Here is a 144,179-nt window from a genome sequence, read left to right on the forward strand (position 1 = left end):
TCCTGGGTTTGGGACATTGGCAAGATTCCAGAGATCTGACTTAGCTTCACAGCCAAGTCATCAATCAGTCTTTGGAAATGTGAGAGATCTCAATGCAGACAAAGTGACCTAGCTGCCAGGTTTTTTTGGTCACTGGAATGGGGCATGCGGAGGTATTTCTCTCCCTTCCTCTATGTGCCCTACCCTAGTCTTTTGAGGAATAATGCCCACAGTGCTTTGGGGGTGGATCTCTCAGCTCTCCTGCCCCACTCTTAACCTTCAAAGAGTGCCTCTGATGGATTTCTCAGTGTTCCTCCTTTGTTCCCTCCTTTTTAATGGGCATCTTGCACTTGGGAGAGGCTCCACTTACCTCAAAGGCAGGACTAATCTCTCAACTCTTCTATTATCTACCCCACTCCCACTTCTCATCTGTTATCTCCCTGTACTTGGTTAAGATCCAAGAGATAAGATTGGCGAATGGGTTCAGGCTTTCTCTGTGGATTTGGGTTCTCTTGATGCTAATGCCATGCCAGTTTCTATGGGCCTGTTAAAATTTTGTTAAATTTCGACTGGTTTCTCTTTATTCCCCTATGGTGGATTCCTCTTTCTAGCATAGTTCAGCCAGGAATATGAGTAGCCATGGGTCTTTCTCTCCTCTGAAGGACTTAGCACTTTCTGGAGGTTGGTTCATTTATGTTTCTTTATGTCCTTATCTTTCTGATGGGTTTAAAGAGATTTTTGATCTTTTAGCTAATCTGTCCTTTTCTTTGTTTGCTAGGATGGGAGCTATATCCTCTTGTGATTTTTCAACATCCAAATCAGAAGTGAATTCCAGGAATGAGAATTTTCAAGAGTGGTTTCACTTACATATTTTATTAACTAGTTTATAAAATTAAAAATAAATGGATAATAAAAAGTCAAATTTTATTCAGTGGTAAACAATAAGTATCTTCCCATTCTATTTCCCATAGCCCTCTTTACTCCTTGTACAGAGACAAACGTCATTATCAGTTTCTTGAAATTTCTTCTCAAAATTTTATTTACAAGGGCGCCTGGGTGGCTCAGTCGTTAAGCGTCTGCCTTCAGCTCAGGTCATGATCCCAGGGTCCTGGGATTGAGCCCCACATCGGGCTCCCGGCTCCACGGGAAGCCTCCTTCTCCCTCTCCCGCTCCCTCTGCTTGTGTTCTCTCTCTCGCTGTGTCTCTCTCTGTCAAATAAATAAATAAAATCTTTAAAAAAATTTTATTTACAAAATGTGAATATCCTCCACACCTTATTTTTTTTTAAGAAACAGAAGCATACTCTATTTTTTACACTTTACTTTTTTCCATATAATTATTTCACCATCTTGAAATCCTTTATAGGTTATAATATATATTAGTATGGATGTACTTTGGTTTATGTAAACAATCCCTGGTGATTCAAGTTGTTGCCAGTAGTTTTTCTCGCAATGCAATGTATATTCCTTTGCCCACATTCACTGTTGAGTGTATCTGTAGTATCAGGAATGGGTATATTTAAAGGGCTTCATGAAGGCCACTGGAGCTTCACATTATTTTATAGTGTGTTTCCCTAGGTGTTCCCTGGCTCTTAGGAATTGGTGGTATGAGTTTTGGGAGGACCAGTACCACACAAGAGGCATAAGGTGCTGTGCTAGAGAGTTGCCTAGCAGAACATCAGAACAAAGCTGGCTGTTAGACCCTATCAGTGTAGCTGTCTTCCCCTCCTCCCTCCCTCCCTTCCTCTTTTCTTTTCTTTTTTGGGGGTGTAACGCTTCCTTTATACATATATTGGGGATGTTAAAAGTTACTGATGCCTGATTCCTCTCCTGCATCCTGAAGCCCTACCATGGGGGAGAAAAAGATGAATGTCATTTTGTTTGTAATGCCTTAACCAGCTGTATGACTGAAATGATCCTGATAAGCAAAATTACATCCAAGGAGGATTTCTAAGGAAAATGAAGACTCATTTGTTATATAAGAATCAGTGTCTTTGGGCGCCTGGGTGGCTCAGTTGGTTAAGCAACTGCCTTCGGCTCAGGTCATGATCCTGGAGTCCCGGGATCAAGTCCTGTATCGGGCTCCCTGCTCAGCGGGGAGTCGGCTTCTCCCTCTGACCCTCCCCCCTCTCATGCTCTCTCTCTCCCTCATTCTCTCTCTCAAACAAATAAATAAAATCTTAAAAAAAAAGAAAAAAAAAGAATCAGTGTCTTTGTGATTCTGGGATCTTCCTGTGAAGATGTTATGTTTTTTGAGGAATTTGTTCCTAATTACTGATCTAATTAAAGCATATTAAACTTAGTTATTGCAATTTGAGAAACCAACATGCTTTCTTATGAAAAAGGCCCATGCACAGAAAGTGCTCCATCTTTCTCCTAAGATCTGCGATCCAAGGAGAGATATCTAAACATAAGATAATAACATCTATTTATTTAATAACATAGGCATAAAGAATGTCATGTAGTCCTCACAGGACCACTTTCAGGGAGATTTTATATATTGGGAAGTGTGCTTATGAACTTTCCACCCAATATCTGCTTCCCTAAGATTCCCCATCTCAGTAATTGACTGTACTATTCATCCAGTTGCTTTTAAAGTTAGAAACCTGGTAATTTTCCTGTGATATCTATCCCTCCTTCTTTCATTCTCCCATATCCAATTCTATAGCATGGAAAATTTACTTCCTAACATCCTTGAGAATCTATTTGCTGTAGTCCAAGTGAACTATTTCATTGTCTTTTGTTGCAGTATCCTTTAGTCTCTCCTATATTATCAATTCTTGTCCCCCTCTTAATTCATTTTCCACTCATTAGCTAACATGAACTCTTTATTTTTTTTAAAGTTTATTCATTATTTTTTTTGAGTGTCTCTATACTCAATGTGGGGCTCAAACTCATGACCCCAAGATCAAGAGTCACATGCTCTTCTGAGCCAGCCAGATGCACCTAACATGAACTCTTAAGTCTGACCTTGTCACTCTTTGCTCAGAACTCTCTAGTGCCTTCCCAGTGCCCTTAGAATAAAATCCCTCACATGAGCTCTGTGGATCTGCACCACTAGTCTTTCCTACCTCTCCACCTCTTGCAACCAACTCCCTTCCCCTTTCTTCTTTCCAGCCACACTGGTCTTTTTGTGCTGCAAACTGGCCACATTTCTCCCATCCTCAGGGCCTTTGCACAAACTCTTCCTTTGCCTTAGCATTCTCCCCAGGCCTGCCCACATCTTCATCCCTTGTTCCCCAAAGCTAATGCCTTATCCCCTAGATTTCATTTTAAAAAATCTCTTACTTCTCTTTCCAAACAAATCTATATCGGATCTCCCTGTTATTTGCTCTTTCTACTCCCTATTTCTCCTTATTAGCATTTACCACTCTTCTAATTATATAATTATGTAGTTCTTTTCATTTAATTTAATTTTGTTTAATTGGAATAGGTAATACATCCACTTGGTAAAAAATCCAAATTGTACACAAGGCATAGAGTAAAAATTCTCTTCCCTGTCCCTCTATATCCAGTTGTTCTCCTTACTAATAACCACTTTTAACATTTTGAATATCCTTCCAGAGATATTTTCTGAGTAGACAAGCAATTCTGTACATAATATTCCTCTTCATTTTTTGCCTTCTCTTTATTAACATAGATACTATATACATTTTTCTGTACTTTGTTTTTATCAGTTAATAATGTATCTTGACAATTCTTCTATGTCAATATGTAAATAGTTGCCTCTTTTCATGTACCAGATGGTATGGGCTTACCATAAAATTTTAACCTCAATTATTAGACATTGAAGTTGTTTTCAGGCTTTGGTTATTACAAACAATGCCTCATTGAATAACTTTGTATGTAAAGTCATTTCCCGCAAATATACCTATAGAATAAATTCCTAGAATTGAAATAAGGGAATTAAAGGCTTTATGCATTTTAAACTTTGGTAGTTATTGCCAAACTGCTCTCAATGGAGGTTGTATCAATTCACATTCCCACTAGCCACAGATGAAAAATACATGTTTCCTCACAACTATGTTAGTGAAAATTTTTTTCTTTGCCATGTAAGAGGTGGAAAGTATCTCTCGGAAACTTTAATTTGCATGTTTTTTCGTCCTTGCAAAGTTATGTTTTTATGTTTAACAGCCATTTGTATTTCTTATTTAGTGTGCTGTTTCTTTATAAATTTTGCTTATGTTATTAATGTCTGATTTCCTCTCTCTACTTTAAGGTCCGTGCTGTGGGTGCAGGGATCTTGTTAGTTTTGTTCATTACATGGTTAGTTCCAGGTACTAGAATGAATGAAGCTCAAGAAATGCCTGGCTCACGTCATGCAGCAGTCAAGTTCAGAATTCATGTTTGATTCCAAAGACCACATGTTTTTCCACGATCACTCACGGGAAAAACTAAGCTTTTAACTCACCACCCCAGGGGCCTGATGGGTAATGTAAAACGGCTTAAGTGTGTCAGGAAGCGGATTGTGGCAAAATGGCGAACCTAAGTACAGTCGCAGCGGTTTTTCACATCTGTTTTACTGACATTTGGGAATGGAAGCCCATTGTCGGATTTTTACATGCCCCGAGGCCGGGTTTCTGGCTTTCTTGTGAAATCTCCTGGTTTTTAAATATTTCCAGTCAAAACAAGACTGCGCTCACATGCGGCCCACCGGCAGCGGATTCGCAAATTCTGGCGTAGAGAGTGGGAGCCTGATGAGGCGAATACCTCAGTTAGACAGTGAAAGCTAAGAAACGAGGAGGTTTTGTGAAAGTCGAGAATGGGGTTCTGTACCCTAGGGTTTGAGGGACAGGATTCCCGGAAGGACTGAAATAAACGCAAAGTGGCGGAAGGATTGCGCGGTCTTCCCGGGTGTGTCCGGTCATTCCCGCCAGCGCGATCCCGAGTTTCTCCAGCAGCGCCCAAGACAACGTCGTGGGGGCGGTCAGGGTTGCCGTGGAGGAAGAGAACTGCCTGTGTATTCCCTCACCGGGCCCAACAGCGTCAAACCGTCGTGAAGCACCACCCGACTCTTAAGCCGTTTCCTGAAGGCCCTCCCAGGTGAAGCGTTCAAGGCCCGCGATCTCTTTAGTTCCCCGCTCAGGCCCCTTCCAACTTCCCCAGTGCCACGACTTCCGTTTGCCCGGTCGTCTGGGAAACCAGCAATTTCCGGCCGCGAAGCGGTGGGCGGAGCCAAGATGGCTGAGGAGAGACTTGTGACGGTGAGCGACGAAATTGTTGTTAGGGTCCCGGCCCCAGGGCCAGGCCCCGCGGAGCAGAAAGACCAGGCAGGTTGGCGGGCGGCCTGTGTCCTACGCAGCTGTCCCTGGGGAAGTGCGGAGCGGGCTCTGGAGCCGCTCGGGGTGCGCGGGGCGACAGGGTCCCGCTCCTGGGAGCTGGTCCGCCTGGGCAAGGCTGACTTCTTTGCAGCGCTGGGCCTGTGCTGGGATTGTGGTGCCTCTTGGGGTGCGCTGGACGGAAAGGGGAGATTTTCATCAGAAATGGCGCTTTTCCTAGTCCCATTTTTTCTGTCTCACGAGGTTTGGAAAGGAAGCACTACCGTTTGTGCGGAGACGGTTTGTGTTTAATCCCCTGGATTAGAAGTTGAGTATGACAAAGCCTGGAAACTTTGAGCGTCACTGCCTTCTGCCGGTGGGTCGGGGCCATGTTTTTTCTCTGTTGTAATTTAGGAAAGTGCTGTTTTGGGATTCAGCTGAAGCTTGAGTTAGGCATTAATTAAACTCCACAGAGCTGCTAATAACAAAGGAGCCCAGATGAATTCGGGATAACTCAGTGGTAGTTATTTGTGAAGTGTATATTTATAATTGGATCTAATTTCTGTGACGTTCTCAGTGTGAAACCTTGTTTACGTTGTTTTAGTGTTGGGTTTCAAAGCATGTTCTACTCATTTGTTAGAATGACTTTATTAGTTATTTATTTGGAATGTATTGCCCTTTGAAAAACGCTTTGTGAAACAGACAAAATAGCAGTTTCTGGCTGACTTTTACAACTTAGTTTTGGCCGTTAAGGAGCAAGGGTAATGCTGTTGGCGGGGGCGGGGGGAGTTGTTTTCTGTTCTCTTTTCATATCCAGAGAGGTCAAATTATTACTATTGTTATTTTTTACGATTTTATTTATTTGAGAGAAAGAGAGAGCATGAGCAAGGGGGCAGAGGGAGAAGCCGACTCCCTGCTGAGCAGGGGGACCGAAGCGGGACTCGATCCCAGGACTCCAGGATCATGACCTGAGCCAAAGGCAGTCGCTTAACTGACGGAGGCACCCAGGCACCCGATAAATCAAATTATTTTTAGTGTAATCATACAACTCTGAATACAGGGAAGGAGACCCAAAACAAAAATTTTTGTTAAGCTATAAATTAAAAAAAATTAAATAGCCTGATTAATGTTACTGGGTTTTAGATATTAGAAACATATCAAAGAAAATACTTTACCCAAATGTAAAGTTTACTGGTAACACAACGCTATAAATATAGCTTATATCTCTACCTGCAATGATAGGTGTTTATAAATAGAATATGAACTTGATTTCTGTGATGGCAGAATTGTCCTGTACTTTTGAATCTAATAGTGTTTTAAAGATAATGGCTGTTTTGTTTCAATATGACTTTAGCACTTGAGCCTGAAGTTAACTGATTATTTTCATTATTGTCAAGTTTATTGCTAGCAGTGTTATATTTGTAGTAATTTCATCTTTTCATGTTACTGCTGCAGGGAGATTTGAATTTCTGCCCATTTTGGAAATGATCTGGTATCTTGTAATAAAATTAAAAGGGCCCAACAGTCCCATTCACTCAATAGACTAGTATCCCACTGAAATAAAAGCAAACTATAAGCATATAGTACAAGGGTATTCATTGCAGTATTGTTTATAGTGGCAAAATGCTGGAAACAAGGTGAATACCCATTAATAGGGTAATAGATGACTTCTGATACTTCCATTCTGAGGATTATTATGTAGCCATTAAAAAGTGTTAGAACTATATATGTTGATGTGGATGGTATACATTTTAAAAAAGCTTGACGTGGAGTGGAGTGTTAAAAAATAAAATTTAACTGAGTATTAGTTATTTAAAGATCTTACTGGCTTTATTCAATGATTCAAGAATCAGGCAGCATTCATTCTGTACAAAATGAAAGGCTTCATAGGCGGAAAGGAGTGGGAACAGGGAAGTTACACTAGACAAAAATGTTGGTTATTGTAAGATCACTTTCCTTTAGATGATGGCAGGGGTCTATCAGGCATATTACCTCACTAATACTTATTGGGTGATTTTTTAAAATATATTTTTAAAAGATTTTATTTATTTATTTGACAGAGAGAGAGCACAAGCAGAGGGAGAAGCAGTCTCCCAGCTGAGCAGGGAGCCCGATGGAGGGCTCAATCCCAGAACCCTGGGATCATCACCTGAGCTGAAGGCAGATGCTTAACTGACTGAGCCACCCAGGTGCCCCCTGATTGGGTGATTTCTGATTACTCGTTTAATATTCTATTCCTGGGAGAGGTAGAAAGTATAATTCAGTCTTTGTTGACATAGGACTTAATAACTCCATTTTGGGCCTTTTTTCCTTTTTTTTTTTAAAGTAGGCTCCACAACCAGCATGGAGCTCAACATGGGGCTTGAATGCATGACCCTGAGATGAAGACCTGAGCTGAGATCAGGAGTTGGACACTTAACTGAGCCACCCAGGCACCCCCCGGTCTAGTAGGGGTATATTGTGTGATCTTAATTTTGTGGCATAAAGAAAAAACACATAGATTGGTAGATATGGATATATAGATGTGGAGGAGAGAAGATTAAAAGGCTTAAAACAAAGAGAATTTTGGACAAATGCATAAGTAAAAATATAAGACTGCTATTGTAAAGGCCCGGAGGAAGGATGGAATAAAACTAGGCTAATGTTTTATTAAATTTATTAAATTTATTAATTCTAAACTATCAAGGATTATTACCAGTTCCTTAGGAAAACTGGGGACTGATATTTATATTTTATTTAAGAATTTGTAAGAAATGGGGGTGCCTGGGTGGCTCAGTCGTTAAGCGTCTGCCTTCGGCTCAGGTCATGATCCCAGGTTCCTGGGATGGAGCCCTGCATAGGGCTCCCTGCTCGGTGGGAAGCCTGCTTCTCCCTCACCCACTCTCCCTGCTGTGTTCCCTCTCTCGCTGTCTCTCTCTCTGTCAAAATAAATAAATAAAAATCTTAAAAAAAATAAATTAACAAAATATGTAAGAAATGATTTTGAGATCTTAAAAACAAATAATACTGCTTTCTATGATTTATACTCACAAATTTTTTATAACTCCCTAATTCCCATTATTCAGTGTATTTGTATATATACTTGTTTTTCTTCCTGTAAATTTAAAGATTAAACCTTTCAGAACGGAAAGCAAAAATTACTATTGTACTAGTTGATTTCGCTCAGATATAGTGTCTAGCATATACCAAATACTACATGAATATTTGTTGATGAATAAATGATCATAGAACTACATAAAAATGAAGAAAGAACCAGAAGAACATAATGTATTCTACATACATCCCAGCTATAAATGAGATCAAGTGGGCTAATAGAATCCTTTCTGTCTCAGAATGTTCTGAAAGACTTTTTGAAAAAGAGACTCACTAAAAAATTATAATTTATTTTAATTCTCCTTTCTGCAGAAAGGTTGCTGACTCATGAAGATGCTTTTTGATTCTTTAAGATTTTTTTTTTTTTTTTAGTAACCTCTTTGCCCATTGTAGGCCTGGAACTTACAACCCCAAGATCAAGAGTTGCATGCTTTGCTGACTGAGCCAGCCAGGCAACCTGAACCTTTAAGATTCTTCGGCAAAGTTTAAAAAATATCCCAGGGGCTCCTGGGTGGCTCAGTCGTTAAGCGTCTGCCTTCGCCTCAGGTCATGATCTCAGGGTCCTGGGATTGAGCCCCGCATCGGGCTCCTTGCTCTGCAGGGAAGCCTGTTTCTCCCTCTCCCACTCCCCGTGCTTGTGTTCCCTCTCTCACTCTGTCTCTCTTTGTTAAATAAATAAATAAAATCTTAAAAAAAAAATATCCCAGTTAGGGGCACCTGGGTGGCTCTGTTGGTTAAACGTCTGACTCTTGATTTCTGCTCAGGACATGATCTCAAGGTTGTGGGATTGAGCCTTGCCTTGGGCATGGAGTCTGGCTTGAGAGTCTCTCTCCCTCTGCCCCTCCCCCCGCTTGTGTGTGCGCTCTCTAAGTAGATAAAATCTTTTTTTTTTTTAAAGATTTTATTTATTTATTTGAGAGAGACTGAGAGATAGAGAGCACGAGAGGGAAGAGGGTCAGAGGGAGAAGCAGACTCCCTGCTGAGCAGGGAGCCCGATGTGGGACTCGATCCCGGGACTCCAGGATCATGACCTGAGCCGAAGGCAGTCGCTTAACCAACTGAGCCACCCAGGCGCCCTCTAAGTAGATAAAATCTTAAAAAAAACAAAATCCCAGATAAAAAATAGAATTCTTTAGCATTTTAAAAATAGCTTTGTTGAAGTATGATACACGTACCATAAAATTTACAGTTTGATCACTTTTAGTAAATTTATATACTTGCACAACTGTTACCACAGTCCACTTACCTCCATCATTCCAAAAAGTTCCTTTGAGTCCATTTACAACCACTCTACTCCTAACCCCATCTGACCACTGATCTGCTTTGTGTTTCCATAGTTTTGCCTTCTCTACAATTGCATGTAATCACACAATATGTAGTCTTGTGTGTCTGAATTTCACTTTGCATGTTTTTTGAGGTTCATTTATATTGTACATAGCAGTACTTTGTTCCTTTTTATTTCTAAGCAGTAATTCCATGGTAAGAATATATGCATTCTACCTACCAATTGATGGACATTAAGACTGTTTTCCTGTTTTTGGCTATTATGCATAGTGTTGCTGTGAATCTTTGCATGGATATATTTTTATTTAGGAGTGAAATTGCTGGGTTGGTAAGTGTATGTTAACAAAAAAACAAAACTGCCAAACTTTTTTTTTTTGAGATATTAATTAATTAATTTATTTTAGAGATAGAGCAAGTGGGAGGAGGAGCAGGGGAAGAGGGACAAGCCGACTCCGAGCTAAGTGCAGAGCCTGATATGGGGCTCGATCTCATGACCCTGACCTCAGGGCTCTGATCACGAACTGAGCAGAAATCAAGAGTTGGATGCTTGGGGGCGCCTGGGTGGCTCAGTCGTTAAGTGTCTGCCTTTGGCTCAGGTCATCATTCCAGGGTCCTGGGATTGAGCCCTGCTTTGGGCTCCCTGCTCAGTGTGGAGCCCGCTTCTCCCTCTCCCACTCCCCCTGCTTGTGTTCCCTCTCTCACTGTCTCTCTGTCAAATAAATAAATAAATAAATAAATAAATAAATAAATAAATAAATATCTTAAAAAAAAAAAGAGTTGGCTGCTTAACTGGCTGAGCCACCCAGGTGCCCCATGCCAAACTTTTCTAAAGTTGCTGTATACCATTTTACATTTCCACGAGCAGCATGTGAGGGTTTCAGTTTTCCACATCCTTGCCTTGTTAATACTTCATATTGTCAGTCTTTTAATTTTAGTCATTCTAGTGTATGTATAGTGGTTATTGTGGCTTTAATTTATATTTCCCCAATGCATAATGGTATTGAGTATTGTTTTATGTGCTTATTCAACCATTTCTCTTGGGTCAAGTATCTACAGATTTTTTGCCCCTTTTAAAATGGGTTATTTGTTTTAGTAAGATTTCTGTATTAAGTCAAGATAATAAAATAGCTAATAGAACAAGTATGCATTGTTTTATTTTGAGAATTTTTTGTTATGAAGTATATTTTATCTCTAAAAGAATGAATAAAAGGTTATATGTAAGTTTTAAAGAACAGTATAATGGAAACTTGTGTTTCTACTTCACAGGTTATGAAATGGGTAATGATAACTTTGAATCCTCCTAAATGTCTCTTCCTAAATTTTCCTCCTTTCCCATCAGAAGTATCTCTTTTATCAATTTTATGTTAATTATTCTTTTTGCTTTTCTTTACAGTTTTACTATATTTAATACCTCTGGATAATACATTGGTTTTAAGAAATTGTTTATTCTTTTTTCAATGCTGTATATTATCCCATTATAGGAAAATACTATAATTAATTTATCCATTCTACTAGAGATTTGAGTTCTGATTTCTTCAGCTTTATTGAGGTAAAGGTGACAAAGTTATAAGATATTTAAAGTGTACAATGTGTTCATTTGATACACAGTGTGAAAGGATTCCCACCATCAGGCAGACCTCCCGCCGATCAGGGAGCCTGACGTGGGGCTCGATCCCAGGACTCCGGGATCACGACCTGAGCCAAAGGCAGACGCTTAACTGCTAAGCCACGTAGGCGCCCCTGATTTTAACTGACATTTACCGGATTATTAATTAGATGGAGCAGCAGTCGTTGTCTCTTTTCCTTTTCTGTTCAATGCCTGGTTCATATTTTTTGCTGCTTTTTCTTTCTTATTCTTTTTTTTTTTTTTAAGAATTTTTACTTATTTATTTGAGAGAGAGCAGAGTGAGTGAGAGAGAACACGAGTGGGGGGGGGGGTCAGAGGGAGAGGGAGAAGCAGGCTCTTGCTGAGCAAGGAGCCCGATGTGGGGGCTGATGCGGGGGCTCGATCCCAAGACGCTGGGATCATGACCTGAGCCGAAGGCAGATGCTTAACTGACTAAGCCACCCAGGAGCCCCATGCTTTGCTTATTTTTCTATTTGGATGTTTTTCTTACTGTTTTCTTTTTACTGATTGTTTTGTAGTTAGTTATAGGTTCTGGCTGTTAATCCTTTATCTTTTTATTTATTTTTTGGTTTAGTATTGCAAGTATCTTCTCTTAGTTTTCTTTTCTTTTTTTTTTAAGATTTTATTTATTTGTTTGACAGAGAAACAGTGAGAGAGGGAACACAAGCAGGGGGAATGGGAGAGGGAGAAGCAGGCTTCCCGCTGAGCAGGGAGCCCGATGAGGGGCTCGATCCCAGGACACTGGGATCATGACCTTAGCCGAAGGCAGATGCTTAACTGACTAAGCCACCCAGGAGCCCCATGTTTTGCTTATTTTCCTACTTGGATGTTTTTCTTACTGTTTTCTTTTTAACTGATTGTTTTGTAGTTAGTTATAGGTTCTGGCTGTTAATCCTTTATCTTTTTATTTATTTATTTTTTGGTTTTGTATTGCAAGTATCTTCTTTTTTTTTTTTTTAAGATTTTATTTATTTGTTTGACAGAAGGAGACACAGCGGGATAGGGAACACAAGCAGGGGGAGTGGGAGAGGGAGAAGCAGGCTTCCCCTTGAGCAGGAAGCCTGATGCGTGACTTGGTCCCAGGACCCTGGGATCATGACTTGAGCTGAAGGCAGACGCTTAACGACTGAGCCACCCAGGCGCCCCTTCTCTTAGTTTTCTGTCTTCACTTCCTTTTTGGAACGGAAGCTCTTAATTTTATTTTTTTTAATTTTAATTTTTTTAAAAGATTTTATTTATTTATTTGACAGAGTTAGCGAGAGCAGGAACACAAGCAAGGGGGGAGTGGGAGAGGGAGAGGGAGAAGCAGGCTTCCTGCTGAGCAGGGAGCCCAAAGTGGGGCTCAGTCCCAGGACCTTGGGATCATAACCTCAGCCAAAGGCAGAGGCTTAACGAATGAGCCACCCAGGCACCCCTGGAAGTTCTTAATTTTAATGTAGTTGAATATTTAGATCTTTTCTCAGTTGGTTTGTGCTTTTATATCTTACTGAAGTAATCCTTCCCTATCCTATATTTTTTCTAAAGGTTTTTTTTTTTTTAAGATTTTATTTTTCAACAGAGAGACAGCGAGAGAGGGAACACAAGCAGGGAGAGTGGGAGAGGGAGAAGCAGGCTTCCTGCTGAGCAGGGAGCCCGATGTGGGACTCAGTCCCAGGACTCTGGGATCATGACCTGAGCCGAAGGCAGACGTTTAACGACTGAGCCAGTCAGGCGCCCTCTAAAGGTTTTTAAATTTGCCTTGTTCATTTTTAGTCTTTATCTTAATTCATTTTCATTTCCCTGATAAAGCTTTTTCTCTTTTTTTAAAGATTTTATTTATTTATTTGACAGAGAGCACAAGTAGGCAGAGCAGCAGGCAGAGGGAGAATGAGAAGCCTGCTTCCCGAAGAGCAGGGAGCCTGATGGGGGACTTGATCCCAGGATGCTGGGATCATGACCTGAGCTGAAGGCAGAAGGTAGAGGCTTAACCCGCTGAGCCACCCAGGCGCCCCTAAAGCTTTTTCTTTTGAAGTCCGTTTTGTTTAATGTTAATATGGCTTCTTTAGTTTTCTTTTTGTTTCTGTTTTCCTGGTGTATCTTTTTTCATCATTTTACTTTGTTTTCTTTGCCTGTTTTAGATGTGTCTTTATATAAATAGCATACATCTAGATTTTTAAAAACATCCACCCTGATATCTTAACCGGAGAATTTCATTTTTTTCTCCTTCTTGCCTTTTTTTTCCTGAGTTTCTTTTTCTCTCTTTCCTCTTCTCACTTAATTACTTGTAAGTTATATACTCTATTCTTTAGTCTTCCTTTAGTGAGTATACAATTTTTTTTTATAATATTCAACTGAAAGTTTAAATTTAAAACTTAGTAATGTAGGGATTATCAAATGCTTCATTACTCATTGCCTTCTGCCAGTTCATGCTACTGTTGTTCAGTTTTGTAGTTTTTGTGTTTCTCAACACCACAAATTATACTTTTGTTTTATTCAGTTAGTGGATGTTTAGAATACTTCCATATTTTACCAATTCCTTTGCTCATTCCACTCCTTCATTCTGGCGTTCTTTTCCTTTAAAAGTTTATTTAAACAAAAAAAATTTTTTTTAAGTAATCTCTACACTTACCACGGGTCTTAGACTTAAAACCCCAAGATCAAGAGTCACATTCTCTTCCGACTGAGCCAGCCAGGTGCCATGAAAGTTAGTTTTGATAGATGTAAGAGTTTAGACCTGAGGTTGGCAAACTGTTTTTGTAAAGGGCCAGTAATAAATATTTTGGGCTTTGTGGGCCAGTCTCTGTTGCAAGTAACTGAACTATGCAGTTGTAGTGTGGAAGCAACCATAGACAAAAAATAAACGTGTGTGTGATTGTGTTCTGATAAAATTTTATTTTAGACACTTAAATTTGAATTTTATATAATTTATATTTAAATTATATAAAATATATATAATATATAATGTTACAAAATATTTAAAAATGTAAAAACTATTAAAAATGTAAAAACAGGGGTACCTGGGTGGCTCAATTGGTTGAGTGTCTGACTCTTGGTTTTGGCTCAGGTCATGATCTCATTCATGGTCATGGGATTGAGCCCCCAGTCAGGCTCCCCACTCAGTGTGAAGTCTACTTCAGATTCTTTCCCCCTCTGCCCCTCCTTGCTTGCACAAGTGCGCATGAGCACGAGCTCACGCTCTTAAATAAATAAATAAATAAATAAATAAAATCTTTTTAAAAAAAATGTAAAAAGCATTCTTAGTGTGTTGGCCATATAAAAATGGGTTGGGTTTGTTTGACCTGCAGGCCATAGTTTGCTAACCTTGTGTTTAGATTAACATTCATTTTACTTAGCACCTGAGACATGGGAGTGATTTTTCTTATAATGTCTTTATGTGTAATTATTTCCCATTTTTAATTGTTGAGACGCCAGCTATCAGTCTAATTGTCCTTTTTGTATAGCTTATCTGGTGATACTTTTTTTTTTGGTTGCTTGTAAGAACTTATTGTCTCTGGTGCAGGTCCTTGTGATGTATGCAAGTGTGGATTTATTTTCATTTAACCTGGTCAGGATTGATTGAACATTCTCAATCTAAAGATTAGTGTCTCTCATTGCTTCTGGAAATTTTCAGCCATTATTTTTGTTTATATCTTACCATATCATATGTAACAAAGGTAGTTATAAGAAAAAAACATTTGAAGATTTTCTGCAAAATTGTAGTATAAGGTAGTATTTATTATATTTAATAATGTCCCTTAAAAAAAACTCCCTCCTAGGGGCACCTGGGTGACTCAGTTGGTTAAGCGGCAAACTCTTGATTTCAGCTCAGGTCATGATCTCCAGGTCATGGGATCAAGCCCCACATCAGGCTCAGTGCTCAGCAAGGAGTCTGCTTGAGGAGTCTCTCTCCCTTTCCCTCTGCCCCTCCCCCTGCTTGTACTTGCTCTCTCTCTCTCTAAATTAAATAAATAAATCTTAAAACAAACAAACAATTCCTAGAATTGAGTGCTAGGTAACTTCTATATAGATGACCTCATAAACTTTTTATCAAAGTTACTACTTTTTTGGTTTGGCTGTTAAGATGTATAGCATTAAGTGTAATACTAATATGTAGTGTCTAAGAGCTTTGTACATTTATTTGTGTCTAAGAGCTTAGTACATTTATTAGTACATTTTATGCATTATAATTATATATTACTCAGGGTGCCTGGGTGGCTCAGTCAGTTAGTGTCTGACTCTTGGTTTCTGCTTGGGTCACGATTGTGGGCTCGAGCCCCACATCAGGCTCCTCACTCTGTCTAGAGTCTGCTTGAGATTCCCTCTCCTCCCTCCCCCCCCCCACTTATGCTCTCTCTCTCTCAAATAAATAAAATCTTAAAAAAGAATATGTACACATAAGAATGTAGATATGTAGATGTGCATTATACATTATTAATAGTTTGGCTTGCAAAAGTATGACTTGACATTGCTTTTTAAACCATATTAAAAAATGGTTTTTAATTTTTCTTTGTGCCTATATGTAATTAATGGATTAATTGCATGATTGGAGAGCTACTGATGATGGTTATTTGAATGCTTTTTTAAGTTAGCAAGATTTATGGTAATGCTTTAACATAGACTTCTTTCTTTTCAGAGAACTCCTTTTCCTGCATCTGCTGAATCTCAGAAACCCCGGCTGAAAAAAGGTCAGTACGCAATTTCATTGTATGTGTATATTTGCACAGATTTTTTATTGGTTCTTTGTTTATATGCATTAGAGCTTTTAAAAATGTGAGTTTTGGAGAAAAGCAGTGATAGTCTAAATATTCCTCCATACCTAGCTTGTATTTTATGGAGTTGTTAGATGTTTTGGGATTCATTTTGCCTGTAAGTGTGTTTAAATGGGGCTTTATTATTATGTAAGTGTGTATTTTCTACTTGTGGAAAAAACACTGTGAAGTTCCCATGGTACATATCAGGCCTCACATAATCTCATGTCTATGTTAAATTAAATGTGAGGTTTTAAGAAAATTGAGTCTGTGAAGACTAGGTAAGGACATATACTGTGAAGAGCTGCATTTAAAAATCTAATAGAGATATGTTCTGTTTATTTAGAGGACTAGGATTCCTTCATTTGTTAACTTATAAAGTCTTAGGAAGGCTTGCATCAGATTGTAGTTTACTATATTGGATATTCTGTCAATGTCTAATAAACATGTCTAATGCCTAACAAACTTAGAAAATACCCAGACTTTTTACTTAGCAGAAGAGACCATCTCTCATCTTTTCTTAAATGTTTGCTAGAGTGTGACAGTGAAGCAATCTAGGTCATGATTTCTCTTTGTTGGAAGGCATTTAAGTACAAACTCAATTTCTTTAATAGATATATGGGTTTATTCAGATTATATGTATTTTTTTAAAGATTTTATTTATTTGAGAGAGAGAATGAGAGATAGAAAGCTCGAGAGGGAAGAGGGTCAGAGGGAGAAGCAGTGTCTAAGTAGTGTCTAAGAGCTTTGTACATTTATTTGTGTCTAAGAGCTTAGTACATTTATTAGTACTCCCTGCTGAGCAGGGAGCCCTCTGTGGGACTCGATCCTGGGACTCCAGGATCATGACCTGAGCCGAAGGCAATCGCTTAACCAACTGAGCCACCCAGGCTCCCTCAGATTATATGTATTTCTTTAGGGAGAGCTTTGGTAATGTTTTTCTTTCAAAGAAATTTGTCCGTTTCATCTTAGTTATCAAATTTATTGGTGTAAAGGTCATGATACTCCTGTATTTTCCTTTTAATATCTAGTGATAGTGCCTATGTTCCTGATTTTGATGATTTATGTCTACTGTCATTTTTTTCTTGATCAGCCTGGCTAGAGGTTTATCCATTTTATTGATCTTTTCAAAGAACCAACTTTTGATTTTATTTTTTCTTCTCTCTTGCTTTTCTATTTCAATTTCATTGATTTCTGCTCTTATCTAATACTGTATTTAATTTGCAGTTTCTTTTTTCTTTTTCCAGTTTCTTCTTTTTTTTTCTTTTCTTTTTTCATTTTTAATAGCTTTATTTATTTATTTTTTTGACGTAGTGTTCCATGATTCATTGTTTGTGTATAACACCCAGTGCTCCATTCAGTATGTGCCCTCTTTAATACCCATCACCAGGCTAACCTGTCCCCCCACCCCCTCCCCTCTAGAACCCTCAGTTTGTTTCTCAGAGTCCATCGTCTCTCATGGTTCGTCTCCCCCTACGATTTCATCCCTTCATTTTTCCCTTCCTACTATCTTCTTTTTTTTTTTAACATATAATGTATTATTTGTTTCAGAGGTACAGGTCTGTGATTCAACAGTCTTACACAATTCACAGCACTCACCATAGCATATACCCTTGCCAGTGTCTGTCACCCAGCCACCCCATGCCTCCTACCCCCCACCACTCCAGCTGATATGAGGAATTTTTTCAGTTTCTTAAGGTAGAAAGGGGATCATCGGTTTGAGTCTTTCTTTTCTGTTGTAAGCATTTAGTACTTATGTTTCCCTCTAAGCACTGTTTAACTGGTTCATATACATTTCAAATTTTATTGTTATGTTTTAAGTTTTATACAATTTAAGTTTTATACAATTCTAAATATTTTAAAATTTCCTTTGTGTTCCCCTAAACCCATATACAATTAATAAAGGGTACTGATCAATTTCCCTATATATGGGAAATTGTCCAGATTTTTTTTTTTGTTACTGGTTTCTAGTTTAATTCTAGTTATGGTTAGAAAACATACTTTATATGGTTTGTTTTATGGCCCAGAATGTGATCTGTGTTTGGGAATATTCCATTTGCCTTGAAAAGAATTTGTATTGTCCTATTGGATGGAGTAATCTATAAATGTCAGTTAGGTCAAGTTGTTTGATAATGTTGTTAATCTAGGTACTTATTGATGCAGATATTAATATCTTTATCAAGAAGATACTGATATCCTTAATGAGAGAAGAGTGTTAAAGTATGCACATGTAATTATGGGTTTGTCTGTTTCTACTTAAAGATCTATCAATTTTTACTTTGTGTATTTTGAAGATCTGTTGGATGCATAGACATTTAGGATTGTTTGACTTCTTGGTGAATTGACTCTTTTATCATTATGTAATGTCCCTCTTCTATTCCTGATAATATTCCTTATTTGAAGTCAGCTTTGATGATAATAGAGATGTTCCAGTTTTGCTTTGATTAGTGTTTGTATGATAATGTATAGTTTATAAACAGATTCACCTTTTTTTTTAAAGTATAAAGTTCTGGGAGTTTTGACAAGTGAAAATAGTCATGTGACTAACCACCACCACCACAATCAAGATATAGAACAGCTTAATCACCCTCAGTAATTCACCTTGACTTTGTAGTAAACCACTTCTTCCACTTCCACTTGCTGGCAATCATTGATTTTTTTTCTACCTATAGTTTTATCTCTTCGAGAATATTATTCATTCATTCATTTATTTTTTAAGATTTTATTTGAGAGAGAGCGGGAACGAGCTTACAAGCAGGGGTAGTGGCAGGCAGAGGGAGAGGGAGAACCAGGCTCCCTGAGGAGCCAGGAGCTGGATGTGGGGCTTGATCCCAGGACCCTGAGATAGCGATCTGAGCCAGAGGCAGTCGCTTAACCGACTGAGCCACTCAGGCGCCCCAAGAATATCATTTAAATGAAGCATACATTATGTAATGTGTGTATATACACCCTTTTGAGTGGCTTTTTTCACTTAGTGTAATGTTTTTGAGATTCATCCATGTCGTTGTGTGTTTGAGTTTCTTTTTATTGATAAGTAGTATTCAGTTGTATGTGTATACTGCAGTTCATTCATCCATCCATTCAAAGAACATTTAGGGTTTTGGCTATTACAAATACAGCTGCTACATAAACATTTGCCTAGAGGGGTTTGTGTGAACATATTTTTATTTCATTTGTGAAGTGTCTTTATATGGTTTGTGTTTTATGGCCCAGAATGTGATCTGTGTTTGGGAATATTCCATTTGCCTTGAAAAGAATTTGTATTGTCCTATTGGATGTGAGTATATGTTTAGTTTTATCGGAAATTGCCAAGCTGTTTTCCAAAGTAGTTAAACCATTTTGTATTTCCTTCTACAAAGTATGAGTGTTCCTTATACCTCATAAATAATTTGGGAAATAGTCTCTCCTTTTTAATTTTCTGGAAGAGTTTGTGGGGAATTGACTAATTTCATCCTTAAGTATTTGTTGTAATGTTTCTGTGAAGTCATTTGGGCCTGGCGTTTTCTTTGTAGAAATGTTTTCAACAATAAATTCAATTTATTTAATAGAGATAAGACTAAACAGTTTACTTAATTCTTCTTAATTGAGCTTTGGTAGTTTATGTCTTTCAAGGAATTTTTTCACTTCATCTAAATTGTCTGATTTATTGGCATGAGTTCACAATTTTCCCTAGCAGGTATTAAAAATACTCTGAACCTTTTATAATTAAAACAGTATATTACTGGTACACAGTTAGAAGATAAACCAGTGGGGGGTGGGGCGCATCTGGGTGGCACGGTCAGTTGAGCAACTGACTCTGGATTTCAACTCAGGTCCTGATTTTAGGTTCATGAGATCCAGTATCACGTAGGCTTCACACTCAGTGCAAGTCTGTGCTTGTCCTTCTCCCTCTGCCCCTCCCCCTGCTGGAGTGCACACACTCTCTCTCGAATGAATAAAAAAATCTTTTTTTAAAATAAATCTTTTAAAAAAAAAGAAAAGAAAAAGAAGCCAGTGGGAAAAAAAAGAAAGGCCAGAAATAGGCTCAAATACATTTGGCAATTTATTTATTATTTTTTACAAAAGCTTTTATTTATTTATTTGAGAGAGAGAGCATGAGCAAGGGGGGAGAGGCAGAGGGAGAAGGGGAGAGGGGAGGGAGAAGCAGGCTCCTAGCTGAGCAGGGAGCCCTACTCAGGGCTCAATCCCAGGACCCCAGGATCATGACCTGAGCCAAAGGCAGATGCTTAACCGACTGATCCACCGAGGCGCCCCTACATTTGGCAATTTAGTATATGATAAAGTATATGGTGTCTCAAGTTACTGGAGTAAAGATGTATTTTTTAGATAAATGGTGCTGGGACAACTGGATAGCCATTTTGATAAAGAAAAAATTAGATTCACACCATACACAAGAATAAACTCCAAATGGGTCAGAGATCTAAACTAAATGTAAAGTACGTAACCATACAAGTACTAAAAGAAGGTATTGCGAGGGCAATACAAGATTGATAAATATTACGTCATGAAAATATTACCTCATAATTTTTTTTTTTTTTGCATGGCAAAAGGCACAATAAAGAGACAGAGAAATAGAGTGGGTGAATATATTGCAACGTATATCACATAAATATCCCTAATACATAAAGAACTCTTAAAAACTTGGGGTGGGGGAAAAAGACCAAATACTCAATAGAAAAATGGATAAAACACAATCACATTTACACACACAAACACACTATAAGAATGACCTTTGGGCACATGAAAAATATGTTCAACCGGACTCAGAGTAAGAGGAATTAAAATTAAATACATACTAAGGTATCATTTCTCACCTATCAGGATAGCTAAAATTAAAAAGTGTGAGTTCACATTAAATTTGCGAGGCTATGGGAAACAGTCCCTGTCTTACATTGCTGGTGAGAATCGCAATTGTTATGGAAGGGAATTTGGCAACATCTAATAAAACTCTGTAATCACATTTCTAGGACTTTACTCTGAAGATAACATCTCTGACAATAAAGAGAGGCTTATTAACTATTACTCTTTGCACTGCTGTGATTCTAAAATATTGGAAACTTAAATGCCTGTATATAAAGAATGTTTGAATAAACTGTAGTATAGTCACATAATAGAGTACACTGCCGCTTTAAAAGAATAAGATTAATATGATTTGATATAGAGTGATTTCCAAGATAAATTGTTACCTTAAAAAACAGTACAGGGCGCCTGGGTGGCTCAGATGGTTAAGCGTCTGCCTTCGGCTCAGGTCATGATCCCAGGGTCCTGGGATCGAGTCCCGCATCGGGCTCCCTGCTCCTGGGGAGCCTGCTTCTCCCTCTGCTTCTCTCTCTCTCTGCTCCTCTGTCTCTCATGAATAAATAACTAAAATCTTAAAAAAAAAAAAAAAGAATAAAAAAAAACAGTACAAAAGAGTAGTTGTCGTATGCTACATTTTTAAAAGAAAGAAGGGCAAATAAAAAATATGTATGTGCTTATTTTCACAAAAAAGAACCACCAGAAGGATATATCAGAAACAAATGAGATTGGTTATCTACAGGGCCTTGCATGGAAATGCCGTGGAAAGGATAGGGGATGTGACACTTCTTTAGGTATGTCTTTCTGTGTAGTTCCGACTTTTGGAATCATGTATTGTTTCAATAAAAATTGGGAAAACAAAAATCTTTTTTTTTTAAAGATTTTATTTATTTATTTGATAGAGAGATAGTGAGAGCATGAACACAAGCAGGGGGAGTGGGAGAGGGAGAAGCAGGCTTCCCATGGAGCAGGGAGCCCGATGAGGGGCTCGATCCCAGGACCCTGGGATCATGACCTGAGCTGAAGGCAGACGCTCAACGACTGAGCCACCCAGGCGCCCCTGGAAAACAAAAATCTTAAAAATAAAATGCAAGCAGAAGCAAATATGCTATGGTTTATTGGAGTCAAGTTTTCTTACTGTTGGAGAAGGGAGTTACATGATACAGAAAGGGGCGAGGTGAAATTAAACCCTAATGGATTAGGGGTGGATTGGAATTGGAGGTACCAGTATTGAAGGCATGGATTTTAATACAGATACATACTTATAGAATATATTTTTTCCCTACTTCTGTCCACTGAGAAGGCTTAGCAGCAATGACACCCTAGTAGCCATGAGCATGGTTAGTGCCCAGATCTTAGTTTCTGTGTAGTTCCACTAAAAGGAACCAGGGTTCCCTAGAGAAATGCCTAATTCCATGTGTAAGGCTAGGAGAGTACAAGATGAACCTGGGATATCTTGTGCCAGAAAGTAAAGAATGGCTTAGAGAGTGATGGGAGTTTGTCATAAAGACACAGAAGTGGGTTTCAAGGGCTTTCTCTGGCCACTGGGCACTGGCCAGTTCTGGAGTGATTTAAGCTTCCAACAATATAGCAATGGATTATAACACATGGAATAAAATAAGAATACACCAGTGCAAACTGATAGAAGTATACTAATAAGGAAAAGGAAAAGCTCTTTCTTTTAAAATAGAATGATAACTAGTAAGTATAGAATGAATGATAGAAAATTACCACTTGGCAACCATCATAGCAATAATTGATTCATGCAAAACTCCTCAGTGGATCTAAACTAGTGGGTAAAAGTTTGATGGGAAACAGGATATTTACATAAGTCTCTAAATCTCTCTCCATAAGATACATTTTAATTATAAAGTAGTAATAATTTCATAGTGAAAAAATTTGCCAGACACTACCTTGACCAAGTGATAACATCGCAGTAATGGAGCAACTCAGTATCCTATGCTTCCTAAATCACTTCTATGGTATTCTTGCCAAAAATAATACCTTCAGTCTAATCTTGAAGAAATATTAGATGAACCCAAGTTGAGAGGTAGTCTACAAAATAACTAACCTGCATTAAAAAGAAAAATGTCAAGGTCATGGAAGGCAAAAATTAAAGAAGACTAAAGAGACATGAAGCTAACTATAACATATGGTCCTAGAGTTGATTCTAGAGCAGAAAAACATCTTTTTTTTTAAGTTTATATATTTAGTTTTAGTAATCTCTACACCCAATGTGGGCCTCGAACTCAGAACTCTGAGATCAGGCGTTGCATGCTCTTTGGACTGAGCCAGCCAGGTGCCCCCAGAAAAACATCTTTTAAAATGTTTTAAATTAGGGGCGGCTGGGTGGCAGTCAGTTAAGCACCTGACTCTTGGTTTTGGCTCAGGTCGTGATTTCAGGCTTGTGAGATTGAGCCTCACATAGGGCTTTGTGCTCCTTGCGGAGTCGCCTTAAGATTCTCTCTCCCTCTGCCCCTCTCCCCCTGCTCGCGCTCTCTCTCAAAAGTAAATAAATCTTATTAAAAGATTTTATTTATTTATTTGACAGAGAGGGACACAGGGAGAGAGGGAACACAAGCAGGGGGAGTGGGAGAGGGAGAAGCGGGCTTCCTGCTGAGCAGGGAGACCGACACGGGGCTTGATCCTCATGACCTGAGCCGAACGCGGACGCTTGATGACTGAGCCAAAAGGAAATAAATAAAGAATAAATAAAGTAATATTACATTATTTTCTAAATTGTAAAATATATATAATATAAAATTTAACCATTTTTAAGCATACGGTCCAGTGGCATTAGTTACATTTACAGTGTTGTGCAACCATCATCACTGTGTATTTCCAAAACTTTCATCCCAACCAGAAACTCTGTACCCATTAAGCAATAATTTTCCTTTGTACCTTCCCCCCCAGTCCCTAGTAACTTCTACTTTCTGTCTCTATGAAATTTGCCTCTTCTAGATATTTGATATATTCAGAATAGTATTTGTCCTTTTGTGTCTGGCTTATTACATTTAGCATAATGTTTTTTTTTTTTTTGAAAGATTTTATTTATTTATTTGACAGAGACATAGAGAGCACAAGTAGGCAGAGCAGCAGGCAGAGGGAGAGGGAGAAGCAGACTCCCCACCGAAGCGGGGCTCGATCCCAGGACCCTGGGATCGTGACCTGAGCTGAAGGCAGATGCTTAACCGACTGAGCCACCCAGGCGCCCCTAGCATAATGTTTTAAAGGTTCATCTATGCTGCAACATGTATACAGAATTCATTCTTTTTTAAGGCTGAATGATATTCCACTGTATGTGTATCTCACATTTTGTTTATCCACTCGTCTGTTAATGGACACAGACAGGTGGTTTCCAACTTCAGGCTGTTGTGAATAATGCTGCAGTGAACATTGGTGCACAGATTTCTGTTTGAGATGCTTTCATTCCTTTTGGGTGTATATCTAGGAATGGAATTCCTGGATCGTACGGTAATTCTATATTTAGTTTTTTGAGGAAATGCCAAACTGTCTTCTACAGCAGCTGCATGTGCAAAGGCTCCAATTTCTTCACATCCTGCCAACACTGTTATTTTCTGCTGCTGCTTTTTTTTTTTTTTAAATAGCTATCCTAGTAGGTGTGAAGTGGTATCTCATTGTGGTTGCCATTTACATTTCCATAACGATATTGGGCATCTCTTCTCATGTTCTTATTGGCCATTTGTATATGTTCTTTGTAGAACTGTCTTATTTTCAAATGCTTTACCCATTTCTACATTGGGTTGTCTTTTTGTTGAGGTTAGGGCTATTTTAATAGTGATTAATTCATGTCTTTTTTTTTTTTCCCCTCTATGAGATGTATGCTTCAGTTATTTCAGGATTTTATTTAAAAATTTGATTCTGAGAACCTTATACAGTACCATTTAGTTTAAAAAAGCCAACGTTCTTTTCTCTCTCTAGTCTGAAAAGAAAGACTTTGAGAATCTAGTCTTGATTTAATTTTGGAAGTAAAGTTTTAGCTAAGCATTATCCTCTTTTTCCTCATGTCTTAATAAGTATCATGTAGAACTAGAGTAATGAGTAAGTTATTTATATTTAAAAATTATCAAGGCACCCTTGTATGCAGAGAAATACTCAAGTGTGAATTGACATAATACTTTTGAGTAAAAGTTTGTCAGTAAGTATCAGGAACTGTAAAAGTTCATATTTAACTTAGTACTTCCTGTTCTAAGAATCTATCCTAATAAAGTATCCTCAACACATGTATGATTTTTCTTTTTTTTTAAAAGATTTTATTATTTATTTGACAGAGAGACACAGCAAGAGAAGGAACACAAACACAGGGAGTGGGAGAGGGAGAAGCAGGCTTCCCGCTGAGCAGGGAGCCCGATGCGGGGCTCAATCCCAGGACTCTGGGATCATGACCTGAGCCGAGGGCAGACGCTTAACGACTGAGCCACCCAGGCGCCCCTGATTTTTTTCTTAAGCAAAGATATTCATTACAGAATTATTTATTTATTTATTTATTTATTTATTTATTTATTCATGAGTGAGAGAGAGAGAGGCAGAGGGAGAAGCAGGCTCCCAAGGAGCAGGGAGCCCGATGCGGGACTCGATCCCAGGACTCTGGGATCATGACCTGAGCCGAAGGCAGACGCCTAACCATCTGAGCCACTCAGGAGCCCTCATTACAGAATTATTGATAGTAGTGATTTATTGTAAACAATCTACAAATTCAGGAATAAAACAAGGCTAAGTGATCATTCATGCAAATAAATACTAAGTAGCTATTTAAAATAATGTTTATTATTATATTTTTTTAAGATTTTACCCATTTATTAGAGAGAGAGTGTGCACAAGCAGGGGGAGTGGCAGGCAGAGGGAGAAGCAGGCTCCCTGAATGCGGGACTTGATCCCAGGACCCTGGGATCATGACCTGAGCCGAAGGCAGACGCCTAACTGACTGAGCCGCCCAGGCATCCCTAATGTTTATTTTTGAAAGCAGAATTTAAAATTGTCTACAGATGAATATTTTTCTTAAAATGCACATATAAAAAGATTAGGAAGGAGTAGTGTGAACATGTGAGGTTTTAATTTTTTTTTGTTGTTCCTTTTGTATTTTCAGTAGTAAATAACAGAAAATCCAAATCCAAGTGGCTTAAATAATAAGGAATTTTTTCGGTTAATATAAGTGGAAGTCCAGAATTAGAATGGGTTCTAGCATTGGTCAAGCAATTCAATGATAAATAAAGCCTTAAGTTCTTTCTGCCCTTCCACTCTGCTATGCAGTGCCTGCTTTTTCCTGAAATAAAGCTGCTAGTAGCATTTGGCATCCATTTGTCCAATGCCAGAGATATGGTCTGGCGTCCCATGGTTTTCTCTTAGAAATAAGAAAGGCCTTTATTCCCCCATAACCTCTTAGGAATACTCTTATTATTAGATCAGATTGATAGGCCTGCCAGTCACGGGTAAGGGAGATAGGATTACCATTAATTAGTTTAATTTCATCAGCTGATAGGGAGTGAATTTTGAGGAGTCAGGGTAATTAATCATTGCTGGTTGCAGAGCACAGACAGATCAGTACGTGGCATATGGATACACAAATGAGGATCCACAGGAGGCTGTCAGACTGTTCGCCCCCTGGCACAGTGTTATTTTAGGAATCACTAGCCCTGAGCTTGCTTCTGTTTCTGTCATCGTCTGCGTCATCTGTTTTTCTCTTTGTGTTTATTTTGACTCTTTGCTTGTTGTGCTGCTACTGGATTACTTCTCTTTTGCTTTCCTTTGCCTTTTATGATAAAAACATCTTAAATAGTGTAAATATCTGAATCACACATTTTATATTGTACAGGTTTGTAAAATGGTTGACTCTGAAGAATAGAATATCAGAAAATAGTTTGTTTCGTGTAAAACTTGGTTTAATATTTTTTTTAAAAGATTTTATTTATTTATTTGACAGAGAGAGACACAGCGAGAGAGGCAACCAAGCAGGGGGAGTGGGAGAGGGAGAAGCAGGCTTCCCGCCAAGCGGGGAGCCCGATGTGGGGCTCGATCCCAGGACCTGGGATCATGACCCAAGCCGAAGGCAGATGCTTAACGACTGAGCCACCCAGGCGACCCTAAAACTTGGTTTAATATTACTCAGTAATTTCTCTTGAATTCTGCTGTCAAATTGGGCTTCAAGTTAAGATGGTGCAGTAAACTCAAGTTTTGGTCACTCCTGCTCCAGATACAGAGCAATAAAGAATAAAATGTGAGTAGAAAAAATACACACAGCCAACCTGAAGGAAATTGTCTTTAGGCAAATAAACTATTATAGAAAAAGGAAAAGATAATGATTTTTATTTTATTTATTTTATTTTATTATTTATTTATTTATTTATTTTAAAGATTTTATTTATTTATTTGGCAGAGAGATACAGAGAGAGAACAAGTAGGCAGAGAGGCAGGCAGAGGGAGAGGGAGAAGCAGGTTCCCCGCCAAGCAGGGAGCCTGATGCGGGGCTCGATCCCAGGACCCTGGGACCATGACCTGAGCCGAAGGCAGCCGCTTAACCGACTGAGCCACTCAGGCGCCCCTATTTATTTTATTTTAAAATAAAATCAGAAAAATCAACATAAGTTCATCATAGAAATTTGGAAAATATAAGGAATATAGAGAAAACAGGATAAATATCAGCCTTAAGAATTAATGAACTTTAGTTGAAAAATTAAAAATTAAAGTAGTATTTTGAACAAAAACTTCACATTTTGCTGTGAAATCCTTGGGTGTCTTATTAACCTGTAGTTCAGATTTTCTCGACCTTGGCAGTGTTGATGTTTTGGGCATGATAATTCTTTATTGTGGTAGATTAACCTGTATGTTGTGGGATGCTAACAGCATCCCTAGCCTCTACCTAGTACAAGTTAGTAGCGCCCAGTTGTGACAACCAAACGTCTTCAGATATTGCCATATGTTTCGGGGGTCCAGAATTGTTCCTAGTTGAGAACCACTGCTCTGGTTAAACAGTATGACACTTAGAAGTAGAAGGCAGGAAGCTGATAAATTTAACATGAATTCACACAGAAGTTGGATTAGCAAGCAGAAAGACTTCATCTGAATGAGGAATAGTTGAGGGCATTTTGACTGAGAATCTCAGAGTCTGGATTTGGATGCTATCCCCCAACCACACCCCACCCCTCAGCCTGAGAGGCTCATAATCCTCACTTGACTCTGGTCTTGAGGATGGTGAGTGCCACCTGTGGAAGGGGTAAATGACTTTCTACTTGGGATTTTTGTGCAAATATATCTGGACTTTTTCACAAACTAGGAACTTATTTGGATTTGTTTACCAGAATTACTTGATGGTTCTGAGAAAATAATATTCTACACGAGGCTACTTAAGTCCTCTTATTTTTCCCTATGGTATGACCTCAGGTGACTTTCTTCTGGCTTTCAGTTTAGGACCCTATCCATCATTGAGGTAAGTGAATTGATTTACTTCATGGATATATTTATTTTCTTTAAGGAGTGTCCATTGGAGGCCTTTTCCATTTGGGGGTGGCTATAGCCCCGGATGAGTTTTGTCTACAACCTGAGACAATATATTTACTTGTGAGAAACTTGATCTCAGCTTGAGGTTTGCTTTCAGAGTATTTTTAATAGAAAACATTTTTTTACTGTGGCAAAATGTACGTTACATAAAATTTACCTCTTTAAACATTTTTAAATGTACAATTTAGTGGCATTAATTACATTCACTGTTTTGTACAACCATCACCGCTATCTTTTGTCACTACATACAAAAACTATATACCCATTAAATAATAACTCTCCATTTCTTCCTCACCTCTAACCCCTGATAACCTCTGTTCTACTTTGTTTCTCTGAATTTGCCTCTTTTAGTTATTTCATATAAGCAAAATCATATAGTATTTGCCTTTTTGTGTCTTGCTTATATTCCACTTAGCATAATGTTTTCAAGGTTCATCTGTGTTGTAGCATGTTGTATAGAATTCCATTCCCTTTTAAGGCTGAATAATATTCCATTGTATGTATATACCACATTTTGTTTATCAGTTTGTTGATGGACATTTGGGTTACTTCCATAGAGTTTCTTTTTAATTAAAAAAAATTTTTTTTTTTTTTTTTAATTTTAGGTAGGCTCCATGCCCAACTTGGGGCTTAAAATCACAACCCTGAGATTAAGAGTGACAGGCTCTACTATCTAGCCAGGTGTCCCTCCATAGAATTTTTTTTTTTTAAAGATATTATGTATTTATTTGAGAGAGAGAGAGAGAGAGCATGAGAGGGGGTTGGGTCAGAGGGAGAGGCAGACTCCCTGATGAGCAGGGAGCCTGATGCGGGACTCAATCCCGGGACTCCAGGATCATGACCTGAGCCGAAGGCAGTTGCTTAACCAACTGAGCCACCCAGGCGTCCTCTCCATAGAATATTTTTAATGTGTCAGTAATTCCTTTTTTTTTTTTAAGATTTATTTATTTATTTTAGAGCAGGGAGAGGGGCAGAGGAAGAGAGAATCCCAAGCAGACTCCCCACTGAGACCAGAGCCCGATGTGGGGCTTGATCCCATGACCCCGAGATCAGACCCCAGTCAAAACCAAGCCCAACCCACCGTGCCACCCAGGTGCCCCATAATGTGTCAGTATTAAAGAATTTAAAGGTTGTGGAGTTTGGGAATGTTATAGATATTCTGGAAATATGTCCTTTTCTATTCTGTGTATAACAGTTTCTTCTACAGACTATTATCTATATATTTGGTTCTCAGTAATGGTTTTATTTTATTTTATTTTTTTAAAGGTTTTATTTATTTATTTGAGAGAGAGAGAATGAGAGCACGAGAGGGAAGAGGGTCAGAGGGAGAAGCAGACTCCCTGCGGAGCAGGGAGCCCGATGCGGGACCGGAGCCCGATGTGGGACCCGATCCCGGGACTCCAGGATCATGACCTGAGCCGAAGGCAGTCACTTAACCAATTGAGCCACCCAGGCGCCCCTCAGTAATGATTTTATAGATAATATACTTCTGACTTCATTAATACCACTCCCTTTTCCTGTATTTCGGTTCTGTGTACACAGAATTGTAGTGTTAGAAGGTAATTTAACTGTTACCTAATTCAGTTTACAGTCCACATGAAATTGCTCTCACAGCATCTTGGATAAACAGTTATCTCACTTCACTGTTTCTGCTGTAATAGTGAATGACTTATATTGATTTGCTTTTTGAAGAGGTAATCTTAATTGTCTCCTTATCTTCAGCTCTATTTTCTTAGGCTATTGTAATCTGGCTTTTGCCCTACCACTCCACTGATTAAATTGAGCTGAGCATTGGCATGTTTTTTTATTGTGGTGAAATATACAGAACATAAAATTTATCATTTTAACCATTTTTAAGTGTACTGTTTTATGACATTAAGTACATTCACATTGTTCTGCCACTGTCACCACCATCCATCTCCAAACTTTTCCCATCTTCTCAAACTGAAACTTTGTACCCATGAAACAATAACTCCCCATTACTACCTCTCCCAGCACCTGGCAATCACCGTTCTACTTTTTCCTTTTTTTTCTTTTTTTCCAGTTTTATTGAGATATAACTGATATATTGTATTAATTTTAGGTGTACAACATGGTTTGATAGATGTGTATTTTGCAAAATGATTACCGCAGTAAGTTTAGTTAACATCTATCTCCTCATATAATTACAAAATTCCTGTGTGTGTGTGTGTGTGTGTGTGTGTGTGTGTGTGTGTGTGTGTGTGTGTGTGTGTGTGTGTGTGTGTGTGTGTGTGTGATGAGAACTTTTAAGATCTCTTAGCAACTTTCAGATATATGGTTACGGTATTGTTTACTTTAGTCACCATGCTGTACATTACATCCCAGAACTTACTTATCTTATAACTGGAAGTTTATACCTTTTGACTCCCCTCATACATTTGCCCACCCTCCACCCCCACCACTGGCAACCACCAATCTGTTCTCTATATCTGTGAGTTCGATTTTTTTTTCTTTTAGATTCCACATATCAGTGAGATCATACAGTTTGTCTTTCTCTATGACTTGACTTACCATAATGTTCTCAAGGTCCATCCATGTCACGAATGGCAGGATTTCCTTCTTTTTTTATGGCTGAATAATATTCCTCTGTGTGTGTGTGTGAGAGAGAGAGAGAGAGACATTTTCTTTATCCAACACTGTTCTACTTTCTGTCTCTATGAATTTGATCTGTCTAGGTATATGTCATATAAGTGGAATCATACAGTATTTGTCCTTTGTTTCTGGCTTATTATAGTTAGCAATAATGCAGTCTTCAGGGTTCATCCATGTTGTACATGTGTTGGAATTTAATTTCCTTTTTTTTTTTTAAAGATTTTATTTATTTGACACAGAGAGGGAACACAAGCAGGGGGTGTGGGAGAGGGAGAACCAGGTTCCCTGTGGGGCTCAATCCCAGGACCCTGGGATCATGACCTGAGCCGAAGGCAGACACCTAACGACTGAGCCACCCAGGCGCTCTGGAATTTAATTCCTCTTTAAGGCTTAATAATATTCCATTGTATGTATATACCACATTTTGTTTATCCATTCAGCATTGATTGACATTTGAGTTGATTCACCTTCTGGCTGTTGTCAGTAGCATTGCTGTGAACATTGGTGTACAAGTGTCTGTTTGAGTCCCTGTTTTCTTTTTCATTTTCTTTTTCTTTCTCTCTTTTTTTAGAGTCCACTTTTTTATTGAACATGTTATAAAAGAGGTTTAGAGGTTTAGTCAAATAGACCAAAGTGCATGTTATCAGACTCCTTAGGTTCTTCTTTTTATGCTTCACTTTCTTCTCCTCAGCTGAGGCTGCAGTGGTGAAAGGGGCAGGTCTACCACCCTTTCACTACAGATAAGGCTCTGTACATCGTGTGGACGATGGCCAGAGCCTTTGTACACAAGCATGGTCAGAGAGGTTCAGCATTTACTTTGGCTGTGTTAATGAGAGCGTTGATCTTAACCTCTGTAACCATCACCTCATCATTGTGCAGGAGGAGGGCCCAGGAGATACAGGTGAAGTGTTAGGCTGGCAGCTGCTAGCTATTAGCAGGATGAAGTGAGGGCTTTACCCCAACATGGCCTTAGCTTCCTTGGAAGTTCTAAGTACTTTACCAGCAAATGCAGAAACAGGCTCCCTGCTTTCATTTCTTTTGGGTATATACTCAGTAGTGGAATTGTGGGATCATATGGTAATTCTGTTTGATTTTTTCTTTTTTTGAGGAACAATGCTGACTTTTAATTAATTTGTTTATTTTTCTGATTTTATTTATTTATTCATGAAAGAGAGAGAGAGAGAGAGAGAGAAAGAGAGAGGCAGAGGGAGAAGCAGGCTCCCAAGGAACTGGGAGCCCGACGCGGGACTTGATCCCAGGACCCTGGGATCATGACCTGAGCCGAAGGCAGACGCTCAACCATCTGAGCCACCCAGGCGCCCGTGACTTTTAATTTAAATGGAAGTGCTAGTAAGATCTGTAGATCTTAAGTGCCACCCAACCTCCTCCCCTTTCTTTTTAAGAGAGAGAAAATGCATGCATGCGGGTGGGGTAGGGGGAGAGGAAGAGAATCTCAAGCGGGCTCCACAGGGGTGTGGAGCTTGCCTCAGGGCTCAGTCTCACAACCCTGAGATCATGACCTGAGTCGAAACCAAGAATTGGATGCTTAACTGACTGAGCCACCTGGGTGCCCCTTAAGTGCCCAACTCTTGAATTTTGACAAACATATATACTCATGTAATCATTAGTTAAACATCTTTATCACCCAGAAAGTTTCGTCATGCCCCTTTCCAGTCAGTCCTCACTTCAGTTCTCTAGGGGGAGCCACTCTGATTTCTGTCCCTATGAATTAATTTTGTCTGTGCTTGAAGTTCATACAGGGGGAATCCTATAATATGTACTGTTTAGCTTTAGGTATCTTTTCCTCAATGTTTTTGAGATTCATCCATGTTGCTATAATGTATCAGTTGTTTTTAATTTTTTTATTTTTTAAAAGTACTGTCTGATGTTCCATTGTATGACCTAATATACCTGAGTTTATCCATTCTCCTATTGATGAACATTTGTGTTGTTTCCAGTTTTTGACTGTTATGTAAAAGCTTCTGTGAACATTCATTTACATATCTTTTTGTGTGTGGGTGGCATGTGTTTTCATTTCTGGACAGTAAGTACCTAGGGAATGAAATTGCTGGGTCATATAGAAAGTGTATGTTTTAGCTTTATAAGAGACTGCCAAACTGGTTGCTATAAATTCTTTGGTACTGTCAGTCTTTTTCATATTAGACATGCTGGTAAATATAGTATCTTACTGTGACTTTAATTTGCCTTATCTTTACGACTGGTGATGTTGAACACTTTTTCATATACTTACTGGTCATTTCTTTTGTGAAGGAAATATTCAAGGCTTTTGCCTATTTTTAAATTGGATTATTGTTTTCTTGTTACTGATTTGTAAGAATTCTGTATTGGGGGTACAAGTTCTTTTGTCTCTTTTATGTATTATGATTTTTCCCTCCAGACTGATTCTTACCTATTCACTTTTTTTTTTTTAAAGATTTTATTTATTTATTTGACAGAGAGAGACACAGCGAGAGAGGGAACACAAGCAGGGGGAATGGGAGAGGCAGAAGCAGGCTTCCTGCTGAGCAGGGAGCCTGATGCGGGGCTTGATCCCAGTACCCTGGGATCATGACCTGAGCCAAAGGCAGACGCTTAACGACTGAGCCACCCAGACGTCCCAGTTTTTTTCATTTATGATTAATGCCTTTTATGTCTTGTCTAGAGAATTTTACCCTTAGTCGCAGACTGTGTTGTGTGCCCCCTCCTCTTCTGTACTGGTATTGTAGAAATTAATTCTTTTGGTGGAGGATATATTTAATTTGATTCCTGACACTTTTTTTTAAATCAATACATAGTATACATTAAACAAAAGTGCGTAAATCCTAATTGTATAGCCCAATAAATTTTCACAAGGTGAATGTATCCATATATCCATTTTGAATAAGATAAAGAACATCATCAGCATCCCCGAGGCCTCCCGCGTGCCCCCTACCAGTCATTAACTACTCCTTCTAAAGGTGGTTACTTACATCTAACTTAGATTATGTAGATCAGTTTTGCTGTGCTTTTGAACTTAATATAAACAGAATCATTTGGTATGTACTTAAAAAATATCTTTTTATATCTTTTTCATTTGTTATATAGTATTCCACTGTGAGGCTATACCCTAGTTTATTCAGTGTACTCTTTGTTTATTTTTAAGATCTTATTTATTTATGAGAGAGGGAGTGAGCGCACCAGCGGGGAAAGGGGCAGAGGGAGAGGGAGAAGCAGACTCCCTGATGAGCAGGGAGCCGGATGCGGGGCTTGATCACAGGACCCTGGGATCATGACCTGAGCTGAAGGCAGGTGCTTAACCGACTGAGCCACCCAGGTTCCCCTATTCAGTTTACTCTTGATGAACATTTGGGATACTTTAATTTTAAGGCATTATGCATAATGCCACCATGAAGTTATTTGGGTACACGCATGTACCTGAGTAGGATTGCTGGGTCACTGGGAAGGATAGTTTTAGGTTCAGTAGATACAAGCAAACAATTTCCAAATATGTTTAATCTCTTGTGTGTGCATGTACACATGTGCATTTGCCCCCGTGCTTATATAGGCATAGAAATTCCTAAAAAAAAGTCCTCTTCTGCTTTTCTTATCATAGAAAAACTTTTAAATCTTTTTTTTTTAAAGATTTTATTTATTTATTTGAGAGAGAGAATGAGATAGAGAGCATGAGAGGGGGGAGAGTCAGAGGGAGAAGCAGACTCCCCGCCGAGCAGGGAGCCCGATGTGGGACTCGATCCCGGGCCTCCAGGATCATGACCTGAGCCGAAGGCAGTTGCTTAATCAACTGAGCCACCCAGGCGCCCAAAACTTTTAAATCTTATTAATTTTGTGTTGCTAAGTTATATCTAGTTGACAGCACAAACACATTTTAAAATAGGAAAGTCTTTTATGATTGGGCAGAAGCTTGGTGTAGTTTAATGAGTAACTGTGGAGATTTGGATTATAGCTCTGCCTCATTCATTAATTAGCTGGTGAATGTGAGCAAATCATTTAGCCTCTGGAGTCTTAATTTCCTCATCTGCAATGTTGGAATAGTCCATGCGTTAGTTATAGGACTCACTAGTCTCATAGGACCATTCAGTGCACAAATAGCGGAGAAAAACACTTTGATAGATATATAAAATACATATAAATAAATTATATATTCTGTATACTTATAGAATATAAGTAATTCATATAAATATATAAATAATAAAAATTTATAAATACACATGGGAGGATACATACACACCCACACACCCCTAAAAAGGATAAATGTAATTGTTAAATTTTGATTTGAGGAAGTAAAATAGGATATATAGTAAAACCATAATTGATCTTTTTATATGACGTTTTCCTTTCTTCCTCATCTACTTTAAGCTCACAAGAAGCAAACAAGTTGGATAACAAATAATTTAAGAATAATAACTTTTTAAAAGCCAGCTTCTGCATTTATCGTGGGGTGGGTACTGACTTGGTCCAGTCTCCTCCTCCTCCTCCGTCATCATTTATGAACAGAGTTGATGTTTCTGCTGATCCTGGACCTGTTTGCTCCTAGATCCATTCCTCACCCTTCCCTTCTTTGCTGTGAAGAGCTGACCCTTGCAGGCTTCTTTCCTTACCAGGCCCCTGTGTCAGCAGTTTCTGTCTGGGTTAGCAAGTGGGAGGTACTGGAAGGAGATTGGAGGGCAGGAGGAAGAAGAACCCATGGTTTTCCTCTCTTTCTCTCTGCTTGGGGAAATTGGAGGAGTGGATGGTCTCTGGAAGCATCTCTTCTGTTGCTTCTGCCAGTCAGGCCATCTTTTTTTTAGTTTCTTCCTGGTAACTTCAGCCTTGGATACTGGCAGCAACACATTTCCTCCCCTTTTCCTTCCAGGTGGTAATGGCTTTTTGCTCCCACGCTAACCTCTGATTTGCCCCACCATTCCCTGTTGGGCATCTCATTTCTTTCGTCGCCTGTTCACTACATTGAAATCCCTCTGTTTTAAATTCTCAAGTGGTTTCCATGTTAGACCCTGACTGATACAAAGCTCAGATTGATAGTAATAAAAATGTCTTACATTTACATTCGTTTCAAGATTTGTCCTCTTTTTTTAAATTCCAGTATAGTTAACATACAGTGTTATATTAGTTTCAGGTGTATAATATAGTACAATATAGTGATTGAACAATTCCATATATTACTCAGTGCTCATCAAGGTAAGTGTACTCTTTAATCCCTTTACCTTCTTCCCCCATCCCCCTCCACCTCTCCTCTGGTACGGTCGGTTTGCTCTCTGTAGTTAAGAGTCTTTTTGGTTTGTCTTTTTTACCCCCTTTGTTTTGATTCTTAAATTCCTCATATGAGTGAAATCATATGGTATTTGTTTTTTTCTGAATGACTTATTTCACTTAGCATCATACTTTATAGATCCATCCATGTTGCTGCAAATGGCAAGAGTTCGTTGTTTTTTATGGCTGAGTAATATTCGATCATATATATGTGTGTGTGTATGTATACACACACACACACACACATACACATACACATACATACACATACACATACCACATCTTCATCCATTTATTGATGGACACTTGGGCTGCTTCCATAATTTGGTTATTTTAAATACTGCAATAGGGCGCCTGGGTGGCTCAGTCGTTAAGCGTCTGCCTTCGGCTCAGGTCATGATCCCAGGGTCCTGGGATCGAGCCCCGCATCGGGCTCCCTGCTTGGCGGGAGGCCTACTTCTCCCTCTCCCACTCCCACTGCTTGTGTTCCTGCTCTCGCTGTGTCTCTTTCTGTCAAATAAATAAATAAAATCTTAAAAAAAAAAACTGTTCTTATAAATACTGCAATAAACATAGGGGTGCATGTATCTTTTTGAATTAGTGTTTCTGTATTTCGCGGGGTAAATACCTAGTAGTGGAATTATTAGATCATATGGTAATTCTATTTTTAATTTTTTGAGGAATCTCCATACTGTCTTCCACAGTGGCTGCACGTTTGCATTCCTACCAACAGTGCACAAGGGTTCCTGTTTTTCCACATCTTCACCAACACTTGTTGCTTCTTGTGTTGTTGATTCTTACAGGTGTGAGGTGATAGCTCATTGTGGTTTTGATTTGCATTTACCTGATGATGAGTGAGGTTAAGCATCTTTTCATATATCTGTTAGCCATCTGTATGTCTTTGGAAAAATGTCTGTTCATGTCTTCTGCCCATTTTTAAATTGTGTTATTTTTGGGGTGTTGAGTTGTATAAGGTCTTTATGTATTTTGGATACTAACCCCTTACCAGATATGTCATTTACAAATATCTTCTCCCATTCAGTAGGTTGTCATGTCTTTTAGTTTTGTTGGTTTCCTTTGCTGTCCAGAAACTTTTTATTTTGGTATAGTCTCAGTAGTTTATTTTTACTTTTGTTTCCCTCGCCTCAGGAGATTTGTTGTATCTTTCAATGTCCCAAATAATATATGGAGGTAGAAAGGTGTTATAAGTCCTATTATAATAGGAGGAAATTAGCATTTATTGAATGGCCACTTTCAGATTTTTCATAATTTTCCACTGAAAATTATTTTTTAAAGATTTTGCTGGGGCGCCTGGGTGGCTCAGTTGGTTAAGCAACTGCCTTCGGCTCAGGTCATGATCCCGGAGTCCCGGGATCGAGTCCCACATCTGGCTCCCTGCTCATCAGGGAGTCTGCTTCTCCCTCTGACCCTACCCCCTCTTGTGCTCTCTCTCTCTCACTCTCTCTCAAATAAATAAAATTTAAAAAAATCTTAAAAAAAAAATAAAGATTTTGCTTATTTACTTGAGAGAGAGAGATCACAAGCAGTGGGGAGGGGTAGAGGGAAAAGCAGACAGGGAGCCTGGTGCGGGCTCAATACCGGGACCCTGGGGTCATGGCCTGAGCCGAAGGAAGAACCTTAATGGACTGAGCCAGCCAGGTGCCCTCCACTGAAAATTACTGAGGGAAAAATGGAGTCCCAGAGAAGTTAAATAATTTGGTGTAGGTCCCGAGAAGGCTGGTACTGAATCGGGATGGGAATTCTACATACAAAAACCATGTGCCATGTGCTCATCCTGGAAGAGATCCTTTACCAAAAAAGGCTTCATTTATAATATACTTACAAAAGTGTTAGTCATTTTAGAAAATTTTTCAACTGAAAATTCAAAGCACAATAATTTTCTGCTCAGCCTTCATATATCCAGGATGTATATTGCCTAGCATTAATCAAAGTGTAATATAAAATTTGAGTTAGGGCCATTACTAAGAGAATTTGGCACTTAGGGCAAATTACAAGGGAGAATTCTTGCAATTGTCATGTTTGTTTGGTTATGTAATTGTTACATAGAAGCGTGGTGCACACTTAGAGGGGGAAAGAGGAGAGATGTCACAAACGAGTAGAATGGGTCAGGAGAAGAGAAGGGCCAAGGGAGTATGGTTGTCAGGCTGCCAGCCTTTCACCTGTACCGCCTCGGTGATGGTGGAGGGGCAGTGTGGGGACTGGAGATACGGACGAGGTATTTGTACAACAGCTGAAAGGCATCACCTTGCTTCGTCTCATCAGCTGGCCACCTGATCTCTGTGGTAATAAGAGGCTCCTGAAGTGTAGCATCAGAGATGACCACCTTTCTCTGCTGTAAAATAGAGGAGGCTCTACTTTGCCTTTACTAATAGGCCTGTCTTTTTTTAGAGGATCTTTCGTGTAGGTAATTCTCATAATACTTGTGAAAGCATGTAAGAACCAGTACCCCTGTTTGTAGGGAATTGGAGTGAGCAATGATTTGGAATACAAGAAATTCAATTTACACATTTACAGGTAAATTCTAATTATAGACTCAAGATTTATAGACTCTAAGGCATCCAGAATTCCCTCATCTTTGAAAAATAAATAACAATACAGATAATAAAAACAACAGTAACAACAGCTACACTTCTAGGACTTACCATGTGCCAGAAATTGAACCTCTTTATATATATTGTCATTCAGTCCTCCCAACTCTGTGAGGGTATTTTATTCCTTGACTTTCCTATTTGAAAGTGTAACCCCTTACCCTGTACTCCTTGTCCCTCTTCTCTGCTTTGTCTCTGTAGAAAAATATCACTCATATATAACTTAATTTTATTATCATCTATCCCTTCTGCTAGCACTGTCTGACTTCCCCCCAGCCCTGTCCCTACCGATTTAAGGCAGGAGGTCAGTTTTGTTCACTTTTGTATCCTCAGTGCCTAGAACAGTACCTGGCACATAGTAGGTGCTCAGTGAATATTTGTTGAATGAGTAAGTCTCTATTTTAATTATACATTTCCCAAGATCATACAATAATAGGACAGTTATGGGGCATTGAAATGATTTCTAAAATCTTTGATGAAGCTAAAATTCTCTTAGCATTTAGATAAACTATATCTCCAGGAGTGTGAAATGACCTTTAAGTGCTTGGATTTGATGATGCCTTCCCTTCTTCTAATCCCTAGGTCTTCCTTTCATAAGCCTCTGGGCTCTTAAGCTGCCCTGCAAATTGAATATTTTTTCCTCCATTTTTCATCTAGGAAACAAAAAATTACTCATCTTTTATTGTGAGGTTTTTAATAGTAGCAAAACCCAGATTTGCATTTTATGAATTTCGTCTACAGCCTAAAGCTGTAGAAGCGGTGATACTTAGTGATATTTTAAACTCAAAGGTTTCACTGTCTCCTTCTCTTTCCCTTCAGAGGGTAGGTGACAGAGCGGTAGGCCCTACAAATGAGACTTGGCCCAAGATGACTCAGTAACCCACTAATCCCAGAACTACACTTACAATGTATTTCTTTACCCACTTTACATGCGTGCGGGTGTGCGTACTCACCCCTATACCCACACCCACCTCTAAGCTTAGTGATTTGTATGGCCTTTAATAGGAAATTTAATTCTGGAAGTGGTCAGGGAGAACCTGAATGGCTAAGATCTGATGACTGGTGGGGCTTGAGGAAAGAGAAGGAAGGAAACAAAAGTCATCAAAGAACCTCACATACGCCCTTGCTGACTAGAAGAAGGGTAGTCCCACTCAGAGAATGGTTTATTGGAAGATAGTCAATTGCTTAACATTTTACCTTTTTTTTTTCTTCCGTCTGGCATAGAAAACCATATCCATAGTTTCTCTCATAATTTTATCTTATAAATTCCATTGATACTCCCTATTGTGTTCTGGCTCCACTGGCTCTAGGTCACAGCAAGCTTTTTTTCCTTCCTATTATTTTATGGACCTGTAAGTCTTAGGTTTTCTGTTAATGTATCTTTTAAGGTTATGGAACAAATGATTACAAATAATTAGAAATCATTTCCATCTTGTTTCCTGCTGTATTCTTTCTTTTACATTTTTAAAAGGGAATATTTCAAATATGTATTAAAGTGCATAAAAAAATACGAACCTCCATATACTCACTGGCCAGATTTAATAAATAAAAACATTTAGTCACGTATCATTTAGAGATTTTTATTTTTTTGAGAAATTAAAGCATTAAAGATCTAAAGTTTCCCCCCCCCCTTTTTTTAAGAGGGGGGTGTGGAGTGGCAGAGGGAGAGGGAGAATCTTAGGCAGGTTCCACACCTAGTGCAGAACCCCATGTGGGGCTGGATCCCACGACCCTGAGATTATGACCTGAGCCAGAATTAAGAGTCGGATGCTTAACCACCTGAGCCACACATGTGCCCCTGAAGTCTCCTTTTTAATTTTCCTCTCTCCCCCTTCCTCACCACTGTTCTGAGGTTGGTGTGAACCCTTTTCTTTTTTTTTTACCCACAGAAAAGTAATTTCTTAATGAATTTTTACCCATATTTTTAAACTTTTGAATTCAAAGGAATAGTAACTCATTTTGTGGTTTATCATAAATCATTTTCAGTGACTCCAATAGATTTTTTTGTCATTGTCACCTTCTCATTCCTGGGTAGCAGTATAATGTTTTATCTTCCTATTGCTAGGACTGTGTTTATTTTTGGTCCTCTGATCTATCAGATGGGACATTAACTGTGTTATGTATTTTTTTGTTGGTAATATTCCTGAAATATCCTTTAGAGAGTCATCTTATTCACCTTCAAGAACCAGGGAGAGAGAAAGAGAGAAGAGACAAAGAATGATTTTATTTTTTCAGGCCAAGTTATGATCTGGGAAACTGACATGATAAGCCACAAAAACTGAGGAGAAGCATATAGTCAGTGTGTAATAGGACAAATATCTCTTAGTTTAAAAATCTATACATTTTTGGTGTATGATATTCTTGTGGGCAGCAGCATGAAGAATTTAATGTGATACTGCAGTATGCTTGTAGTTAAATGTGAGCACAGTGCTTAAGGAGAAAATCTAATAATGATGATGTTGTTTGTTTTGTCAAAATATGCTGCCCAGCTCAAGAGTTTCCGATTTTGGAGAAGCAGAACTGGTTGATACATCTCCACTATATCCGGAAGGATTATGAAGCATGCAAGGTGAGCAATTGTAATGATAGAGACCACGAGAGGCAGGCTTTGTTAGGCAACTAACAGAGTGTGTCACACAGATTTGTGGTGGTTTAAATCCCACTAATAATGTATGAGTTCCTGTTTCCACACACTTTGTGTATTGGGAGCTTTTGCCATGATAATGCTGCTTAACAACCTCAAAATTTCAGTGGCTTCCAACAGCAGACAGTTGCCCATGGGTCTTCGGACTGGCTGTGGCTTGGCTGGGTCTGACTATAGGCTGGGGGTCAGGTTCAGGTGTGTCCCGCATGTCTTCTCATTTTAAGACCAGGGTGAAGGAGCAGTTGCTGTCTGGGACTTGTTGGTCCTTGGTGGATGGCAAATGTTCAACACAGCATAGTATTTAATTTTTTGATCTCTGGATAGGTGAAAAATGAAATTTCATTAATTGTCTTATTATGGTGAACTTGATCATTTGTATATTTAAAAAAACTTTGGGGGTGCCTGGGTGGCTCAGTTGGTTAAGCGACTGCCTTCGGCTCAGGTCATGATCCTGGAGTCCCGGGATCGAGTCCTGCGTCAGGCTCCCTGCTCGGCGGGGAGTCTGCTTCTCCCTCTGACCCTCTTCCCTCTCGTGCTCTCTCTCATTCTCTCTCAAATAAATAAATAAAATATTTAAAAAAATAAAAAAAATAAAAATAAAAAAACTTTGTATTTCCTTTTTCTCTAAACTGTATCTTTGATACATATTTGCTGACAGACAGTAGTATTAACATGCCAGATATATCCTTCATATTCTTTTTGACATTTGGAACTTTGTATGCCTCTAAGGCTGTGGTTTTAAATTTTGAACTGTGGCATTTGTGCCTGTGGCAACACAGAACTAGCAATATTTAGTACCAGCATGAATCTTAAAAGGTTTCTTTCCTGCTGTGATAGGATCCTTTTCTTGTTTCCCCTTTCCTTTTTTGACAACTTCTTCTGTTTCCTATTTTTGACTTCTCTTCCTCCTTTATTTCTTAAGAGTTGGGGATGTTCCTAGGTCCTATCCTTGACCATTTTTTCTCTGTGCATTTCATACATTTCCTCCTGGTCTTCAGACCAAGCTGATACTTACTGATGCTTCACAGGCATTTCACATTCAGCTTTTTGTGTAGCTGAATTTATGTGCTTTCCTCCAAACCTATTCCTTCTCTTGTACCCTATTGCAGGGATAGGAACCATCTGTCTGTGTCAGAATCCCCTGACCCATTGTCCCTAATACAGATAATCATTACGTTCTGGAGAGCCTTGTCTACTATCTCTTGAAATTGTCCGCTTTCTTCTTTCTCCAGGCCTTAGTTAATTTTTCATTTTTGTTTAAATTAATGTGAGGATTCTCACACCAGTCTTGCCTCCTTTCCATCTGTTTTCAGCAGTTCTCCAAAAATGACTTTTCATTAGGCAAGTAGAATCAGGTTACTTCCTGCTTAAAACTTACAGGATTCTCTCGTTGCTCTCAACGTTTTTAGCATGGCATTGAAGACCTTTTCTCCCTGACTCTTAGCCACCTCAGCTTCTCCTCCAACCCCTGCCAACACAGGATTTTAAAACTGTTGATTCCAGAAAACCTTCCTTGAGTCTCTAAGTTAGACTCAGGTGCTTGTTCTCTGAACTCCTATCTCATACTGAGCTTAACCTGTCACAGGAGGAAGGTAGAGCCTGTATTTCACTATCAGAGAGCCCTTGGCATCTGCAATGATGCCTGGAAATCTTTTCATAATTTTCCTTAGCTTGCCTGGATTCTAGATAAGGGTTGGCAAGCTTTTTCTGTAAGGAGCCAGATGGTAAATATTTTGGGCTTTGTAGGCCACAGTCTCTGTTTCATATTCCTCATCTTCTCTTATTTTTTTATAACCCTTTAAAAATATGCAAACTACTCTTAACTTGGGAGCTTTACAAAAACAGACTGTAAGGCTCAGATTTGGCCTGTGGGCCATAGTTTGCCAACCCCTGTTCTATAATAAGTAACCACAAGAGAGTTGAGATTTTAAAAAAATTCCAGACAAACATTATTAGTAATTATTTGTATCCTGTAGATTGCTTACATATGCTCCTTGCCCATGTCTACCTTTTCTTTTCTTTTTTTTTAAATTTTTAGTTTAAATTCAATTTAGTTAACATATACTGTATTATTAGTTTCAGGGGTAGAATTTAGTGATTCATCAGTTGCATATAACACTCAATGCTCATTACATTAAGAGCCCTCCTTAGTGCCCATCACCCAGTTACCCCATCCTCCCACCTTGCTCCCCTCCAGCAACCCTCTGTTTCCTAGTTAAGAGTCTCTTATGGTTTGCCTCCCTCTCTGTTTTCATCTTATTTTATTTTTTCTTCCCTTCCCCTATGTTCATCTTTTTTTTTTTTAATTTTTTTAAGATTTTATTATTAGAGAGAGAGCACAAGTGGTGGGGAGGGGCAGAGGATGAGGGAGAAGCAGACTTCCCACTGAGCAGGAAGTCTGATGCGGGGCTCCATCCCAGGACCCTGGGATCATGACCTAAGCTGAAGGCAGACACCCAACTGATTGAGCCACCCACGTGCCTCATCTTTTTTGTTTCTTAAATTCCACATATAAGTGAAATCATATGGTATTTGTCTTTCTCTGACTTATTTCGCTTAGCATAATACCCTGTAGTTCCATCCACATTGTTGCAAATGGCAAGATTTCATTCTTTTTGATGACTGAGCACTATACATACATGTGTGTCTATATATATATATATATATATATAGACACACACACACACACACACACACCACATCTTCTTTATTCATTCATCTGTCAGTGAACATCTGCGCTTTTCCCGTAGTTTGGCTATTGTGGACTGCTGTTATAAACATTGGTGTTCAGGTGCCCCTTGGAATCACTATATTTGTATCCTTTGGGTAAATACCTTGTAATGCAATTGCTGGGTCATAGATAGCTCTATTTTGTAACTTTTTGAGGAACCTCCATATTGTCTCCCACAGTAGCTGCATCAGTTTGCATTCCCAACAGTGTAAGAGGGTTCCCCAACCAACATCTGTTGTTTACTGAGTTGTTAATTTTGGCCATTCTGACCAGTGTGAGCTGGTATCTCATTGTGGTTTTGATTTGTATTTCCCTGATGCTGAGTGAGGTAGAGCATTTTTTCATGTGTCTGTTGACCATTTCGATGTCTTTTTTCGAGAAATGTCTGTTCATGTCTTTTGCCCGTTTCTTGACTAGACTTTTTGTGTTTTGGGTGTTGAGTTTGATAAGTTCTTTATAGATTTTGGATACCAGCACTTTATCTGATAAGACATTTGCAAATATCTTCTCCCATTCCATAGGTTGCCTTTTAGTGTATCCTGATGAAGTCCCAATAGTTCATTTTTGCTTTTGTTTCCCTTGCCTTTGGAGACGTGTCTAGCAAGAAGTTGCTGTGGCCGAGGTCAAAGAGGTTGCTGCCTGTGTTCTCCTCCAGGATTTTGATGGACTCCTGTCTCACAGCCAATGTCTACCTTTTCTTAAAAACACTTAAAGACTCCGAACTACTACTCAGAAGTATTTTTCTTCCTCTTTCAGGCTGTTATCAAGGAGCAGCTTCAGGAGACTCAGGGCTTATGTGAATATGCTATCTATGTCCAAGGTAAGACATGTATTTCTTCTCTTCTTGCTAGAGAAATGAATACTTTACCTAGATTCTGAAAGAAGAGCAAACTACCTATGAATGTTCTACAAAGGTCTTACTCAGTATTATGTTGTTTGAAATCAGAACAAAATTCTTGCGTGGGATTTGACGTCAGAAATGACAGATTCTATTAAAAAAATTTGCTGCTGTCCTTCCCCCCCCATTCTCTGTAGTGTCTGGCTAGTGTTTTCAGAGTGCATGTTAGGGTCCCTGTCTCAGGCAGCAGCTTCAAGTACAGAAGGCGCTTCTGGAAGGGCTTCTTGTAGTCAGGCTAAAAGAGATGAGGAAAGGCTTGAGGATTTTTTATAAGGGTGTTAAGATGAAGGGAAGAAACCTAGAGGTATAGAGGGTAAAGCAGAGAATAGATGAAATTTATCTATGGATAAACCAAATATAGGAACCACTGACTGAAATTTAACTCTTTAGCATCTTTAGTTTTTCTAGGAACTTTCCTTTTGATTCTTTGGTGTAAATGAATGGTTTTGTTTACCACTCATGGATTGGTAGCCTTCAGATTAATATACAATTTTCTGACATAATTTGTAAGATATTGACACATCTAGGATATCACGGCAAAAAGAAAAAAATGTTTTTTTATTCCCAATATTAATAAGTTCCGGACTCGCAGTGCCTCATAATACTTAAACATGTAAATTCTTCTAAAAATTACTGATTCAGTTTGGTTGCTATACTGAAAGCCAAGTCCAAAATGTTAGTTCATTCGCAGCCAGAATCTCCTTGATTGTACTTTCCCTGTTTGGGTATACTCTGGAAACAGCTGGATGGAGGCAGCTGGAAGTCTGGATTATCATGATGAATAGAGTATTTGATGGGGAAGCCCAGGAATGTCCTTATTTTTTTTTTTTAAAGATTTTATTTATTTAAGAGAGAGAGAATGAGAGAGAGCGAGCATGAGAGGGAAGAGGGTCAGAGGGAGAAGCAGACTCCCTGCTGAGCAGGGAGCCCGATGTGGGACTCGATCCTGGGACTCCAGGATCATGACCTGAGCCGAAGGCAGTCGCTTAACCAACTGAGCCACCCAGGCGCCCCAGGAATGTCCTTATTATGAAGAATTTGTGGGATAATTTTCAAGGCACGTGGTTATCTGCATGGTAGATGCTGGGAATGGAGTAGGTCGGTTTATCTTATTAAAAAAGTTTTAGATCATTAACAACTTCGCTACTTGTTTCAGCCTACCTGAGGTTGTATCTGATTGTGTTAAGGTTAGAATTATCCAAAGGATTTCTTTGGTATGATTTCTTAACTTCTTCTTCTCCAATTTTTCTGATACCAGACTCTGTTCTCCCCAGAATGTGATGATTTTTTCTGTGTTTCTGTTTCTTGGCAGCATTAATACTTCGCCTGGAAGGAAATATCCAAGAATCCCTAGAACTCTTTCAGACGTGTGCTGTTCTCAGCCCTCAGTGTGCTGATAACCTCAAGCAGGTGGCCAGATCTTTGTGAGTATTTGCTGCCTGCAAGCCCCGGGGCACTCCAGAGAACACTGTAGAATGCATTCTCAGGCAGAGGCTCCTTCTGGCAGCCTGATCAGCCTGATATATAGAGGGAGAGTTGCTCAATGGGATTCACTTTGAAGAGTGGATTGATTTTGAAATTTGAGAAAATGAGTTAACAATGAGTATTTCAAACATTGTGTAGTGTAGTGTGATGGGGAAAGACTGATACTGTTTATCATACAAATAGTGACATCTTGTTCCCTCAGTCCTCTAATCTTACTGGCAACCCGTAAAATTTCTTTCATCTGCTGTTCCAACACGTAGTATAATGCTTGACATAGTAAGTTTTAGTACGTGTTTGTTGAGTGGATGGCCTGACAGTTCCTGGATATAGTCAACCTCCAGTCTTTATACGTTGTTAGGTACACTGATAGTTTTTCTACTCTGGAGCCATAGTGTCCATGGAGTTCCCATCCCCACTTTCTTACCTGCTGTCGTTCATACTTGCACTGTCTTTGCATAGAGGCCCGGATTGCCCTTGCCTCTCTTTTAGAACTGTGATCCAACATCAAGGCAAGAGATTTAGTCTTGGAAGGGAAGGGGCTGTCCCTTAAGTAGATGGTGATGATGAATGCTGGCAGCTCTTGCTTAACTGGTATATATATTTTAGCTTGTTTCTTTTTTGTTCTACATTTGTGGTACATTGCAGAAAATAAATTACAGAAGACTTTCACTAAAATTGGTGTAGAGTGAGACCAAGACCCTGGGACAGCGATCAGTGCAGCCCCTACCAAAAGAGCTTCTGTTATTGATATATGCCAGCCTCATTTGCCAAAAGAGCACAGCTAGCTAATAGGGAAGAGGCTTCCAGAATTCTCGTCTGGATAGAATATTAGTCAAATGAGGGACTAGTGGAGTTAGTCCTGTAAAATCTTTGAGTTAATAATTAAAGAAAATGTATCTCTTCCACAGATTTCTTTTGGGAAAACATAAAGCTGCCATTGAAGTATATAATGAAGCAGCTAAACTTAACCAGAAAGATTGGGTAAGTAGAGAACTTGAAGTTCTTTGTTATTAGTGACATGCTAATGGTTCCATTTGTCATATGGCTGTCTTTTGTTATTGCTACTGAATACCTACATGCCCAAAATGTCTTTATTTTATCCTCACATTTCATTGATGATTTAACTAAGCATAAGATCAAAGTCATGTTGCCTCATAACTTAGCAGACATTGCTGCCTGGTTTTCGGGCAGTCTCTTACAAGTCTGATTCTTGTTGATAACTCCACTTTCCTGTCTAGAAGCTTTGAGGATTTTTTCATTGGAGTTCTGAAATATCAGTCATCGTTGTCTAGAAGTGTTTCTTTTCCCCTCATCTGTAGACCCTCAATTGGCTTTTCTGTAAGGATCTTTACCCTATTTTGGGTCAGGGAAGTTTTCTTTGAATAGTTCTTTGATTTTTTTTTTTCTTCTCCATTATCCCTTTGTATCAGTTAGGGATTATAACTGCAATAAAGATTCTGACTAAACATTGGCTTTATCAATTAGGGGTTAATTTTTTCTCACGAAACTGATCCAGGTGAGTAGTTGTCAACATTGACTTGGTGGTCCAAGGATGGCTGAGGCTTTTTCTTCATGTTCACAAGGCGTCTGCTGCAGCTCTAAGATCACATCATCATTCCAGGCAGGGAGAAAAAGGAAACAACAAAGAGAAAAAGACATAGCCTATATTAGGAAAGTATAGCTTTCCCAGAAATCCCCAACAGACTGCCACTTGTGTGATATCATCCATCCCCACCCCTTTAAGGAAGGCTGGGACGTGTAGTTTTTACGTTGGACACATTGACACTCTAAACAAAGTTAGGGTCTTTTAGGAAGGACAACAGGGAGAGTGGATATTAAGCAGCGGCATGTGCCACACTGTTTTCCACTGTATTAAACATGTTCTGTACTTGTTTCCTGTGGCTCTTAACTTTCATCTCACATATTCCTCCTCCTTGCCTTTTTGCTGTACATTAAGGGACATAGCCTCTCCATGTCTCTGACTCTTTAAGTTTTGTTCTGCCTTCCAGAATTACCTTTTCTTCCTCTCTTTGTTTTGGTTCTTCTTTCTCAGGCTGTTGATATTTTTCAAGTAGCTGAGGACTCTTGGAAAGACCCATTTCTATCTGTGAAGGATTCGATTGTTAGTACAGAGAGCTAGCATGGATTTCCCTGCAGTTCTTATGGCACTATTATTTTTGAGAAGTTTCAGTTTGCTGGCCACTTTTGTAGGTCTGAAGACAGAGCTGCCACCAGGTATTTTATAGCTAAAGGCCAAAATGAAGCCACAGATAAGGGAAAATTCATTTACTCTTTCATTCATTTAGTCATTCTTTCAACAAATGAGTGTCTGCTACATGACAGGCACTGGGCTGTGCCTTGGAGATGTGAAGATGGATTGGTGGATTATGGAACAATCAACTAGAATAGGAAATACAGGAAGGAAGAGCAGTTTTGGGAGAGGAGGATGATAACCAGTCAGAGCTAAATCCTGTCTTTAAGATCGTGGACATGATGGGTTTTAGCTCCTGGTAGGGTATCTAAAGTGAGATGTCTCCAGTGCATGCCTGGATATAGAAATCTGAAACTCAGGTGTATTGGGCTAGAGATACCCATTTTGGAGTCAACAATATAAAGGTGATGATTAAAACGATGAAATTGGTTGAGATCACTCTTCAGTGAGCTGAGGCTGGAAGCCAAGAAAAAGTGTGGAAGGCCTGAGCTGAGGAGGAAGAGAGCCTGTAGAGGAAGACAGGGAGGAAGTGGAACAGGAAAGCTCAGAGTCACACGGGGGTTATGAGAGCATTGGTTCATCTATCCAGTTGGTTGAAAGCACTCATTCTGCTATTACTCACTTGGGATAGCCATTCCATTAGCGCGAGTAGAGGTGGTCATGCCCTGAACTGCCACTGTGTCCTACTTGTTTCTTCAGTTCCTGTGGCCACAGAAGACCTTGTAGCCCTACTTTCTTGGACTCATTCATCAGAGCATTCCACAATGCGGCTGCAGCAGGGGATAATAATTCCTCCTGGTATCTCATTTGACTTTTGGAACAGCTCTGTTCAGTAGGGAGAATTTACCTGTTGACCTGAGAGGGTTGAGAAGCTGAGGATTTGGCTAGCTGGGGTGACTTGCTGAAGGGGGCATAGTGAGGTGGTGGCAGAACCAGAGCTAGGACTCAGGCCTAGACTCTGAGATTCCTCACTTTAGGCCTGTGATTCTTCCACTCTCCGGCTGTCTTTTGCAGGATGTCTGCTGGATTCCCTCATTCTGTGAAAGACACAATTTAACTCTTATTTGTTCTGTTTTCCTTTTCAAATTTCCTTTGTCATCAGTTTGTTTGAGGGCTGTTGCTGCTGCCTTCTCAAGTAATATCTGTGGGAACAAATGATTTTTAAAGAGTTAGGGGTTAGTTAGCTTTAGGGCACTTAAAGGGCAAGCATGGATACATTTCTCCTCTCTAGCTCCCTGTGTACATTGTTAAGGATAAATGGAAAGGACACAAGTTTTGGAGGCGGGCCTGAGTTCAAGTCCCAGTGCTTTGCAGTGTGTGGACATTATTTGGATTGTGATTTAAGAAAAAAATTTGTGGGTTTTATGCTTCTTGAACATGACTCAATGTCTGATATAAGCAGTTATTTTTTTTTTCCAGGTATGATAATGGTACTGTAGGTCGGTTAAAAAAAAAAGACCTTATCCTTTAGAAATACATAATGAAATGTTTGTGGATGTTATGCTAGCTGGCATTTTGTCAAGTAGTGGGGTAGATGGGAGTATGGATTGGATGGTTGTTGGGACAGAGTGATGAGTCCATGGTGTTTCTGTCTACATTTATGTATAGTTGAAATTCTTCTGAAGATTTAGACCTAAAAAAATCCTAGTGCTGACACTTTGTCTCAAGTTAGGCAAACTACTTAACCTCTCTGACCTTCAATTTTCTTCTCTCTCAAATCAGAATTGTTATACCTGTGTTTCAGATTTGCTGGGGAAATTAAAGTAACATATATGAAAGCCATCTGGCATAGAGCCTGATGTGAAGTAGGTACTCCATCAATGATCCCTATTTTGTTATTTTAGGAGACTTGGAACACATTTTAAACCATTTGTCTCTGAGCCCTGGGGTCCGTGTTTTGCCAGACAGGGACACTTCTGGGTCTAAATGTGCTTCCACACCTCTCCACTACTAACAAAAAGTCCTCACTGTTTCCATAGAGCACCTTCTTTGTCTGAAGCTACTGCTAATAAAGGGAGATTCAATATAAGGGAACTTGAGAGATTCTATAGAACTCAAGGTGAACTAGAACTGGAAAGCTGTTAGTAACCAAGGTAGCTACTCTGCATTTCTGCTTCAGTTTTTTCTTTTTGTAGGTCAGCAGTTGGCAAACTTTCTGTAAAGGGCCTAGTGAGTATTTTAAGCTTTGTGGCTTCATATAGTCTCTACTGCAGCTACTTAACTCTAAAGTTCTAGTGTGAAAGTTCTGTAGGCATTGTGTAACAAGTGGTCGTGGCTGTGTTCCAGTAAAACTTTATTTACAAGAAAAGCAGAGGATGGATTTGGCCTGTGGGCCAGGGTTTGTAGACTTCAGCAGATTGGTTTCAATGACATGTATTCTGCCTCAGTGGCCTCCAGATGCTGTTGTCAGTCCCCGAGTCCACACCACCTGGTCAAGTCCCAGATTCCTAGGAGAAGGAATCTAGTTGGCGCGTGCGCGCGCGCGCGCGCGCGCGCGCACACACACACACACACACACACACACACACACACACACACACACACTCACTCACTCTCTTAGGGGTGGAGCAGGGGCTGTGGGCAGTGTCTTCTGAGAGGAGGGCAGGGGGCAGCTCTTAGAGAAGGCAGGCCTGGGGCTGAGATCCAGGAAGATCACCTGTTCATTCTGATTTTATCTCTTATAATCTGAGTTTTTAATATTAAAGAGCCCATTTTATAGAATTAAATGTATTTAAGTATGAAATCTAGTAAAAAACTACCTGTAGTGCCACTTAAAATGTAAGCTTTGCCAGACAGTAACCGTCTGGATGCCTGTCGTGTCATTCCGATAGTAACTGTGGGGTTTACACCTGTGCTGTCTTACTCTCTTCTGTGTGTAGGAGATCTGTCACAACGTGGGAGTGTGCTACATTTATCTGAAACAGTTCAGTAAGGTACTGTGTGGGGTGTGGGAGTGGTGGTGGCAGTCGGGCGCCGGGCTGGGGAGCCCACTGAGGGTGTTTGCTGCAGAGGTGCCACTGCTCGTGGTGCGTCATTCCTGAGAAGTGCTTGTAGAGATCTTGGCAGCAAAAATTGAAAGTGCCATACATTTATCCCGGTATTTATTCTCATTTTTCATCCATCTGCTTTTTTTTTTCTTTTCTGATTTTAGCAAGAAAATGACAAACTCTAGAAATATTATGAGGGAATTGTAATTGAATCGCTTCTCTCCTCTCTTCTCTTCCATCCCCACTGTAATTTTCCAGTATAGAAACAAATGTTCAATAAAACTTAGATATCAAAAAGTGAACCCTTAGGTCTTAAAAGTGTAATCATGACTGTGTGAGCTATTTTAGGGTCTGACGGCAACTGATTTAGTTTTTAAGGTTATTGGAAATGAATTTAAGTTTTAAGTGGATCTGATTTCTGACAGTTACTGTTTTTAACATTATTTTCCATGTAAGAACTTATATTTTTAATGGGTCTCCTTAGGTTTCCTGGGTAGTGTTATATGCTTGCTTAGGAGAGTTTTCTCCTCAGAGAATATTCCGAGCAAGTACATTTCTATTCATAGGATTATTCTGAGACACAGGAAAGGTGGGATTGGTCTTTGGTCAGACCTGTACTGAGAAGAAGGAGAATTATATTTTACTGTGAAGCTAACAAATATAATACTTGACATTGATATAAATACTTGTTGAATCAATGAATGACTTAAAGCCCTTTTGGTCATTGATTAGAATAAAGCTCTTCCAGGGCAAGGAATTTGTTTTGTTAGCTCTCATATCCCTAGTACCTAGAACAGTAGGTACTCAATGGATACATGTTGAGTGAATAAAGGAGAACAGTCCGTTCATTCATTTATGAAAATATTGGTGAGGAAAATGAGGTCCACCCTGGGGAAGGCTGTGCAGTTCATCAGTGGTGCAGCTGGGATCAAATTCAGGGCAGTGCTCTATTCTGTACTACGACACTCCTTTGAAGCAGAAGACACTCATAAAGGTTAATCATCATGTATAAAAAACTCGCACGTGGCTCCAGAGGCAGACACCTCATGTTGCCAGCTATTGTGTCATCAAGCAGTTTTGGTATGTTGTAGTGTTTTTGGGTAGTAGGGGCTGTTCGCTGAGATGTCATGTTCCTGCCTGAGTACAGCAGGAGCTCTGTCTTTACAATAGCCACACCAAGCCATTGTGCTTTCGTGGTAGTGATTTGGTTCTCTTTACTCCATCAATCTTGTTAGGCACAAGACCAGCTGCACAATGCCCTCCATCTTAACAGGCATGATTTGACTTACATAATGCTGGGGAAGATCCACTTGCTGGAGGGAGACTTGGACAAGGCCATTGAAATCTACAAGAAAGCAGTGGAGTAAGTATGTCTGTTTTCTTTAAGGCAATGAGAAAATAAATGGGAGCAGACATAGGAACCCTCAAGCTTAAGACTGATTACGGATTACCGTGATGGATTACTAGTTACATGAGTAAAGCTCAAGCTAAGGTTAGAAGCTCCCAGTGGCTTGCTTACATAAGGAAGACTTGTGTTTCTCACCTATCAGTATGGCTAGTCTAGCCTAGCTGGACAGTTCTGCTCCGCAAGATCAATCAGGGATCCAGGTTCTTTATTAACCCGCCATTCCTTCAGTTGTTGCCTTCACCTGCATAGTTGAAGCTGACTTAATGTGCTATCCATGTTTCAGGCTGTGGTGAGGAGCGGTGGTACAGGAAACTGCTGAGTAAGCAGCTCGAAGTAAGGTTTTAATGGTTTAGAAGTTGCACACATCATTCCTGCTTACATCCCATGGTTCGTGAGGTGAAGTGGCCACTAGCCGCAAGGGAAGTGGGTACACACTTGCTCAGGAGGAAGGAGAGGGTAGATTTTGGAGTCAGCTGGTAGTCTGCCATTGTGGTTTTAAACTTTATAGCAGATCTTGTTTCCGGAGACATTGGAGTCAGAAATCTCCTGATTCACTAATAAACATGTGGCGTTTATTAACATGAGACCAATACCTTGTTTTGTTTTTTGTTTGTTTGTTTTTTTTTTTTTAAATATCATTAGGGTAGGCCAAACCCCTCTTGATAATGGAATGGACTGGCTTTACCAGGATGGTGTTCCAAGTTTCTTCTCCAGGGACACATACTATCTTGTCTTTTTTGTATAGGGTCTTGTTTGTTGTAAGTGGGATAGCTGTAGCAAAATGTCTCGTTTGTTTTGTCACTTAACAGGATGTGTGGCCACAATGTATTATTCCTGATAATTAGTCTCTGAACTAAACTTAGATTTCTGTTAATTACCTTTGTCTTCTACCACAGCAGTCACTTTTCTGGTTATACCAGTCATAACACTCTTCTGAATTTTCTTCAACCACATTTTGTGTCTAAAAAGACATAAAAATCCCTTGGTTTGGGACAGGTGGGTGGCTAAGTCGGTTCACTCATGATTTCGGCTCAGGTCATGATCTCAGGGTTGTGAGATCAGGCCTCTCGGGCTCCCCACTCAGCAGGGAGTCTGCTTGAGAGTCTCTCTCTGTCCCCCTCCCCACTTTGTGCTCTCTCTCCCCACTAAAATAAATAAATCTTTAAAAAAAAAATCCCTTGATTTGTTAAGAGGCTAAATTTATAGGGACAAGTAAGAAGGAGCCCATGGAGCATATTTTAAGCATCTATGGTGCTGGGTGGAAGGAAGCTTTCTACCTTTTAAAGTTGTCTCTTTGAGATTAGCTCACAGAAATCTGGAGGGTGACATTCTTCCAGGACTCATCAAGGACTTAAGTCAGTATAATTCCCAAGGGAAAAAGGGGACAGCTGAACATTTGGAACCTCACTGAGATTGGAGACCATTGTTTATGACCCATTGCTTTGGAGATGGTAGTCATGTTTTGGTGGGAGCCGAGGGGGATGCCACCAAAATCAGGGAAGTTACGTAATTGGTTTGTGGGTGGGAGGTGATCAAAGTGGGTATTTATTATGGCAGAAAGTGAAGGGCAAATACTCAGTTGAACTGAGTAAGCTCTCTTTGGCCAGCTCAGGCTTCCTCTGGCTGGGGCTTTGGCCCCTTTGGTCTGGTCTCCCCATAGGTAACCAGTGCCCTACTCGGTCCTTAGAAGCAGGAGATGCTGTTCCTTGCCTTTTGGCATTTTCACTATTGAAATTGCTGATGATCCTACAGACAGAACATCTCAGCTCAGTGTTGCTTAGGTTTTGTGACAAAGGGAAGGATCAGTGAGGGATTGGGAAAGCAAATCATCTTTTTAAAGATTTTTTTTTTTAAAGATTTTATTTATTTATTTGAGAGAGAGAGAATGAGAGACAGAGAGCACGAGAGGAAAGAGGGTCAGAGGGAAAAGCAGACTCCCCGCTGAGCAGGGAGCCCGATGTGGGACTCGATCCTGGGACTCCAGGATCATGACCTGAGCCGAAGGCAGTCGCTTAACCAAGTGAGCCACCCAGGCACCCAAGATTTTTTTTTTTTTTTTTTTTTGACAGATATAGCACAAGTAGGCAGAGCGGCAGGCAGAGGGAAAGGGAGAAGCAGGCTCTCTGCTGAGCAGGGAGCCTGATGTGGGGCTCGATCCCAGGATCACGACCTGAGCCGAAGGCAGCCACTTAACTGAGCCACCGAGGCGTCCCAAGCAAATCATCTTTTATTTAAATCAGTGTTTACTTACCAAAGCCAAAGGCTAATTTTTCCCTTGAGCTGGTTTGTGTCTTACCTTTTTTTCGTTTGGCTATTTAGTATGGTTTTTTGTTTAATGTGGCGAGCAGACCATTAGGGCCGTTGGGATCCTAAACACACAGAAAACTCTGCTGGTACTGTCAGTACAGTGAGGCCAGAAAAACAAAACAAAAAAGCCCCACAAACCTACGAGAGGGAACTGGCTACAACTGTGTGTTTTAGACGGACTTGATTTATGGAGCATCGGTCTTTTAATTGTATCCGTAGAATCAGGGACAGTCACAGAGAATATTCCATAGGTGGTTCTTAGGACTTTGGCCCTAAGGAAGGGTCCTGACAAAGGAGTCTGGATTCCAAGTCCCATTTCTTACTTGCTGAGCAATCCGTCCTGTAGCCAGGGTTGAGAGGACCACTTTTGTTTTTTTTTTGTTTTTTTTTTTGTTTTTTTTTAGATTTTATTTATTAGAGACAGTGAGAGAGGGGGGGAGTGGGAGAGGGAGAAGCAGGCTTCCCGCTGAGCAGGGAGCCTGATGCGGGGCTTGATCCCAGGCCCCTGGGATCATGACCTGAGCTGAAGGCAGACGCCTAACGACCGAGCCACCCCGGCGCCCCGAGAGGACCACTTTTGGAGGAAATTCCCAGATCACCTTCAGGAATTTTCACGGGGAGTAGGAGGCACAAGAGTGTCTCCAGGTGCAGCACGAGGATGCGTCAGCAGGCAGGGGTCTTGGTGTCTCATACACATCTTGTTTCCCTCTGAGCGCACTCTGTGGGTCTCTGTGTTGCAGGTTCTCACCAGAGAATACGGAACTTCTTACAACTTTAGGACTACTCTACTTACAGGTAATGAGAACTCTACTCATTCATGCACTGACATTAGAAATGCTTTTGGATTTGTGTGGATTGTTGCGTCCCTGCACTCTGAGTTTACTTTAACACATTCCACTAAAGGTTGTAGGAAGCACGTGGACCTTACTGTCTGCATTTGATATTCTTTGTCTGCTAAAGGAATGAATTTTCTGCATTCAAATCAGGCAAATAAGTCTGTTCGAGGCTACTGCAGTTCTAATTCTTACCCATGTAAGGAAAGGGCAGATATGAGAAGTAACTTGGGGGGCCGGGGCTGGCATCGTGTTGTTGTGGGATAAGCTGTGAGGCAGCGGAGCACCGGCAGGGCTGGGGCCGGGGGCCATTTCTGTTGCTGCTTCTGCCCAGCCAGGTGCTACGGGAAAGAGAAGGAAGAGCTCTAGAATGAGAAGTCTCCTCTCCCCTCCACGGTTTTCCCACATGTGAATGGCTTTCTTTTAGTGCCTCCACTTCTCTCTACCAGCCTGGCACCCCTGAGGCTGTCTCCCTGCCTGCTCCCCTCAAGCTCCTTAAGTTCCCTGCACAGCTGGTCCACCAGCTCTGCCTCTCCGGTGGCCTTTCTGTCTCTTTTGTTTTCTGGAGCTTACTCCTGGGCCTTCCTGGGCTTTGGCTTGGAGGCTGGCCCCCTGGCGGGTGAGGCTTACCTGCCCATGTCCTGCCGGGGAGGCATCAGTGCGGAGTATAGGGGCTCCCGGCAGATGAAAACTTTGACCTTCAGGGGACAAATCAACAAATAGGGGGATTTTTAGTTTTCTTTCTTTTTTTTTTTTTAATCTGGTCTCTTGTAGCTCTTTTTTTATCATGACAACCAGAAAGCCTGGGTGTTGCTGTTCGGGGCATGGTTGGCCAGACTCCTCAACTGCTGTCTCCCCGCTGATGTAATTCTCTGGTTTGCTTTTTCTCCAAGCTCGGTATTTACCAGAAGGCATTTGAACACCTTGGAAATGCACTGACTTATGACCCTACCAACTACAAGGTATTGCACGTAGGCGGTCAAACCCCAGAGCCTTCACACAGACGCCCCCACTGCCGCCAAAGCTGACCTGGCCCTAGAAAGCAGAGCGGACACCTGTGAAATTACCTGCTTCTTAGAAAGATAATAAACAGACATGGCCTTTCTTTTTTGAACATACTGTAAAGTGTTAGCGCTGTGCTGCTTATTTTCTCCAAGCGCACATTTGCTGTCACGGGCCTGTCTGTCAGGCAGACAGTGAAATTGTTACGCCAGTGAAGGTCCATGTGTTACTCAGGAAATGAGCAAGGTCTCTACAACTGCTCTCCGAGGAGATTCTGGTGAAGTGACTTCTGGGTTCTTAATGAATTTGCGAGGACAACTCTTGTCCAGATAGGACTCTGGGGCTGAGATCGTGCAGTGGATGGATGAACGTCATGGAGGATGAGATGCAGCAGAAGGGGCTTTGACAAAGGGTGCGGACCCGGTCCTGTCCCTTCTGTCACGGGAGGCATGGTAGGCTGATCCCGCCAGCTCCCGCCTGGGCGCCTTTCCTTGGAGAAACGAGGGCTGGGCTGCAGAGGCCTCCAGCTGACCCCCCTGGGTGGTGCCAGAAGGAGCTGGACCTTAAGTGGCCAGACAGCAGTTTCTGGGTTGTCAGGAGCACTTGGGGTACCAAGTATGGGCTGTGGGGAACAGATGAAGGCCGCTTTTACTGCAAGGGCCTTGACTCTGAGATACTGACTTCCTGGACTAGAAGTAGGAAACAAATGAGTCAGGGCAAGTCACTGACATTTTATCTTTTCTTTTTCTGTACTGTGCCAGAGAAAGCCACAGTGGGTGCAGGGACATTCCTCCCAAGCATCTGTCCCGAGAGCTTGAATATATTTTCTGTGGCCCTGAAAAAGTGTGTATGCCCTGTCCTTGCTGATGGGCCTGCTGAGTATCTACACCCAGGACAACCGCTTCACTGTGACAGCCTTTGGGGAATGGCTCCATTACTGGCTTTTCATGTCCTGTGTTTTCAGGCCATCTTGGCAGCAGGCAGCATGATGCAGACCCACGGGGACTTTGATGTTGCCCTCACCAAATACAGAGTTGTAGCTTGTGCCGTTCCAGAAAGTCCTCCGCTCTGGAATAACATTGGAATGTGTTTCTTCGGCAAGAAGAAATACGTGGCAGTGAGTGTCTCCCCATCATCCTTGTTTGTGTTCATACAGGCAGTTCCTGGGGCTGCCAGCCTGCCCCAGCCGCTTATCCGGTGCCCTCTCTCCCCCTCAGGCTATCAGCTGCCTGAAGCGAGCCAACTACTTGGCTCCCTTCGATTGGAAGATTCTGTATAATTTGGGCCTTGTCCACCTGACCATGCAGCAATATGCGTCGGCTTTCCATTTCCTCAGCGCAGCCATCAGCCTCCAGCCAAAGATGGGGGAGCTCTACATGCTCTTGGCTGGTAAGAGACATTTGTGGGGAGAGCCCCTCTGTAGTCTGTGATGACGGAAAATGATCTAGAATTACGAGGCCAGTGGTTAAATGTCCCGTAGAAGCCAGTGCCTCGCAGATCCTATAGGAGCCTAGTTGAGTGTCCTGGAGCTTGAAAAAGAAGACAGAATATCTGGTTGCTTCTAGCCTGGGGGCATTTCACTTAGAGACCAACAGGTTAAATCAAGATCATCCCTAGTTCATCTTTTCCCAGTTTTCCCTGACTTGACAATTTATTTACATATATAGAGAGAGAGAAAAAGAGAGTCCAACTAAGTTCCAGATACCATTGAGTGTTAAGAGCTTGGGCTTTAGGAAGGGTCCTCCTTCCACTGAGTACTGGTTGGATCTCATAGTAGAGGGGGAGGATTACATAATTAAATAACCAATGAATATTAACTATTGGTTTTTTGTCATTACATAACTGGTCTACTATTATTAATGTGAGTGTTACTAAAACATTAAAGTACTGACTAATTTCTGGGGGATATTTCTCCACATACTAGACTTAACTAAATGTAAGCCTGAAAGCACTTTTCCATATTCTCATTGACAGTGTGTGCTCTTCAGGTGGGTTTTTTAAAATCATTATTGTGGGGCTCTTACTTATAAGAGGAAGGTTGCAAAAGCAAATTGAATGGTGGTTCACTGGGGGTTGCCTGAATATGGAGCAAGCTCTGTTCTGATGGGGATGCAGGAATGGGAACAGACAGCCCGACTGTAAGGCATGAGCAGCGTTCTGACTTCCCAAAGTAGAGATGGCCTTCACACTGCATTCTGAAGGCTTGGCTGGAACTCACCGGCAAGGCGTGGCTGAGGAGGTGGGAGAAAAGGTGTGCGGCCCGGAGCGGCCGTGTGGGCCCTGCCCTGAGTGGCAGTTCTGTGTGGAGCGCAGTGCAGGGGGTGGGGTGGGGTGGGGGGTGGGGTGGGTGGGAGAGATGGTCTGGGGCCACCTCACGGACCGCACGAGCGGAATGCCTTTGGATAAAGGACTTTGGTCTTTATCCTAGAGGCCGAGGTTTTCCAACTGTATTCCTAGACCGCTTACATGCCCGGTGGAAATGACGCATGGCTGGTGGGGAGGTGGAGTGGGTCCGGCTTCCAGACAGCTCTGTTTTGCTTTGTTTTATAGAACAGGCTTCCAGAAAATACTGATTAAAAAGGAGACTGTGTTCTGTTGCTAAACAAAAGTTAAAGATCAAGGTTTTGGGTGACAGAGAACCAGTGAGGATTCTTAAGTCAGGTGGTGACATGGTCCGATTTGTTTGTAAGTCGGGGCGACCTCTGGCAGCTTTGTGGCAAGTGGATGGAGGCACATGGGGACCTTGCTGTGGGGATAAAATGGCAAGCCTGAAACAACTCGCACCTGAAGAAGGGCGGTGTCCGAAAAGAAAGCGCAAAAAACAGGATTCTCGAGACGTGGCCACTGGCTGCCTGCAGGGAGGGGCCGTCCGAGCCGATGACGACACTGGGGCGTCCAGGCTGCGCGACTGCATGCCGTGGCTCCATGAGCTGAGAGGGCAAGGGATGGGCTGAGTGAACGGTGGCCTTGAAACATTCCTTCTGTTTTCTACGCTGGGCTATCCAGCCGCGGTGCCCACTTTCTTTGTTGCAGTGGCCCTGACCAATCTGGAAGATCCAGAGAACGCCAAGAGAGCCTACGCAGAAGCCGCCCGCCTGGACAAGTAAGCTGCTCTGGCGGGAGTGGTAGCGGGGTGGGCTGGACTCCCCGAAGCCACCAGGTGGCGCCACAGCCCGGGTGTTGCTCTCAGAGGCCTAACTGCGAAAGCCAGCAGGCCTTGGCACAGGGTAGAGAAAGTGAGGGAGGGAGACTGACTGACAGCCATGGGTGGATCAAGGGGGTGGTCCCTCCCCAGGGGGTCACTGCAGGGCCCCAACTGCTCCCCAGGATGGATGTGAGATGGGAAAGGTGACTGGGGGACCTTCACTGACAAGGTGGGCAGGAGGGGTGGGTGAAGGGCTTCCGCTAGCCCAGACCACAGGGGCCCCTCTGCCCCACTCATTGCTCTGCCCCGCCCCCCCCAATCTGCACTTTGATTTACCTTCCTAACCGCTCTGTTCCCTCCTGCTTTGGTTTTAAATAAATATTTTGATGGTGAAAAAAAAAAAAGCTGGAACTGACGTGGGCTCTTTCCGAGAAAATGTTTCCAGCCCTGAGTTTAGCAGTCGGGGCCAGAGGAGACGGCAGTGGGCTTGGGCTGCTGACGGCCATGGGCTGGCTGGAATAGCAGATGGGACTCTGCGCTTAGTTTAAGATAAACCTAACTCTCCTGGGATTCATCCTACCGGTGTCTGCCGGGCAGCAGGCTAGGGACCCCTGTTTTCAAGCCTGCCCGGGGAGGGGGGGGCGCTGTTGAGGGCTGGGACGGCAGACTCGCTCCCACCACCTCCTGCTTGGCTGGTTGGGCAGTTGCGGCCGTGATGCTTCTCCAGAGGTCCACACAGTATGTGTTCTCACCTTGCTGTAGAATGGAGAAGTCTCTACTTAACCAGTTTGTGCCTGGTTTTTTTGTGCAACGAGAAGGATCTCTGAATGAGCACGGTTGCAGAGCCTGAGCCCCACAGAATCCCTCTTTGCCACAGGTGTCAGCCTTTAGTGAACCTCAACTATGCGGTGCTGTTGTACAAGCAGGGTGAGAAGGAAGGCGCCCTGGCCCAGTACCAGGAGATGGAGAGGAGCGTCCGCCTGCTCAGGGACAGCGGCTCGCTGGAATTTGACTCTGAGGTGTGTCCTTTATTAGCTTCCAGGAGGCTGGCTGGGGACTTCTGAGCCAAGCCCATATACTCCGAATACAAGGTATCCGAAAGGTTCATGCCTGTTTCAGCTTTGAGGTTCCTGGCAGCATGAAATCTTTAGTCATCGCCTGAGGAAGAACTTTCCCAGAAGAAAGTAGTAAGGGGAGATTCAGGCTGAGTTATGTTATTGATAGAATACAACTGAGTTGAGGTCTGTGTCTCCTTGCAGCTCCCTCCCACTTCCCCTCTTACAAGAAAGGCAGGAGTTTAGCCCTGTAGCGCACTGACCTTGGATCTTCGGGTTCTGAGACCCTGTATGTATTCCTGTGCCATCCACTAGGGGGGATCTGTATTCTCTGCTCTTGGAGAAGGATTTCCTTGCAATAAATGCTTCCTCTCTCAAATACTGGTACCGGCAGACACGATTTCAGCTAAACTCCCAGGTGGAAGGCCTAGGAAGAAGTAGGTAGGCTTGTCTCTGCCAGTGATATCTGTGATTCTTTTTTTCTTCCCATGTGGGCACTAGATGGTAGAGATGGCTCAGAAACTGGGAGCTGCCCTCCGGGTCGGGGATGCACTGGTCTGGACGAAACCAGTTAAAGATGCCAAGTCAAAGCACCGGACCACTTCAACAGGCAAAGCTGCCGGTGTCCAGCAGCCTCTGGGCTCTAATCAAGCTCTGGGACAGGCGATGTCTTCAGCAGCTGCACACAGAAAGCTCCCCCCAGGTAGGAGGCTCCTTGGGGGTACAAGCCACACGTGCCAGCAGAGAGATGACAGCTTTAAGTGAGGCTCAGACTCAGAACACGTCTAAGTAGTGTTTCCTGGAAGGGGAAAAAAGCCATAAGCTGGCCAAATTGGCACTTGCTTTCTTAAGGCAAGTTGTGCAGTAGGGAACAGCGACTGGGAGGCTTCGGTGAATGGTTAAAACACAGGGGCTTGGGGCGCCTGGGGGGGGCGCTCAGTTCGTTGGGTGTCTGCCTTTGGCTCAGGTCGTGATCCCGGAGTTCTGGGATTGAGCCCCAAAACATTGGGCTCCCTCCTCAGTGGGGAGCCTGCTTCTCCCTCTGCCCCTCACCCTGCTCGTGCTGTGTCTCTCTCAAATAAATAAAATTATTAAAAAAAACCCCAAAACACTGGGGTTTAACACTATTCAAGGTTAGCAATAGACGACAGTACCTTCTGTTACGATAAAGTGGGGAAAATTAAAGCAAGACTACATAAGTCAGCATGGGGGCAGGTAACTGAAGATTTTTCTCAGTGAGTCTTTGAAGGCAAAGTGGACTAACTTCATAGCTGCAAAGATAGACCACAGTCCCATTGGTTCTAGAAGATATGGGGTTTCTTTTTTAAATTTGACAATAAAAACCATGATTTCTTCCAGAATTGTGGAACTGAGAACTCCCACTATTTGTTTTGTTACTAGGTGCTGGAGGGACATCCCAGCTCACAAGGCCACCGTCTCTGCCTCTGGAGCCAGAGCCCGCTGTGGAGGCACACCCAGCTGAAGCATCAGCACCAAGGAGAGAAAAACAGGAGGAGGATGACCCCGGAGTAGGGGTTTCTTCGGTAAGGATGTAGCAGGTTAGGAAAGGTCATGTAACACAGGCAGCAAGGTGGCCAGTGTGTCCCCTGGACACCAGGGGACGCGGAAGTGTTATGATGATCGCAAGGAGCCTGCAACCGACTCGGCCTCCCGTTAGCCCCGTCAGCCTGGAGATAGGAGAGGGCCCAGACAGGTCCTTTAAGAATTAAGTGCAAGGCTCATGGCTCTGTGTTTGTAGCTCCAAGAGCCAGCAAGGCACATGATGCTGTTTGCTTTTGAAATGACTTCGACCTCCTGGATGACTGACCCCTTCCTTTGTGGAAGGAAAGTCTGAGGCCGACCTCTGCTCAGGAGCCCTGTTACGGTGAAGCCTTGGCTTAGCTGAGGTGATCCTCAGGCTGTGGGGCTTGGCAGCCCTGAAGGCAAACACAGATCTTGGATTAGTAATCCAGCTCTAACAGCCTAAATTTAAGGGGAAAAATGATGAAAAAAACCTATATAAATCGAGGCCCAGCCTGTTGGATATTCCAGCTGCACCTGTCCAAGGGAATCCCAAACAAGTCCCTCTGTCTTGTTCTTGAGAGACGTCAGAGCGTATGCAGAGCCAGATCATGTCGGCAACGATGAGAAGTAGGAGTGAAGGGCTGGGCTAGTATCAGCACCAAGAATGAAAAGGAAAAAAAGAGCTTCTTAATTTTTACTTAATCAGTGATACCCCTGGCCAGATGCTATCAGTACATCATCTATATGTCCTTTTTAGAATAAAGATTATGTATCATCATCCCTTTGGGGAAAGTTGTTAAGTGTAAAAAGAAGAGATCACAATAAAACCTTTTTAAAAGAACCTGTGATCACAGTCTTCTCTTACCTGCTTCCAAAACTAGTTTGAAACCAGAGAAGGCACCTCATGGCCAAGTTCCTGTTAGTGCTCGCACAGCTTCTGCTGCTGCCCTGACGGATGGGGGGCCAGCAGTTTGCACTTAAAGTGCCCTATAATCACCAGAATTTGAAGGTGAGGACAGAGCTATTGCCAAACTATATGAAGGAGTTTTTTATATTATGACTGGGTCTGTTTTGACATTGAGGCAGCAGCTAAGTGAGCAGAAAACTCTGCGGTTCTGGGGGTCTCAGAGATACCCGACAGCGTAGCGGCAGCAGGTCCCTTACCTGGCGGCAGGTTCGTGGCAGACCTGGGGTCTACCCCCTGTGCAACTGAGAAAGCTCACCTCTATCTCGGTGTGGGGTCTAGTGTGCCTGCAACTGGAAGGTCTTGGTGAAAAATAATAAGGGTATAAACTAAGAGGAGGAGGAGAGGGGGCTCTGGGAAAGATTTGGGAGGTCAAGTCAACAGGAGTTGGGGGCTGGAGGTAGCAGGCGAGAACAGACTGTCGCATGGGCACGTGCTGCTGGGGAGAGTTACACAAACCAGAGAGGAGGGACATTGGGGGACTCGGGTGGAGGGTTGTGGAGTCTAGTTTTAGACGTGTTTATCTTCGAGACATCCAGATGATGACAGTAGACACTTGAACAGCTAGATTTCAGGTGCGAAATCTGGCTTGAAGGTAAGGATGCAGGAGTAGCTTAATTTGGGTGATGGCTGAAACCACAGATTTGAAAGGAGTCCCCAGAGGAAAGCTAGGAACAAGAAGCCATGGGGACCAAAAGCGGGAAACGAGTATTTAAAGGGAGAAGCAGAAGAGCCTACAAAGGAGACAGAAGCAAGTGACAGTGATAGAGACAAACCCAGGAGAGTGGTGTTGGGGGAGGCCAGGGAAGGACAGGCTCAGGAAGGGATCAGTCTCCCTGAGCCCTCCCAACAGAGCAATACTATTATCCCCTCTCTGTAAAGGAGGAAGTGGAGGTTGGGAGAGGTATAATGAGTTTTCCATGGAAAGTGGTGGATCAGGATTTGAATCCAGGTCTGGATGCAGAGCTCCTGCTCTTAACTGTTACCCATGCATTCATGACATACTTTTTTTTTTTTTTGGTATTTCTAAGCTACATGGTTCATCTGAGTTTTTTTCAAATTGTCACAGATCTCCAAAAGATTTTCCAATGCATTTACTGAAAAAAAATCAAGTTCAAGCCCATGTTGTTTGGGGCTCAGCTGTACTAGGTCGTACCGGCTCGGTCTTTTGGGCATGTGGATTCACAGCTTCTCATTCACTCTGGTGAGAAAGGAGCTCTTCTAATTTCTAATATGGGAGTTGCTCATGTCCTCACAGTTTTTCACAGAATTAGGAAAATGAGGCAAAGTACATGATCACAGACACACACGTGGTTTTTAGATGGCTTGAACTGAGGCAGGAAAGTGCAAGTATAAACCAGCATATGAGAAAAGTGCCCTTTTTATGGAGTATATTAGTACAAAACTGCATTCCAAAGACAGTAAAGCTTTGGAATGTATGATTATAATCATTTTGTTTTTGAGAAGGAGTGGGGAGGGGCAGAGGGAGAAGGGGGAGAGAGAGAATCTTAAGCAGTCTCCACGTCCAGCACGGAGCCAGAGCTGGATGGGGCTCAATCTCAACGCTGAGATCATGACCTGAGCTAAAATCAAGATTGGATGCTTAGCGGACTGAGCCACCCAGGTGCCCCTATGATCATTTGGTTTTTAAGGAGGAATCATTATTGTCTGATAATAGCAGAGTAGCTCATGTTCGACCAAGCCTCCAAAGATAACAAATATGAACAAGTAGCTAAATATAAAATACTAGGTTTTAATTTTTTAAAAATGATATGACTGTTCCAAGCAAAAAATTGTGAGGTTTAACACATATAACTAAGGAAGGGGGTACATGGAACTCTAGGCTTGAAAGGTTTAATTTTTAAGATTTATTTGAGAGGGGGGTTGGGTCAGAATCTTCAAGCAGACTCCCCACTGAGTGTAGAGCCCAACACGGGACTCCATCCCACAACCCATGAGATCATGACCTGAGCTGAAACCAAGAGTTGGACACTCAACCGACTGAGCCACCCAGGGGCCCCTAAGATTTTATTTTTTTAAGTAATCTCTACACCCAGCATGGGGCTCAAATGAACCTGAGATCAAGAGTTGCACACTCTTCTGACTGAGTCAGCCAGACACCTCTGGAAATTAAAATTCTAAAAAATTTACAATTAGTACCCTCCTCCCCTGAAGGGCAGGAAAAGAAGAACCAAGGACCGGGGCACCTGGGTGGCTCTGTTGTTAAATGTCTGCCTTCGGCTCAGGTCATGATCCCAGGGTCCTGGGATCGAGCCCTGCATCAGGCTCCCTGCTCAGCGGGAAGCCTGCTTCTCCCTCTCCCTCTGCTTACGTTCCCTCTCTCACTGTGTCTCTGTCAAATAAATAAATAAAATCTTAAAAAAAAACAAAAGAACAAAAAAAAGATGGGACAAAGACAAAATAGATAGCAAAATGTTAAATGTGAATCCAGTCAGTCCATAATTACATTAAAATGTGATTAGACTAAAGTAATTGGACTGTACATTTCAATTAAAAAGTAGAGAAAGGAGGGGCGCCTGGGTGGCTCAGTCATTAAGCATCTGCCTTCGGCTCAGGTCATGATCCCAGGGTCCTGGGATCGAGCCCCGCATCGGGCTCCCTGCTCGGCGGGAAGCCTGCTTCTCCCTCTCCCACTCCCCCTGCTTGTGTCCCCTCTCTCGCTGTGTCTCTCTCTGTCAAATAAAAAAAAAAAAAATTAAAAGAGAGAAAGGATAAATAAATCTGCCACTGAAAGCAAAAGGATGGAAAAAGCTATACCATTCAAGCTACAGGCCTAAATCTGGAGAGCTATATTAATGTCAGATAAAGTAGACTTCAAAACAAGGAGCATTACTGGAAATAAAGAGGGACATTTCATAATAATAAAAAGTTCAATTCAGTAGAAGAAACATAACAAATATGTATGTACCTAACATTATTACTTCAAAATAGATGAAGTAAAAATCGATAGAATTAAAGCCACAAACTTGGTTGGATATGTTAGCTCTCCCTCTTACCAGCAATTGTTAGAATTAGTAAGTGTAAGGACATACAAACCACCTCGACTTAATTGACATTTACAGAACACTACAACCAATAACTACAGAATATACATTCTCTGCAAGTGCTCTTAGGACATTCAGCAGGACACACCATGTACTGGGCCATATGATAGGTCTCAGAGTGAAAAGACTGAAATTTACACAATATGTTCTCGGACCACAGTGAAATTCTATTAGAAATTAGTAACAATTGTATGTCTTCTTTGGAGAAGTGTCTGTTCATGTCTTCTGCCCATTTATTGACTGGATTATTTGTTTTTTGGGTGTCGAGTTTGAGAAGTTCTTTATAGATCTTGGATACCAGCCCTTTATCCATAATGTCATTTGCAAATATCTTCTCCCAAAACAAATAATCCAGTCAAGAAATGGGCAGAAGACATGAACAGACACTTCTCCAAAGATATACAAATGGCTAACAGATACATTAAAAATGTTCCAACATCATTAGCCATCAGGGAAATACAAATCAAAGCCATAATGAGATACCACCTCACACCAGTTAGAATGGCTAAAATTAACAAGAAACAACAAGTGTTGGCATGGATGTGGAGAAAGGGGAACCCTCCTACACTGTTGGTGGGAATGCAAGCTGGTACAGCCACTCTGGAAAACAGTATGGAGGTTCCTCAAGACGTTAAAAATAGAGCTACCCTACAACCCACCGATTGCACTACTAGGTATTTACCGCAAAGATACAAATGTAGTGAAAAGAAGGGGCATATGCACCCCAATGTTCATAGCAGCAATGTCCACAATAGCCAAACTGTGGAAAGAGCCGAGATGCCCTTCAACAGATGAATGGATAAAGATGTGGTCCATATATACAATGGAATATTACTCAGCCACAAGAAAGGATGAATACCCACCATTTGCAATGACATAGATGGAACTGGAGGGTATTATACTAAAGGAAATAAATCAAGCAGAGAAAGACGAATATGTGGTTCAACTCATATGTGGAACATAAGGAATAGTGTGGAGGACCACAGGGGAAGGGAAGGAAAACTGGGAAGAAATCAGAGGGAGATAAACCATGAGAGACTCTGGACTCTGGGAACCAAACCGAGGGTTACAGAAGGGAAGGGGGGGGATGGGGTAACCGGGTGATGGGTGTTAAGGAGGGCACATGTGGTGATAAGCACTGGGTGTTATGCACAACTAATGAATCACTGAACACTACATCAAAAACTAATGATGTATTATACGTTGGCTAATTAAACATAATAAAAAGAAACTAATAAGATATGTCGAAAACCCCAAAGTATTTGGAAATTAAACACACACTTGTAGTAACTCAAGAAAAAAATCAAAAGAGAAAATATTTTGAATAATGAAAACAAATCACAATTTGTAGGACTCAGCTAAAAGCAGTGCATATAGGAAACTTATAGCTGTAAATGCTATTAGAACAGAAGAAAGGCAGAAAACCAGTGATAGAGGTTCCTACCTTAAGCTAGAAAAAGAAGAGCAAAATATACCCTAAATAACTACAGAGCAGACAAATATTAAAGATCTAAAAAGCCAGAAGCTCTATGAAAAAAAAAAAGACAAATCCCCAGCTAAACTGATGAAGGAAAAAGGAGGCGACAAATCAGGATATGAAGATATCAGGAATGAAGAAAGGGATAGCATTACAGATCGTATGGAAGTGAGAAAGATCAAGGAACATATGAACCATTTATAACAATAAGATGGACAACTTGGACACAACAGACATTTTTGAAAATGAACAACACACTAAAATTGAAATAGAAAGCCTTAATATTAAAAGTCCTATCAAAGAAATTGAATTTATAAATCAAAACCTACCCGAAGCAAACTCTTGGCCCAGATGATTTAGCTGGCAAATTTTATTAAATCCAACTTTACAAGAAGTTTTAGAAAATAGGAACAAAAGCTTCCCAACTTGTTTTTACAAGGCCAGCATAATGCTGATAATCAAAAGTGGAAAAAGACATTACAGAGTAAGGAAATGATGCCCATTATTCTGCATGAACATGGGTACAAAAGTCTAACAATATATTAGCAAATTAACATTAGCACATTAAATCTGGCGGTATATAAAAGGGTTACTATGTATATCATGACCGAGTTGGGGTTATCCCAGTATAATTTTAAATGTAATTAGGTTTACTATTTGAAAAGCAAAGTACTTTCATGTGTTAAAATAAATGAGAAAAGTCCTATGATTTCAGTAGGATGCAGAAAAGGCAATTTTTAAAAAGCCATCATGAAAACCCGGAGAATTAGGAACAGACGGGTAACATCAACTTGATAAAAGGCATCTATGGAAAAGGGTGCAGTGAACATCACATTTAGTAGTAAAACACTCAACACTCTGCCCCTAAGATCAGGACCAAGAAAAGGATGTCCACTTTTATCACTTTTGCTCAACATTATACTAGAGGTTCAGTGCTACAAAGGCATGAACTAAAAAGGTATAGACAGACAGAAAACGTCACAAAGGATACGGCTGCTTATGTAGAAAAACCCCAGGGGGCGCCTGGGTGGCTCAGTCGTTAAGCGTCTGCCTTCAGCTCAGGGCATGATCCCAGGGTCCTGGGATCGAGTCCCACATCAGGCTCCCTGCTCAGCGGGAAGCCTGCTTCTCCCTCTCCCACTCCCCCTGCTTGTGTTCCTGCTCTCATTGTCTCTGTCAAATAAATAAAATCTTAAAAAAAAAAAAACCCAAGGAATCCTAAAAATAAGTAAATAAAGGTACCACAAGGGATAACTGGATCTGGCAAGGTCAGTGTACAAAAATCAATGCTACTGTTACATACCACCAAGGAAGAATTTGAAAATGCAATTCAAAATCCATATACAAAACCGTCAAGTACTATCGACGTGAAATACTTAGCAATGAACTTACACATGTAAGCACCTGTACCCTGAAAACTACAAAGCTTTGCTGTGAAAAAGACTTAATCACGTGCTGAGAAACTAACTCTTATTGAGGTAAAAATTCTTTCCAAATAGGTCTACAGATTCCTATCACAAGCCCAACAAGTTTTGGGGTAGAAAGTGACAAGCTGGTTCTAAAATGTGAGGAAGATACAAGACTTAGCACATCCAAGGTGATCTTGAACAAAGTTGGAGGACTTAACACTCACTACCTCATTTCAAGGCTTGACCAGAATAGTGATTATGTGGTACTGGCATTGGGATAGACAAAACAGATCGATAAAACAGAATACAGTTCATAAATTGATCTATGCTTATACAGTCATTTTTGATGAAGGCATGAAAGCAATGCAGTGGGAGAAAGAGTCAGACCCAACACCATCCACAAAAAGGCACTCAAAATGGATTATAGATCTAAGTGTAAAACCTAAAATTACTGTAAAGTTCCTAGAAGAAAATAATGAGACTACAGGCATGACAGTTCAATGCTTCAGACCAGTAAGCCAGGAAGAAAATGAGTATCTGTTTACAGACTGGGAATATATAAAGAACTCCAACAACTCCATAATAAAACTAAAAAGAATGCTCACTATTCATCAACAGGGAGATGCAAAATCACACCAGATATCTACTGGTTTCTGAATACCAGAAATACCACTACTTACCTTTCGAAATGGCTACAATTAAACATGGACACCTCCGAATCTTGGTGCCAATGAGAAGCCACCAGAACTGTCATACATGATTGGTGGGAGTAAAATGGTTCAGCCACTTTGGAGTGATGGGAACATTCTGTATCTGGATAGGCACTACCAAATGGTACACTTGACATCTGTGTAGCTCCACTGTATGAAAATTTCTACCTACAACAAGACCCCAGAGTGAAATGTTATCACTGTGGTAGCTTTTCAAGGTTTTAAAATAGTTCTAGAGACCCAGGAAATTGCCAGTTCAGTCTGGTAATAGTAACTGACAATTATTAAGCTTTTAAATACGTGCCGTGTACGGTGCTGAATATTTTGCACAGCATTCTCCTTTAATCATCAAGAACCCTAAGGGAAGGGACCATCATGCACCCCATTTTATGGATGAGCAAAGTGAGGCTCAGTATGGGTAGTACGTCCCTGTCATACAATACTTGCCATCTCAACACCCTGCAGAGAATGTGAACTTCTTTTGATGAGTGCCCCCCCCCCCAGCCAGAATAAAATGCAAATTCAGTCTGCATGATGATGACTGATTTGGGACCAAATTGTCTCAACAGTGTTTGGCGTGCTGGCGCTCTTCCCCGGGTGTTAAACCATTTCAAGCAAATTTAAGAGTGTTAAGAGCATTTGTAGGGAGGCTCATTTCTCACCAGGCCCCCTCTTCTAGTCCAGCGGATTTTCAAACTTAAGTCACACGTGGAAACCTTTGTAAAATAGTTCCAAGCTTGGCAGAGAGGCCCACGGCCCCACCTGCATTCATCCTGGCAGCTCACTTCCACAAAGCCTGTCCCAGGTGCTGGAGTCCAAGCTTCCTGCCAACGCTTCGCTGCCTTCTCGAAAGGGCGGGACGTTTGGAGGGACCCGTGCACATTCCTAACTCCGTGGAGCTCAGACACACGTACAGCTTCACAAGACCAGAAGGAATACCTGCCCTGTGAGCATGATGCATTTTGATACTTTGTGTTAACCACCAAATTGATGGACTATAAATACTTCAAGACCCATCTTTTGAAAAACACTGCTTTAAGGTACGTGCTCATTACATGTTATTGACATTACCCATGCAAACTGGAGAACTTGTATATACTAAGGGGAAGGCAGAGCAGACAGCTCAGAGACAGACTAAGAAAAAGTCCCGTGGAAAACACCTCAGTACTCTCAAAGTCGTCTTGGGTTTACAACAGAAGTGAGGAGTTATTCCAATTCTTCTTCGGAAAACAGAAATCTCTTCTCACTTAAGCCTTTCTAATACAAATAGGCTAGAAGCTTGGTGTTTGTTTTTTTTAAAGAATGTTTTTTTTTTGAAGATTTTATTTATTTGACAGAGAGAGACACAGTGAAGGAGGGAACACAAGCAGGGGGAGTGGAAGAGGGAGAAGCTGGCTTCCCGCCGAGCAGGGAGCCCGATGCGGGGCTTGATCCCAGGACCCCAGGATCATGACCTGAGCTGAAGGCAGACACTTAACGTCTGAGCCACCCAGGCGCCCCAGTGTTTATAATTATTTTTAATGGAGCTTGGAGGCAGAGACTAATGAGGTAGCAGCCAGAAATTTCCTTAATAAGCTACTTGCTTAGAATTTCAAGCTCTAGGCTTAAATTCTCTTTGAAGGAGTAATCAGGCCTTTCGTTTTTACCCATAGCAGGGAGGGGAAGGTCATAAGTGAAGAACCCAAGGTAGCTTTGAGATTCCAGAAGCTGCTATGAGCCAGGTATGAACTGATTACCCCCGACTGAACTGGATCTGCCACGTTTATACCACTCTTCAAACAAGTGAGAAGGCTCACCGCACCCTTTCAAACTGCTGTTTTGTAGTGGCTTGGCTACTTTATACTACTGTCTTCTGTCACCTTAAACCAACAGACGACAGACCTGTAGCTTGGGCTCAGCGCAAGGGACTGCCTAACCCAGTAGTGGGGAAGACAAGATAAACACCTCAAGAGCAGAGTAACATACAACCCACATCCTAGTCAGGATCAGAAATGATTTATACTTTATTTGGCTCCGGAGTGGTGCTGGGAGAAACAAAATCAATCACAAGTAGACTTAGGATTCCTGAAATGTAAATTTTTTTTAATATATTTAAAAGCACACAGAAGTCTCCCTGACTTATAAAAAAATAAATACATAACAGGACAGATTTATTCATGATTCTGGGGCTCTGATGAGGTACAACTTTTTAATGGATGTGGTGTGTCAATGTAAAACAAACATGATGTTACACACACAGAAGCGTATTCCAGTTGTAAAAGCAAATTCCTTCGAGGATCAGAGTGAACCACGATCGGTCTTCCACTGTGGAAGGCGTATCCAGACCTGGCGGCTGGGACTGGGCCCAGGCACGGTGGGCTCTGAGCAGCCATCCCACAACCCCGGGAGCCAGGGCAGAAGGCGGAGCCCAGCAGCCCCCAAGGCCACCTGGCAGGCAAGCCAGGCTTCTGGAAGGCCTCCGTCAAAGGCTGCATGAGGCTCCCGGCCTCAGCGGTGACTATGAAGCACAGGGGTGATTGTTTTGTCCTGACTTGTGGCTATCAAGTTCGAGAGAAGACTCAGAAGCGGTGCTCATTAAGTATTTTCATTGTAACACTGAATGGAAACCATGATCCTACCCACGAGCGCGGAGCGGAGAGGGCACGAGACCCTGGCGCCAGGCTTCCCTGGAGACGGGAGGCTGAGCAGGTGCTTCTGCACCGGGTGCCAGGGGAAGCGCTTTCCCCAGCCGACATGCTCTCCACGGCGCGGTCTGGCCTGAGACACCTGACAACCTTGCATAAAATGGGGACATGGGAATCAAGTTTTACCCCAGTAAAACACACAACATAAAAAAACCCAAAAATCCAGTCTCGTTAGTAGATAGCTAAATTCTGAGGAAAACCTGAAATGTTTCTGTGTAATCGTCAACAGGCTGGAATGTATCTGGTACAGTTGAATCTGTTGTTTCTTTGGCTATCTATCTTTCAATTAGATCTAGAAACTTTTGACACGCCTCCATCCTATTTTTCCTGTAATTCTTAAATTGGGTAGCTCTCCTTCAGAAAAATTACTTCCTAGGAGTGAGGGCGACTTCGGAATAGAAGAGGCCTTCAGAGGAAATGGCATCTCCAAGGCCCACCGTTCGAATGGGATCTTTACACACCAGGACTGGTGTGAAGTGGAAGGATATTCCCTCCCTGTGCCACTCTGCTACTGGCTCGTTGGGGTTTATCACGATCCTCGAGCCCACCTCCGAATGGGAAGTCATGAACTCGTGGGGTGCCCGCAGGGACACGCGGTTGGCGTCTATGGCTTCCGTGGCGCAGGCCTGCGTCCCGGCCACACGCGCTCCTGCGGCCACAGCCGCCAGCTGGTTGGCCCAGTGTCCGTCGACAGTTGCCAGGATGTGGTACACCAGCGTGTGGAAGTGGATCCTGGTGAGGTCTGAGGCTCTGCTTTTACTCCTCCCATGTTCCTTCAAGATCCAAAAGAGGATATCACTGACCATGCCCACGTCGGGGACGCCATTCCAGGAAGAGAGAGAGGAGTGAGGTCCCGATGCCGCCTGGCTGAGGAAAAGCAGCTCCTGTTCATTCAGGCCCAGGGAAGTCACCGCAGGAAAGACCTGCTAACAGAAACACAATGGAGGTCTCTTTCTGATGGGAAACCCAGCTCCTAAGAGACCCGAGGACACGGCCCATGACTATGGTCTGGGGAAGGCAGGCCGTACAGCATCTCTCTTCCTTCCCACGAGACTCCCTGCCCCGGAAGCACATGCTGGGGAAGGGAAGGTCACAGACGACTGCTTTGGCCATGACACCTCTAACCGCACCTTCATTATCACTTGGGATAAACCCAGAAAGTGGCAGTGACACTGTTGTAGTGACACTTCTGCTATATTCACTTAGACAAAGGGCAGAGGGGCACCTGCTTCCTATTTCCGTCCATGGTACCTCGCTCGAGACTTTGCACGCACAGCAGCCCCTCTGCCTACTGGTGGGTGCAGCAGGTGCCGTGCCAGTGAAACAGAGAAGGCCCTGTGGCACACAGGGTCCCATGGTTCCGTGTACACAACCCCAAGAAGCAGGGAGAAAGGTCTCCTGTTAGAGCTAAGCTTTTTAAGCAGCTGTGGGTTAGGGAAGGCCGTATTGAGTAATAATAGTGTGCAAAGGGCACTGAACAGGAGCTGCTGAGACGGTTTTAGTCTTAAAGGAACCACTGTGTCGATCTATCTCTGACCTGGCGGAGCCAGAGAACTGCACACACGGTGAATGAGGAGCCCCTGGAGGGAGAGGGGAAGGGGTACGTGTGGGTGTATGCATGCATGCGTTTATTATTTAAAAACCGGTGGCCTGTACCTTTGCACTTCCACGTATGGCATGTGCTGTGCCAGGCCCTGAGCGGGTGGCTTTATTTCATTCAATTCTTACCATAACCCTCTCAGAAGGAGGAATCGCCTCCATTTCCCAGATAAGGGGACTGAGGCTCAGAAAGGTTAAATAGATACACAGAAAACGAAATAAACATGGCTTTTTTAAAAAGCGGAAAGATAACCTTAAAGGAGAAATGCAAATTGAAACCTCTACTGAGAAACACCAAGTGCGAATGCCGACGTAAACCGCGGCGTGTGGGCGGCGACTGCACGTGGTATTTGGGAACTCGCCACATGCTACTCACTTTTGCTACAAACTTGAAACTGCCCTAAAAAGTAAAGTCTATTAAAACCCACAGTTATTCTCAAATATTTTTCACCTGTCAGACTGGTCAAAGAATGTATGTTTCTAATCACGTTCTGGTGGCAAGGACATGAGGAAATGAGGACCTGTAAAGAGTTCTAGCGGGGGTGAGTGGGGATAGCTCCGTGGAAGGCACCTTGGCAGCATTACACCCACAAGGGCCTTTTCTGCCTCACCGAGCACTGTGCTTCTGCGAATTCATCAGACATATGTACCTGCTCACGGGGAGATGAAAAGTCCTATACCAGGTTCTCTGCTGCACCACTGTCTGGGATAGCAAAGGACAAGAAACCAAGATGCCCACCGATACGGTGCAGGGTGAATAACCTGGGGACCCCACACGCTCCCTTTCATTGCCTGGCTATGAAAAGACAGCATGCTCCCCAGTGATGACGGAGAAAAGGCCTCCAAAATCCAGTCAGTGAGAAGAAGCAAAGTGCAGAACAGTCCATATTCCATACATGGTGCTATCTTTTGGGGTAAAAGGGACCAAACATGAAGGATATATCCCCACGTCTGCTTCTATTTGTACGGTGACTCTGGAGGCATAAGGATGAAACCAAGAAGATTCCTAACAGTGGGTACAGGTGGTGGGAGGGAGACTTCACTATGTATCTTGGTATTATTGGGGTTCGAACCATATGAATATATCACCCATTAAAAAGGTTAAATAATAATAAAAGGTTCTGTAACTTGCCTAAGTTCACAAACCTAGAGAGCAGCAAGGCGGGCACGCCAACCCTGGCTTCCGAAGTCTGTGCTCTGAAGCACCGCACTCCAGGGTCTAATCCCTGCTGCCGACCGGAGGCACGAGTCGAACACCTTGGTGCCTGGTGGTGAGGGAGTGAAGCTCCCCCAAAGTTCCTCTCCTCTGAGCTTCTGGAAGTTCAACTGAAAGCAGCTGAGCTGGGCTGTTTTCTCCTTTGGGTTTTACCACAAAAACCATTCACGTCCAACTTCTCCATTCCAGGAGAAACAGGACCCACAAATCCATCAGTGATGCTGCCGTATTGCTAACCTAGTAGGAGATCCTGTTCCAGAACGACTCTGGCTCCTTATTTGGATCTTCATGGACCCAGGTCTGAGTGACAGAACATCCACACCTCAGTGAGCTGGCCCCTGAGCCCCAAGAGCTAGCCCCACCGGACAGGTGGGTGAGGGCCACAGAAGACCCCACGTACTGCTGCTGTGGTTACCTGATGCACGATGCTCCTCATGAACTCCTTGTTGGTCATACTGGCCAGCTCGAGGTGAACTGGAATACCAGTGGGGATGTCAGAAATGGAGGTCACAACCTGCCAAGAGAAGAGCGCAGTGGTGCCATTAGAAACAGAACTCACGCAAGAGGCAAGAAAGGGTCAAAGCCGGGAGGCGGTGCCTCTGGTCACAGCCTTTTTTGCATCATGATGCAAGCTCTAAGCCCCGGGGGTCACCACAGCCTCCAGACGAGGGACGCGCTCTTGCCGACAGGGAGGCGCCGGGGTCCGACCCTCTGGGGACCAAGAACCGCCGGTGTGCTCAGGGAGCGGCCTCCTGCTGGGGGCCTACCCCGAGGAACCGCCGCACAGCCAATGTGAGGAGACGACCCGGAGGCCGCAGACCACACACACACTGTGGCGCAGCGCAGGGCGCAGGGGCTCAGGCGAGAGGACGTTCTGCCGTGCCCTGCTGGGGCTGCCACCCATCGTCCCAGGGAGGCCAGGACCAAGGACCAGGCAGCACGAGCTGCGGAGGCCGTGAACAGTGGGAACCTGAGGACCAACGCTAGCCGAGACCCGTGAGATTCTGTGACGGTGCTATTACCTCCAAGAGCCTCTTCCTCTGGAGCTCCTTGCTCTGTCCCTCCATCATGTGCAATCCAGAGAGGACCACCAGGTCTGGCTGGAACTCCTCCAGGCTAGCCACAAACACCTCCAGCATATTCATGGCCCCATTGGAGAGGTCGTGGGAGAAGATGAATCGGTTGGCATGCGGAGCTTTTAACCAGCCCCACTCCTCCCCTAGAAAAGCCCAGTCAGCACGGTGGGAAGAAAAGGAAGAGGCTTTAAGTCTCCTGGCTGTGGGGGCGGGAGGGGCCTCACTGGAGCCCCGGCTCCGGGCAGGCTGGCTTCCGGCTGAGTGGAGCCCAACGACAGTGGCCTAGACAAGCATGGCACTGCATCCGGGACGGCGGTCAGTAAAGAAACAAATCAACCGGACCCCAACCCCAACCCAACAACACAACAAACACAGCATGGGCGCTCTATGCCTTTGTCAAGGGGCTGCCGATTAGTCCCAGGAGAGCTGTCCTGCCCACCGAGCTCTCACACACAGGACGCCTGTGCCCCTTCCCCGTTATGGAGCAGTAGCACGACTTCCAAACACCAGCATCCAGTACACAGTGTGCACGTCCCTGCATACGGAACACGAAGCACTTCCCGCCTCACAGCCGGGCCTCGAGCATCTCTCACGCAGCCGAGCCCCATGGAAGGAAGCTGACTGCAGCCCCTCCTCCCTGCTGCCCGCTGGTGGTTTCCCGGCACTTGCTCCAAAAGGTAACGTCTGGCTGCTCTAGCCTCCTCCGAGCGAGCTGCTTTGGAATAATGACTGCTCAAGACCAAGTTCAAGCGTTACTTCCTCCCTAAGTGGCTGCTGACTGCTCCAGCCTGAGGTGCACTTTCACTGCTTTGAGCATCCCCAGAGGTTTCCCTTCTCATGGTTTGGGGAGTATCATTTTGCTTTGAGCTAGCTCTTCTACAGTTCTGAATGAGTATTCAAACTTACACCATTACTTAACTTGTCACACACCTGTGCCCCATCTCCCCAAACAGAATGCCAGCTCTTTGAAGGGAACATTATACGTCTCTTGATTCTCAAAGTACCTGTCACAGGCCCTGCAGAGAGAGCCCACTCAGCATCTGCTCAACTGATCCAAGCCGAGGGAGGCGAGGTGCACCCCTGGCTGGGTCTTCTGGTGGGGGGAGCAGTTTGGGATCTGTGCCCACCACAGGAGTGGCTCTCCCCACAGGCCCTGCGTCAGAATCTCCTGAGGAGCTGAGTTTTGGATGTGCACGTGGTGGGGCCCACCGCTGGAGATCCTGATGTGCACGTGGGTGGAGAACTACCCACGCAGACCCCACAGCGGCCAAGCATTTGAGAGGCGTGTGCTATGGCTGGGAGTCCGAAAGGAGGGCAAGAGACAGAGGCCTCCCCCGGGTTCCCTTGGTGAAGCCGCACCACTCTTTCTCCTCCCAAGGCTTGGCAGCAAATCTTGAAACTCAGTCAGCACAAGGGCCACCTGGGCTCTGTAAGTGCTTCAGGCAATTCCTAAATGATCCCTCCTGCCCCCGCAACCAGCATGAAGGCGCTTCCGGAGACTCAGGGGCAAGGATTTAGGAGCTGGGTTTCTACAGCTTTCCCTCCAAGTATTCCTCTCATTTACAAAATTAGAATTCATACACCAAAAGCTCGTTTTTCACTGGTTTCTATCAGTTACTGGACATTCCTTCAGAAAGCTTTTCCCAAAGGCAAACCACCGCAGAGGGTTTCCTCATACTGCAGGCTGATGTGCTAACTGTTGTCAGCAAACCGCTTCCTCCTCCTTACAACAGGCCTCTCCAAACAGAAGCCTTGCCTCTCCACGGGGAGTGTGCGAGCCCATACGGGGCTTACTCCGGAGTGTCAAGGTTGGCAGAGCCCATCTTTCCTTTACTGTGAGTTCAGCTTTACTGAATCCATTCCTCTGAAAAACATTTTATATGTGGATCATTTATATAAAAATCTATGAAAGAAGAAAAATCTATGAAAGAAGAAAGAAGAAGTAAATTTCCTATTTACTAAACCCCAACACAATGGGTTATGTCAGTTACACCAACACAGTCCTTTAATTCCTGGTCCACGTCTTATCATTTGTCCAAAGAAAACACCCAATAATGGTCCACACAGCTGAGTGCAACACTCGGACCCTGTTTTATCTCCAAAGACCCAAAGCAAGGGTGACCTCCCCTGCAAAGCCTTCCCTAACTCTGCCAACCCCAGTAGATTGAGCTGCTTCCTCCCCTGGGCCACTGCTGGTACCTCTCAAGGATAGGGCACATGATTTTGTAATCATCTGCTCAAGAGCCCATGCCCTGCAGTGAGCTGTGAGCTGAGCGCAGGGCCCACGCCTTCTGTCACCAGCTTGTCCTGCCTCACACCGCCCCTGCATACAGCGTGTGAACAAATGAATGAGCAAAGAACAAGCGAAGGAGAGGAAAGATTGAGGACTTCGATGGCCTGTGACAACAAAGAATATGGGTATGACTCCAAATCCAACATCTTCCCCACTGACAAGACTCTGCACAAGGGGAGAAACCCACATCAGAATCCTCCTGAGGGCAAGGCCTGGGGCTGCCCCTTCTGGATTGAAGCTGCTGAGAAGCACCGCCTAACTTACCCAGGAGAGCCACACGGCATTCAGAGTAAACGAATTTCCTCAGGGAAAGAGTGGGAGAGGCAAAATAAATAGGCCTCTGTGAGGCAAAGACGAGGAGGGAAGTGGAGAGCTGCTCCCTGGCTGTTCCCAGAGGACATAGGACTGACGGAACGGCCTGAGAAGCAAACCGAATGGAATGCAGACAGGGCGAGCCTGGAACCCCAATGGCCCCCTGTTCTCACAGAGCTCAGAATGCGTTTCTCTGAGCGATCCCTTCTCTCAATTTACCGTCCTGCCTTCGGCCACTAGGTAAGCAACACCTATGTGTGACTCAGTGGGTCCCCGGCCCAAAGCCTGAAAACAAGCTTCTCTGGGCAAGTCCAGCAGGGGAAAAGGAGGAAACCATCGGTGACAAATCCTCTTTGGGAATTTATTCAACTAAATATGAGAGAAGCTGGAGATGGATTTCTGTGAAGACAAGTGATCCGAGGGCTTCTGCCACCAGACTAACTTCCCTCCAAGGGTCAGTGAAAATTTAACTTCCCATAAAGTTTCATGGGAGGCCCTGCTTTGTACTAACAAAATAAGGCATATAGAAAAGAAAAACTAAAGTGTGGGGTTTAGAAACCCCAGGATGGAGACAGTCTCCTTTCAAGATAAGCTGTGCTGTCTGCTTACCTCCACACGAGGCACAGCGGTCAAATCCAACAGCAAAATCTGGTTGAAGAGAGCAGTCTCTCCACCCTGCAGTCACCAGGGAAGCTGATAGGAACCAGGAAGGTCCCCAGGTCATGAGGTGAGCACCAGCAGGGTGCAAGGGAGAGGAATCTGGAACTGGCAGCAGCAGCACCTCCAAGGCACATCTTTAGCTCCTCTAGACCCTTCCTGTCAACAGTCTGGTTCATGCCTTTCACTGAAGGAGCTCCCAGTACCTCTAAGCCCTTGCCACAATCTTCAGGCAGTAAGAACTATCTATTCTGAGTTTCTGAGAAACTCAAAACTTGCGTATAATTAAATGTGAACTGCCTACTGCAACCTTCTGTCCATAACGTCCAGGCCTAGCCCTTCCTAACTTCCTGATTCCAAGAAGCACCCAAAAGAGAACCAGAGACAAACAATTCCTTTTCTGCACATGGAGAAAAACATAATTTTCAAGAAGCACTCTATTTTCTATCTCACATTAATTACTCTAGTAGGTGAGGTTCTCTTAATCGACTTGGAAGCAGTTCACTGAAGCCTATTAAAGTAGTGCTTTAAGGGACCAATTAGTCTGTTTAGATGCTTGAGTCTTTAACTTGAGTTAATGATGTGTTGAGTCAGAAATTCAAGAGTCTGAGTTCTGAGCAGAGGAAAGAGACAACAGCAAATATGCAGATTAAATAAACAGAGTTAAAATATGTTTCGGTATTTAGGATTCTGTAAGAGTCAGAACTGTAGTCTCTGTGACACACAAAGTCTACTGGGAGTGACGCCGGATGGGCTGGATTTGGACTGATGAACACTGGAATGTTATATAATGGGAAATAATGTAAAGTGTTGCTAAATACAAACACTTCCACACCCAAGGGAAAATAAAAGGCTTCAAAGGAAGTTTGCCAGAGGCCTGGAATCCACCCTAACAGCTTGGAACAGTTGGCCAGAAAAGCCTAGGGCAGAATCCAGCACAGTGTTGTACAGATGTTACCTGCCCTTCTCTTTCTTTAGTAATAAAGAAAAACTTGGAATATGTGTGTTTAAAACATTTTCATTTTTATTCAAGATGCCAGTTTTCCTACAGCCTAATTTCTCTTGGGTTCAGGTCAGTTCTGTTTGTAGATCTGGGAATTTTCTTCAGTGTTATAATACTCTCTGTTCTCGAGATAATGGCATCAGCTCAGCAGAACCAAGAGGTCAGGCAATCTTCGTAAGGCAAGAAAGGGTCCTGCCAACTTACAAAGATCAATTTCGAGCACAGTCACACCCCAGTCGGACAACACATAATCCCCTGTACAGTCTCACACCATGACTTACTCATTTCTCTCACCTGCTTGATATTCTAAAATAAGGTGGAACTCATCCACTTCCTGCAACGACTCTGGTGGAACAAATACATTATCATCAAGAAGTTCATGCAGCTTTGGACCAACCGGACCGCAAAGAAGAACCTGGAGATAAGATAGAAGAAATCTATTAGGAGATCTGTCCCTTTTCCCATAGAATCTATACAGTAACCAACAGGGACATCCAGGCCACTTCTATTCATTTCAACAAAAAACTGGAATCCAAATCTAATTTTAAAAGCTTTTGGTTTGGAGGTTATGTAGCAGAGGGGCTAGCAACCAGGGCTTGGGCCTCTGGAGGGAATGGCCACCAGAAATGAGGGGCTGACAAAGGACCCCAGTCACACCTGTTAGATACCCACGTAGCTGTGGACTCTCATACGCTCTGTAAGTGACTGAATGTTTGTGTCCTCCACATTCCTGTGTTGAAGCCTAACTGCGATGTGACAGTATTTGGAGATAGGGCTTTTAGGAGGTAATTAAGGTCAAATGAGGTCATATGGGTACGGTCCTAATCCAGGCGGATTGGTGGCCTCATAAGAAAAGGAGAAGGGAGAGCTAGATCTCTCTCTTTCCAACATACCCACTGAAGAAAGGCCATGTGAGGACACACCAGAAGGTAGCTGCAAGCCAGGAAAGAAGCCCTCACCAGAAACTGGACCCTGTTGGAACCTTGACCTTGGACTTGCCAGCCTCAGACTTGGGACAGAATAAATTTCTGTTGAAGCCGCCCAGCCTATGGCATTCTGTTATGGCTGTCGAAGCAAACTAAGACACACCCCACCCCCACTTTCTTTTCTTTACTCACTCATCCTATGTAGGCAAACAGATACAGCATGTTGTCTACTCAGAGCTGCCCGATGAAAACAATTCTGTTTGAATTTTATACAGTATAGAAAAGGGCCTCAGAATCATAATATGGCCCTCTAATCAGAGGACCTAATTTGGGGGATCGGGCTCCCTATTATATTTGGCTGTTATGTGAGCAGGATAGCCTTCCAGAGATGGGAATTAAAGACCACTTCAATTCAGCAAGTTGGGAGGCAGATGCTCTGAAACTTTCCTTAAACCTTTTCTTCAACTCCAACCTGGGACTCTCCCTGGATATTCCTTCTAGAAGTCATTTCATATCTACTGCTGCTCCTGCCAGGCCAGCTCTGGACCCCTCTCACAGCCAGGCCAACGTGCTCAAAACCACCAAACAATGAGGGCTTGGACAGGGACGTAAAGGAAAGTCCACAGAGGTGATCAACACCACTTCAGATTTAATACGCCCCACCCAGAAACTTCAAAAGGCATTTTACTCGCTAATTAACTGCTTGCTTGTACAGCTACAACTTTACTTCTTTTCTCTAATTCCTGGACAGAACTTCAGCCTCCAAGATGAGAGATCAGAGGCCAAATTTACCCTCCTGCCCAAAACAACAAAAATAGACAAAATATATGAAACAATGGTTTTTGCAACATTTGGACACAATAAAGGACAGTGGTCCCTAACAGGAAAAAAACCAAACTGAGTAAGACCTACAAATGCCACATCAAATTACCTTAAAGGATTGTTTCCAGATACACAAAATCTGAAAGAGTTCATCATCATTAGACCTGCACTATAAGAAAGGTTAAAAGAAATCCTTCAGGCACAACTTAAATGATACCAGATGGAAATAAGGATCTAAACAAAGGAATGAGGAGCACCAGAAAAGGTAACTCTGGATAAGTATATAAGATCTTTTTCTTATTATTTAAATCTTTTTAAAAGATAATCAACTGTTTAAAGAGCAATATTAACAACACAGGATGAGGTTTATAATACACACGGAAGTAAACCATATGACAACAACACTAAAGACCAGAGAAGAGAAATGGAAGCACCTATTTATTATAAAGTCCTTAGATTATACATTAGGTATGATATCACTGACAGCAGATCGTGATGGCTAAAAACGTACACTATAAATCTTAAAGCAACCACTAAAATAACAAAGAATTATAGCTAATAAGCCAGAAGATAATATGAAAGCATAGAAAATAATTCAAAAGAGTGCAGAAAAAGAGGAAAAAGGGAAGATAAAGAGGTGGGACAAAAAGAAAACAAAGAGCAAGATGTCAGCCTTAAACCTAATCTATTAACAAATACATTAAGTGTAAATGGCCTCAACAGCTCAATTAAAGGAGACTGTCAAGGTGAATTAAAAAGCCCCAAATATATGTTGCCTCCAAGAAATATATTTATTAATTATGAAATCTATGTCACCATTTTATTTACTTTGCAACAGACTTGTATGTTGTTGTTTTTATCTGGACACATTTTATTTATTATATTTTTTATTGAAGTAGAGTTGACACACAATGTTACATGAGTTTCAAGTGTACAATATAGCGATGCAACAAGTCTATATGTTACCTATGCTCACCACAGGTGTAGCTGCCAACACTGTAACAATACCACTGACTACAATTCCCTCTGCTGTACCTTTCACTCCCATGACCTTTTCATTCCACAACTGGAGGCCTGTACTTCCCACTCCCCTTCACCCATTTTGCCCATCCTCCCACTGCCCAAGGGATACATTTTTAATATAAAGACACCAATAGGTTAAAACAGAAAAATGGAAAAAGATATTTCACACTAAAGCTAATCAAAAGAAAGCTACAATGGCAACTGTAACCAAAACAAATTTCAGAGCAAATATTATGAAATGATTTTCTTTATCCCTGGCAATGATAAAGAGGTCAATTCATGAAGAGGATACAGCAATCATAAATAGTTAGGTATACACTTAATGACAGGGCTTAAAAATACATGAAGCATAAAGTTACAGAACTGTAAGGAACAGATAAATCTATAACTATAGATGAGGATGTTAACACTTGCCTCTCAATAACTGATAGATCAAATAGACACAAAATCAGTAAGAATACAGAAGACCTAAACAACACTACCAACCAACTTGGCCTGACATTTATGAAATATTCCATCCAACAACAGAATATAATTCTCCCTCTTCCTCTGCCCTCCCCCTCCCCCTATTCTCCCTGGCACCCATGCTCTCTCAGATAAATAAAATCTTAAAAAAAAAAACAAAAAGACAAAAAAAACTTTACTAAGATAGACCATATTCTATCAAAACTAATGAAATTTAACAGGATCAAGAGAAGCATATTCTCTGACCACAATGTAATTAAAATAGAAATCATTAAAAGAGGGCGCCTGGGTGACTCAGTCGATTAAGCATCTGCTCAGGTCATGATCCTGGGGTCCTGGGATCGAGTCCCTCATCGGGCTCCCTGCTCTGCAGGGAATCTGCTTCTCCCTCTGCCCCTCCTCCCACTCATTCTCTCAATCTCTCTCTCAAATAAATAAATAAAAATCTTAAAATAAAAAAAAGAAATCATTAGCAGAAAGATATCTGGAAACACCCCCAAGTATTTAGAAATGAGCTCATACACTTATAAATAGTTCACGGATGGGCTAACAAATAGCCCATCTCAAGAAATCACAGGGTTATTAGAAAGCGCTTTGAATTGAATGAAAAGAAAACTATAATATATCAAAATCTGTGGGATGCAGCTAAAGAAGTACTTAAGGGGAAATTTATAGCACTAAACTAAACACCTAGATCAGAAAATAAAGTCTCAAATCAATGACCTCAGCTTCTACCTTAAACTAGAAAAAGAAGAGCAAGTTAAACAACATGAACAAAACTAATGAAATACAAAAGAGAAAAATCAATGAAACCTAAAGGTCATTATTTGTTGAAAAGATCAGTAAAACTGATTAAACTCTAAGCAAACCGATCGAAGAAAAAAAAAGATCACAAGGGGAAGTTGCAGAGAGGAAAGATCCTGAGTCCATCTCCTCCCACAGACACACTGAGGCTGCAACAACATAAAGAGTAACTCTCTCTGAGAACAACCTGAAGATTAGCAGAACAACTCTTCCACATTAAAGACATAAAGAAAAAGACATACTGAGAAGGGCAGAAGTGACAGACACACACAGTCTGGTCGGGATCCAAACCCCTGGCGTCCTGACCCACAAGTAGGAGGGATATCACAGGTGTGGAGGTCCTCCCTGAGGAGTGAGGGGTTCAAATCATACACTGGGCACCCCCTGCCCTAGGGATCTGCACCGGAAGGAGGAGACTCTATAATGTCTGGCTTTGAAAATCAGTGGGGCTTAACTCTACGGGAACAAGAGGGTTATAGGAGATTGACACTTCACTACTAAAGGGCTTACGCAGAATCTAACTCACGCCAAGACCCAGTGCAGAGGCAGCAGTTTGAAAAGCACCTGGGCCACAGAAGAGATCTGACTAACTTTAGGATGTGTGCTGAAGGGACAGGGATCTGCAGGAACTTTCTCTGTGAATAGAAGCATTAGCAGGTACCATTTTTTGCCCTCCTTCAGCCCAGCTGGCCTGACACTAGGAAACAAAAGTTCTAGCATTTTCTATCTACTTCACCACCACTGCTCACCCTGCTCCTGCATTTCCCTGTAGACCTGCTCTGCCCGACCTGCCCACCCGGGCAGGTACCCCCTCCAAAGTGGTTCTTACCCCACCACACCTCTCCAAGGTGACTCCTGCCCCAGGAAGGGGCAGGCCAGCCCCAACCACCAGTACCCCTGCAGCAGCCACAGCCTCTGAGCTAGCCAGGCAAACCGAACCACCAACGTGCCTACAGCACTTGCAGCCCAGACACAACAGATGGGTACGTGCAGCCCACACAGGTGACACTCCAGAAGTGCCTCTGCTTGACCAGGGGTGACTGCACTTCTGGGCCCCAAAGGATACCTTCTACACAAGGCCAGCACCTTCAAGACCAGAAGATATGAATGAGCTACCAAATACGTAGGAACAAACAGAGAGACCGACAAAATGAGACGGAGAAATATGTTTCCAAGAAAGACCTCAGAAAAAAGAACTAAATAAAACAGAGAAAAGCAATCTACCTGATAAAGAGTTCAATGTAATTAATGGTCATAGAGACGTTCACTGAACTTGAGAGTGGATGAACTCAGTGCAAACTTCAACAAAGAGACAGAAAATATAAAAAGAACTAATCAGAGCTGAGCAATAACTGCAATGAAAAATACACGAGAGGGAATCAACAGCAGACTGGAGGATGCAGAAGAATGGATCAGTGCTCTGGAAGGCAGGTAGTAGAAACCATCCAAGCTGAACAGCAAAAAGAAGGAAGAAGAAAAAAAAAATGAGGAGAGATAAAGGGAACCTCTGGGACAATATCAGGCAAAATAACATTAGCATTATAGGGGTCTCAGAAGAAGAGAAAAAGGGACAGAAAGCCTATTTGAAGACATAACAGCTGAAAACTTCTCCAGCCTGGGGGAGGAAACAGACAGCCAGGTCCAGGAAGCACAGACAGCCCCAAACAAGATGAAGCCAAGCTTAAAAGCAGCAGGAGAAAAACAGTTAGTTATGCACACAGGAACACCTAGAAGACTACTGGCTGATTTTTCAGCAGAAACTCTGCAGGCCAGAAAGGAGTCCTACGATATATTCAAAGTGCTGAAAGGAAAACACCTACGATCAAAGATACCAAGGATACGGTACCCTGCAGAACTGTCATTCAGAACTGAAGAAATGATAAAGAGTTTCCCAAACAAAAGTTAAAAGGAGTTCACTACCACTAAACTGACCTTATTAAGAAATATTAAAAAGACTTTTTTAAGCAGAAATGAAGAGGCCATAACTAGAAGAAAATTATGAAAGAAAAAAATCTCTATTGGTAAAAGCAAACATATAGTAAAGGTAGTAGATAAGTCACTCATAAAGTTAGTGTGAAGGTTAAAAGACAAGAGTAAAATCAACTAAATCTATAATAACTAGTTAAGAGACACACAAAATTTTAAAAAATGTAAAATATGATTCCAAATACATAAAACATGGGGTGGAAGGAGTAAAAACATAGTGCTTTTAAAATGTGTCCAACCATCAATTTAAAATAGACTGCTATATATGGGATGTTATATACAAACCTCATGGTAACTGCAAACCAAAAACCTACAACAGATACACAAAAAATAAAGGAATCCAAGCACAACACTAAAGCCATCAAGTCACAAGGCAAGAGAGCAAAAGAACAGAGAATAACTACAAAAACAACCAGAAAACAATTAACAAAATCGCAATAAGTACATACCTATCAATAGTTACTTTATTTTTTTTTAAAGATTTTATTTATTTATTTGAGAGAGAATGAGAGAGAGAGAGCACGAGAGGGAAGAGGGTCAGAGGGAGAAGCAGACTCCCCGCTGAGCAGGGAGCCCGATGTGGGACTCGATCCCGGGACTCCAGGATCATGACCTGAGCCGAAGGCAGTCGCTTAACCAACTGAGCCACCCAGGCGCCCTCAATAATTACTTTAAATGTAAATGCACTAAATGCTCCAATCAAAAGACACAAGGGTGAAAGAATGGATGAAAACACTGGAACTTGCTGCCTACAAGAGACTCACTTCAGACCTAAAGATAAATACAAACTGAAAGTGAAGGAATGAAAAAAAGATATTCCATGCAAATGGAAACAAAAAAGCTGGAGTAGTAATATTAAATGAGACAAAATAGACTTTAAAACGAAGACTATCATGAGCCAAAGAAGGGCATTACATAACGATAAAGAGGTCAATCCCAGAAGTGGATTTAACAATTGTAAATACCTACGCATCCAACATAGGAGACCTAAATATATAAAGCAAGTATTAACAGACATAAAGGGAGAAATTGACAGTAATACAATAACAGTAGGGGATTTTAACACCTCATTTACATCAACGGATAGATCACCCAGACCAAAAATCAATAAGGAAAGTGGCTTTGAATGACAAATTAGACCAGGTGGACTTAACAGATATATACAGAATATTCCACCTAAAAATAGCGGAATACACATTCTTTTCAAGTGCATATGGAACATTCTCCAGGATAATTCAAATGTTAGGCCACAAAACAAGTCTCAATAAATTTAAGAAGACCAAAATCATATCAAGCGGGCACCTGGATGGCTCAGTCGTTAAGCGTCTGCCTTCGGCTCAGGTCATGATCCCAGAGCCCTGGGAGCGAGCCCCACATCGGGCTCCCTGCTCAGCAGGAAGCCTGCTTCTCCCTCTCCCACTCCCCCTGCTTGTGTTCCCTCTCTCGCTGTGTTTCTCTCTGTCAAGTAAATAAATAAAATCTTAAAAAAAAAAAAAAATCATATCAAGCATCTTTTTAGACTACAGTGATATGATAACTGGAAATCCATTCCAAGAAAAAAAAGTGGAAAAAAGCAAACTATGTGGAAACAAAACAACATGTTATTAAACAACCAATGGGTCAACAAAGAAATCAGAGAAAATTAAAAAAATACCTTGAGACGAATGAAAACGGAAACACAGTATTTTAAAATCTTTGGGGCACAGCAAAAGCAGTTCTAAGAAGGAAGTTTATAGCAATACAGCCTATGTCAAGAAATAAGAAAAACCTCAAATAAGCTATTTAACTGTGACCTAAAGGAACCAGAAAAAGGATAACAAACAAAACCCAAAACAGAAGAAAGGAAATGATACCAAAGAGTAGAGCAGAAATAAATGAAATAGAGACTAACAGAACAAAAGAAAAGATCAATGAAACTAAGGGTTAGTTCTCTGAAAAGACAAAAGTGATACACTTTTAGCCAGAGTCATCAAGGAAAAAAGAGGGGACTGTCTACAAACTAGAAGAAATGGACAAATTCTAGAAACTGTCTTCCAAGAGTGAAACAGGAAGAAACAGAAAGCCTGAACAGACCAATTAAATCAGTAATCAAAAAACTTCCAACAAACAAAAGTCCAAGATCAGATGACTTCACAGGTGAATTCTACCAAACATTTAAAGAACAGTTATAACCTCTTTCTCAAACTATTAAAAAGAGAGACAGAGAAAGGAATGTGTCCAAATTAATTCTACCAGGCTAACACTACCCTGATACCAAAACCAGACAAAGACACTACAAAAACTGAAAATTACAGGTCAATATCACTGATGAACACAGATGCAAAAATCCTCAACAAAATATTAACAAACTGCATTTCAAATACATTAAAAAGATCATTCAGACCTAGCCTCAGCAATCAGACAACAAAAAGAAATAAAAGGCAACCAAATTGGCAAGGAAGAAGACAAATTGAGGTTTGCTGGGGGAGGTGGGCAGAGGGACGGGCTAAATGGGTGATGGGTATTAGGAAGGCACTTGTGAGGAGCACTGGGTGTTGTATAGAAGTGATGACTCACAGAATTCTACTACTGAAACTAATATTACACTATATGTTAACTAACTGGAACTTAAATAAAAACTTAAAGAAAAACAACTAGGAATGATGGATAAAACAAAATGAAAAAAGAAAACAACAATAATAAAATTTCAAATGTGCATGTTCTGGCAAGATCGGTAGAAATCCTGACTCTAGAAAAAAGCAAGAATCTAGACATTAAAAAAAAAAATCATTCACCACAACCAAGTGGGATGCAAGAATGGTTTAATTTTGGCAAACTAATCAATGTGATACACCACATTAACAAAATGAAGGCTAAAAATCATATGATCATCAACAGATGCAAAAAAAAAGCATTTGACAAAATATAAAAACTTTCAACAAAGTGGGTATAGAGAAAACATAACTCATCATAATTAAGGCCATCATATATGACAAACCCACAGCTAACATCATACTCAATGGATCAGGAACAAGAGAAGGAAGCAGCTCTCTCAACTTTTATTCAACATAGTACTGGAAGTCCCAGCCACAGCAATCAGAGAGGAAAGAAATAGAAGGCACCTAGACTATCAAGAAGAACTAAAACAGTCACTATTTGCAGATGACATAATACTGTATTTAGAAAACACCAAAGACTCCACCAAAAAACTGTGGGATCTAATAAACGAATTCAGTAAAGTTGCAGTACACAAAGTAAATAACAAAAATCTGTTGCATTCTATATGGTAACAAACTGACAGAAAAAGAAATTAAGAAAAAAAAATCCCATTTACAACTGCATTAAAAAGAATAAAATGTTGGGATGCCTGGGTGGCTCAGTCGGTTAAGCGTCTGCCTTCGGCTCAGGTCATGATCCCAGGGTCCTGTATCGGGCTCCCTGCTCAGAGAGGAGCCTGCTTCTCCCCCTGCCTACTGCTCCCCCTGCTGTGCTCTTTCTCTCTCTCTCTCAAATAAATAAATAAATAAAATGTTAAAAAGACACTGATGAAAGAAATCAAAGACACAAATAAATGCAAAGATATACCATACTCATGGACTGGAAAAATTAATATTGTTAAAATGTCCATACAACTCAAAGCAATCTAAGATTCAATGCAATCCCTATTGAAATACCAATAACATGTTTTCATAGAACTAGAACAAATAATGCTAAAATTTATATGGAACCAGAAAAGACCCTGAATAGCTAAAGCAATCTTGAGAAAGAGTAACAAAGCTGGAGGCTCACACTCCCAGATTTCAGGCTACACTACACAATACTATTTTAAGTGAAACAGTATGGTATTGCCATAAAAAAGATCAATGGAACAGAATAGAGAGCCCAGAAATAAACCCATGGTCAATTAATACATGGTCAATTAATCTATGACAAAGGAGGAAAGAATATACAATGGGGAGAAGACAGATTCTTCAACAAATTAGTTGAGAAAACTGGACATCTACATGCAAAAGAATGGAATTGGGTCACCTTCTTATATCATACCCAAAAGTAAACTCAAAATGGATTACATTTAGGTCTTCTAAATCTAAGTTCTGAAACCATAAAACTCCTGAAACAGATAGTAAGCTCTTGGACATCAGTCTTTGCAATATTTTTTTTGATTTGTCTCCTCAGTCAAGGGCAACAAAAGCAAAAATAAACAACTGGGACTACATCAATCTAAAAAGTTTTGCATAGCAAGGAAATCATCAACAGACTGAAAAGACAACTTAATGAATGGGCGATGTCTGCAAATGATGTATCTGATCAAGGGTTAATACCCAAAATATGTAAGAAACTCATACACCTTACACCAAAAAAACAATCTGACTTAAAAAATGGGCAGAGGACTGGAAGAGACATTTTTTCCAAAGAAAACATACAGATGCCCAACAGACACATGAAAAGATGCTCAACATCACTAATCATCAGGGAAATGCAACACAAACCAAAACCACAGTGAGAGATCATCTCATGCCTTTCAGAAAGGCCAGTATCAAAAGAACAAGAAATAACAAGCGTTGACGAGTATATAAAGGAACCATTGTGGACCACTGACAGGAATGTAACAATTTGGTGCAACCACTGTGGAAAACAGTAGAGAGGTTCCTCAAAAAATTAAAAATAGAAATACCGTATGATCCAGCACATCTACCTCTGGTTATTTACCCAAAGAAAATGAAAACACTAATTCTAAAAGATAACAGTTATGGGATGCCTGGATGGCTCAATTGGTTAAGCATCCAACTCTTGATTTCAGTTCAGGTCTTGATCTCAGGGTCATGAGTTCAAGCCCTTTGTTTGCTGGGCATGGAGCCTACTTACAAAAAAAAAAAAAAAAAGATATATGTACCCCTATGTTCACTGTAGCATTATTTACAACAGCCAAGATACGGAAGCAGTCTAAATACCCACTGACAGATGAATGGTTAAAGAAGATTTGGTGTATATATATAATAGAATATTACTCAGCTATAAAAAAGAATGAAACCTTGCCATCTAAAACAACATGGATGGGCCTACAGGATATTATGCTAAGTGAATTTGGTTTTACTTCTATGTGGAATCTGAAAAACAAAACATATGAACAAACAAAACAAAATTCCTAAATACAGAGAATGAACTCATGGCTGCCAGAGGGGAGGGAAGGGTGGTAGGGGGATGGGCAAAATAGGTAAAGGGAATTAAAGGGTACAAACTTCCAGTTAAAAATAAGTCATGGGGATGGAAAGCATAGGAAATATAGTAGAAAATATTATATCTTCGTATGGTGACAGATGATAACTATACTTATCATGGCAATCATTCTGTAATGTATGTAAATGTCAAATCACTACGTTGTACATCTGGAAGTAATATAATAGGGCGCCTGGGTGGCTCAGTTGGTTGAGCGACTGCCTTTGGCTCAGGTCATGATTCTGGAGTCCCTGGATAGAGTCCCGCATCGGGCTCCCTGCTCAGCAGGGAGTCTGCTTCTCCCTCTGACCCTCCCCCCTCTCATGTGCTCTCGCTCTCTCTCTCTCTCTCTCTCTCTCTCTCTCTCGCTTTCAAATAAATAAATAAATAAATCTTTGAAAGTAATATAATATTCTGTGTCAACTGTACTTGAATTTAAAAAAGTGAACTTTCTAGAAAAAAGAGACTATAAATTATCAATATCAAGAATGAGAGATAATATCACTACAGATTCTACACATCTTAAATGGATGAGAGTATTACAATTAATTTTATGCCAATAAATTCAACAATTTAGATGACATGGACAAATTCCTTGAAAGATAAAACTGTCAAGGCCCACTCAAGAAATACAGAATCTGAATTTCTCTGTATCTATTAAAGAAATCAAATTTGTTGTTAAAAACCTTCCCACATCAAAAACTCCAGGCCTAGAGGGTTTCGCTGGTGAATACTACAAACATTTAAGGAAGGTATCATACCAATTCTACACAAACTCTTTAAAAAATACTGAAATATTTCCCAACTCATTCTTTAAGGTATTACCCTGATACCAAAACCAGGCAGACACACAAGGAAAATACAGACCTCATGGAAACTGATGCAAATTTATTTTTATTTTTATTACTTTTTAAAGATTTTATTTATTTATTTGACAGAGAGACAGTGCGAGAGGGAACACAAACAGGGGAAGTGTGACAGGGAGAAACAGGCTTCCCACTGAGGGGCTGGATCCCAGGACCCCGGGATCATGACCTGAGCCAAAGGCAGATGCTTAACAACTGAGCCACTCAGGTGCCAAATTTTGAAAACCGAATCCATCAACATAAAAAAGGAAAATACATCCGACCCAGGTGAGGTTTACTCTAAGGATACAGGTTGGTTTAACATTTGAAAACAAATGTTAATTACCACATATCAAACTGAAATACGAAAACCATTCAATATGCATTTTTTCCTCCTCAAACAGCTGGTTATCTATCTGTATTTCTGGGTATCTCTGGGGTTTTGATTCTGTGCCCCTGACCCATATTTCTATTTTCAGGCTGGTTCCCCCAAACTTGAGGACTATTAATGGGTCCCCCCTCTGTCATCGGTAGCCACATCTATTCTGCACTTCTCAAGTTTGTTTACTCTGGAATCATCTTTGTCAAGTCTATCTTCTTTGTCCTCACATATGGTCTAGCACCAAGTGATTCCATCTTATTTCATTTTTTTGAGGGAGAGCGCATGCACATGCATGTGCATGGTGGGAACGGGGGAGAGGGAGAGAATCTCAAGCAGGTTCCATGCTCAGCACAGAGCCCAACATAGGGCTCCATCCCATGACCCTGAGCGGAAGTCTAGAGTCAGACGCTCAACCAACTGAGCCACCCAGGCGCCCCTCAAATGATTCCATTTTTAGTAGGCTTTAGATATATCTGTTTCTCCCCTTCTGGCTGTTCTAATCCAAACCTTAATCATTTTACAGTAGGAAAAGAGCAATAACCTCCTTGCTGGCCTCTCCCCTCAAACCTATTCAACTCATAGCAGAGAACCTTCTTACTCACATGTTATTTTGAACAGAGCAGTAATTTTTAATTGTTTAAACCAAATGGTTTAAGACTTGAAGACACCCCCCTACTCACCTCCACCTAGAGGCCTTCATTTCCTAACACTCTGGATCTAGGCTCGTCAATACCGCCAACTATGTTTTCTCTCATCACTGTGTGTTCCCCAGTCCTAGGTACTGATTCCACAGCCCACATCCTCTCAACTGTCATGTGATATAGTATTTAAGAATGTGGGTGCCAGAGTCCTAGGTTAGAATAGTTCCATTTCTGATCAGCTATGACCGTCTGTATCCCTCAAGCTTCATGTGGAAAGCAAGACAATTATAGTACAAACCACAGCACCAACTGGCCTCAGCTGTGGCTAGGAGTAACTGAGATAATCTATGTAAAGCACTGTCCCGCACATAGTAAGCCCTGAGGAAGCATTAGCTATTACTACTGTCCCACTATTACTATATTGCATCCGAACAAGAGACCTAGGGTCTGGCACACAGGTGGTCCATAAGATGAATATTTATTCTTGCTCCCAAAATTATTCAAACACTAGTGAAAGACACAGGTTTTAATCTGGGAATTTGACCTACCTTTAAATCTGAGTTGGTTGCAAATTTCTGTCCAATTAAAGCTGCATTTCCTCCTACATAGTGCTGTAAGATAGTTCAAAGTTATTAGACAGTATTTTAGCAAACCATGTTACCCAAGCTTAGTAATTTTTTAATTTATTGAATTTATAGTCTTTTTTTTTTCCAAAAAATTTTGAGGCTGCTTTACAATGACACACAGATGAGGTTTTAACAAAATCATTAACCACGTAGGTTAAGAGACAATGATTTTTAAACAAAGGTGAAAAAAACCAAATATGCTAACCATGAAAATTAGTATAACTGCCTTAACTGTAGTTCAAATCTGGCCTTGAGCTTTCAGGAAGCCAAAAGAGATAAAGGAAACGTGAAAAATGTGGACAGATCCTATCTTCTGTGCCACAGCCCTATTAAAACGAGTGTATGCTTGTGTTGCTCTCCTCCTAAAAATCATTCAATAGATACTACAATGAACTAAACTCCAACCTGTAAGTGAGGCACACAGGCCTTTCCTTATCTGCTCCCCACCCCCCTGCCCTCTACCCTCCTCTCCTGCGCCTCCCTCCCACGCCATGCCTGCAGCTCTCTGAGCCTGTCTTCCCGTCTTTGTGCTTTGAGCACATGCTGTTCCTCTCTTCCAGATGCCAGGCCCTTCTCATGCCCTGGGAAATCCCCGCTTCCTTCTCAAGAGTCAGCTGCACGCACCTCTTCTGCCATGCCTCCTGTCCCCCTTTCCCCACTGCCATCTCAGCCTCCACAGCTGCCCTCCCAGACAGGATTACAGATTCCTCGCTACCCCTATACTCGAGCCTCCACTAAAGCCCTTGTCCACTTGGGCTACTGTCATGTGGGTACATGACCAGCTCCCTCAGGGCTGTCTTCTTATAGTAAGTGCTCAGTGGATGTTTGTTGCTAAATTTTTGAGAAAGATGTATTAGAAAATACAAAGGCTTTCCTGGGAGCAAGTCTAAGTATAACGGGTCCTAATGTAGAACGATGTCTCCTGAACACTGCCTCTTTCAGCTGCAGACCCGGTGCTGGAGAGGCAGACGATTCAAGGCTGGCATTCCATGTTGCTGAGTAAGGATGGATCCATGTGTTTTGGACACCTGACAAGTAGGAGATAAGGCTGATGCTCCATTATGAAAACTGAGAAGCCTAATCAATACTCTTGCCCAGATGGAATGCCACCATCTCACCTTCCAGTCCTTGGCTGTATGCAGAGGTACAGACTAAACAATTCAATTCTAGATTCTAGACATTGCTTTCATCCTAAGCTTTGTGATGACCAATCTCCAGATTCAGGTAAATAGTAACCACTTCCCATAGGTAAATTTAAAGCTTTCTGTATATAGGCTAAAATTTGGTCTTTTCACATGTTAGCATGAATTTTTATTTGACTATTATGGCCAGAAGAATTTACTAAAAATCTTGGGGAAAAATATTAAGATTCCATGAAGTGGATTTTGATTTTTCATGAAAGTTATTGACTACTGTTTTATCAATCTGCTTACAGTTTAAGGGAGTTTGAAAAGATACCAGATGAAGTGTCGCCCTCATGGAAGGTAAGGAGAGCATTTTAGGTCTCATAATTTTAAGAAATAACTTGGACAATCAAAAAGGTAGGTGAAGTCTTTATAGAAAAAACTTTTTTTTTTTTTTTTGCATTATGAAACAAAAAGCAGGATCAAGGCAGAAGAGAACAGAAATTGAATTAGTGGTTCAAATACTATGATCATAAAGACTTTTAGCAGCAGACTTATGTTAGAACTATCGAGATTCTTTCATAAGAGATCAGAATCTCACTAGTGAGCTCAGCTATAAAAATGACTGCAGCTGACATTTTAACAGCTTGCTGTCTGCTTTACAAACTCAGCTGGGTAACACCTGTGCCCACTTCTAATGTTCAAATGGGAAGCTTCAAAAGCAAAAAGAACTTTACCTTGAAAGTTCTCAAAATAAAAGTGGTCATAAAGAATGGCCTGTGAAAAGTACCAATTAAAAATGGCATTAAGAGCTTCCCTAGCAAGAACCACATCCAGACTGGGGGTGACTAGCCAAGGGAAGATTTTAGGTGAGTAGGAAGAACTGGGTGGTGGAGAGACACTGCAATAAACAATCAAAATTCAGTCTCAAGAGGCGGGAGGGCACGTGTAGCAGCAGGTATGCTGGGGTGATGGGGTGATGGGGTGATGGCCTGGGGTCTCCAGGCCCAGCACTGCCTCTTACGCCATGTGAACCTCAAGGAAGTATCTGGACCATGTGGGCCTCAAGGCCTTGTTTATGATCACCGTGTGAGCTTGGGGACCCCTAGGTCTGACAGGTTCTACCCTGTAGGCCGGGGGTCCTCAAAACAAGGTCCTCAGAACAAGAGCATCAATGTAACCAGGAAACTTCCCAGAAGGGAAGTAAATTCTCCAGTCCCCATCCTACAACTACTGAATCAGAAACTTTGGGAGCAGGGCCCAGGAATCTGTTACAATAGCTGGCCCCTGACAAATGACTCTGTGTTTCAGGTCTGAGAACCACTGATCTAGACCAGTGCTTCTCAACCAACGTGATTTTGCTTCTCTCCTCTTCCTAGCCCTGGAAACAACTGACCGTATCTGGAGACATTTTTTAACTGTCACAACTAGGGAGGGAGCATACCTGCTGCTACACGTGCCCTCCCACCTCTTGAGACTGAATTTTGATTGTTTATTGTTTATTGCTACTGTCTGATCCAGTGGGTAGATGCGAGATGCTGCTGAACATCTCCCCCTGTGCAGGACAGCCCCTACAACAAAGAATTATCCAACTCAAAGCATCCGTAATGTTGAGGTAAGGAACCTGGTTCTGGACCACCAGAGCAGAGGGGAGGATCCAGGACTCCCTTGCCCAAAGGGAGCAAAAGCTAAATCTAGTGCTCTGTGTGTTTGGCCTTATTCTGCTCAGGAAGGACTCAGCCACATTACAATTATTCCATGTTATCAGCCACAAGCAATATCCAAGCAAGAGTAGGCATCTTTCCCTCCTTCAACTTGGGTAATATGAAAAAAGAGCAATTTGATGGATGAACTAGAACCAAAATTTTAGTAACTATGCTTCATAAATGTTGGCTGAATTGAACTGACTAGAAACAGCGGAGTTAATGGAAGTTTAGATACACAGTTTGACAGAGAGGGAAAACACTGCAGAACTGGATTCCCAACAATCACCCTCCAGAGAGACTGGAGGAAAAGTTGCTTGGTTGCTTTTAGGAACCTTACAAAAAGCTATCTTTCCCACCTTATTATCAGTTTAATATCTGATATGTCCTCTATCCCACCTTATCTTAAATTTACTGCTGGTGAACCAAACAGACCTGGGCTCCCGGGAGCTCTGATGCAATCTGGGCAATGTCATGAAAAGCTTCCTTATCGCTGAAGAAGCGCTCAGCTGCGGCTCCCTTCCCCATGAAGTGAACGAAAGCTTCTTCCAGATCATTCCTTGAATGCAGAATGGTGTGATCTTTCCCATTCCCAGGACTCCGGCCAAGTGCCTGCAAGAGCTTCACCCCTGAGAGCACTACATCCACACAGGCATTGACTCTGGAAGGAAGGAGGAAAGAGTGTGAAAGAAAAAGGAGAAGCACCAGGGCAGCTACTTTGCATTAACCACAGAGAAATGTTTCCAGGAACTGTATCCAAACAGAAAAACCGAGGAAGCAGATCTGAAATCTGAACTGGGAAATAAATAGCATATGGCGGAAGGAAGATTCCTTTATTTGGACATAAGTCTTAGGATGAGAACATAGGACTCTTTCCAACAGGTTGGCAAACTTTTTTTTTCTTAAAGATTTATTTATTTGTGAGAGAGAGAGAGAAAATGAGAGAGACAGAGAGAGACACGCTGAGCAAGGAGCCCGATATGGGACTTGATCCCAGGACTCTGGGATCATGACCTGAGCTGAAGGCAGATACTTAACCAACTGAGCTGCCAGGCATCCCCAGCATGGCAAGCTTTTACGCTAGCTATAAAGAGAAAACAGGTGCTCAGCATTTCAGAACAAAGCTATCATGATAACACAAATACAGCATTTCTGAGAAAATGTTGGCAAAGCCACACCGTATGGATTCCTCCTGGCTTTGTGACTTGGGCAAGTCACTTTAATTTCCGGGTCTCAATTTCCTCATTTATAAAAGGGCGTAATATGGGTGTTTGACTCATAGAGCTGTTTTGAAGATTAAGTTAATATATACTTAGGAACACTGCTTGGTGCAAAGTAAGCAAAATATAAGTTTTGGTCAAAAGCCAAATATCAGATACCTTCCCTCCAAAGACACATTAGGATGGTGGTAAGATACACTAAATACCTAATGTCTAAATAACTCCTGGCTGAAACTCTTCAAGAGTTAAGTGGTGCCTTAAAGACTGAGGACCATCTGCAGTCTGGTAACAATTCATCACTTGGCAGGTGTTCACTGGACCAATCCATGAGACCTTTTTAAAGGGCTTGTAAGAAGCCAATGCTGCACCACCTGGTTGGCTCTACAGAATCAAATTATAAAGCACTGTGGTTGTCTGGCACCGCCTCTCTACGGTGTGCACAGAAAAGTTCTGGTTTATATTTTTAATGTTATTTTGCTAAAAGCCATCCCTTAAAAGAGAAGGGTCAAATAATCTGGGTACCTAGAGGTGGACTTCCTGCCCCCCACCCCACAGTCACCTTTATTCCTGCCTCTGCCTACTGGGGATGTCATTCTTGCCAGTGGGGCTAGATGACCACACAGGCAGCTAAAAGCCTCTGAGAAGGTCAAGGCTCACAGCAGACCAATAAACAGCTCCTGGTGATAAGGATGGCTAGGCTTCCAGGGTAATTCTGAGCAGATTTGAAAGCAGAAAGTATACCCATCAATAAAGAAGGCCCAAAGATTGGATTCTAGTGTAGAATACAGCTACAATGTTTCCCTTCTAGTCTCTTAAAAAAAAAAATCTCCTCATCTGGAAATTAACACATGAATTCATTAATGGTGGTAAATTCTAAAAGGAATGAAATTGGGCAAGAGAGAGGAATTTTATTTTTCACTAGATGGATTTCTGATTTTTATAAGCATGTATTACTTTTATAATTAAAAAACAATATAATTTTTAACAGGTTCGTATGGAGGCTAGACATCATTGACATCACTCAAGCAAGGTTTACAAGGGCAAGGAAGAGACACATCTCTCCTAGTGACACAAACTGTACCCACATCATAAGAATTCTTTAATTTTTCCCCTATGGATCCCATGCTTTTAAAAAAGATTTTTGCCCACCAAACAGCATTTAAATATTCAAATTTTCTTATTGTTTTAAAAGAAAGATATTAAATACTGCTAGAGTATGTGTGCATACTCTAAAGGCATAATCTAAGAGTTACTATGCTTTTCTGTGCATAAAACACAATGACATTCATGTGGCAGGTGCTTAATGATGTTTAAAGTACATTCCTTTCACAGCCCTACTGATCATAAACCAAACATACCTTTTAAACTGGTCTTTAAATTCCACCTCATACAGGGTGTTCCTTAGTTCTTTACTTCTACTGGATGTAATATTAGATGTCTAAAGGGTAGACTCTTAATAGGAATACTCTCCCTGGCTCTCAGATTCAAGTAGGTTCCCGAGTTTCAGACAGTGCAAGTTTGGACAGTGAGAGACACTATTTCCACCCAACAGCCCTATCTAGAAAATGTTTCCCAATGGATCTGGGTCCTGAGTCTGGACAGCAAAAGTTCGGACACTGAGGGATGCCCACATGTGAAAACAGTAGCTTGCACAAACACATCGTCTTCATCTCCAGTGATATGCTAAGACCCTGAACAGGGTCTGGTTCTTTAAAGATGAGAATGGAGGAAATTTGCAAAAGTTACGAAACAAAACCCCAAAACCCCCCATAACCAAAAGGAACAACGTTCAACATGTTTTGCAACACAAGACAAAACCCAACAGAACTAATTTTGAGTTAAAAATATGTACCTACCATAGGAATATTTTCCACCCCCCCCACTTCATCATGTCATGAATACCAAGGGAAAAAATTTTACAAAGGAAAAAATTTTATTCAGTAGTTTTTAATAAAAAGATCACTAAACATCTACATGCCAGATACTGAACTAAGTACCTCTCCATGTGCTTTCTAGTTATACTTTAACCAGAGCAAGAATCTTCCTCTGCTCTTACCTCAATTCAATAGCATCCAGGAATGTAAACAAGCACATTACCTATGGTGCTTTATTCTCAGAGGAATTAAAGGGAGGGAGGGAGAGAGCAAAAGAACCAGAAGACAAAATTATGCTCATTTGACGTTAGGCAGAATTTCACAGTAGAGTAATAAATGTCTAACAGAGGGGCGCCTGGGTGGCTCAGTCATTAAGCATCTGCCTTTGGCTCAGGTCATGATCCCAGGGTCCTCTGCTCAGCGGGAAGCCTGCTTCTCCCTTTCCCACTCCCCCTGCTTGTGTTCCTTCTCTTGCTGTCTCTGTCAAATAAATAAAATCTTAAAAAAAAATGTATAAAAGATTATGAGTTTGGAGAAAACGAAGACACAGGTGATATAACTGGAAAATAAAGCAATGCTGAATGTCCAAACAACAGGAAGGGCTGGAAGGGTAGCGGAGCCTGGGCTTCCAGGCCTACTGCCAAGGCTCTTGGGGGGTGGGGGAAGGGGCACAGTTCCCCTTCTAGATTGCAAGCTCTTTAAAAGCAAGGATGGTGGTTCTCATCACCTCCCTTCTGCTTCATTATCTGTAAAATGTTTCCTTAGCTTCTTCCTAGCTTTTTAACACTATACCTGAGATATTGCAATAGGTAATTATAATCACCATAAGATGCAGAACTGCAGAGAAGAGAAATCCAAAGGGGCAGGGGCAGTGGTCCCTGGGCTGAACTCTGGATGGCGCTCTGGACAGAGAAAGAAGCCTGGTATTTATGAAGCACTGAATATAAGGCAGGCATTTTCAGACAGGCCACACCAATTTGCAAAACGCGGTAAGATAGGGAAGTAGTCACACTGCTTTCAGCTGAGAAAAGTTGAAGCTGGGGGTTGACTACCATTCCAAAGGCCACAACTGGAAAAGCCTAAATTCAAACCCAGATTTCTCTGATACTAAAGCTCTCACAGGGAGCATGCACAAGCAAAGAGGCGAATGAAGGGATTCACTTTTTGTCTGGGTACAATAAGAATGTTGATCTAGTTAGAATGGAGAGTTAAACAGAGGAGTAGAGTAAGGTAGGTTTCAAAGGTCAGGGTGAAGCCAGGTATTGGGGAATGAACACTAGGTTCATCATTCACCCAATGAGTCTTTGGCACCAGAATCCAATTTTGAAGCAGGGGCGGTGTTAGAAAGAAATGGTAGTGGGCTCCTATCCTTTATTTCTCTGGTTCCTTTCCAGCAGCCTCTTACACACTGGTGTCTCCCAGAACCCCACCCTTTCCATTTACCTTCTTTTCTTGTTCTCCTCTGGTGTGATCCCATACACTCTCTGACCTCGACCTAACTATTGGCATCTTCAAAGCCTGTAAGCCTGCTCCTCAATATGCTCCTAAACTTCAGCCTATCAGCTGATAGCTCAGCTTCTAACAACCTTAAGTAGGTAGATACAAATATTGTCATCCAGTTTTTATAGAAGCTTAGAAGTATTGATTGGCCCAAGATTACACAGCTGTGAAGTACCAGAGGCACAAGGTAAGCCTGTTCCTGTCTCTGTGTTCATGCCACATTGTTGCTGTAAGGGAGATTAAGAAAAAGGAAAAAGATTGTGTTGGAGGATAGCAGGTTAGATTTCAGAGGCGCGCAGCATACCTGCTTGTGGGATTTCAAATGAAGCTGGTATTCTGTCATGCCAGCTGGAACACTACTAATGAATATATCTGTTTTCAACAAATGAGGCCAGGACCTTGCCTCACCCATTTCTGCATCCTCAGAACCTAGCAGACTTGACACATACCCTGTAGTTGCTGATATTTGCTGAATCTGCATAAAGCCAGGGAGGACACTTAAAAAACTGATAGGGAGGGGCGCCTGGGTGGCTCAGTCCGTTAAGCATCTGACTCTTGATTTCAGCTGAGGTCATGATCTCAGGGTCATGAGACTGAGCCCCATGTTGGGCTCTGCACTCAGTGTGGACTCTGCTTGAGATTCTCTCTCTGCCTCCCCGCCCCCAACTCGCGCCCCCCCAACTTGTGCCTGTGCACTCTCAAAATAATAAAATCTTAAAAAAAAAAAAAGAACCGGAACTGATAAGGAAGTGGGTGAAAGGGCTTGAACTTGAAAGAAGAGGCAAAAGGAGATATATCTCAAGAAACAATATGCTGATTTAAAAAAAAGTACTATGAGGTGCCTGGCCGGCTCGGTACATGAAGCATTTGACTCTTGACCTCAGGGTCAAATCTGAGGCCCACATTGGATGTAGAGATTACTTAAAATAAATATTAAAAAAATACTAACATTTGCCTGCTCTTTACAGAAGACGCCATTCAAGATTACACAATTATTTTGTTTAATCTTCAGGATAACTTTGCTCTACCTTACTCTTGCCCCAGTACTCACAAAAACTAGCAGAGTACTTTGTAGAAGGTCTGCTTTTGTATGGTGCTTCTGAGCTGATGGCAAGATAAGTTGAACTGAGACAGGGTTTAAAGTCAGTGTGCAGGGAACAATGAGGAATACAAAGAAAGGAGGCACTGTGAGTGGGAGAAGTGTAAATATGCAATGTCACTTAAGTCAGGGGAAGAAAAGAGTTTCAAGGAGAAGGGCAAGTTTAGCTGGTGAAAGAACTGCAGGGAGTTGACAACGAAGGCTAAAAAAAGACAGCTGAATTGGAAAATCAACAAGTCACGAGTGAGCTTTGAGAGTAGTTTCAGTATAGTGGTGGTCTCCCAGACTATGGTATTAAGGAAGGGGAAACAAGAGAGATAAAGTCGGTAGCTAAAGCACTGAGGTCACTCCTCAGTGACCATGCCACTCACTCAAGAAGTTCAGAAGAGGGAGAATGCTGTCAAATTGGTTGCCGCAAAAACGCAGTCGCCAAAAGAGCTGAAACAGGAATGAAGGAGACTGGCACATGAGGGTGTTAGGCTGCGCGGGATCTGCAAGAGATTATTAGGCTGGTCCTACCGAGATGAGAGAAGGGCGCAGAGACCAGGCAAGAGGAAAAAGCAGTATGCTGAGCCCTTGCAGCAGTGACGAAGAGGGCTGGTCCCAGACATCCGACGCTTCTCGCCAAGGAGGCAGCGTGGACACGGGCGCCTAGGTGCCTCCCGGGGGACGTCTGGGAACCCGTTTCCGCGCGGTTCTACCTCCTAGCTCCCCAGCAGCCCGAACTCCGCCAAGGCGGCGCTCGGAGGCCCGGAGCACCCGCACCCCCTGGAGAGACCCAGAGAAGCAGGCCCCGCAGGCACTCACCCCACGGCCACGCGGCGCCAACGCCGGGCCGGCCGTACGATGAGCGCGTCCCAGGCGGCCGCCAAGCGGCCCTCAGGGGAGCCGGGTTCCGGAGGCGCGGGAGCCAGCTGTAGCGAGCTCCACAGCGAGCGCAGCGCCGAGCCGGGCAGCTGCGGCTCCAGCAGGAGGACACAGCCCACCGCCAGCGCCAGGAAGCCGGCGTACGCAGAGCCGCGCCACAGCGCCATGGGGACCGAGGCGCCGCAGCCGCCAGCCCGCTCCTTTCCCGGCCCGCGCCTCTTCCGTCTCGGCATGCGCCAACGTCGACACGCGCCACGTCACGCCGGCGCGCCACGGCCCCCAAGGGGCGGGCTGGGGGCGGGGCTCTGCGCCGCTCCCCGGGTTCCCGTGAGGGAGCCCGGGGGGCGCGGTTGCACCGCCCTGGGGGAGGTGGGACAAAGGCCAGAACGCGGAACTGGGCCTGGGCGCCCTCCCGGGACTCCAGCCGGACCCCACCAGAGGTGCGAGGGTACGTTTGCTTAACCCGTACGACGGAACGGACGGATTATGAAGAAGCAGGCCAGCCTCACGCGAATCTTTGAGCCGTCAATGTCCGCATTTGGGCAGCGCCTCCAGTTGCTCGGAGGGGCACCAGTCACACTCCCCCTCTTTTAATTCGTCCCTCCGCGAGTGTGTCCATCCTCCACCGCTGGCTTAAGTCTTCCTCTTTCTCCCCGGGGGAGTTAGCTCAGACGGCAGCCACGCCGCAGCGAGCCCCTAGGGCACGCGAGGCGGGAGGATTCCGCTCCCCTGGAGGGTAGCCGAGGCCTTCGGCCGCTCGAGGCCTGTGCCAAGACCGGAGACCCAGCAGTGAGCCCTCTCGCGGGACGACCGGAATCAGGCCTTAAAATAACCCTCTTGGGGGCGCTGTTCCCTTTAACAGTATCAGAAAAACGCACAAATGAACAGTCTTATGTTACAGTTTATGGACTTGGGTTAAGAAACACTGGTTTCTCTTCTTTTCCGTTGGTGATAGGGCTTCAGCCTGGGCAGGCTCCGTCTTCCTCGTTGTGACCCTTCTGTGTATGAGCGTACCTTAAGAGCAGTAGAGGTAGGCTTGTTACCAGCTCCGTCTCAGCAGCCACTGTATACCGCCTATTCTTCCTTGGCCTATTCCTTTTTTTTTTTTTTTTTTTCCTAGTTCTGCTGGCTCCCTACCTTGGCTTTGTGTCCGATTTTCCACTGCCCCTGACCTTTGGACTTGGCAATGAAACTTTATTTCCCTAGCTTTGATCTTCGGCAGTAGGGTTGATTCCCCGCCCAGCCCCACATCACACACTTCCCCATCCTGGCCATCTACCTTCCCCTAGCTCACCCCACCCAGGTTACCTGATTATAGCCGTCTTTTCAAAGGAGATGTTGACACAGGAAGAGATTTGGGCTGCCAAGTAAAAGAAAGAAGCCAAGGAGCCAATGAGATTTGTGTGGAGCCATCAAACTGTCTTCTCTGGAGTTGCCTTTCCCTTCTCTCTCCTCAAGTAGACATGTCAAATCAGTTCCTAGAGAAACTGCTCTCTCTCATGGCCCCCAGTGGGCAGGTTTCCCTGCCATCCCAGAGAGACTAAACAGCGCCTAACTCAAAAGCAGGGAATCCACTGATGCCAAAGAACACTTTTCAATTAACAATAATTGTGCCTTGGATAAACCTCATCAGCTACAATACTGCCACCGCACAAAGCTTAGAGAATACTTCTATCGAGAATTTGGACCAAGAGTCAGGAGTCTGTTGCTAGTTTTTGTTTTTGTTTTTTCCTGGACCCACAAGATCACATAGGCTTGAAGGTCAGATAGAGTTAGTTAAATATATTTCCAAGGTGAAGTTTTGGAGGAGCTCAGGAAGCTGAACTATGGGAGGTCTATGGAGCAGACAGGCCTAGAGAAACGGGAATGCTCCACACCAGAGCGATGTGGAGAGAAAGCTACCTGGGACCTTCCCTTCTGGCTCCCGAGATAGCTGCTGAACTGCCAAAACACTTTCTTTGAACCTAATTCTTCTTCTGCTTTCTAGGCTTGCCAGAACAAACCCCCCCCCCCCCGCCCCCTGCCACTCCCTCAGTTTTATTAAGATATAATTGACATATCAATTGACACATCAGTTATAACACTGTATAAGTTTATGGTGTCCAACATAATGATTTGATACATGTATATATTGCACAATGATTACCAGTTAGTTCACATCACTACCTCACAGTGACAAAATTTTTTCTTGTGATAAGAATATTTAAAATCTACTCTCTTAGAAACTTTAAAACATATGATACTAGAACTTTTGATTTAGCCACAGAGACAAAACAGCAGCCACTGGAACAAAATGGAAGTTTATTTCTCATGTGAAAGTCCAAATGGGGTGCTGGTACTGCTGCAGCAAACATGGCCCCATCTGCTCATTATCAAGGTTGCTCTGGGGTGCTTGCTGGTTGGTGGCTCAGTGTAGCTTTGTATTGTGGGTGGTGGCAGGGCTGGACAAAGGGCCCAGAGTCTGGACCTCAATTCCTCCTGAGAACAGCAGGAGCTGTAGGAAGATATCAGCTGCACTTGTGGGTCGTGGCAGAATCTGATGTGACTTCTGGTCACATACACAATCCTACGGGTCTTAATTCCTTCTCACTCCTCATCAGGGGCTCAGGGGCAAGCAGTCAGCTTTTTGGGTACTGCAGTCCCTCTTGAAATAATTCCTTAATGAAAAATAGTCATTTCAGATTCTGATCATTATCTTTTTAGATGTGGAATGCGTTGCAAGCTTACTGTTTTTCTAGAAGTCAGATTTCTGGGGGCAATTATACAAAAGAGCCCGGAGTGGGCAGCTGTGGCTCTATTCCCTAGGCTGAACAAGAGAAAAGATCTGGGCAGGCCTCAAGACACCCCTTCCCCCACTCAAATTGCTTCCAGACATGGCCTTTGCTCTTGGTTCTCTCTCCTAGGACCTTGAAATGAGAGAAAAAAGCAATTTGGTTCCAGAAAATTCAGAGACAAATGGAGGCTACAGTTGTCCTACCCAAGACCCTGACCTGGAAGGCCAGGAAGCAGATCCCATATTTATATAAGGAATTAGCAGAATCCTGTCAGTTCCCAAATTAGCCTGAGGCTTTGGCTTTGACATAAACATAAGTCAACACCACTCCTGTGATCTGAAGGGTTTTGAGGAGCAAGTTTGTTCCGACATTGGAACAGAAACTAAAATGGTACCAAATAGTCCTTATGTAAGCCGGGCTAACCCACTTTTCCATAGTTCTAGGCCTCTGGGGTTTCATCCAAGCTGCTCTCCGAAGTCCACACTGTGTCAAGGCCTTTGCTGATGCCAGGGACACAGCCCACCAAGGCCACACCCAAAGGCCGAGTCAGGGCACAGCTTTGAAGGTTATAAAAAACTAAGGAGGGGTGCCTGGGTGGCTCAGTCGTTTAAGCCTCCAACTGTGCAACTCTTGGTTTCTGCTCAGGTCATGATCTCAGGATCCTGAGACTGAACACCCCTCCCCTCCCCCTGCCCCACCAGGTGACAAAAGAGAAGGAATAAAGGATTCCAGCATCTGAACAGAGAAAGTTTTATGTCTGCAGCCACAGCCCTGGGGAATCAGACACCCTCCTCCCTCACCTGCCATCAGGAGGGCACTAGAAGATCTAGGAGGATTGCTGAACACAGATTGGGGCAGAGAACTTCTTAGTTTGTGAGGATGTAACAGTGTGGTGGCTATGGATTTCCACTTTGGGATTAACTGCTTTGGACTAGGAGAAAGTGCTGAGTGTGGGAAAGTGGGAGGGGCAGAACTGTCTGGGGCTTCTTATGTGGCAGGCGCCTATGAGCTTCATAGGGCAAATGAGTAGGGGGCAGGGTGAAGCATGGCCCTGTCCCACAGTGCTTTCTTGGATGTCCCACACTCCTGGGACAAAGTTCTCACACTGGCCGCTGTAGGCCTTTCACACTCAGGGGCCTCTGGGTTCGTACTCCTCTGCAGGCTGTGTAAGCCAGCTCTGCAGCATGTTACAGCCATCCAATTTGGGTTCTGTCATAGTTACAGTGTACGTTTGGAAGGCAATGGAAAGTTTGCCTTCTAACTGTATTTCCTTCTTGAGTCAAGAACCCTAACAATTCTAGAACCACTTAGCCCCAGAGTTGTTTTCCAAAAACAAATAAAGGAAAAAATAAAAGGAAACAATAAACGTTCAACTGGTATGGTGTGGCTAGGCTGCTCTAGAGTGGCGAGGGGCCCAGGCTTGTTCCATCTTTTGCTCTGCTGTCCGTAGGGTGACAGCATAGAGGAGAGGGCATGCCATGATAAAATCGGGGTTCTGGAAGAAAGGAGAGCTGGCGAACAGTCATTGCAAGGCAATCAACATCTTCTACTCTAACGGAAAGAATGTGGGATTTGATGCCTGGTTTTAAATCCCCACTTCTGCCACCAAGCATCTGTGTATCTCAGGCAAGTCATTTAACCTTTCTGTCCCTCCGTTTCCTTACCTGCAAAATAATTCCTACTGTACCAAAGGGTTGTGAGTAGACATATCTTAAAAGAGCCTAGCACAGTGTCTACACCATGTTGATACATGACAAAAACACTCCCAGCCATGGCCACGGTTGGTTCCTAGGAACTCTCTTTAATTTTCTTCTCAGCCCTCCTGGTCTGGCATTTTCTCACCATAAAGAGGACAAGCATCTTTACATAGATCACTGTGCAGTGACCTTTTCTATTTTCAACTGTTTTCTATATAATATTCCTCTGAATAAAAATACTAGAATTTATTTGCTCAGTGTATAGTAAGTAGAACGTTTGGAATTTTCCCAGGTTTTTACTATTATGTATACTATTGCTCTTTTTTTTTTTAAGATTTTATTTATTTATTCATGAAAGACAGAGCGAGAGAGAAAGAGAGAGAGAGAGAGAGGCAGAGGGAGAAGCAGGCTCCCAAGGAGCAGGGAGCCCGATGCGGGACTCGATACCAGGACCCTGGGATCATGACCTGAGCTGAAGGCAGACGCTTAACCATCTGAGCCACCCAGGCGCCCTGTATACTATTGCTCTTTACTATGCTGATGCATATGTATATAAGTTTCTTCAGGGTGTAAACCAAGAGTGAAATTCCTGGGTCATATGAAACACCTGTCCTCAACTTTACTAGATAATGTCAGACATCCTTCCAGAGTGGTATGCCAGCTCACCCATATGAGAATTCCTGTTGCTCAACATACACACCAAAAGGTTCTTAAAGCTTTGCCATTCTGGGGGCACCTGGGTGGCTCAGTCAGTTAAGCATCTGACTCTTGATTTTGACTCAGGTCATGATCTCAGGGTTGTGGAGCCTGCTTAAGATTCTCTCTCTCCCTCTGCCCCTCCCCCCTTAAAAAAAGCTTTGCCATTCTGTAGGATGTGTAGGGGTGTCTTATTATGGTCATGACAAAGTTTTTGTTAGTTGCAAATACCTTCTACCCCCTGTCACTTGTCTTTTTATTCTCCTTATAATATCTTTAGTGAATAAAGTTCATAATTTTATTTTTTAAAAGATTTTATTTATTTATTTGACAGAGAGCAAGCATGAGCAGGGGGAGGGGCAGAGGGAGAAGCAGACTCCCCACTGAGCAGGGAGCCTGATGCGGGGCTCAATCCCAGGACCCTGGGATCATGACCTGAGCTGAAGGCAGACGCTTAACCGACTGAGTGACCCAGGCACCTCTAAAATTCATAATTTTAATGCTATTAATAGTTTGTTCCTTTTTCTTGATGCCTTTTCCTTTATCAGCAGTACTTTTCGTTACTTGTTTTTTTAATTTATTTTTTATTTTTTATTTATTTATTTGACAGAGATTGAGAGCACAAGTAGGCAGAGCAGCAGGCGGAGGGAGAAGCAGACTTCCCGCGGAGCAGGGAGCCCAATGTGGGGCTCGATCCCAGGACCCTGGGATCATGACCTGAGTCAAAGGCAGACGCTTAACTGACTGAGCCACCCATGCGCCCTTGTTACTTGTTTTTTTAAAAAAACTCTTTTCCTACCCAGGGTCATGAAGATATTCTCCTGTATTCCCTCCTCAGGGCTGTATGATTTTGCATTTCATGGTTAGGGGTTTAATCCACCTTGGAACTGATTTTTGTGTATTATGGGAGAGGTACCCAATTGACCCAGTGTATTTTACTGGCTATATACCAATGACCTGCATTCCCACCTCTGTCCTATATCTAGTGTTCATATATGTGTGGATCTGTTTCTGGGCCTTTATTCTGTTTCATTGGTCTATGTATCCTCATACCAGCACCTTACTATCTTGGTATCTGATAATGTAGGTTCTTACACCCTATTTTTCAAGAGCATCTCGGCTATCCTTGACCCTTTTTCACTCCCATATACATTTTCAAATTGACATATCAAAAACAAACAAACCAGTTAGGATTTTGATCAGTTTCAGTTTGAGAAGGATTGCCATCTTTACAATTGTGAGTTGTCCAAGCTAAGACTATGGTAGATCTCTTCATTTATTTAGATCTACCTAAATGTCTCGCAATAACATATTCAGCTTTAGTGTAGAGTCTTTGCATATCTTTAGCATTGTTTATTTTTAGGCATATAATGTTTCTTAATCCCATTATAGAAGTAAAATTGACATATAGTAACTGCACAATATTTAGAGTGTATGATTTGATAAGTTTACCATATGGATACATCTTGAAACCATCACTACAATCAAGATAATAAACATACCCATCACCCCCAAAAGACTCCTCATGTCTCTTTGTAATCCTTCCTTCCCGAACATCCCCCCTCCCAACTCTGTACCCAGACAATCAGTAATTGGCTCTCTGTCACTATAGATCAGTTTACACTTCCCAGAATTTTATATAAATGAAATCATACAGTATGTCCTTTTTTTGATCTGGTTTCTTTCACTCAGCATAGCTGTTTTGATATTCACTTAGGCTGTAGTGTGTATCAATAGTTGCTTTAAAAAAATTTTATTTTGAAATAGTTATATATTCACAGGAAGTTGCAAAAATAGTGCAGAGTTTCCCTGTACACTTTACCCAGCTTCTTTTCCCCATGATCTTTGCATGCCTGGCTGCTTTCCATCACTAATATCTCAGTCTGCTCAGAGAGAGCTTCCCTGACCAAACAATATAATCTCATCAGCCTGTGGGTCTCTACCCCCCTCCCTCTGTTATTTTCTGTCTAGAACTTATTAACAGTGGGTTTTTCTCATTTGTTTATTAATTTATTTGTTTATTGTGATCTCATCCTATTAGAATATGAATTCAGTGAAAACAGAGAACTTGTCTGTCCTCGTCAGTGACTAGAATGTGCCCGGCATCAGTAAATAACTGTTGAATAATAAAATAATACATCTTCCAGCAAGTGCATAATATGGTTATTGTTCTATTTCACAGATGAGAAACTGGGTTGGGAAAGATAAAGTGACTTGCCCCAAACCACAGAGTTTGTGGTAGTGGTGGAGGGGATATTGGGCGCTGAGATTTGAATCTCTGATTTATGAACACACTGAACTCTCCTTAAAAAAATTCTGAGACAGGGCGCCTGGGTGGCTCAGTTGGTTAAGCAACTGCCTTCGGCTCAGGTCATGATCCCGGAGTCCTGGGATCGAGTCCCACATCAGGCTCCCGGCTCAGCGGGGAGCCTGCTTCTCCCTCTGACCTTCTCCCCTCTCATACTGTTTCTCTCTCTCTCTCTCTCAAATAAATAAATAAAATCTTAAAAAAAAAAATTCTGAGACAGGAAGCAGGGCAGAATGAAGCTGGTTGCATCTATGTCCTTCGGTGGCAGTAGCCCTTCTTTATGCCATAGACTCAGACCATAGTGCCCCGGCCAGGAACAGCTAACATCCCAAGTGGTCAGCCCTTGGGGTCATTGGCCTCAGCAGCAGCAGCAGGGCCTGCAAGCCCCACTGTGGAGTCCCCTACCTCCCAGAAAGAGCAGGCAATTAATTTTCCCCATCCTCATTCATGCTTATGGGTTGTTGTTGTTTTTTTTTTTAAATGAATTTGACATTTATTTCCAAATCTTTTTTTAAAGAGACATTACAGTTCAATACCATTTATTGCAAACAGATTTCTTTAAACAAGTCAGTCCTGATGTTGAAACTATAATGCATTTTTTTTTTTAGTTTTTGGCACTATTTACTGTTTAGAACAATAGAGAGCAACTTTTTAAATAAAAAGTGGATAGTACTTCATTGGAAAAATATAATAAGAAATAGATTTTACTCTTATACCCCAATCTCCATATTTGTAGTTAAGGTTATATTAAAAAGTTAATTTCCAAAAAGATAACAAGCTTACAAAATCATGATGAAAGTTAACTGGATTTTCTTGAGAAATAAAATTAAAACCAGACAGCACTGCTTACTTTTCAGCAAACTCTGCTTTGCCAAGTTTTGAAAGGAAAAAGCCTAACATAGTTTTCAGTGTTGTCTCCTTGCCTGGGAGAATCTGGAGGACTTGCTGCTTTCTGACAGCCTACTTTGTCATCGCTGCTCCCAGTCACAACTGAATCTATCAACATGATGGCTTCACAGGCTCGCCATGAACAGCCCAGAGCTCAAACCCCGATTGGAGTAGATAAATCCCCTGCTTCTTTGATGGAGCTGTGGATTTCAGACGTTCCTCTGTGTGCTCCAGTCAATATGCATGAAGCTAGTACAAGAAAGGAACCACATCACTTAGCTTGAGAACTTTCTGGAACAAAAATCTGACACATCAGTCAGTTACTTTATCCGTTACAATTTGAGTGAGTACCCAGTAGCAATTTTTCTTCCAGAACTTCTGATCTGTGGCCAAATGTATGATCCATCAGTTGGATCATATTGCAAACTGTGTTATAATCAACACTTTGGAAAATGTACATCATTGTCATAGTCTTCAGAAGCAACTCTTGGTGACCATGATTCCTGTGGGGTCAGAGAAAAGAAATGTCCCAATAAATCCCCTTTCCTACTCAAGTCTTGATTCAACTTTTTAGACTGCTTTCTCCTTCCTGGGGTGGGTAAGTGAACCCTGGCCTTTTCTGCTTAAAAAACAGACCATAAAAACAAGACATGTTCAGTGTATATATCTTTTAGAAAATACAGAAAGATAGAAGTACTTTAAAAAGCACTCTTGATCCCACTGATCAATGTTAATTTTTTGATGTACATCTTTGCAGACTTTTTTTTTTAAAGATTTTATTTATTTATTTGAGAGAGAGAGTATAAGCAGAGTACAAGCAGGGGGAATAGCGGGGAAGGGGGGTGCTGGATCCCAGGACCCTGAGATCATGACCTGAGCCGAAGGCAGAGGCTTAACCGACTGAGCCACCCAGGCGCCCCTGCAGAATTCTTTTTTTAAATGTGTACATGTAGACACACATCTTCACAGAAATGTTATTTTATTATTATATATGTTGTATGGTAACTTAAAAAACAATATAGTGAACATTTGGATATATCACCAAAAATTTTTATCCAACATGATTTTTCATGGCTGCTTAGATTACTATTTATCAAACCTGCAGGTAGAGAGACTGTTGACAAATTTTGGCTGTTACAATGAGGGATGAACAACATTCTCATCGCAGAATCTTTGCCGTTTCTTAACTGTCTCCTTAGGATAGAGTCACACAAGTGGAGTGGCTACATCCAAGGGCACGCCCGATACAGTTGTCAGGTTTCCCTCTAGTAACCCCATGCAACACGCACTCCTGTCCACACCGCAGCCCGCTTAGGAAGGATGCTCCAGACGACTGCTCTGGCTCTGAGGAACCCAGGAGAGAGGGCGCCTAGGGTGCACAGCAAGCCAGTGAGTCTGTGGCCCCACCTAGGCCCTCTAGGGCAAAGAAAGGGGTCCCCCGGCGAAGAGAGAGGAGCACGGGTGAGGGTGGGGGCCATTGGAGGGAGGCACCACCTCTTTTCCCTGCGCGGCACAGGATCTGTCTTTGACTCTTGGTTTCCTCATATGCGGAATGGGGATGGATTCCCTTGGTGATGGAGATGCGTGGATACGGCGCCTTCGGGGGTGCACAAAACAGAGCCCCGCCTGCGGGAGCGCCCCGGCGCCGGTAGGGGACCGAGGACCGGAGAGCCAGGCCTGCGCGGGGAGAGCTGCTCGGAGCCCGCAGGGGGCGCCGCGAGCCCACCGCCCGAGCCGCAGCGGCGGGGGGCGGAGCCGCCGAGCCACCGGAGAAGGGATGGAGGGAGGGTTGGGGGAGGGGGTTGGAGCCGCGCTGCCAGGGGTCCGCGGGCCGGGACCCTAGTGGGGTCTTCGTCTCGGGAGCTTTCTTTTACCGCGCAGCAAAAACGCCAGCAGCTTTACAGGTCCGCGTTTGCAGGCCTTGGCTTTTTCCCCTCCCCGCTCAGTCCAGCGGCTGCCGGGCAGATCCTGGGCTCAAGTCAGCTCCAGGGTTTTCAAATATCCGCGGGGAGGCCGCTGCCTCCAGGGAGCCTTACCGTACTCCCCCAGTGCTCAGGGGGCGTAGCGCCCCGGCTGGCTCGTGGTTCCGAGAGTGTGCGGCCCACTTCCCGCGTTGGGCTTTCTCTGAGGATGGGGGCTTTGCCTCCCCACCGGGACTCGAGCCCTGTATCGCCGCACCCGAAAGCCCCTCTGCCTCTGGCCCCTCGTTAGAAGTGAGGGGGCTCCTCTTCTTCCCGCACGGCGCAATCAAGGGTCCGCAGCAAGGAGCCATGCTGCATCCCAACCCTTTAGCCGCTTTGCTGAGGAGCGCCTGTGTCCCATTTGGGGTGTGTGTGTGGGGGGGGGCGGGGAAGGGGTTCTTTCTGCATTTGTGTGGGGGTTCGTGCCGCGTGTCGGCAGGGTGTTTGTGCCTGTGTGACTGGGCGTGTATTTGTGAGAAAGCATCTTCTAAATTAACTAGATGTCTATATAGAGTAAGTGTTCAAGTCGAAATGGAAAGGATTCTAATCCTTGTTACTTGATGATGTAGGTAAAATAGCCAAGAAATCTCAGGGCTGGGGATTCGTACTATATTCGCAACCATAGTCACCTAACCTTGGGCAAATCGCTTCCTCAACTGGTCTCCATTGCCACTTTGTTAAAAGATAATCGTCTAAAGGGAAAATCTCTCATAAAAATAGAAAATGAATATGTGTCAGATTTTAACGCTTTAATGAAGGAATAATATGCTAAAAATCAGTTCAAAGAACAATATAAAGACCAGATACACATACCCGTCAATCAAGAATAATGAAATGAATTTAACTGATACAAACTTGGCTTCTTCCACGGTGGGGGGGGGGGGATCAATTGCACCTCCAGCGGGCAAAATTTATTTGCACTGCTATGGACACAAATCATTTGTACTATTTTCAGTTTTCTACAAGCCCAGACTCAAAGACAATGAAAGGTGGAGACTACTGTGAATTGATAGCCTGGAAGGGCACACTAGCCCAGTATTCCAAGGGCACTTCTCTCCCCATTTCAAAAGCCTCTCACACTTTTTCCTGGCAATTTGTACAATAGGGTTGGGTTACATAAAAATTTTTCCAAAGTTTTTAGTAGCGGAACTCTTTTTTTAGAAAAAGAGTGAAATCTTGCAGGAAATCCTAATATATATATATATATTTTAAATCTCAGAGTTAAAATAATGTATTATACATTTAATATATGCTCATCGTAAAATGTCAAGTGGTACAGAAGGTTACTAAATAAAAAATCAGGGGCACCTGGGTGGCTCAGTCGCTTGAGGCTCCCACTCTTGATTTCAGCTCAGGTCATGATCTCAGGGTGGTGGGATCAAGCCCTGCCTCTGGCTCTGTGCTGGGCGTGGCACCTGCTTGGGATTCTCCCTCTGCCCCACCCCCTTCTCTCTCTCTAAAAAAAAATGAGTCTTCCTTCTCTCCTCCCTTCTCCTTCTCCCCTTTCAGTTCCAGAGCTACGTACCATAATAGATTTTAGTATACTTCAGGAGACACCCTCCACACATATACAAACATATGGTTTTAAAAACACAAATGGGATAAAAACAATTTGTTCTTCTGTACTTTACTTTTTTTTCAATTAAAAATATGCTGTGGACATATTTCCAGGTCAATATATAGAGGTCCACCTTATTTTAAATTTAGGCTAAGTAGTATTCCAGGGTATGGATCCCCTCAACTTATTTGGCTAGTTCTCTGTTAATGGATATTTTTTAGTTTCCATTTTATGGTATTATAAACAAATGCTGCAGTGAACTCCCGTAATCAGTATTCTGGGGTGGTGATACATCTATATTTATCTATCAATAAAATTTTAGGAGTGGGATCACTGGGTTTAAGGGCAGGTGCACTTAAACATTTTGACATATATTGCCAAGTTACCTTCCCCAGAAGTTGTAATCATTTCTTTTTTTTCCCCCTGCCAAATGGCCTATCTTTACATCCCCACCAACAGTGGGTATCATCAAACTTTTAAATTTAAAAAAATTTTACATCTGATAGAGGGAAATGGCATCTCATAGTTTAATAGTGTACTTTTCTACAATTATCTCTAGCAGTTAAAAATCTTCCCGTTGGTGAGGGGCACCTGGGTGGCGAAGTCGGTTAAGCTTCTGACTCTTGATTTCTGCTCAGGTCATGATCTCAGGGGTCGTGAGATTGAGTGCCAACATCCTGCTCTGTGCTCAGTGGGCAGGCGGGAGTCTGCTCAAGGATTCTGCCTCTCCCTCTGTCCTGCCCCCTCCCCTTGTGCTTGAGCGCGCGCTCTCTCTCTCTCTCAAATAAAATAAATAAATCTTAAAAAAAAATCTTCCCCTTGGTGAGAAATTGCTTCATCGTTAATGTGACTTCCCTCTGCAGAATAACTCACGTGGCATCATTTGGCATAATTTGAAAAACGCTTGAGCTGGACTGATTCCCTAGGACCTCATTCCAGGAGGCAGAGTCTCTGGAAGTGGGTGGTTGGCCCTGCTCTGTGGCAGTGTGGAGCTTGTGTGTCCCTTGCGTGTGTCTGTGTGCATGATACGTGTTTGAGTGCCAGTGTGTTCGTGCCAAGGAGTGTTCACCTCTCCTTGGCTGTGGGGGGCAGAGACCTCACAAGAGCACAGGCTACCAGGGGATCAAGTAGGCCACAGAGATCTCTCCCAGTTGGGAAAGAAGAGCAGCTGGACCTTCCATGACCTAGTACCATGAATGAGAAAGGGACTCAAGACAGTGGCAACCTAGTGCTCTCGGTCTCTCGTGCCCTACTCTGCTTCTGCTGGGGTGCTACTCCCTTCACAGAACCATAAACTTGCCTGTAGGCCCAGAGCAGCCAACCCCGTCTCAATCTGCAAGCCTTTCTGCGGAAGAGGCCATTGCTGCCCGGAACAGTGACTCAGTTTCTCAAAAAATCAACCACTCAGGGTGACTGGGGGAGAGAAAACAGCCACCAGCAGGGTCTGTTGGCAGGGGCTGAAGTCATGGTTATAAATCTGCTTGGTAACATGCTCCATTGTTTGGGAAGTGGCTGGAAACTTCATTCACTGTCCATTGGCAGGGCCAGCAGTGTGTCTGGAAGAAAGAGCAGAAACTCAGGAGGGAGACAGACATGGGTTCCAAACTGAGCTCTGCCACTCTCTAGCTGTGTGGTCGAGTGCCAGTCACTTGATTTCTCTGAGCTTCATGCCCTCATCTCTAAATCGAGGTTAATGGTTCCCACCTTGTGAACTCAGTGTGAGGATGAAATGAAATAATATATGTAATAATAGATTTTAGTAAGTACAAGTCAACACTCCCCTAAGAGTGACATTTTGATACTCACATCCTTCGGAATGAGGATCTCAAAGAACATCCCCAAACGTCAGAATCAGAGAGGGTCCTTCTTCCTTTGCTGTGCCCATTCAGTAGCAGCCTGATGTCTGGACCCTTGTGAGAATGGCAAGATCTGGCTCTGCCTACCCTCCTGTGCCACTCACTGCTGTACACTTTTTTTTTTAAAGATTGTATTTTTAAGTAATCTCTACACCCAACACGGGGCTTGAACTTACAACCTCAAGATCGAGAGTCATATGCTCTACCGACTGAGCCAGCCAGGCACCCTCACTTTTAATTTTAGCCACATCATGCCGTGTCATGCCTTGTGCTTTTGTTCATGCAGCTCCGTCAGCCTGGAGTGCTTTCCCCACTCCAGTCCACCTGGCAGATGACGACTCACCCTCTAGACTCACGACATGTCAGGGCCAAAGATATATTATTGTATCTCCCATATCTGGCTACTTGTCTGGAATAGAGAGAGTCAGAGTGGACTCCTGCCTTATCATATGCAAAAATAAAATTCCAGATGGATTAAGGGCTTAAAATATAAAAAGTAAAATACTGAAAATCTGGCAAGACAAATCAGGATGCAGTACTAGCACATACCTTCCAGAATGGCTGGTGAAAAAGTCAGATGCGATGAAGTATTGGGTGGTTATAGAGCAAGGAGATGTCTCTTGCGTTACTGACGAGGGTGTAATTGGTACAACCACTTTGGAAAACTGGCAGTCTCTCTAAAAGCTGAGTATACACATACCCTGCGACCCCAAACTTAAGCTCTTGGGTAAATATACAACAGAAAAGCAGACAAATTCACCAAAAACATGTACAAGAATGTTCATAGCAGCACTATTTGTAGTAGCTCCAAATTGGAAGCAACACCCAAATGCCCATCAATAATAAAACAAATTTAAAAAATAGTCAAGCAAGTAAAAAAAGCAGTAAAACAAAATAAAATGTGGTACACATATAAAGAAATACTGCTTGGCAATGAGAAAGAATGAACTACATGAATGAATCTCGCAAACAACGTGAATTAAAGAAGCTAGACACACGAGAGTACATATGGATGATTCATTTGAATAAAGTTTAAACACTAGCCTATGACATTAGAAGTCAGGGTAGAGGTTAATTTTTAGGGGGGGTTGTGACTGGAAGGAGCACGAAGGAACTTCCAGGGTGCTGGAGATGTTATGTTTCTTGATCTGGGCCCTGGCTACATGAGTGCATTCACCTTGTGAAAAATCATGGATCCATAAAAATATATGTACTATTTCATAAGTATGTTGTACTTGACAAAAATTTTGGCAAGGAGGCTTCATATAAACTAGGGGTTAGAAGACCTTCTCAACCAAGGTTGGAAATCTAGGAGATTAAAAAGTCAGATGTTTTTGCATATATATATATGTATATATATATATGTTTAAAGCATTTTTATGGCAAAAGATACTGCAAGCAATGTCAAAAGACAAGCAGTAGATTTGGAAAACAATATTTGTAATGAAAACGATAAACAAAGGTTAGAAGCTGTAATATGCAAAGAGCTATCAATTGATAAGATAAACAACCCAACAGAGAAATAGACAAAATGATACAAACAGACAATTCAGAGAGCAAAAATATCCAACTGTATAGAAAGATGTTCAAATTCATTAGAATTCAGTGGAATGTAAATTAAAGTAATAAAAAGATACTAGTTTGCACCCTCCAGGCTGGCAGAATTAAAAGGAGTTTCTGCATCTATTTTATGTGGGGGGGAGGGGGGAAGTGTGCTCTTAATCATTGCTGGTGGAGGTGTAAATTATTACAGCCATTCTGGAAATCAATCTGGAAAAATCCATTAAAATTAAAAATACATATGCCCTTTGACCTAGCAATCCCACTCCCGGGAATCTATTCCAGAGAAATAAAGGCATCCACCTAAAGGCCCGTATACCAGGGTGTTTACGCCACACTGATCGTAGAGGGGCACACATGATGTGTGTGTGTGCAGACACACTCATACACGCAGAGCCTGGAAACAAAGCAAATGCCTCTCAGCAGGGAAGTGGTGTAAATGATGGTGCTCTCCCTTAGGGCTCACAGTCCAGAGGCCCCGGGTAAACTGCAATCTTTTCAGTCCACAGGAGGTCTCCACCTGGAGCACTGGATAGGTGGGCAGTTGTGAATGATTAGAAGCCCCATGACTCCTGCCAGTAGCCAGCAGCATTGATTCCAAAGCAGGATTTGGAGGAAGGATCATTTGGGATAGAGCCATTCCTACAGCTCCTCTTGGTGGGGCCTCCAGGATCAAAGAAGGAACCCCAACAAGGGAGGGCCATGGGGGTGGCTGTTACAGATATTCAAGGCCTGTCACACCTACAGTGGCTTTTTTAAGCCAAAGCCAGGCAAAAATTCCTACTAATTGAAGGGGATCAATTGCAAATAATTATTTCTCAAAACCATGTCTCCCTTCTGATGTTTGTGATCAAGTCACATCTCCATCCACCTGCAGCTCTCTGTCTCGAGTGAATTCAATTGTATAGTGGGAGCACCCGGGTGGCTCAGTCGGTTAAGCATCTGACTCTTGATCTCAGCTCAGGTTTCGATCTCAGGGGCGTGAGTTCAAGCCCTGAGTTGGGCTCCACGGTGGGTGTGGAGCCCACTTAAAAAAAAAACAAAACCAGAACTTAAAATGTGGAGCAAACTCACTAAGCTGCAGTCAGTGTTGGGCAGTCCTGGCCTAGCTTAGGAAGGCGGCTCTAAACAGGCCTCTACCCTAAATGGAAACCCACCTAGTATGTGTGTAAATATTTAAAATTATAAACCAAGCCAATAAACTCTTAGGTAAAAATATTTTATCCTCCTGCCTTAAAAAATATGCCCTTGTAAGATCAAAAACAAATTTAAAGAGTGTAACACTATGATTTTTATATGAATAAAAGTAGGCAAGGCAGTAAAGAAGATGGAATTTAATTGTTTTTGCACATAGTTGGATATTCTGTTGATTGGCTGCTGATGTGTAGATGGGTAATAAAATAAAAATATATGTAATTCATAAATTATTATGTATCTTTTTATTAACTTAATTTTTCTTGCCTTCCTTATTGCAAAATTAATCGTTATAATCAAGTTTTTTGCACCATTTATGTTCTATTGCAAACTGGTGCCAAGTTAGACTATCTTTTTTGAGTCATAATTCTTAGATACTTTTAAAAATGATTTTCAATTTAGAGAAAGTTTCAGAAAGAAGTGGAATTGCCACAAAAAGATCTTAAACACAATATTTAAATTTGGAAATGAATCATGAATTGTACATACCCTGTTCAAATACTTTAACGGAGTTACCTAAGGTAAATTTATCATGACTGCCCCAAATCTTACAAAATATTTTAATTTCACAATCTGAATTTCTACCTCTTCTACTGTAAATTTCACCATCTCTTAAAGTAATATCTAGAGTCATGCTAGGATGTGAAGCATTAGCTACACACATGACATCTATATTACGAATATACAGGTTACAGAGGTAAAGTGTTAATATGGCAAAATGTTCTGCCGCCGCCACGTGCACCCGTCAATACCACGCTAATTCATGAGCACCCCCTGGACCATGAACTGGAGCACACAGAGAAGCATGAAAATGGACGTGTACCCTCCTGGGAAATGCTACTTCACTCTGTAAGAAACTATTGCATTCATGCTATCTGAGAAAAAGGATTTGACAAGTTAATTAATTTGTCTTTTTTCTTTCTTAAGTGCTTCTGCCACTCAAATCTTCCTCTTACTCTGAAGGAGTGTCTGTCTCCGATGTTGGCAGAAGCACAACCCAGAAACCTTTGTGACTTTCAGACACAGTTGCTTTTTGTGTTGCCCGAGAGGGGCAGAAGATGCGGAGCGGCGTTTGGCCAGGGCCCGAACGGTGTGGTCGCCCGAGCTGATGTCTAGGCTGCAGGCTGCACTCTGCCGGGGCTCAGCACCAGCTCCCATGTGCTCTTTGCTTTAGTTCTGGAGTATTCATGATATCGTGGGACCTTCCAAGGCAGGCCTTTGCAAACTTTCTGCAGCGCAGGATTGGTTTTCAATTTTCCCATCCAATAGAGACCAGTTCTTTTGTACAAATCCAATAAAAATAAATCACTAGAAAAAAAAATCACTAGATAAAAATAAAAAAATAAAAAAGATAAAAAAATTAAATAAATAAAACAATCTTTTAAAATAAAATAAAAATGAACAAAAATAAATCAATCACTAGAAAAATGAAATTTAAAAAATCTACACAAAATCCAAGGCTCAAGTTTTAAAGGTGGAAAGATATAAAGTTACTGTTTCTGTGTGTAACTCATCAAGACCAGGTAACAGACCATTTGTGGCCTGGCTCTGGTCCACAGACCACACTTCATGCAGTGCTGCTCAAACTCCCAGAAGCCGGAGTAGGGACACTCTTGCCTCTCAGGGTGGTACCAGAAACCACCAGTCTGAATCCTACCCCACCGTCTTCTTCAGTCCCAGTTTGAGTACCTCCCCCCACCCCCCCACCCCCGTCGTGTGGCTTTCATGTTAGGTCCTCTCTTCTCTCACTATCCTCACACAGCTGCAGATCCCCAAGCTTTCTCCATCTCCACAAGCCTCTGCAGCCCCTGCTTCTCCCCGAGTCATCAGTTTATGATGAGGGACCTTGAAAGACATGCCTAGAGCAGAGGCTTCTGAGCCAAGGGTCATGCCAAGAGTGTGACATTGCCTTTGACGCAACAAGGACCTCTCCTGAGCCTGGTGCTCAGCTCCAGAGACTGTTGGGAAAGGAAGTCAGGCTCATCTGCCCCTTGAAGTGAGAGGATGTGGCTACTTCTGCAGATGGCAGGTGCATTTCTGGGTTGAGGACTAAGTGCTCACCTGTCCTTCCTCTTAGGGATTGATGCTGGAATCTGGGGCTGCATTGTTTCAGTGGTCTCTGCTGGAGGCACCAGGACTCTGCATCCAGGGCAAGTGGTCATGCACGTTGTAGGAAGCAGGAGACGTTTGAACTTGAGGTGTTTATTACGATCAGACCAGAAAGCTGATAGTCAGGCCCCAGACAGGGAGCTGGTGAAAGAAGGCCATGTAGAGCTGGTCAGAGGAGATGTCCCCCTATGGTGGGCAGAGCAGATGGAAGGGGAAATGCTCTGGGCTTTCTTAGTGGAGGTAGGAACTTCCACCTACCTGGGGTCAGCAGCAATCCCAGAGCTTATAGCATGCTTCCAGAAATCCTACATCGGCCAGATACATGCCTCTAAAATCATCCACATATTTTTTTTATTACTTACATATTTTTTATGACTCAGTTCAAATTTTCTATCCTTGTTATTTCTCCTTCTTATAGATATTTTTGCAACAGATGTAGCTTTATTCATTACAAGCTACTGGAATTCATTTTTTAAAAAGATTGTATTTATTTGAGAGAGAGAGAGCACAAGCAGGGGGAGGGGCAGAGGGAGAGGGAGAAACAGACTCCCTGCTGAGTGGGGAGCCCAACGTGGGGCTCGATCCCAGGACCCTGGGCTCATGACCTGAGCAGGAGGCAGATGCTTAATGACTGAGCCACCCAGGTGCCCCGCTACTGGTGATTCATTTAAGCTTTCCCCTTTAATGTTTTAAAATTACAAAAGGAATTCAGAAGTATATAAAATGGAAATCTGTCTTCATCACCCCTATAGTCCTGTGCTCCTCAATCCTCCCAAGAGTTAAGGATTTTTACCAGCTGTTAGCAGTGGGCGCTTGCCAATTCATGCTATGCATTTACAAATACCTGTCTCTCTCATCGCTCACCCTGGGGTAAGCAGTGCCATGAGCAACTCGTTGGAGAGGCCCAAGTGGAGAGGAATGGAAGCCTCTGGCCGGCCGCCACATGAGTGAGTTTGGAAGCAGGTCCTCCAGCCCTCACCAAGGCTTCAGATGAGACTGCAGCCCTGGTTGGCATCATGACTGCAACCACACGACAGACTCTGAGCAGGACCGCCCTGAGGAATTCCTGACTCTCTGAAACTGTGTGAGATAATAAATGTTTGTTGTTTTAAGGTGCTAAGTTTTGGAGTAATGGGTTACACAGCAATATAATTAACATGCTTTTCATTTCTCTCTAATTACGGCATCATTTTTTTTAGTTCCCCTCTATAGCAAAGCTCTTCGAAAGAGTTGTCTATACTCATCACCTCCTTTTCCCTCCCTGCCCCCACCTAATCCTATCCTGGTCTGTTAGCCACTGTCTACTATCTGGGTGACTAGGATGTCACAGGGCAATACTGTCTTAGGTACCTGTTGCAGACCCTAAGATGAGGGTTCACATGCAGATTTATTAAGGAAGAACCCTTAAGAGAAATTGGGAAGGGAGTGGGGGAAGCAAGACGGGGAAGAGGAGGAAGTGGAGCAAGGATGACATTCCAGGCAAAGTCCAAGCCTCCTACTGATCCCGGGCAGCTCTGGAGAAAATTACACCTTAACGTGTAATTTTGGGGCACCTGGGTGTCATAGTCCGTTAAGCATCTGACTCTTGGTTTTGGCTCAGGTCACGATGTCAGGATTGTGAGATCAAACCCCATGTGGGGCTCCGTGATCAGCACAGATTCTGCTTGAGATTCTCTCTCTCTCCCCGGCTCCCTTTGCTCCCCTCCCCCACTTTCTCTCTCTCTAAAATAAATACATAAATCTTAAAAAAAAGATTTAAAATAAAAGTTTGTTCCACCTTGTGGGGTGCCTCAGGTGGCTCAGTCGGTTAAACGTCTGGCTCTTCATTTTGGCTCAGGTCATGATCTCAGGGTCATGAGATCGAGCCCCACATCAGGCTCTGCGCTGGGTGTTGAGCCTGCTTGGAATTCTCTCTCTCTCCCTCTCTCTCTGCCCTCCCCCCCCAAATAAATCCAAGCAAACAAATAAACAAATAAAAATAAAATAAAGTTTGTTCCACCTTGAGGCAAAGAGCTGGACTTTCATACTGCCATACTAGTCAGTCTCTGTGTGGGCTATTCCGGGGCCATAAGCTCCCAGATAGTTCTGACTGTCTGCATATACAGGCAAAGCAACTGTGGTAACCCAAAGGAAATAGTCTTAATGATCACAGGAGCAAGCTCTTGGAATAAAAACACCTGGACAGAAGAAGGGCACAGAGAACCATTTAATAGACTTAAGGAGAGCTGGGCAGAGTATAGTCAATATTGGCCCCAGCAGTGCTTCTTAAACTTTAATGTGCATTCAATTCATCAGGGGCTCTTGTTAAAATGCAGACTCTGGCTTCATAAACTTGAGATGGGGTTGAATTCTGCATTTGTAATGAGCTTCCCGGTGATGCTCAAGCTTTGAGTAGCACTGAGCTGCGGTACCATTCATGGGAACTTCATGTTATAGGAACTGATCCTTCAGTGAAAGCACCATGCATGTCCTGGTTATCTACAGCTGTGTATCCAACCACCTTCGAAACAGAGTGGTCTAAAATACAATTTACTATTCTGTGGGCTGATTGGGCCCACCTCGGCGGTTCTCACTGGGGGTCTCTCATGGAGTTGCAGTCAGAAGTTGGTTGGAGCTGTGGTCTTCTGTGCTGAATGTCCAAGAGGGCTCATTTACTGGGTTGGCAGCTGACAGAGGTTTTTGTCAGGGAGCTCAGGAGGAGCTAATGACTATCATGCCTTGGCGTGGCCTCTCCATGTGGCCTGGGCTTCTCCCAGCAATGGTGGTCATTCTAAAACATACCCAGAATTTGTGTTAATCAGATATGGTAAGACAGGCAGACCTGGAAATGACTGTCATGGAGGAAGACGTTTATACTTACTCTAGATCCCTAGAGATAGGCTGTACAGCTGCCTTGCAAGGCCACATGAAGAAGCACCAGGGTCGGTGGGGAGGCAGAGAGAAGGGAGAGGAGAGCATGAGCATGCTCAGAGCCTTTTCTGGGGCTTTCATGAGAAGGAATGGGTGAGGCTCCAGCACATCAGTAGATGTGTTGAGTAAGTTTAGGATTGGATAGTTTGAATAATTTCGGTCTCTGGCTGCAGGGGTGGTCCTTAGTTGCCTGGTACTTGGCCCTCTGCGGACTTAGGACAGGGGGAATATTGGCTTGGTGTGTGAGAATTTCATAAAGGGGATGGTTGGAAGTGCAGGCTGGATAGGTTAGTTTGTATATCAAAGCCACACTCATGAGGGAAGCTCTAGAAATTCGCTAACCCCAGGAAGGGCAGTCTCTCCAGGATCAAATGCCAGAGCATTAAGAGAGAAAATAAGTAAAAATAGTCAATATAGTAGCTGCATTCTGAAAGGGATCATCTCAAGAGTGACCATTCCAAGAGGCAGGAAGCAGAGGCTAATAAGACAGTGAAAAGCTATGCCCAGAACTGGCATATCACTTCCACTATATTCTGTTGGTTGAAGCAGACATTGGACAACTCAGATATAAGTGGGAAATAAACTCCACCTCCTGATAGGGGTGTGGCAGGGTTACTTCACAGAAGGACACATGGGATGGGTGAAATTGCTGTGGCCATCTTTGGAAAGTACAGTCTGTCAGATGCATATCTTAATTAGTGTAAATATCTATGTAAATATCTGACAACATCCAAGTTAGCAGATTCTGCAGGCAAAACACTCCTGAACAAAAATATCTCAATGTATGAAGGCTCTTCATCCCCACCAGTCTGAGTAGCCGGAAGTCCAATCCTCCAATGGGTTACCTCCTGGTATATCCAGTTTCCAGTGATGCAAGTCAGCCTGCAAAACGACTCCAGGTTCTTGCTCACTGCTGCCTCCTGCTGGCATATCAGACATTCAGTTATTCCCCACCAGCCAGGACTCCAAATTAATGCTCCCCACCCTCATCCCAGCCTGGGGAAAAATATTGTTCGTTATTTACAACTGTCTACTGCCTTCTAAAGAAGATGGAGCATAAAGACTGTCAAAGAAAGAGTGCAAAATTGGAAGCAAGGCAGGAAAGGGTTAAATTGCTCTGCGAAAATCTATAAGGGGTGGTTGGGAACAGAGACTGAAACTTCCCAGGAAGGGTGAGCAGCAGGGGGTGGGGGGGGAGGGCTGGGGTGGGGCAGTGGGGAAGTAGGGGGGAGGGTGGAATGAGTTTGGCTGAGAAGAAACGTGCGGAAGAGTGGCGATACTAAGTTTGCTCTGTGCTCTGCCATGTGACCCTCTACCTCTTGAAACCTTGAAAGCTCAGAACAAAATGTCTCTCACGCATTGTGCAGTGGATTTTCTTTGGAGAAGTAGAGAGGAATGCTGCTGAGTCAACACAAGGTTGGGGAAGGGTGGGTCAGAGGCTCCCACTGGGAGAGCACCAGGTCCAAGTTCAGGGTTCCATGGAGTCCTGGGTACCTCTGAACCTGTGGTCTCCAGTCGGACGATTCCCTTTTTTAAGGAAAAGAGCATCTAAAGTGAGGGCATAAAAAGGGCAGAAGATTAGTTTGGAAGGGGAGGAAGAAACCTGTGTGGGTGGGGAATCTGTCTGAGTGTATTGGGAGGCGTGAGGAAGAGAGAGGCAGGAGATGATGCTGGTAAGTGGGTTACGGCTCTGGGTAGGGCCTTACTTTCCTTCCCCATCTAAGGTTCTCCCAGATATCCTGGTCAAAAGCTTAGAGTAATTCAATAAGTCTCCATGCTGCATGTGGCCCCGGCTTGGTTCAGTATTACACTCAAAGCATGGTGACGGGATGATGGAATTCCTGTAAGCTCCAATCATTCCTTAGCTTCCTCCAACGGAATCTTTGCTTCTATACTGAAGAAGTCCATCCCTCCTGCAGGGGCAACCGCCACTTTGGGGCTCAGCCGGGGCATTGGACAATCCTTGGCTACTTGGGACAGTTTGTAGGGCATATTCCAGTGGGGGATGAACCAGCAGTGGGGAGAGCAATGTCCCATGGGCTGAAGGCAGGCCTTCCCGAACACCTCACTCATCTCTGCCTGTTCTTGCAAAGGTCCCCCATGAGCTTCCTGGCAAAGACTTTTCACACTTTTTAACTACTTGGCAAGTGGTTTACAAATCCTTCTAAATACCGGTAGATTAGTCTGTGGAAATCCAAAACTTTAGAAAAAATTAATTGAAAGAGCTATTGAATTGAGGAGGTTTTGCCTGAGTAAATATTTTCTCTATGGAATTCTGAACTATTCATTTAGTAATCCTAATTATGGTTTTGCTAATTTGGGCGTCGTTTCAGACAAAGTGCTTTATTCCATCAGGAGCCATCACTAGGTTAAGAGGATTTTGTTTTTCATTTGTGCTGTTTCAAAGGAAATTCATTCTTGCAACCACTTCAGCTGTGCTCTGCTTATGTCTACTGCCTTGTTGCTCAAGGTTGACAAGAAAATAGCCCTGGCTTTTGTTAGTTCCCATGGCTGGTCCTTTGTATGCAGGCCACGTTCTCTCCCTTCCGGCCCCCTGGGGGCTCACAGCAGAGGTGGATGTGCTCCATTTTCCAGGAGTTTCCATTTTCAAAATAATGCCAGACCTGTTGGGCCTTGGAGTCTTTGTGTATGCGGTGTCTTCTACCGGAAGCACGCTCTCCCCCTTCCTGCAATCCCACACAACTGGATAGACGTCCTTGCACGTGTCCCTGTGGGCCCCTATGAGAATGCACTTGGGATATACAACCTGGCAAGGGTCTGCTGGGTCACAGGCTTGTGCATCCTGGTCTCGCCTGGGCCGTATTGGTTTGCAGGGGTTCTCAGGATTTTCTAGATATCACTTCCTAGCTCTACCTCTTTTTGGACATGGCAAATACTTCTCATCTATCGTGCCTACGCTGATCTGGCTGCGTCTGGAGAATCACGTTTGGTCCTGGGGGTCATATTTCAAGAGACCCTGACATGGCTGGCACAGAGAAGAGAGACGCACTTTGTGAAACCTGTCACATAGGAGCTGTATCAGTGAGCGGAGCGTGGGGAGATACGGACTTCAGGTGAGATAGGGAAGGCAGAGCCACCTGCCAATGAGTGGCAGTGAGCACAGGGTCGCATCAGGAGTGTTTAAACAGAAGACAGTTACTTGCCAGGGATACCGCGCACAAGGGCTCCAAGCATTAGATGGCTCTTTCTAACTCCGAGATTTTTCAGACTTTTCTGAGTTCTCACGTGCTGAACATCCGAGAAGGAATCATTGAAGAAGAGACACAATTTAAATTCTTTTCGTTCTTGTCCTTGCTCCGGCTGCTATGACAAAAATATCATAGATTGAGTAGCTTAACCACAATTCGTTTCTCACGGTTCTGGAGGCTGGGAAGTCTGAAACCCACACACCAGCGAACTTGGTGAGGGCCTGCTTCCTGGTTCCGAGACCACCATCTTTTCCCCGTGACCTCACAGGGTGGAAGGGGCAAGAGAGATCTCTGGGGTCTCTTTTAGAAGGTGCTAATCCCATCCATGAGGGTTCCACCCTCACGACCTAGGGTCCCATATCCTAGGGTCCCATATCCTAATATCTCTTTGGGGGATAGGATTTCAACATATGAATTTTGGGGGACACAAACTTTCAGCCCATAGCAATTCCCTTTTCTTCTTTTCTCTCTATATTCTTCATTTCTCATGGTATAGCATGCCTCATGGCCTTGTCCTTTGTAAGAGTCGTGCACCATATGCATACCAAGACCTGTGCTCAATCATGTTCACACAGACACATGCACATCAACAGGCCCACATATACACACACCCACTCACAAGTACACGGGCACCCACACACACTGTAATTAATATTAAATGCCCCACAAAACACACATGAATACACAGGTGTATCTCGGTGATATTGTGAGTTCGGTTCTTGACCACTGCAATAAGACGAATATAGCAATAAGTTGAGTCGAATGAAGTTTTCGGTTTCTCAGTGCATATAACAGTTATGTTTACACTCTGTTGTGGTCTATTAAGCATGCAATAGCATTATGTCTAAAAAGAATGTACATGCCTTAATTAAAAAATACTTCACTGTTAAAAAAGCTAACCACCATCTGAGCTTTCAGCAAGTTGTAGTCACGGATCATAGATCACCACAACAAATACAATCATAATGAAAAAAGTTTGGAATCTTGTGAGAATTACCCAGATGTGGCCCAGAGACACAAAGTGAGCAAATGCTGTTGGAAAAACAGTGGCAATAGGGGTGCCGTGAACCTTCAATTTGTAAAAACTGCCATATCTGTGCATCTGCCCCCACAGATTGTGCTCCTGAAGTGCGGAGGAACGGTTAAGCACTCAGTGTGAAAGGCTGTACAGTCGCCGATCCTCCTCCGTGTGGAAGCGCCATCTTTGTAGGTGCAATCCTGCCGGCGCGTCTGAGAATGCGGGATTCTGCAGGGAGGTAAATGTCCTCCCAGAATCCAGCTCATTCCATAGGTGAGGGGCCCGTGCAGACTCAAGGGGCCCTTGGTAATCAAGGCCGTTCTGCAACCCTTTCCACTCCCAACTTGGTGTCTCTTAGAATAATCCTTAAGCCTTTCCTGACAAGGGCTAAATAAAACCCTGGAATTTGGCCTCTTTTCTCCCAGGAAGCCCACCCACCAGACAAACTGTTCCCTAATGTAGTAGCTTGGTCATTAAGCCTCTGGGTCTTATGCCTCCTTTATCCCGGCTTAGAGTTACTTTTGTAAGCACAGGTGGGTGAGAAAATTCAGGAAGCAGAGTGTCCAGAGAGGGCTGCAGCTCCTGCCCAATGGAAGCTGGTTTTGTAGGTGGAGATAAATTTGGGGGCTAGACTGATTTTTTCCCTCCCAACAGCCTCTGGGCCAAGTCAAGCTGTGGAGATGCACCCCATTGAACACTGGGCAAAGGATAATGCCCGACAACTTATTGAGCAAGAAAAAAAAAAGGAGTATTTGAAAAGATGCTCAAACCACATTAGTAATCAAAGATATGCAAATTAAAACAAAAATGAAAAATTACTTTATACATGTTCTACTGGCAAAAAGAGAAGGTGAGTAATCCAAGTGTTAGGAATGAGGGAATGGTAAAACTGTCATCACTGGGGAGAGTGTTGAGCCACCTGACCCCATGCTCACTCTCTGCCTGCAGACACAGAGAGAAGGTGTGGCCACACGTTCCTTCCTGCTGACCTTGGGGCACCTGTACCAAATACCTATGAGCTGTGAAGGTCCAGGCCAACCATGCAGAGAGATGACCTTGCTGATTGTGGAGGAGGGAGAGGGTGTGGCTCAACTTGGCTGAGAGGAGGCTTCCCAAAAGATTGTGACATCTAGGCTAGATGGGCCACTAGAAGCCCTGTCCCAAGTGCTGTTGGTATTTTGATAGGGATTGCATCAAATGTGTAGATTGCTTTGGGTCGTATAGACATTTTAACAATATTTTTTCTTCCAATCCATGGGCATGGAAGGTCTTTCCATTTCTTTGTGTCATCTTCAACATCTTTCATCAGTGTTTTATAGTTTTCAGAGTACAGGTCTTTCACCTCTTTGATTAGATTTATCCTTATGTATCTTACTGTTTTTGGTGTAATTGTAAATGATGTATAGAAATGCAACAGGTTTCTGTATGTTGATTTTGTATTTGGTGACTTTACTGAATTCGTGTATCAGTTCTATCAATTTTTGGGTGGTGTCTTTCAGGTTCTCTATATAGTATCATGTCATCTGCAAATAGTGAAAGTTTGACTTCTCCCTTGCCAATTTGGATGCCTTTTATTTCTATTTGTTGTCCAATTGCTGTGGCTAGGACTTCTAGTATTATGTCAAATAACAGTGGTGAGAGTGGACATCCCTGTCTTATTCCTGACAGGAATGATGGTATTAGGGTGATATTAGTTGTGGGTTTTTCATATATGGCCTTTATCATGTTGAGGTATGTTCCCTCTAAATCTATTTTATTAAGAGTTTTTTTTATCATGAATGGATGTTGTACTTTGTCAAATGCTTTTCCTGCATCTATTGAGATGATTATATGGTTCTTATCCTTTCTTTTATTAATGTGGTGTATCATGTTGATTGATTTGTGAATATTGAACCATTCTTGCAACCCAGGAATAAATCTCACTTGATCATGGTGAATGATTTTTTAAACGTATTCTTGGATTCGGTTTGCTAGTATTTTATTGAGAATTTTTGCATCCATGTTTGTCAGAGATATTGGCCTGTAGTTGTCTCTTTTAGTAGAGTCTCTATCTGTTTTGGTATCAGAGTAATGCCAGCCTCATAGGATGACTTGGGAAGTTTTCCTTCCTCTTCTATTTTTTGGGGTAGTTTGAGAAGAACAGGTATTAATTCTTCTTTAAATGTTTGCTAGAATTTGCCTGTGAGGCCATCTGGCCCTGGACTTTTGTTTGTTGGGAGTTTTTTTTGATTACTGATTCAATTTCTTTGCTGGTTATTGGTTTGTTCAAATTTTCTACTTCTTCCTGTTTTAGTTTTGGTAATTTATATGTTTCTAGGAATTTGTCCATTTCTTCTAGGTTGTCCAATTTGTTGGCATATTGTTTTTCATAATTTTCTCTCACAATTGCTTGTATGGGATCTGAGGTAAACTTTTGATGATGTTTGGGGACAATGAGAAACACAGGTGTGGTACTGGTGAAGCCCTTTTTCAGTTCATTGTCTTTCTCACTGTGTCTCACTGTTCTTGGTTCTGAGCTCCACTGTCTTTGCCCTGAGCTCCCAATCTAATTGGCTTTCCAGTCCAGGGCTTAGTGAGTCAGCTTGAGTTGATAGACTGCTCCATCTGAAACCTGAGTCCCTAGCTTTTGGTTCAGTCTGCAACACCTTGGTTATTTGAAGTCACTTTCCTCAGTTCCAGTCTAAAGTCCCCACTTACTGGGGTTTGCTGGTTTAGTCCACACTGGGAATTGCTGGTGGTGTGTTCCCCTTTCTCTTGGCCAGTCTGCAGTAGTGTCTCTTGGTTCTTGTCGGTATGTTAAGGTGCACATTTGTTTGTCTCATGTTGTGTTGATAAAGACTATTGCTAGTGGGGATCTTGGAAGCAAAAAAAAAAAAAAAAAGAAAAGCTGCAAAAATTGTCGGGCATAAGTTGAACACTTAAATGTTGTTAGAGGGTGCCTGGGTGGTTCAGTTGGTTGGGTGGCTGCCTTTGGCTCAGGTCATGATCCCAGAGGCCTGGGATCGAGTCCCACATAGGGCTCCCTGCTCAACGGGGAGTCTGCTTTCCCTCTGCTCCTCCCTCTGCTCATGTTCTCTCTCTCTCTCTCTCTCACAAAAATAAATAAACTATTAAAAAACAAACAAACAAACGCCGTTAGAGCACTCACCAGCCACCTAATGCAAAGACTCCCATGTTAAGATACTGGTCACAGAATGGGTTAGATTGACAGTAGTTTACCTGCCAATCTCAAGAAAAATTTTGGGGCAATGAGGTACACCGTAGAGTGCCACACAATCCCCAACCCCGCAGCACATCCCTTTTAGGTATTTGTTTGGCTCTGAGAGACCCCATTTTAGGACAGAGATGGCTGACAGAAATGTGGGTTAAATTCCATTCCCGCCTCAGGGTCCTCCCAAACTGCTGCTAGCCCTCAGGGAACTACAGTGGCCATTATGAAAAACATTTCAATAAAATAAGATTATTTAAGAAGTGCACTTGAAAGTCACAGTTCTCAAATTATTTTTTAAAGATTTTATTTATTTATTTGAGAAAGAGAGAGAGAACACGAGCAGAGGGAGGGGCAGAAGGAGAAGCAGGCTCCCCCCCAATCAGGGAGCCTAACTCGGGCCTCCATCCCGGGATCCTGGGATCATGATCTGAGCTGAAGGCAGACACTTAACCCACTGGGCCACCCAGGCGCCCGTAAAGTTGCAGTTCTCAAATTAAACAAAGAGGATGAGATGCTTACTTTAATTGGCATGCGGAAGACTCCAAAGCCTTCAAAATTCAAAAATAGCTCTATTAAGGATTCACTGCAAAAGACTAGTGAAAAATTAAAGACACGAAACGGGGCACCTGGGTGGCTTAGTCGGTTAAGCGTCTGCCTTCGGCTCAGGTCATGATCCCGGGGTCTTGGGATCGAGCCCCGCATCGGGCTCCCTGCTCAGCGGGGAGTCTGCTTCTCCCTCTGCCTCTGCCACTCCCCCTGCTTGTGTTCCCTCTCTCACAAATAAGTAAATAAAATCTTAAAAAAAAATAAAGACACAAAAGGTACCTAAAATGAAAAACTCTAGGATGGGCTCAACTGCTTCTCCTCCCTTTCCTCCTTTATTTGAGCATTCATTCTAGCAATCCCCAATTTGAATCACCTTTACACCGTAAATAAAAGTCCACCAAGGCCTCGCAGACACCCCCATATCTACTCTCAAGGGAGAGCCTCCATAGGGACTCGACCTGGAGTTGACAAGACCCTGAGAAATTTTCTGGTAAACTGCTACATTATACAGCCAAGGGGAAACAAAAATTAAAATTAATTAAAAAACCTTCCAAATTCAGTTAAATATTGAAGCTTCACTCTACTTTAAACCCCTCAGAACTGGCAGATGGGAATCTGGAAAAACTGTCAGAAGTCAGCTAAAGGTAAGGATTCTTACCAGAGTCAGCTCTCCCAGATCTCTGTCTAAAATACCCAGGGGAGAGAGAAAAATAAATTATCTTTTGCACCCACTTTGGGGACCACTCTTACATCCACGGTGGCGGGGGGGTGAGGATTCAATGTTGCCAGAAATGTTTGCCGTTTGCCCTGGCTGAAAACTGATAAGATATTTATTTATTTTTATTTTTTTTTAAAGGTTTTATTTATTTATTTGACAGAGAGAGACACAGCGAGAGAGGGAACACAAGCAGGGGGAACGGGTGAGGGAGAAGCAGGCTTCCTGCCGTGCAGGGAGCCTGATGTGGGACTCGATCCCAGGACCCTGGGATCATGACCTGAGCAGAAGGCAGACGCTTAACAACTGAGCCACCCAGGCGCCCCCTGACAAGGTATTTAAAAGACATTTTTAAGTAGATCTGTAGTCAAAAGTTGGCCAAATTGGAAGCCGGTATTCAGAGACTAATAGGAATTTTGTTAGGCTTCTTCCCCTAAGCTAAAATGAAACTATGTGCCCAGGGAGAAAGGAAAACTGCGAGCCTTTGTAAAAGTATTTACTAAAAAAGATGATGTCATTAGATGGGCCGTACAACCTATGCCATCATTTCAGTTGCAGCTGTTTGAAAGACCGAGAGCAACTGTTCTTATCTCACAAATCTCTGCAAAACTAGTAATGTGGCTTTAGAGGCAATTCAAAGTTCATCTATTCCTTGTCACCACTCCCCAAACCTCCCCTTTTTATCTCAAGATGCTTATAAGTATTGGCCTTGGGAAACCAAACTCTTTCTTGGAGGAATTTGCATTCTTTCTACCTGATCCCTGCGAGAACCCTTATCTAGACCAGCACCAATTCCTAAGACTGAAAAAAAAAGTGGGGTGGGGGGAGGGGAAGAGACTATTTTTTATTTATTAAAAAACAATACAAACTGCTTCACAACCTCCATGAGATTACTTGTCAAGGATAAATAGAGATCTTAAGGGTCTTCTGTACAAATGTTAGTAGTAAAAAATTTTAGTCACAAAAACTAAGGTCTCTGCATCTGTATGTTTCATGGGTGTCTATATATATGTGTTGTGGATGTGTGATAGTATTTTCCACCTCCAGATGGTATTGCAAAAATTAATTTATGAAAGAGCCCTATTTAATTGGCTTAAAGAAAATCAAGTGCTTATATAAATTAAATTCTCAAAAGTGTAATAGAAACTAACCCAAATGAATTTTAGGGAAAATATTTGGTATTAAAGTTAATTTAAAGTTTGTTAGCCTAATTAAAATAGACATATCTACAGAGTTATCAACATTAAAAATAATGCAGACATGCAACTTTTATTCTACCTAAGCTTACGAAAGGCCAAATGAGTTCATGTTATCTCCTACAAAATTTATTAGAAAAAAAAAAAAGCTTGGGGCAATGGCTGACTTAGTCTAATGTCTCATGAAGATTTTATGGGTAATCTAAACATATAAAGAACAAGTAAATTAAATAGATGTAAGTAGGGTAAAAAAGGTTTAGGTAAACTTTTAAAATATTTTCCTCAAGTATTTTTGGTAACCCAAAACCTTAAAGTTCTGCTAAGTTAAATGATGAGTTAATTTCAATTCATTGAATATTCAGATCATTTCCAATAAGATAACATAATGAAACATTAATTATTGAACATAGGCTTATCTACTTTTAACTTCTTATTAAAGAAGAACTGTTGGGGTGCGTGGAAGGCACAGTCGGTTGCGTGTCCAACTCTTGGTTTCTGCTCAGGTTGTGATCTCAAGGTTGTGGGATCGAGCCCCATGTTGGGCTCTGTGCTCAACACAGAGTCTGTTTGAGATTCTCTCTCTCTCTTCCTCTGTCCCTCCTGCTTGTGCTCTCTCTCTGAAATAAATAAATAAATATTTAAAAAAAGAACTGTTGGTAAACATGTGCCGTGTTGAAAGATTGTACTTTAAGTGTATGCTTCTAAAAATTACGAAATGCATTCACAGATTTGCCGATCTAAAGAATACTAATGTAACAATTCACAATTGTTTACTTCTTAGTTTTCACTAGAAATTAAGGTTTCTAAGGGTCATGAATTCTAGCTAATATATGTGGTTACAGCTGTTAGAAATCATAAGGGAAACAACGCTGTATACCAGTAAAGTAGAATGTGTGTTTTGATCAAAGAAGGTACAAAGAATGGAGATACATTTTTGTTGAGAAAAAATAATTTTGTGCTAAAATGACATCAGTTATTTCAAAATAAGAAAGAGGAAAAATATAGGACAAAATTTAAAAGCTGTAGAAGGTTTATGGAAAAGAAATCTTCAGAAAGGAATTTTATGTGTAGTCAGGTCTGGCTAAGATTAGAATAAATTTAATTAAGTAAATGAGTTTTAATATGAAAAGTAAGCCGGGGAAAAATAAGAATTTGGATTCTTTCTGTTAAAAGGACAAAGTTTTCTTGGACTATTGTTCTGCTCTTGATAAGAGATTGTGGCTCAGTCATTAAGCATCTGCCTTCAGCTCAGGTCGAGCCCCACATCAGGCTCCCTGCTCCATGGGAAGCCTGCTTCTCCCTCTCCAATTCCCCTGCTTGTGTTTCTGCTCTCACTGTGTCTCTCTCTGTCAAATAAATAAATAAAATCTTAAAAAAAAAGAGAGATTGTAAAAGATTTTTCTTTACCCGTTAAAATTGTCTGCCTACAAAAAAAAATATAATAGTCTGCCTACAAAATAAGGATTCTGTGTTGTCAAAATAATTTCTTGTGTAGATTTTATCAAGTCTTTGATTACTTCAAAAAAGTGGAATCTTCTCTATTAAAGGAGCTAAGGATTTTTAAATTTTATTTCTACTTTTAATTTTAGTTTTTAAGTTTTTATTTAAATTCCAGTTAGTGAACATACAGTGTAATATTAGTTTCAGCTGTACAATATAGTGATTCAACGCTTCCATACATCACCCGGTGCTCATCACAGCACACGTGCTTCTTAAGCCCCATCCCCTATTTCACCCATCCCCCGTCCCCCCTCCTCTGGTAACCATCAGTTTGTTCTCTATAGTTAAGAGTCTGTTTCTTGGTCCCTCTCTCTCTTTTTTTCCCTTTGCTCATTTTTCTTTTTGTTTCTTAAATTCCACATATAAGTGAAATCATATGGTATTTGTCTTTCTCTGACTGACTTATTTCACTTAGCATAATACTCTCTAGCTCCATCCACATTGTTGCAAATAGCAAGATTTCATCCATTTTTGATGGCTGAGTAATATTTCACTGTGTATATATGCCACATTTTCTTTATCCATTCATCAGCTGTTGGACACTTGGGCTGTTTCCATAATTTGGCTATTGTTGATAATGATGCTATAAACATCAGGGTGCATGTATCCCTTAGAATTAGTATTTTTGTATTCTTTGGGTAAATACCTAGTAGTGCAATTGCTGGATCATAGGATAGCTCTATTTTTAACTTTTTGAAGAACTGTCATACTGCTTTCCATAGCAGCTGCACCAGTTTACATTCCCACCAACAGTGTATGAGGGTTCCCCTTTCTAAGCATTTTTTTAAAAACAACTATTTAACTTTCTGTGTTTGACTGTGAAGTCTTTGTCACTATGGTTAAATGGATAACTAAGTATTGTTTCACAATCTGATACTATTTGACCAAGTGTTTTAAAATTTCTTTGATATTTTTGACAGACTTCCCCCAAATCAAATTCTAAATGAAGTCTTTTTGACCTCAAATTATCTTTAGGACTTTTCAGAGGGTCCTTGGAACATCTCAAAAGATTTGTTCTTCCTCCTTATAAAAAGGGAGAAATTAATTAGATGTATTTGGTATGTTAAATTACATGATTAGCATTGTTAAATAAAAAGTAACACTACTAAGCCTTCTTTATGTTGTATTTGTATAGGTAGATGTTTTAACTATTCCAGAAATTGTATAAAATTCTGGAAATCTGATATTGCTCTTATAATGTTATAAGACATAATTCCAGTTATTATCCTAAATTGTTGTGTGTCACAAAAATAACCAAATTTCCCTTTCAATTCCATTATAATGAATTCTCATAAGATCTTTAATAATGGACATTTTTTCAAAGTCTCCTGTAATTTACAGTTATTGTTTACTCTGATACTTTTGCAGAAATGTTCCTGCATAAGTGCTTCATTTTTAAGGAGATTAATGGAGTTTTCTGATAAATTTAAGTTATCAATACAAGTTTCTGATAACAAGTACAGGTTTCTGATAACTTTAAGATCATAAAACTGAACTGGGTAAGAATTTTTACAATGAATGGAAAAACTGGATTCAAGTAGAACAAATATTAATTACATGGGACTGAATAAACTAAGGAGAATAATTGCAACTTTTATGTTTGAAACATTGCTGGTTCTTTAATGTTTTGTTTTTCCAGATTTTAGGCAACCTTTTTTTTTTTTTCTCTTAAGCTATCAACAGTTTGGTAAGATATACCTTTGTGAATAAAGATGAAACATTTGTTTTTTCTCCCTACCTGATCCCTTCAGAATTTGGAAACTCTTGAGTATTCTTTTCATGGCAATAGAGTTATTTACATAAGTTCAGTGAGAATGTGTTCCTCTTGCAACAGGATCCAATTATTGTGTTATATTGGTGAAATATTGGCAATGTTATATTGGTGAAATATTGGCTAGTTTTGACTAGAATGTCATATTTGAGATAGATGTACATAGACTCAGATATGACCAGACAGTTTTAAGGAACTAAGGTTGACTTTACAAAGCCAATAAAGCCCCTTGGAAAAACAGCCTGTTACCTTGATTACAAGGTTCCACCAAAGCAATCTTAAAAAGAGCTTATATGGTCACTCACTATCCTCGCTCCACTCACGTAAATAATCAGGCCAAGTTTAGTACAAACAAACTAATTTTACTATAATTATCTTTGATAAAAAATGAGGTCAATTGTAGAGAGAAAAAATTATGTTTTCTTCTTTGTCTATATTGGATTCTGATCTTGTTAATTGCCCTATGAGGTTTTGTTGTATACCTGTAAACTGGACTAGGTCCTAAATTCATCCAGTTTCCTCAAAAAATCTGACTACAAATCTCCAAACTAATGTTTCCAATTTTCTTCTACCTTTCGGATTTGCAATCACTAAGAACAAAGTCTCCCCTTCCGTCTACTTGAAAGGTACTTTGCCAGGTCCTCCTTACTACCCAGGTGACAGCCAAACTTCAGGAAATGATCCTTGGATACACATCTCACTGCTAAAGAAGGCTCTACTTGACATCTGGTTTTGGCACAAACGCTGGAGACCTCCAAATCAGGTTGATGAGGAAGAGAAGAGAGGTAGCTGACATTGAGGAGGACTGCTTTCACCCAAGATGCTGGATCAAGACTTCATACTTTTTTTTTTCCAGATTTTATTTATTTATTTGACAGAGAGACACAGTGAGAGAGGGAACACAAGCAGGGGGAGTGGGAGAGGGAGAAGCAGGCTTCCAGCCGAGCAGGGAGCCCGATGCGGGGTTTGATCCCAGGACCCTGGGATCATGACCTGAGCCGAAGGCAGACGCTTAACGACTGAGCCACCCAGGCACCCAAGACTTCATACTTTAACTAAACATGAAAACCTTTCTTCTTCCCTTTCTTTCCTTTACACTGGCCTGGAAAGATAATGCCATTTTCTGTATCTCCTGGGCCAGTACTAAGGGGGAGGGGATAGGCTTTTCCTCTCAGGCGGCTGGATTTGTGATAAAAAAAAAAAAATTGCTGTCTATTAACAGTACCATCTTAACAGGAGTGGTTTGTGCCCAACAGGGTTGTCTTTGCCTGTGGTGATTATCATTCTCCTTGGGTCTATGAATGCCTAGATGGTTGGCATATAACCAGGCAATGTGTCTTCGGTTATCTAATTGTGCCCTTAACTTTCCACAAACAAACTAACCTGCCTTATTTGTTGACTCCCTTGGATTTACATTGTCAAGTTAGAAAGGAATTACCCATAGGTATTCACAACCACACTTTCCTGGTTAGGAATAAATGTAAACAAGAATACTCTCAGAAATCTCTCCTTAACTCTGGAGAATATAGCATAATCCTCTGCTAAAATGAAAGCTGCCCCTCCAAAATCCTTAGACACTCTGGCCAAAGTCATTCTTTTTTTTTTTTTTTAAATATTTTATTTATTTATTTGAGAGAGAGAATGAGAGATAGAGAGCACGAGAGGGAAGAGGGTCAGAGGGAGAAGCAGACTCCCTGCCGAGCAGGGAGCCCGATGCGGGACTCGATCCCGGGACTCCAGGATCATGACCTGAGCCGAAGGCAGTCGCTTAACAAACTGAGCCACCCAGGCGCCCTGGCCAAAGTCATTCTTGATAATAGGATAGCCCTTGAATATCTTTTAGCTGAGCAAGGAGGTGTCAGTGCTGTGGCCCAGACCACCCGCTACACCTGGATTAACACTTCTGGGAAAATTGAAACACCGTTACATAAGGCCACTGAGCAAGCCGCTTGGCTTGAAAAGGTGATTCCTTCTGTGAGGTCTTTCTTTGGCTAATTTGATTGGTTTGGGTCTTGGGGACCATGGCTCCGAAGTGCACTCCAAATACTGGGAGTTACCTGGTTTATAGTAATCGTAGTAATCTCCCTGTGTGTTTTATTCTCTCAAAAGCAAATGATCTCCCTAAGACTGGAACAGCAGAAAAGGAACAAAGAGAATGACCAGCTTAAAGACTGTAAACCTGAAATCATGACAGGGATTAAGCAAAAACATCATGATCTGTGACCACCACAAAGAAGATCGACATAAGCTGCTGGAACCACAGAGCAGTAGCTGAGAGTGTTGCAATGCCTTAAATTCTGATCACATCTCTCAGTTAGGCTGAGAGTCTGATCAAAAGGGAGGAATTGTGAAAAGGGAGACAGCAGGCCCAAAATGGAGTCCCTTGTGCTAAATCCCATGTCAGCAAACCAAGACTTAATACCTAACCTAATGGCGGTTTCAACCACTCAGAAATGTGACCTTAACCAATCAACACAGGTCAGCATTAGTGAGGTGATCTGCCCGATAGACTCCCTCTGTCCCCTCAGGAGGGGGACCTGGCCAGAACAATGCAGTCTTTGCTAAAATTTCCTTTTTATATGTCTTCTTTCCACCTTTAAGAATCTTTCCTTTTCTACAGCTCAGCAGAGCTCCTTTCTTTTTGCCAGATGGGATGCTGCCTGATTCATGAATCGTTGAATAAACCAGTTTGATCTTTAAATTTACTCAATTGAATTTTTGTTGTTTAACAATAGTAAAAATTTGCAGACCTAGGGAGTGAAATAGTTGAAATCTGTAATCTAGATGTCTCAGCATTCCAGCCTTCTAGGCTGCTCTTTCCATAAAACAAGGTTGCCATCCCAACAAGTTGTGGGAAAAACCGTGCTGTGTCCCTGGGGTGTTGGTGCATGGATGGGGTGGTGGGGAAAGCTGATTCCTCACTCTTTGCTCACTGCTTTTTTCCTTAGGCTCCTGACTTTCCCCCTCTTTCCTAAGGCTACCTCCTGGGATAGGTCCAAAATTCCTGTGAGTTGATTATGCAGTGCAATTTAGCTTCCTCTTTGTCTCATTCTTCCTTTCCAAAGCAGCCCTGGGGCCTCTCTGTGCATAATTAAAAGATCCATTAAGGTGTTTTCCTAAACAAAAGAGCAGGTTTCTCCCTCAGAGGAATTCTATCATCCATTTCGGACTAGTAGTGGGGACTGCAGTCAGATTTTAAAAATAATAACACACACACACACACACACACACACACACACACACGAGAGAGAGAGAGAGAGAGAGAGAGAGAGAGAGAGAGAGAGAGAGAGACAAAGAGAGAGAGAGAGAGAGGTATTAGGGCATCTTTACCCTATGGTCCGTGGACAGGTGAAACAAATCCTAACAGGGAGCTGCTGGGGTGAATTTACCAGGACTAAGAAGGCACACGTGGCCAGCACAGTCTCTCTGTCTGCAGGCGGAGTGAACACGGAGTAGGTGAGGGGAATGTCTGGTGCTTCCATCTCATGATTCGAAGCGTGTCACCTTCAGGACTGGAAATGCTGTTAGTCTGCTGCTCCCAAGCCCTGTGCTCATCTTCATGCACCAATGTCCTCAAGACCATGAGCAAGATGCCTTTTTCCCCACACAACCCTCCTGGTCCCTGTGTCCTTTGCAACCCTTTTCTAGTCACCATTTGGGACTGACCCAAAGGCAGGTGAGTGCCCGGCCCTGGGTGTGGGCCCCTCACATTTGGGGGATTTTCCACATGTCTCGCAAGGCTGGTCTCGGAGCTTAACTAAGTTGTTGTTGGTACCTCATCATAGCACCCAAGTGTTGACAACTTGATACCTCTGTTACAGCAAGAGACATCAGATATGGTTCTAAAAGTTAAAGAAATCAGAGAATTTTTGGAGTTTTAGAAATCTGAGGCATTTATTAAAATTTGCAGGCAATTAAGTAACCAGCAGCCCTAGCACGTCTCCTCAGACTGGCAGGTTCTAAGATGCTCCTGTAGGGGAGGAAAAATTTTCTTATACCCTCTTAGGTTCTGTGGCTGGCCTAAGAATTAAACCGACGTGAGAAAGAACAGGAGAGAAGCATATAAATGACGTAATATTTTTATGCGCACATGGGAATCTTCAGAAGAAAAGTGAAGACCTAAAGAAGACATTAAGCCCCAAAGCTTACATGCCTTTTTATGCAAAGAATGATAAATTGTGGGATGTGACAAGACAAAGGGTCTGGGGCTAGGGGCAGTAAATTGTGGGACAGTGAGTGGAAATTATATAGGGAAAACTAGTGGAAGATAAGGATTATATTGGTAGGTTTGTTTGCACAGTTCCATTTCAGCGTCAACTCCCAGGCTCTGCTGATAAGAATGTTCTCTTCCTGGTGCAGGAGGGCACCTTTCTCAGGGGAAATTTTAGGTAGAAAGAGGAGGGCAGAGAGTGCTTCCTGTATCTGCTGTTTCTCAAGTCCCTTTAGCTCAAAATAATTAATATGCCAAAGTGGCATATTTTTGGATGGTACGTTCTGAACACCTTCACTCCTTTTGCTGCCATAATGGGGAGAATCATGGCCCCAAGCTGGTACCCACAATCCTCAGGGCTAGGGAACCTCCCGACTATGAGAACTTCCTCTCACTTTGTGCTGGCTACAACACATATCTGCTCTTCTAGGGGAGTCTTCTCTTCCAAGAGGCCTCTTCAGGCTGCTTGAGCCTGAGAAGGGATGTTGTTAGCATTGAGAAGAGTGTGAATATTTGGGTGATGTCCAGCCAGAGACTGCTTCTACCCTGTAAATATGGGAAGACAATGGTAATGGTTAAAGCCTTTCAGGACACAATCGCTCAGGGCCAGACTGAAGGGGAAATGAGGTTGGTGTGTGAGCAGCATCCCTGGGGAGACTGGTTACCAAGGCTGCAGGGTCATCAGTCCTTGGGGCCTGTCTCAGAGCAACAGGGTGGGGGCTCGGGGTCTACTGAACAAGCGTCC

General features: G+C 42.5%; 2 protein-coding genes and 1 pseudogene across 9 annotated transcripts; 1 reads left to right on the forward strand and 2 right to left on the reverse strand.

Annotated features, from left to right (window-relative positions):
• Positions 1-5,103: 5,103 nt before the first annotated feature.
• On the forward strand, positions 5,104-63,820 carry BBS4 (Bardet-Biedl syndrome 4). 6 transcript variants are annotated; one of them, XM_027570817.1, is made up of 17 exons: positions 5,232-5,248; positions 5,501-5,612; positions 15,853-15,904; positions 41,238-41,317; positions 44,880-44,943; positions 46,334-46,445; positions 47,415-47,487; positions 51,598-51,651; positions 52,941-53,068; positions 56,161-56,215; positions 57,147-57,215; positions 58,220-58,372; positions 58,473-58,644; positions 60,262-60,358; positions 61,278-61,419; positions 61,957-62,158; positions 62,857-63,820. In XM_027570817.1, the coding sequence occupies exons 2-17, from the start codon at positions 5,571-5,573 to the stop codon at positions 63,009-63,011; spliced, it is 1,650 nt and encodes a 549-aa protein (XP_027426618.1). In that variant the 5' UTR covers positions 5,232-5,248; positions 5,501-5,570; the 3' UTR covers positions 63,012-63,820. The 6 variants fall into 6 exon arrangements, with proteins under 6 accessions (XP_027426619.1, XP_027426618.1, XP_027426621.1 ...); XM_027570818.1 differs by lacking the exons at positions 5,232-5,248; positions 5,501-5,612 and adding an exon at positions 5,104-5,182; XM_027570819.2 differs by lacking the exon at positions 5,232-5,248 and having other exon boundaries at positions 5,262-5,612; positions 60,289-60,358.
• Positions 63,821-72,583: 8,763 nt separating this feature from the next.
• On the reverse strand, positions 72,584-104,810 carry ADPGK (ADP dependent glucokinase). Of its 3 annotated transcripts, none has more exons than XM_027570238.2 (7): positions 104,488-104,810; positions 98,423-98,648; positions 95,083-95,145; positions 81,739-81,859; positions 77,126-77,322; positions 76,519-76,617; positions 72,584-74,211 (listed from the first exon to the last, which is right to left on the reverse strand). In XM_027570238.2, the coding sequence occupies exons 1-7, from the start codon at positions 104,778-104,780 to the stop codon at positions 73,654-73,656; spliced, it is 1,557 nt and encodes a 518-aa protein (XP_027426039.1). In that variant the 5' UTR covers positions 104,781-104,810; the 3' UTR covers positions 72,584-73,653. The 3 variants fall into 3 exon arrangements, with proteins under 3 accessions (XP_027426039.1, XP_027426038.1, XP_027426040.1); XM_027570237.2 differs by having other exon boundaries at positions 72,584-74,214; positions 104,488-104,809; XM_027570239.2 differs by lacking the exons at positions 95,083-95,145; positions 98,423-98,648 and having other exon boundaries at positions 72,584-74,214; positions 104,488-104,612.
• A 1,240-nt stretch (positions 104,811-106,050) lies between these two features.
• LOC113910586 lies at positions 106,051-106,206 on the reverse strand (annotated as a pseudogene).
• Positions 106,207-144,179: the final 37,973 nt, after the last annotated feature.

Source organism: Zalophus californianus, chromosome 6, assembly GCF_009762305.2.
Source record: "Zalophus californianus isolate mZalCal1 chromosome 6, mZalCal1.pri.v2, whole genome shotgun sequence".
Taxonomy (NCBI): Eukaryota; Metazoa; Chordata; class Mammalia; order Carnivora; family Otariidae; genus Zalophus; species Zalophus californianus.

Excerpts from the sequence above, each read along its gene's own strand:
- BBS4 (XM_027570817.1), top strand. The coding sequence starts at position 5,571 with ATGACAAAGCCTGGAAACTTTGAGCGTCACTGCCTTCTGCCG. Across the intron at positions 41,318-44,879 it reads AGGATTATGAAGCATGCAAG|GCTGTTATCAAGGAGCAGCT; the intron begins GTGAGCAATTGT and ends TTCCTCTTTCAG. Across the intron at positions 60,359-61,277 it reads GAAGCCGCCCGCCTGGACAA|GTGTCAGCCTTTAGTGAACC; the intron begins GTAAGCTGCTCT and ends TCTTTGCCACAG.
- ADPGK (XM_027570237.2), bottom strand. The coding sequence starts at position 104,780 with ATGCCGAGACGGAAGAGGCGCGGGCCGGGAAAGGAGCGGGCTGGCGGC. Across the intron at positions 98,649-104,487 it reads TGGCGCCGCGTGGCCGTGGG|AGTCAATGCCTGTGTGGATG; the intron begins GTGAGTGCCTGC and ends CCTTCCTTCCAG. Across the intron at positions 81,860-95,082 it reads CAACCAACTCAGATTTAAAG|GTTCTTCTTTGCGGTCCGGT; the intron begins GTAGGTCAAATT and ends TCTTATCTCCAG.